The sequence below is a fragment of the Musa acuminata genome, chromosome BXJ2-9 (genome assembly GCF_036884655.1).
Source record: "Musa acuminata AAA Group cultivar baxijiao chromosome BXJ2-9, Cavendish_Baxijiao_AAA, whole genome shotgun sequence".
Lineage (NCBI taxonomy): Eukaryota > Viridiplantae > Streptophyta > Magnoliopsida > Zingiberales > Musaceae > Musa > Musa acuminata.
The window spans coordinates 41948573-42090185 of NC_088346.1; the positions used below are offsets into that span (position 1 = coordinate 41948573).

The window sequence follows — 141613 nt, forward strand, 5'->3', positions numbered from 1 at the left end:
GCTCCAGTAGCCCTTCTATCTCTCCCAGCGCAGGTTCTTTCTTCCTTAAATTGGACTTCTTTTAACTTCCCTTCGGTCGTATGTTAATTTTGTCCATCTTCCTTCTGAGCTGGTATTCCTACATCCTTTCGAATGCTTCTTTTCTGGCTGGTTCTATACAAGACAATACAACTGGTTCTATATATATATATATATATATATATATATATATATATATATATATATATATATATATATATAGCAGAGATATATATATATATACACATACATATATACATACATATATATATATATATGTATATACATAAATGTATATATAGAACTTTAAGAACTTGACAAATTGTTAAAACCAAACGAAAAAAAAATCACACACTGAACTTAAAAGGCAAAATTAAAATAAAATAATAAGACAATCATGAATAAACATGAAAAAAAAATCATAGAATATGAGCTCTTTGATTCGTACAATTAATGAACATTCTTCGGTACAGTCACACCGATAAAGAAAAGGTCAACGGATATAGGAATACACGTACACATCATTTAACGCCATCAGCGATGTAAATATTGAAGGTCAACTAAAAGCTTGCGTCCTCGGTGGTAGGCCGCCTCAAGAAATAAAGCAAGCTATTAGAGAGAACCTACAGAGGACATGCACATCAATGCAACTGGTGGGGATACACTAAAATGACCCAACAACATCAACAACCATGAACAGGAAGCATAAACCGTGATTAGGCAGTCATTTGTCTGCAAGATGTGTCTAGATAAATACATAATCAGAAAAATGCACCTGTTGCAAAGCCTTCATGATTGGTTCATTCCTATAGCTGACGTGGAATTTTGCTTTGGCCAACAGTCCCTGTATGCAGCCAGAGTTCAATTTGAAAGATCCATCACATGTAACGAACATGAACCCCACATGAACAGATTTTTTTACCTCCGTGTCAAACTCTCGAGACTGAACTGTTATATTTATGTCAGTGATGATCTTAACAAGATCGACTAGCAATCCCGGGCGGTCTGCTGTTTCTACCACAAGTAAGCTGGAGAAAAGTTCATGTTGTGTAAGCTGAGAAGCAAGGAGTAGTCATGACTAAGAGGACAGAGTATTCATGGTACCATGGATTCACTGGTCTTTAGTATTCAGAGAACAATTTAGAGTCACGGAAAAGATAATAGTAATAGCATCTACAATAAACATGCTTTCTTTCTCATCCCCGTAACACAAGTCCGCACCTTTATTCTGGTGACGAAAAGTTCAAAATTAATCCTAACATACATACCTTCTGTCAGGTCCATCATCATAAATATTTATATGAGTTGCAATATCAATGTCAACCTGAAACATAGGAATGAGGATGACAATCATTTTCATCAGCTTCAACAACAAATTAAAGAGGTTGAGACAACCAAGAACAAATATCCATCCTCGTTTTATTTGTTTTACAAACATATACTATCCACAACATAGACCAGATAAATCTATCTTAACCTCTCTCTGAATGAATCAGCCACAATTATTGAACAATTGTTCATAGCTGATTGAGTTACACGGAGGGTCCATGTGCCCGTGGGACAAAAGTTTTTTAAGCAATCCTCGAGAAGGGAAGAAGGAAAAGAACTAGAGGCACAATGTGTAATATCAGGAGGCCCAAAACAGGACCAAAGCAGGATGATAAAATAGCAAGTGCAACAACAAGCCATAATGATCAAATAGAAGTCCATGATGAAAACCAAGAATGAGTTGAATGGGGCAAACATTTTTTGAAATGAAGAGGTATAACCCAAGCAAGTATATCATTAGGGTTGCATTTTTTTCACGAAAGCTAGACATTCTCAGTAGGGCATTTCGCAATTTGGTCCTAACTATATTTTCATACAAGTGGTAGACACACCGCAGAATATATTGTCAGGTCATCTTTAAACCACATATGAGGTGCAATCGGGATAGATCTGATGACAGACTGCAGATTATGCATGTGCAGATAAAAGAAAATTTCCTTCAGATTATCTTTATGCAAGAATTAAGGATGGAATGAACCTAATATTGGTTTTAAAAAAATGGTAGAAGGACGAAACTCATATTCCCTGGTTCATGTGAAATTCCATTCTGTTAAAAGCACATAGATATTCTTGATGTTTCATAGGCCCTTCTCAGATGAAAAAATGACAAGACTGAAGTACCTTCTGCTCGGGTGGTTCCACTCCAAAAGTTGCTCCCATAGCCAATTGGCTGCTAGATTCCTGTCAGTGACTCAAAGTATCAACAACAGAATCAAATCAGAAAGTTCTTTTCAGCAAGTTTCACCAAACTTATCCATGGGAGAAAAACACTCCACAAAACTCTAATCAGGATAATTAGAATTACCGGGTGATATTGGAGCATATTATTGATAATTGTCAAACGTATTGTTTCTAGCAACTCTGGGTCCTCAATTTTACGGCCAGTAGACCTACAAATAATTCCCCTAGCTACTGTCAGCATTTATTGTTCTACAAAAGATTCTGTGACAAGCAAATTTATCATTGATATGCAAGGAATAACAGTCAAACTTTATACACAAAGCTGCAGCAGTTTGATAAACTATTCTAATTTAAGCCCGACAGAAAAATCTTATAATACTAACCGTTTGGATAATAAGATAAGAGAGAGTTCACCTGTTAGTTATTGCAAACTTATTGTGCTTCCCAGAAGAATCCATGTACACATTAGCCTTGACAACATGTAGTCCTAGGTTCTTCAGGGAATTCATCTTCCAAATACAAAAATAGAAATTTGTCAGAAAAAAGCAATTATAATCCAGAAGACCAACAGATGTAACCCCCCAGCCCCAATACACACACACACACACACACGAGAGAGAGAGAGAGAGAGAGAGAGAGAGAGAGAGAGTTAACACTAGTCAATACAGTGTCAAGAAGAGCTCCAAGACGATCACCAAAGGTTATCTCAACAATAGTTGCATCTGGACTCGAGTCCTGGTCAATTATGACTTTGGGGGTAGGAATTGCATCAGTCTCATTAGAACTCCCATCCTGTCACAGCAAAGTACAGAAAATAAGGATGCATTTCCAGATAAATGCCCTGAACAGGTGATTCAATACCTCAACAGCAGTTGGGTATGCAGCTCTAGGGGTGCGTACGGCTACATAAGATGGCAGTCTGACAATATTCCACAATAAAAGATCAGAGGAAAACAATCACACGTGCAAGAACAAGTATTCAATTCAGAAGTTTAGCCTTCTTCTCCTTTTATGGCGTTTCTTATATCCTTCATGTGCACATACTCCAAACCGATTATCAAGTATAGAACAACAAATCAACATAACATTTCATTAGCATAAAAGCCCTCGACTGATCCATTCAAATCTCCCAGATCAACCCAAATCTTCCAAATCCACCGGTATTATTATGTGCCTCTTTTGCTGAGCATGTCATGGAGGTTAACTCAAACATCTCACCGGATCATCCAACAAGTTATGACGTAAGAAATATATATGGCACATATAATGAACAATGAATTACACACTAACCGCCCAAAAATACTCATTTTGACATCAAATTAGAAAACGAGGGGGTGAAGACTGCACAAATTGCAGCAAAGATTCAAAACAAAAGCTAAATATCGCATCATATTCCCAGAAATAATCCCCAAATCAAAACAGATACCATATGAAGCAAGAACCACAAGGGAAATAAGAGCAAAACCTGGCCTTTAAAGGTTTGGAAACCCCAGATCCGAGGCGACGAAGCGAGTAGCACCGCAGCGACGGCAAGCCAGACCCTCCCCGCTTCGCACCAGGGCTCGACCAGAGGCTCCCCGAAGCCGCTGCAAGCGCTTCCATGCTTCTTGCTTGGATGGAGAGGAAGAGATGGAGCAGGATGGAAGAAGAACCCTAGTTTTGGTCAAGTGATCGCCTCTTCCGGCCCTTACTAGGGCGGCGGCGGCGGCAGCAGCAGCATTTGTGGGGGGAGAGGAGCCGTGCCTCGACCTGTCATCCAATACAACCTGTCATTGTGTCTAAAATGATGAGTACAAGCGGTAAGCATTGAATTAAGAAAATAATTAAAATGAAAATTGACAAATGACAAATGACAAATGAAATAAAACGGTCTTTACCATAAAACCAAACGAATTTCCCGAAAACCCTTTTTTCAAAAGTATTTTTTTCTATTTCCCAGCGAGGCTCGTATTTGGACATAATTTCTGAAGTGTCCTCTTGACAGGATAGTTAAATGATACTTGGTTACACCCATATAATATTCGATGCATAAGGATTAGGATGAGTTTTCAGAAAAATACTATATTTTTTAGTATTTTCTAATTGATATCTTCTATTTTATTTTTTTAACAGTGTACCACTTAATTTCAAAAAAAATAATCTAAATTATTCAAAAAAATTCGCCTGTAATAATGTTTTGACCATCATAACAAAAAAATTATGAAGCCTATTTGAAAACATCATAAACCATCTAAATATTTTTTTTAACTTTAAACAACTAATTATCAGCCTTAAAATATGATATTATAATGATATGTGTGAACAATGATAACAAAAACAAAAGACATGATATGATAATATCGCTCATAGTATTTTTTTTAATAATGTTTATAATATTTTTAATAATCAATAAAATACTGTAAGCAAATGAAATAAAAATAATATAATAATTGAAAACAAATAAATAAATAAATAAATAATTTTGGAAAAAACTTTTAAGAGACATTTTAGATTTTTAAATTAAAATATTATTTGAAAATAAGAGAAGATTATTTTTTTGAAAAATATTTAAAATACAAATATTTTCTAAGGAAATCGTCCTTAGATTTACACTATTACTTATAGCGCTTTTTATTATACTTATATAGTATTTTTGACGTCTTTAATAAAGTACTATAAGTCGTTGAGATAAATAAATTTATAAAATTCATTTGATATATAAAAATATAATTTTAAATAATTATCTTGTTGGTTTAGGAGTATATAATTTAAAATAAGCATATGGTTGTTTGGGAATATAACGTTGGGCTCACAGCCCAACCGACTTTACCCTTACCCCTTTCTCATTTTAACCTAAAACTCTAACCTTTTTAACTAAGAGTTATGGCAACTAAGGAAGAAAAAAAAAAAAAAAGAAGGCAACGTGGCTGTGATGGTTGTGAAAAAGAGAAAAGTAGTAGTAACAAAGGATAGAAAAACAAAAGAAGGAAAGTGAAAAAAAAGACAATAACAACGTAGAGAGATTATTCCTAATCGTTCATGCAGTGTTTTCATCTGAAGTTAGATCAAATCTACAATAGATCTTATTGTGATTATTTAGGGAGATTTTAGATATTATGCACAGTGATATAATTCTTGTGTCTCAATTATTCTCTTATGATTTTTGCTTAGGTTTTGGGTAAAGAACTATGAGATTTGTATATTTATTATTCGGATTTTCTCTAGTTTGCTGATTTTTACCCTTCACATTGAAGGGGCTTTTCACATTTAGAAAATTTAGGGTTTTTATTTTCTATTCTTCCGTTGTGGATGTGATGTCGCCCTTAGACTTCCCTATAAAATTTAGTTTCAATTGGAGATTAGATGATAAAGACTGTGATAGTATATTTCACAAAGGGTAATAGAATCTCAATAAGGATTCTCTTATTATGACTAGTGAGAAGAAATGCCATACTTTGTATAGGTTGCAGGCTAAAGCTTATGATGAGTAGTTAAATGCTATAAAGAAAGACTTCAACATGAAGTTATAGTATAAGCGATTGGGACACATGAGCGAGGAGTTACAAGCTCTTTTCAAGATAGAAGTATTACCAAACCTCAAAGGTACACGTATAAACTCTTATATTGATTGTTTGGCCGGTAAACAACATAAAGTTTTATTTGTCAATCATGCTTTGTCTAGAAAAATGCATGTCTTAAACCGTGTTTATATAGATATATGTAGTCATTTGAGGACAAAAACTCTTAGTGGATCTATTAATGTTCCTAGTATTAGTGATGCATTTTATTTTATCACTTTTATATATGACTTTTCTATGAAAGTTTGGGCCTATGCTATGAAGACCAAAGATTATGTTATTAATATTTTCAAATAGTTCATGCTAGAGTTGAAAGGGAGACAAAAAGATAATTGAAATGCATAAGATCAGATAATGATGGTGAGTGCATATAATTATTTAATGATTATTATAAGATGGCAGTTCGTGGTACACCTCAGCATAATGCAATTACAGAGAGAATAAATTGCACCATCATGAAAAATATAAGATGTATGTTTTCATAAGCCAAGCTACCCAAAAAGTTTTGGAATGAGGCTTTGAGGACTGCATTTGATGTGATCAACTTATCACCCTATACAACCCTATATGGTGATGTTGCAGAGCATGTATGGTAAACGAAAGATGTTTCCTATAAGCATTTAAAAGTGTTTAGTTGTTGTGCATTTGTACACGTTCCAGATAATGAGAGGTCCAAGCTGGAGGGTAAGACTAAAGAATATATTTTTCTTCGCTACTCACATGATCAGTTTGGTTACAGGCTTTGAGATCTGGAAAAGCATAAGGTGTTTAGAAGTAAAGATGTGGTCTTCGAGGATCAAACCCTTGAGGATTTGAAGGAGACACCAGCCAATACTTCTACAAAAGGATTAATATGTTGTGACCCAATTACTCCTCTAATACATCATGGTGACAAGGGAGATACGTAGGAAGATGGTGTAGAGCCCGATGTTGATCTGCCTATAGAACACATTGAGCACGAAGTTGGGGTGCAACTTCCCGCATAACCTTAGTTGAGAAGATCTTTTAGATAACGTTAACCTTTTAGAAGATACTCTACATATGAGTATGTGATGCTTACTAATACAGGTGAACCAGAGAGTTACTAAAAAATAGTTGAAACTTAGTAGAAAAAAAAATGGTTAGTTGCTATGCAGGAAGAGATAGATGCTCTATAGAAGAATAACACTTATGATTTAGTGCAACTACTAAAGAAAATGAAAGCCTTGAATAACAAGTGAGTTTTCAAGTTGAAGACTCAAGAACATTGTTCTCAACCAAAGTACAAAGCTAGATTGGTTGTGAAAGACTTTGGTCAAAGAAAATGTATTGACTTTGAAGAGATTTTTTCTCCTATTATTAAAATATCTTCTATTCATGTTGCTCTTAGTATTACTGCTAGTCTAGACTTGGAGGTTGACCAATTGGATGTGAAGACAACTTTCCTTCATGGTAATTTAGAGGAGAAAATTTATATGGAGCAGCCAGAAGGTTTCAAAGTCAAAGGTAAAGAAAATTTTATCGGCAAGTTGAGGAAGAGCTTGTATGGGTTAAAGCAAGTTCCAAGACAATGGTATAGAAAGTTTAATTCATTTATGATCAAAAATGAATATAAAAGAATGGCTTCATATCATTATATATACATCAAATGATTTTGTGAGGATTTTATTATTCTCTTATTTTATGTTAATGACATGTTTATCCTTGAGAAAGATATGTCTATAATTGATAGATTGAAGAAAGAACTAAGTAAATCTTTTGCGATGAAGGACATGGGACTAGCAAAGCAAATATTAGGCATGCATATTTCCTATGACAGAAAAAATAAAAAGATTTGATTATCACAAGAGAAATACATCAAGAAGGTATTGGAAAGGTTCAGTATGAGCAATGCAAAGCTAGTTGGTTCTCTTCTTGTAGGTCACTTCAAGTTGAACTCAAAACATAATTCATCAAGTGACGAGGAGAATGAAAAAATGCAAAAGGTTCCTTATACTTTAGTAGTTGGAAGTTTAATATACACAATGATATGTACGAGGTTGGACATCACATATATAATGAGTATTATTAGCAGGTTTCTTATAAATCCAAGTAAATAGCACTAGGTAGCAATGAAGTGGATCCTTAGATATATTAGAACGAGCTCTAAATTTTGTCTAAGTTTTGAAGGTGGACCACCTGTGTTGACAAGTTACACAGATGCAGATATGACAAGAGATATAAATACAAAAAAATCCATATTATGTTTTGTACTTACTTTTATAGGGGGAGCTATGTCATGATAATCCAAATTACAAAGGTGTATTTCTTTCCTCACTATAGAGGCAGAATATATTGTTATTATAGAAGTTTACAAAGAAATATTATGGATGAAAGAATTTTTACAAGAATTGGGACTGAAACAAGAAAACTATGCGATGCATTGTGATAGCTAGAGTGTCATCTATTTATGTAAGAACTCAAATTTTCATTCCAAGTTAAAGCATATAGATGGCAGATACCACTATATTCGAAATGCACTTGAAGAGAAGTAATTGCAACTTTAGAAAATTCACACAGATGATAATAGAGCAGACATGTTGACAAAGATCTTATCGAAAGAAAAACAAGAGATATGCCGACAGTTGATCGACATGACTTTACATTGAGGAGTTATGGGATAATCTCCTTTATTGATTGAAGGAGGAGGTTGTTGGGTTGACAGCCCATGAGTTTAATCCACAATGACTTTAATTACCCATAGCTTACTTTAACCTTAACTATTTCTCATTTAATTTAAAATCCTAACTCTTTTAACTAAAAGTTACGGTGGTTATGGAAGAAAAAAGGAGGCAGTCTTGGTTGTGAAAAAGAAAGAAGTAGTAGTAGTTGGAAAGGGTAAAAAAACAAGAGTAGAAAAGGGAAGAAGCCAAGGACAACATAGAGAGACTATTCTCAATCATTTATATAATGTTCTTGGTTAGATCAAATCTACAATAGATTCTTGCTGTGATTACTTGGGGAGATTTTGGATATTATGCATAGTGATATAATCCTTGTATCCTAATTATCCTTTTGTAGTTATTGCTTGGGTTTTGGGCAAGAGACTCTAAGATTTGTATATTCATTATTCTTATAGTGGATTTTCTCTAGTTTGCCCCGTAATTTTTATCCTTCACGTTAGAGAGGTTTTCCACGTAAATCTTGATATTCTATAGGATTATGATTTCTATTGAATTATGTTTTGTTACAATCTGTTTGAATTTATTCGTGTACGAGGTTCTTCTATTTATTGTATCATCTAAACAACTAAATATATAAACATTGTATAATATTTTATCGATCTAAATATGTGGACTAGTTAAAAATTATGTGTGAGTTATTATGTATTGTTAAGGATATTATAGGAAATATGAAAAAAAAAGGTTTTTCTAAGAAATTCACTATAAAATTTGTATTTTTATGTCAATAGTGATAATAAATTAAAGGAAAATAAGTTTAAATAAAGTTGATGATTAAATTTATAGCTTTTCTAATTTTAGACTTATCGTACTTTTTTTAATATAGTTTTGATAAATCATTCCTTCAAATATTAATATTCATCGCATATATTATATTCATTTATGTCCTACTTATTACCATTTATCCAAGAAAATTATTGGGTTTATATATATATATATATATATATAATGATCATTATAATAGGTTTTAAATGATATTACTATTATTATTTAAAATTAAAATTAATAATTTAATTAACAAAAAATAATTATATATGCTAGATTTAGATTTAGAGAGGTAAGTATGGAAAATTACTTATTTTCGAGGGGTATATGTCTGATTTTGCCTTGAATCTGTTATCGACTAGCATTAAAATTACTACATATGATATATCAACAAAGTCCGAGTTTCAACCTCATGTTGAGCCACACGATGAAATGTTGACATGAGAAGAGTGTGAGCTGTGTTGCGATTAGGTCTGTGAGTACACGCACAAAAAATATGGCATGTCCCAATGACACACGTTAATGCAATAAATATGCCTCATTAGTAAATTTAGTATCGATGATATTTATAAGATTAAATTGCCTAAAACAATAACCTAAATCAAACCCAGGGATGTTAGCTTAATTGATTATATAATATTGGAAAAAGTTAGGAATACAATCAATTCATTAAAGATGACTAATAATATGATGGTTAGCTTAGCTAATAAAATTATTCCAATTTTATTATTTATGTACGAAATAGAAGATGATCGAACTATATATATATAGTTCGATCATCTTCTATTTCGTACAAAAATAATAAAATTATTCTTAGGTTTATCAACTAATAATATATATTCTTGTTGGTGGTTTCAGACCCGTTGATGTGGCTATGAAATGTGGATTCTCGTTCGTCCTTAAACATGGTGTTAGCCGTGATGATCGACGTATGATCGAATGAGCGGTCATGATTGGTTTTCGGAAGAAGCTGAATCGGTCACGTTCATCACGTGAGATGTGAGGCTCACGATCCGCCATCAGCGTTCGTTTATTGGACAGTCCAGATTGATCCCATGAATATGAATGATCGAGATCGACTTAAAAGATCATCGTTACCATCCCCGAGCCTGATAGGCGACGAAGACTGCATCAAAATTAGTGTTGATGGTCATGATCATGTCACACTTAGGAGCAGCGTACACATTCTCGGGCGTTTTTGATGGTCTTGTGTTCTCTGCCTAGGCGACCACCGACGTCGAGAGCTTAGGGCTTGAATTGGATCCCGTCATGGACGCAACCCAAGCGAAGCAGGTGAGGGATACAACTCAAATGCCAGATCTCTCTTCGCTCGCTCTATGTTCATTTTGTTAGTATGTTTCGTTCTTTTGGGGAGGAATCGTGATCGTTTTCTGGGGTTCTTCCAGATCATCGAGCAGCAAGTGTTGACGGTGGCGAAGGCCGTCGAGGACAAGCTCGATGAGGAGATCGCGGCGATCGATCGACTCGACCTCGACGACCTCGAGGCCCTGCGAGAGGGCAGGTTGCAGCAGCTGAAGAAGATGGCCGAGAAGCGGAGCCGCTGGATCTCACTCGGCCACAGCGAATACTCTGAGATCCCCGAGAAGGAATTCTTCGCGGCCGTCAAAGCCAGCGATCGCGTCGTCTGCCATTTCTACCGCGAGAATTGGCCTTGCAAGGTATTTTGCTAGATCCCCACGATAATAGTTCATCAAAGTAGCCATTTTGTTCATCATGGTTGTGATTCAGTGATTTTGCAATGTGGGGAGCCGCTGGAAGAAAAGGTTGTGATTCAGTGAGGAAGGCTGCCTGCGATGTTCATCATGGTTGTTAGTAGAACATTGCATTTGAAGAAATTAAATACTTTAGATCTGCTGCATTAATAGTTGCAAAAAAATCGGATCTATAATTAAATGTTATTTGGCTCGGCTGCGTGGATCTTTTCCTTCCCTTAATCTCTGTGTAGAGGAACATTCAGATCTACTTTTCTTAATGCTAGTAAGCATTTCTAAGGCCTCTCTCTACCTCTCTTTGTGCCATTATTCCTAATCGTCTCACCTGACTTTTATAGGTTCCCTTTGAACATATCCATACCATGTTAATTGATTAACACTCATTTAGTTGCCTATCTTGGCACGCCTAATTGCTCACAAATTAAACATTTCTGTATAATTTTGTTGTTAATTTGGGTAATTAGTAGATCAATGAAACCATTTGTGCTTTATAAGCTTGAGTGAGATGCCACGGACAATATATTTCTTCAATACTACAACAAATGTTTGATAGGGCATTGATTTTTCTTAAATGAACCAATGTCAAATGTGAGAAAAACATGTCTAATATCAACTGTGATACTTGAACTCTGTAGAATTTGCTCATGTTTTCTACAGGTATGGTCGTGGTAGTAGACTAGAAAATACATGCTATTTTCTTTTATGCATTGCTTACCACATAAGACTGTTAATGAGCAATTAAACTAGCGATGCCAAAAGTTTCTGGTTTATTGCTTAGTCCTTTCGGGTTTTCTCACTAAATGAGAAGGCAGACAACATGAGTTCATGCCCTTGTGGCTGAACAACTGACCTGTATGACTATGTTGCTTTTCATCCTATAATCCTGGTTGTTATTAGAATCTTGCATTTTGTTTTTGCCTTTGATCTTTGAAATTTTCAAAACATGATCTCTACTCTTTGGTTCCTCTGTGGAAGTATCATATGCAGCATAATTCCACTGCTCAAAATCAGTACTCGTCAATCAATTTTATAACCATTCGTGAAAATATAGCATCTTCTCTGTTATCGTTTCGAACCTAGCATCTTTGAATTCCTAGCATAAAGTTGTTTTCCTAGCATCTTTCTTCTATCCTTGGTGTTTCGACTTGATCAGCTGTCTTTCTAATAGATTTTTTTAGTATCATGCACCGGTTGACTTCTAGGACTGTAGTCCTCTATCCCCATGATCTTCCTATGCCGAGTCTAGTGATTTAAAAAGCGCTAGGCGCCAAGGTCCACAAACGCCCGAGGCGCTAGGCGCTCGCCTGAGCGAAACGAGACGCATAATTATAAAAATATATAATATAATTATAAAAATATATAATATAATTATTTAAAATTATCTAAATTATAAAAATATATAATATAATTATAACAATAATTTTAAATAAATAAAAATTAACAACATTAAAATCAAAATAATATATTATTAATCTATTAACAGAAAATTAATCATTTCAAAATTCAAATAAACTTAATATTAAGAGTATACTGAGCCTGATGGAGAAACGAGGAAGCAGCGGCGAGCGACGGCGGCAGCAGCGAGCGGCGGCAACGGCAGCAGCAGCAGCAGCGACGAGCGGCGGCAGCGGCAGCAGGAAAGGGAAAGGGAGCGGAAGGCACGAGCAGCGGGAGGCCTCGAGGGAGGCGCGAGCAGCGGGAAGGCTCGCGGGAGGCGCGAGCAGCGGGAGGCGTGAGCAGCGGGAGGGCTCGAGGGAGGCGCGAGCAGCGGGAAGGCTCGCGGGAGGGCTCACAGGAGACGCGAGCAGCGAGAGGGCTCGCGGGAGGCGCGAGCAGCGAGAGGGCTCGCGGGAGGCGCGAGCAGCAGGAAGGCTCGCGGGAGGCGCGAGCAGCGACAGCGGCGAGCAGCGGCAGCGAGCGACGAGATCGCGATCGGGATCGGGATCGAGAGCGGCAGCGGCAGCAGGTTAGTGTTGGGTTAGGGTTGGGGTTATATCGGTTTAGTTGGTTCGATTGAACCAACTAACAACTGAACCAGGACCGAACCAGACCTAAAATTCTGGTTCGGTCGCCTTGGTTTACCCAGGCTGTCACGAACGGTCGTCGCGCACCCGCAACAACTCCGTTCAACGAACCGTTCGTTGCTCACACCCGCATGTACAGCTGCTTGACAGCATGTTTTCTCATGGTTTTGGGTCATTTTGCTGTAAATATGTAAGTTCGAACAAGCTGCAGCGTTGCAAAGCGATCGCTCACCGAACCGAGCAAAACAGCCCCAAAACAGCCCAAAACGGCTCCGTTTTCGCGTGCCACGGGAGGTGAGCGGAGTGCTGCCTCCGCTCACCAAAATGTCAGCCATCTCAGCACCCAGGAACCCCCCGGGTGGCACATGGCTGGATGGGGCTTCGGTTATATACCGGGCGTTGAACACTCTTTCGCAAGTTCGCACGTGACCTTTACGGGAACTTGGTTTTGCGCTCGGGACCAGGTGAGCGGCTGTTTGTGGGCTTGCAGCTGTTCGTTCATCCTTGAAAGCCTTGTTTTTCTCCCTCTCCCTCTTTTCTCTTGTGCACACAAGGTGTTCGACGATTTGCTTGTAAAGCTTCCCTTTTCGCGAGACTTCGGGACTTGTCCGTTGCTCGTTCTTTCGATCTAACTTTCTTTCTCTTTTACAGGTCCTTCGGGACCTGCGAGAGGTTACAAAGTGGTTGATCCTTGCGGAGCAAGATCGCAAGGGCGAAGCGCGACTTAGGCAACGCAAGCTAAGTTCGCGTCTTTGCCGCACGGGTGACTCGCGTCTTAGGCGACGCACGCTAGCTTCGAGTCTTTGGCCGCAAGGGTGCCTCACGCCTTAGGCAATTCCAGCTAAGGTCGTGACATTGTGGTATCAGAGCGGGCAAGCTCTTCGATCGAACAGCGAACGAACTTCGCAACTTCGCCATGGCAAAGCATCGTGGCGAATCAAGCAAGACGGGGCAAGCCGGAACCTTGCCCCAAGCAGCCGCAGGTGGGCTGCATGTGCACACTCGCTCTCATGCTGTTGGAGCCTCTCACGAGGATCGCGGCAGCGAACAGGATGAGCGAGAAGTTGGCAACTCTCCGCGAGCGGAGGAAGCGCAATCTGGTGCGCTAACTGGGAAAAAGAGTCATAAGGAGAGACTCACGACGGCGGAAACCCGCCTGGATGTTCTGGAAGCGAGCATGGAGGAACTCTACCGTGGCCAACAAAGGCTTGTTGGGGTAGAGAGCTCGCAAGAGGAAGCGGAGTCCAGGATCGACAAGGTCGAGGCCCTAGTCGACCGACTGTCTGATGACACCAAGGACTCCGTGCTGCACTTACAGGATGTTGTGGCGGAACTCACGGCAAAGGTGGCTATGCTCACAAGAACGCTAAATGCGGGAGGAGGCAACACCCGCGTTGCACCGCCACAAAACTTGAGGGCACCTGAGCCCCATGGATACGGAGGGGCTAGAGATGCCAAGGAGCTCGAGAACTTTCTGTTCGACATGGAGCAATACTTCCGAGCTACGAGGCCCGATTCTGAAGATACCAAAGTCTCTATAGCAACAATGTATCTGAACGGAGATGCGAAACTTTGGTGGCGAACTCGTTGGGAGGAGATCCAACAAGGTCGGTGTCGAGTCGACACATGGGAAGACTTGAAGCGGGAGTTGAGAACTCAGTTCCTACCGGAGAACACAGAGTTCGTCGCAAGAAGGAAGTTGAGACAACTCCGCCAAAGTACCACCATCCGAGACTACGTGAAGCAATTTTCTGCACTAATGCTGGACATACAGGACATGTCCGAGAAGGACAAGTTGTTCAGCTTCCTTGATGGTTTGAAACCATGGGCTCAACAAGAGCTGAATCGAAGGAATGTTACCGATGTGGTCGGGGCAATTGCAGCTGCAGAAAGGCTCACCGACTTTGTTTCCTCTGAAGACCCGGCGAGAAGGAAACAATCCTCAAGCAATCGCCCTCCAAAACATTCTCGAGGGAAGGAGCTCGGGGGCGAACAAAAGAAGAAGAGCTCCCACAAAGGGCCGAACCCTAAAGGCAAGGCCTCAAAACCTGGAGGATGCTTCTTGTGCGGAGGACCGCACATGGTAAGGGAGTGCCCACAGAAACAGGCACTCAATGCTTTGACGGCTTCCATCCACCCTCCCCGATCGGACAAGGGCAAAGTTGTTGCTCTTAGTTCGAGCAGTTCAGAATCCAGCAGCGATGACGAAGAGTCGCAAGGACCCCGAATGGGAGCAATGCGTTTGTTGAACGCTATGCGGGGTCAAGTGGGGGAGAACAACAAGACAAAGCAACAGAAAGCAGGAAGTGGTGAGTTGATGTACGTAGACATCGAGCTGAATGGCCAAATGACCCGTGCAATGGTGGACACGGGCGCTACCCACAACTTCATAGCCGATCGTGAAGCACAGCGACTTGGGTTGATCTTGGAGAAGAGCCCAAGCCGAATGAAAGCGGTGAACTCGGAGGCCAGGCGAATCTCCGGGTTGGCGAAGGGTGTTCCTATCAAAATCGGGACTTGGAGCGGAAACACCAACATGATGGCCATGCCACTGGACGACTTCCAAGTGATTCTTGGAATGGAGTTTATGCACGCGGCGAAGTTGGTGCCGATGCCGTTCTTGAACTCCCTATGTATGATGGGAGGCGATGACCCCTGCGTGGTTCCCGTCTCTCGGAGAGGAACCAAGGAGCCCCAACATATTTCGGCGTTACAATTGAAGAAAGGGGTGCGAAAGGGCGATCTGACATTCGTGGCTGCTATGAAGCTAGAGCCACTCTTCCACCACGCAGAGGCGTGGATCACAGTATCGAGCTGGAGCCAGGAGTGAAGCCTCCAGCTAGACCACCCTACCGCATGCCCCCGCCAGAGTTGGCAGAACTCAGAAAGCAGTTAGGTGAACTGCTAAGCGGTGGTCTCATCCGCAGCTCAAAAGCACCTTTCGGAGCTCCAGTTCTCTTCCAGAAGAAACAAGATGGGAGCCTCCGATTATGCGTCGACTACCGAGCCCTCAACAAAGTAACAGTGAAGAACAAGTATCCCATCCCGCTCATTGCGGACTTGTTCGATCAATTGGGCAAGGCGAAGTTTTTCTCAAAACTCGACCTTCGGTCGGGATATTGGCAGGTGCGCATTGCTGAAGGCGACGAAGCAAAGACTACTTGTGTGACCAGATATGGAGCGTTTGAGTTCTTGGTGATGCCTTTTGGCTTAACCAACGCTCCGGCCACATTCTGTACTCTCATGAACCAGCTATTCAAGGAGTATTTGGATAAGTTCGTGGTCGTCTACTTGGACGATATCGTCGTCTACAGCCAAACGCTCGAGGAGCATGTCAAGCACCTTCGGACGATTTTCAAGGTTCTCAGGGAGAACACGTTATTCGTAAAAAGGGAGAAATGCTACTTTGCTCAAACTGAGATCCTATTCTTGGGGCATCGAATCGGTGATGGCTCCATTCGGATGGACAAGTCGAAGGTGCAAGCAGTTGCGGAATGGCGAACTCCAAAGAAGGTGCCAGAGTTGAGATCCTTCCTTGGTTTCGTCAACTACTATCGACGCTTCATTGCCGGGTATTCGAAGCGGGCAACCCCACTGACGGAGTTGCTGAAGAAGGAGCAGCCTTGGAAGTGGTCGGACAAATGTGAGATAGCATTCCAAGACCTAAAAGCTGCTGTCCTAGAAGAACCAGTGCTCAAATTGCCAAACTATGGAGAGCCCTTTGAAGTCCACACAGATGCTTCGGACTTCGCTATTGGAGGAGTACTCATGCAGGAAGGTCATCCGGTGGCCTACGAGAGCCGCAAACTCAACGAGACCGAGAGGCGGTATCCAGTGCATGAGAAGGAGATGACAGCAGTGATTCACTGTCTACGAGTTTGGCGACACTACCTTCTCGGGTCGCGATTTGTGCTGAGGACAGACAACATCGCCCTGAGTTATTTCCAAACTCAGAAGAAGCTCTCCCCAAAGCAAGCACGGTGGCAGGACTTCCTGGCTGAATTTGATATGGCAATGGAATACAAGCCCGGGAAGGCGAATGTCGTGGCCGATGCGCTGAGTCGGAAAGTGGAATGCGTGAATGCTGCACAACTGGAGGGCAGAGGCCAAGCAAGTCAGTTACACTCCAACTTCCTTTCCCGGATCAGAGATGGACTGTATAGTGATCCCCAGGCAGTTATCCTGATGCAGCTCATCAAAGAAGGCAAGGCACGACGATTTTGGGTCCAGGAGGGACTTGTTTACACAAAAGGGAATAGGGTTTATGTTCCTCGAGTGGACAATTTAAGGCGTGAACTCTTAAAAGAGTGTCACGATTCCCTTTGGGCTGGACACCCCGGCATTCACAGAACATTGGCTCTCGTGGAGAGGGCCTTCTACTGGCCAAAGATGGGGATTGATGTGGAGGAGTATGTTCGAACATGCCTTACTTGCCAACAAGACAAGGCGGAGCAGCGGAAGCCGGTGGGACTTTTGGAGCCGTTGCCCGTACCAGAAAGGCCATGGGAGAGCATTTCCTTAGACTTCATATCAAGTTTGCCACCTGTAGGGGGACTTGGATCGATACTCGTGGTGGTCGATCGGTTTTCAAAGTATGCAACTTTCATTGCTGCCCCCCTACATTGTTCAGCTGAAGAGGCGGCCAGACTGATGATGAAGGGTGTAGTGAAGTATTGGGGAGTCCCACACAATATCATTAGTGATCGGGATGCTCGGTTCCTGGGACGATTCTGGACCGAGCTATTCAAATTGTTGGGGTCAAAGTTATACTTCTCTACAAGCCTCCACCCCCAGACGAATGGCCAGACTGAAAGAATAAATTCGCTCTTGGAGCAGTATCTCCGACACTACGTGAGTGCCAACCAACGAGATTGGGTGAAGCTGTTGGACATCGCCCAATTCTCCTACAACTTGCAGCGGAGCTCTGCATCCAACAAGAGCCCCTTCGAAATTATCACAGGACAACAACCGTCGACTCCGCACACTATGGCAATTGGGTATACGGGGAGTAGTCCATCAGCCTATCATTTCGCAAAGGAGTGGCATCGAAATGCCGATATTGCGCGAGCTTACTTGGAGAAGGCGGCAAAACGGATGAAGAAGTGGGCAGACTTGGGAAGGCGACCACAAGAGTTCAAAGTTGGCGATTTGGTGTTGGTAAAGCTCCAACCAGCATCACTCCAATTCTTCAGGAACAGAGTTCACAAAGGATTGGTGCGTAAGTATGAAGGGCCCTTCCCAATTATCAGCAGAGTAGGCAATGTTTCTTACAAGTTGCAGCTGCCGGCGTGGTTCAAAATTCACAACGTTCTTCACGCCAGCAACCTGAAGGCCTACCATTCGGATCCGCAAGATGCTTCTCGAAGTGTTCCAACTCGGCTTCCTCCCATCACAGCCTCCTACGAGAAGCGAGTGGAAACCATTCTAGCGGATCGTAAGATAAAGCTACCCAGCGGAGCGGAACAGACAGAGTACTTGGTGAAGTGGCGAAAGCTTCCCCGAACTGAAGCCAGTTGGGAGCCTGAAGACGCCCTGCGACATGAAGAAGAAGTCATCAACAACTACCAACAAGCGTCGACGAGGGCGTCGACAGTTTAAGTGGGGGAGAATGTCACGAACGGTCGTCGCGCACCCGCAACAACTCCGTTCAACGAACCGTTCGTCGCTCACACCCGCATGTACAGCTGCTTGACAGCATGTTTTCTCATGGTTTTGGGTCATTTTGCTGTAAATATGTAAGTTCGAACAAGCTGTAGCGTTGCAAAGCGATCGCTCACCGAACCGAGCAAAACAGCCCCAAAACAGCCCAAAACGGCTCCGTTTTCGCGTGCCGCGGGAGGTGAGCGGAGTGCTGCCTCCGCTCACCAAAATGTCAGCCATCTCAGCACCCAGGAACCCCCCGGGTGGCACATGGCTGGATGGGGCTTCGGTTATATACCGGGTGTTGAACACTCTTTCGCAAGTTCGCACGTGACCTTTACGGGAACTTGGTTTTGCGCCCGGGACCAGGTGAGCGGCTGTTTGTGGGCTTGCAGCTGTTCGTTCATCCTTGAAAGCCTTGTTTTTCTCCCTCTCCCTCTTTTCTCTTGTGCACACAAGGTGTTCGACGATTTGCTTGTAAAGCTTCCCTTTTCGCGAGACTTCGGGACTTGTCCGTTGCTCGTTCTTTCGATCTAACTTTCTTTCTCTTTTACAGGTCCTTCGGGACCTGCGAGAGGTTACAAAGTGGCTGATCCTTGCGGAGCAAGATCGCAAGGGCGAAGCGCGACTTAGGCAACGCAAGCTAAGTTCGCGTCTTTGCCGCACGGGTGACTCGCGTCTTAGGCGACGCACGCTAGCTTCGAGTCTTTGGCCGCAAGGGTGCCTCACGCCTTAGGCAATTCCAGCTAAGGTCGTGACAAGGCGCTCGCCCGAAGCGCCCAGCGCCTAGGCTCGGGCGAGCGCCCAGGCGGCGCCTATTTGAAACGCGCCGCCTGGGACATTAGCGAGGCGCTCGGGCCTCGCCTCGCCTCGCCCGAGCGCCTAGGCGAGCGCCTTTTGCAATTACTGGCCCAGTCGCCTCGTTAACCATGGTTCTATACTTTTACAGCTTTGTATTGCCTTTTTGTGGGATTTTTTTAGATGATATGATTCCCCACGATTTTGCTGATTATTTCATTGAAGAGTGTACTTAAGAAAAAAAATTGTGGTTTGAAATGGATGGATCTGAATTTTGAGGTTTTAGATAGAGATGAACTGGAGTATTGGGAAAAATTAGGCAGAATTCCTCTGGGGAGTGTATTTGTTTGTTGTTTTTAATTGATCATACGCATTACAGTATGGCTTCCACTAGTATCAGTCATTTATCACAGATATAATTTGAACATCAGATAGTGGTAATTTAATAGGAGACATTGTTTTTCAAGATTGCCCAATTCATATCAATATCCTGACTCTGATCTAGAGTGGGTTTAGATTTGCTTTTGCTTATGTAGAATTAATCAGACTAGTCTTTTATTCCTTGGCCACTGAGTATGTTGTACAATGATTTTGATGATCAACTACCTAAATTTTGTATTTTACGAAAATTTGCTACCAGTTTTGAAGACTGAAATAGATGGATCTTGGATTACATGGATAGAACTAAGGTTTAAGCTTGAAACATAGGGATAATTTAAGTGGCTTCTTTTGGAGTGTGTATATTGTTTTGGTTTTCCATTAATGGATGAGATGGGAAGCAAGAAGTAAAGAGAATATGGAAGGGTGAGAGGGAGAGGTCTTGAGGTAAAAAGCAAATGAATGGCAAACAAACATATGCAATAAGAGATGGGGGAAAAAGATGAAATGAGTGAATTTTTGTTTTTTGTTTTATTTTTTAGAAAAGGAAAGAAGAAAAGAGAATTCTCAAACACCAGGGGAAGAAGGATACCTATGAGAAGAAAGGGGCTTTATTTGAGTTAAAACTTATTACATATTTATCACATTCAACTGGTTTTTTGTCTGACAAAACAAATATGATCTCAAGGCTTAAATACATCACATAATCAGAGTAGGCATTCTGGAATAGGCATGATAAAAAAAAAGTTTTTTTTGCTTGTTAAGGAACAAACAGAATTTGAAACGATCATTCTATAATGCAACTAATATTTGGAAATTAGGAGAAGATATGGCAGGGCTTGATGCAACTTTTTTTTTTTGTTGTTGCATGAATGTTCCCCAAGCTTAAAATTGATAATTGTCTTTTTCTTTGGTGCCATAAGTTGCTATATGAGTTTTATTGTTCTCATGATATGACATAGTATTAATTAGATTAGAATCTTTAAGTCCTACTTCTGCTTGGTTCACCTGGTGTGTTTGGTCACATGGAAGATGGACTTTGGGGGTGATAAGGGTGATAATTTATATATTTATAGAGTTCGGACATGAGATTTCCATCTAGTTTGTTGTCACTTCAAACTAGTGATACTCTTCTCTCTATGGAAATTATCTTCTTGAGTATAAAAAGAAGTTGGTCATTGTGTATGCTTGCAGGTGATGGACAAGCATCTGAGTGTTCTAGCAAAGCAACATATAGAGACACGTTTTCTGAAAATTCATGCAGAGAAAAGTCCCTTCTTGACCGAGAAGCTCAGGATTGCCGTACTACCGACTCTCGCTCTTGTAAAGAATGCCAAAGTCGAGGATTATGTGGTAAGCAGTGCTAAGTTTCATGATTTGATGAGTGAATATCAGCGAATGCGTGCACGTTTGACATGTAATCTTTCAAAATACACACTAGGTGGGTTTTGATGAGCTCGGAGGCACCGATGACTTCAGTACAGAAGAGCTGGAGGAGAGATTAGCCAGGTCACAAGTTATCCTCTTCGACGGTGAAGCATCATCCAATCCAGTAAAGTCCAGCAGAACTAAGAGAAGCGTCCGCCAATCTGAAACAGCTGACTCATCTGACTCAGAATAGTCGGATGCTTACCTCGGTGTGGATTGGGCTGAGAGGATCAGAAGGCTGTTGAGATTTGCATACCACTCCTACCGGAATAGCTAAATTCTCCTCCAGATTCCTCTGATATGTGCATCTGCATTCATGACTTCTTGTTTGGCAATCTGAATGTATCTTAGTCCAAATCTGGAATTGGTTTTGGTGATGATTTATATTGTTTTCATGAATTTGAGAGATGGCTTTAGAGTTGAAACGAGCAATCCCAGTTGACAGAGTCACCCAGAAAATGTTTCTGAGATGGTGTTATGCCCAGTTGAGCCATGAGGACGGTAAATTCTTAGGTTTTGCTTGCCTCAAGATTTACTTGTGTTGATGTGATGTATAAAATTCAGGTATTGTGATCTCAATATTATTGAGAAGAATTTGTTCAGAGAGCCAAACATTTATTGGAAAAGCTTAATATAGGAGGAAGTGCTGCATATGGCAGATGGAAAATGGCAAGTGTCTGAAGAAAAAGATATTAACATGATTAATATCGAGTAAGATTATGAAACCTCAAAGATGTGTTATGCTTCCCAATGTTATGCTTCCTACGCACATATTAAGAGAAACCATTACCTACCTCAAAGGTGTGTGTGTGACAAAAGCCCGTTTAATTATATATATTTGTCATAAACTTTTCCTCTGTCGCCTTTGCATATTTCTCCATGATGCTTGCATAAAAGAATTAAGAACATAGTTTCATGAGGTGGGAGTAAGATGGAGATGACTTCTACTGATGTGTTTAATCGATGCACGTCAAAGAATTAACATGCAGCTCGTATTCTATTGCTCATGATGACTTCACGCACGTATATGTAGTCCCAAAGATGTGATACTCTTGTTGATACCGGGAACTATGATATATAGATGGCTGTCGACAGGTCGATACCTCATCTTTTATCCCACCAACACATCACCAGTGGTTAGCTGAAGTCTTTTCAAGAAGCTAAACATGAAACATGCTTGGACGTAAACGTTCATCACAAGGTGAGTAGTGTTCTGCATGTATTACTATTTCACACCTGTGAGAGAGAGAGAGAGAGAGAGAGAGAGTGCGTGTGTGTGTGTACGGTTCTATCTATTGTTTGTCCGTGTATCAAAGCAGGAGAGAGAGAGAGAGAGAGAGAGAGAGAGAGAGAGAGTCTACGTATGTCGTTGGCCATATCACCATCGAGTCTCTAATAATCAATCTTCATTCTGTTTCAAAATAAATTTAATTCGAATAATGCTTCCCTTTTGTCATAAATAGAGAGAGACATCGAGATAGACTTGTTTCTAATTTGAACTAATCGTCTCACTTGCGAATTGGAACCACGATATACCGTCGTCAACACTAGTTTTGTAGATCACATCCGAATTAAATTTTCGTCACCCAACTAATTTGGACACGATAGCCATCTATTTCAGTCTCAAATAAAAAAAATTATAGATTCAAGCTTAATCGCATCGACTTCGGCCGACAGACCAGAGACAACCACAATGTAAGCCAATGCATCGCTGTTCTACTCGTCGACTCCTATTTATATAGGAGGGAGTATTTCCCTCAATAGAATAGAGGATTTTTCTCAATAGTGTAAAGAGATTTCTTCATATAGTTGGAAAAATCTTATCTGACCCCGCAAGATGGTACTCCTGTCAAAGATACCAATCTTGGATCGATGCAAAGCAAATAGTTTATGAGAAAGAGGCTTCGTGAGTAGGGCAAGAGCCATCACAGTTGCGATTTACGGCGATAGTTGCGAGGCGACGACTACAGTAAAGGAGAAAGCTGCAGGATTGGAGAAAGCTATAGCAATGCTGTAGCAAAGGAAGAAGCCGTAGCAAAAGAGGAAGCTACAGCGATGCTATAGTAGAGGAGAAAGCTGTAATAGATGTGCAGTAGAAGAGAAAGCTACAGTAGAAGAGGAACCCTCAACAGAGTAGATACAGTAGAGGAGAAAGCTGCAGTAGAAGAGGAACTCTCAACATAGTAAAAAGGTTTCCTCATATAGTTAGAGAAACTTTATCTGCTATCAGATCTCCCTCTTATTCTTTTGATGAGAGAATGGGATATTTATTTGGAATTTATCTGTTCTTTGCATGCCAAAAATGTTATTCATAAAGCAATGAAATTGAGCAGCAAATGTTCTGTATTTATGTCTAGAATTCCTATCATATTTTTAAATATTTTGTGAAATTATTAATGGAGACGAGATAATGTATATAATCTTTAGAAAAATTCTTTTTATACGTACGTACACAATGCTGCATAATATTCAGTTTGAAAATTATAGAATTTAACTTCAATTACAAGATGCATAAAATTTCATATTTGCTAATGTCAAATAAAAAAAATTTATTTGTCTTCGTGATCAAGAGAATTTCGACTCAAATTATTTATCTGAGTGTTTCCAACATGAATTGTGTAATCCATAAAAATCCTACGATGTATATTTATATAATATATCAATTCTAATTGAATTTGGTCAAAAAATAATATTCTTTATGTAATATATATGGTTCTGACCCTCAAAATACTTCAATCTCTTCTCTCCTCCTCGCTGCTTTCACATGACCTCCTTCCCTCCTCCCTCCTCCCTCATGGGGAGGTGGATGTGTGCCAAGCAGTTCAATGCCATCCACCCCGAAAGCTCAGACTGTGCTTAATGTGCCAAAAGGCAAAAAGGTCGCCAAAGTGTTCGACTCTTGTCCCCCTGCCATTTCCTTGCTTTGACTTCATCTCCTCACACAATTCCCTCCCGTCACTGCCTGCATCGCTTCGTCCAGGCAATTCCTCGTGCAGTTAGATCCAGGTCATGTGTTATTTCTTAGTTACGAGCACAAGAGCACCTGATTCACGGTTTAGAGTGCTGTGTTCATGCTCAGATGATGACCCAAACACAAGCAGAAGAACCAACACAAGTGTGTTCTTGATGAATGGACGCAAAAGTATACAGTCTTAACATATATATGCAGTAAGGAGAGAACAAAAAGGAACTACAGTCTTTGATCATGTCCATGGCGTCTTCTGCAGCTCATCGACGGCGATCGTCACCGTCGCCGGTAGCCAATCCTGGTCGCCGTTCGTCGCCGCTCCACCCCCTTTCACCACAGATAGCCGGACGACCGCCACAACGTCATCTGCCCTCAATCTGCACTTCAACTGCCGCAAGCAAGGCGTCAGTACTCCCTCAGCCCACTCATCGAATGCTGCTCTTCCTACCCATATACCACCGACAACCCGGTCGATGACGTCGTCGTCGATCTTTAGTGAGCTTCCATAGCCCATTATGGCCGATACGGTTCTCCTCAGCGGCGCGAAGTCGACTAGCCTGAAAACTATGGCTTTGTCCACCAATTCATCAACCCCGAGGCAGAGGGCGACATCGAACACCTGGCGGCAAGCGTTCCCTTGTGCTTGTGCTCCATGGTGAAGTCGCTCAAGCTCCTCGACCCCTCCCCGGCCTCGTCCTCCCTGCTCACTGCCAAGTTTAGGTCCAGCGACAAGCCTCCGCCGGATGATGACTGCCGTCTCAGCTTCACTGATCGATCACTGTCGCGAAGCCAATCGAAGCAGCGCGTTCCGGGGGTTCTCTGAGCTGACAGCTGCAGTCGCCACCCATGGCCGGCCGACTGCAGAATCTTCTCCTCTCATTGGATGAGGGAGTCGTGGGTTCTCTTGAACTCTTTCGGTAGCCAGCTTGAGGTGAGGATGAAAAATACGCTTCCCAAGCTGACTTCCCGGCCGTAGGAGTCGACGAGCCGGCCCTGCTCCATCGCGCGCTTGATTCTTCCTCTCACGAGCCCATCTGCTTGATCTACATCCTCGAGCACTATCACGGAGAACGGATTCCGGGGTACGGCCTCCACCACGCGGTCCTTCGAAGTCCTACCACGCGACTTGGCGTTTTGCCCTCCATCGTCTCCGCCAGTACGTGAGGCGGCGCCACCGAAACAAACGTTGGTCGGTCCAGTTCCGAACACCAGCTCCGACAGCGCGTTTGCCATCTTCCACTTGCCGACCTTGCCAGGCCCGGTGAACAGGAGCCAGGAATCACCTCTAGCTCCGCCGCCTGCCCGCTTCCTGCTCTCGGACTTCAACTGCATCACAACAACAGCGATGGCAGAGGCTGCTTCCTGTTGCCGGCTGACCTTGTCGACGAGCCCCTTGAACAGCCTCTTCAAGGCGTCGACGTCGGAAATGGCGGCGGTTTTGGCCCTCTGATGGTTGGAGAGCTCATCCTGCGTGCACTCTGTACAGTCCTGGCGCGTCTTCTCTAATGGAGAGTTCGACTCTCGAAACCTGCCGAGGACCAGATCGGTCTTCACCGCGCTCCCGAGAGGGCTGCTTGGCTACTTACTGCTCCTCCTGATAAGTAAACGAACATACTCCATCTAAATAGTTTTGAGTCGAAGTCTTAATACGACATGGTGAACATAGTCCATCTTAATAGGATTCTAGTAAGATCAATATTTTTCAAAACTCATGATGAATCGTGGAATGACAAAAAACTTAATGTTTCATATTTTAAAATTTTCGGTTGTAAATATTTTATCTTGAATGAAAAAGATATTTTAGGAAAGTTTTATGCAAAATCCGATAAATATATTTTTTCTTAGTTATTCTTCTATTTCAAAAGTCTTTTGTGTCTTTAATAAAAGAACCTTGGTCATAGAAGAGTTTATTCATATTGTCTTTAATGAAGTTAATTTAAGAAAAATGAGTTTGAAGATGATATTAATTTTAATACTTTAAATTTAAATGAACCATCTCCTCTAACTAGCAACTTGGATACATCTTCTTCTAAAACATCATTACCCAAGGAATTGAAGTATATAGATGCTCATCCTAAAGAGATAATCATAGGAGACACATCAAAAGGGGTTCAAACTCGTTCTTCTCTTAAAATTTTTTGTGTCAACACCGCCTTTCTTTCTCAAATTGAATCAAAATACATTGACAAAGCATTGAAAGATAATTCATGGGTTATCGCAATGTAGGAAGAGTTGAACCAATTTGAGATAAATAATGTGTAGAAGCTTGTTTCGAGGTAAAACTACAATTTAGTTATTGGTACTAAATGGGTCTTTACAAACAATCAAGATGAATTTGATATCGTGGTTAGAAACAAGATTAGATTAGTGGCCAAGGGTTTCAACAAAGAAAAATGTATCGATTATGAAGAAACCTTCGTTCTTGTGGCACGATTATAAGTTATTAGGATGCTCGTTGTCTATGCTAGTAATAATAATTTTAAGTTATTCTAAATGAATGTTAAAAGTGCTTTCTTAAATGACTTTATTTCCGAAGAAATGTATGTTAAACAACCACCTTGAGAACTTTTTTTTTCTTAATCATATGTTTAAGTTAATTAAATCTCTTTATGGATTAAAACAAGCCCCGAGAGCTTAGTACGAAAGACTTAGCTCCTTTCTTATTCAAAATAATTTCTCTAAATGCAAGGTCGATACTATATTGTTTATTAAAAATTTTGAAAATAACTTTCTTGTTATTCAAATTTATATTGATGACATTATTTTTTATTCTGCAAATAAATCCTTATGTGAATCGTTTGCTAAGAGTATGAGTTAAGAATTTGAGATGAGTTTAATGGGTAAACTAACTTTCTTTTTAGGCTTACAAATCAAACAACTTAGTGATGTTATTTTTCTTAGTCAAACTAAATATGCATTAGAATTGCTAAAATGGTTTAATATGTATGGTTCAAAAGCTATCAATTCTCGTATGAATACCCCCACTAAGTTAGACATGGACAAAAGTGGAGAAAGCTTTGATAAAAAAAATTATAAGGCTATGATAAGTAGTTTACTATACCTCACCGCAATTAAATCGGACATCATGTTTAGCGTAGGACTTTGTGCTAGATTTCAATCAATCCTAAGCTATCTCATCTTAAAGCAGTTAAAAAAAATTTTAGATATATAAAAGGAATCCCCTGATTTAGGATTATAGTATCTAAAATATGAAAACTTTGAATTAATTACTTATGCTGATGTGGATTTTGTTGGATATAGATAAGATAGAAAAAAACACATTCGGAACGTGTCGTCATGCACTTGTTTCTTGGTCTTTCAAGAAACAAAACTCAATTGCATTATCTACAATCGAAACGGAATATATAGCAGTTGGTGCATGTTATGTACAAGTTGTATGGATAAAAAATATATTATAAGATTATAAAATTTACTTTAAGAATATTCCCATAAAATGTGATAACATAAGTACAATATGTTTAACAAAAAATCTTATTCAATACTCTAAAACTAAACATATTAACATTAGGCATCATTTCATAAGAGATCATGTTAATAACCATGATATATCTTTAGAGTTTATTGATACGAAACATCAATTAGTCGATATCTTTACAAAACCTTTAAATGAAGAACAATTTAATTTTATTAGAAGAGAGTTAGGAATATTAAATTGTCCGAATGAATGAGTTTGTTGTATATCTTTTTCGGACTTTCTTGATTTTTTAAAATAAAGCTTTCATGAAATTTTATTTCATTTCGAAAATAAGGCTTTTATGAAATCTGGAATATCAATTTACTTGGTATCAAATTTATTTCATACCCTTGCTTTATCACTTAATGATTTTTGATACACTTAGTCCCTTCACTTATGGAATTCATTGACAAATACATCTCTCACGGATTTCACTCTTGTGAATTTTTAATGAGAAACAGATTTGATTTATGAAGTTTTATTCGTGAATTTTTTTATCCTTCATATGATGCTCCTTACTCTTCTTCTCATGAAAGAAGAATTTTATGAATTTTTAATATGGATGATCACTTGCCAGAATGAAGATTTGATTTTGTATGGATATCTTGATCATTTTCATGAATCCCTTCTCCTTGTTGAACTAGAAGCTTGATTCAATGAAACTCATTTGATTTGGTTCAAATCCTTTCGTGAATTTGATTATTGATGGATTCCTTACTCTTCTTCCTCTTCTTCTTATTTTTTTATGACAAAGGAAGAAAGAAACTTTCACATCTCAAGAAAAACCAAAAGCTTTTGCGCATCTAAAGTAAAAAATGTTAGCTTATCCAAAAGTAGTTATCATGTAAAGTTTTTGCTTATCTTCTCATTTTTGCTAACTTGGATAAACTGGTGTGGAACTTGTTTGAATTTTTTTACCACCACACTTTTATTGTTGAATAGTTCTCTTTTTTGTTGATGACAAATAGGGAGAAATGTGGCAAATTGATGACAAATTGGCATTATGAACGTTTGAGATAAATGTATAAAATGTATCTTGCCGTAAATCTTATCGTAAATGCTTGAATGTTTTGTGAATGCTTGAAATATAATTGGAATCGTCAAATACATCGCAACACATCGCAAATACTTGAAACATATCAAAATGTATTGCATATGCATCATATGTATCGTAGATACTTGAAATGTTTCATGAATGCTTGATAAATGTCTATCATTATTGTTAGTGTAAACAACTTTATGCCATGGCCTCGGGGCCAACACGGCTTGGTTTGGGTCCGAATGGGCGAGGATCTCGTACGACGTTCCTCGAGACTGCTGAGGTGGTCGATTACGGTGGTCTGGTCGGGACATTCCGTCGGGAGGGGAGCTTTTCCGTAGCACCGGGAAGAAGTAACCCCGTCCTTGTACCTGCACACAGGTTGGGTCGGAAGGTCGGCCCGACCCCTCCGACGATCAAGTTAGTGATGGAAAGTGGTATCTTCTTCTTCTCCCCCATCGTTTAGAACTCGGGGGAAGTTTAGTGTTACCTGATGTGCTTGCCCGTAGGAGCAGGATCGTATCTCTAATGGCGTCTAACATTGCTATTGGCGTTGCGTGAAGAACCGAACTACCGCAGGGCATGGGCATGCCTCGATCGTCACTCTCCTCTGCCTCGGCCAAGCGTGTTGGGTCAGACAACGATGAAGTCATTGTCTGAGAGCGGGTGACGTCAGCGCACATCGCGCCAACATTATTGCCCTCTTTGGGCACAGTGTCGTCCAAGCGTGGCTGACGTCGTGGCGCGTCATGCCACCATTATTACCCTCATCAATTATGATAAGGTATCATGAGCTTAACTTGCTATGTACAATTGATATCATGCCTAGAAATGATGAATTGTCATCTTATATCGAGAATTATCATCTTGCTAAATTTCATATTTGAAATTCATATCATACTTAAAAATGATGATTGTCTATCATCTCACTATATTGGACTTGAAAATGGATGTCATGCATTGACATCATTTTTATTGATAAATATGTGGTATCGTATTTTGAATTGGTAAATCATGATAAGTATCATGATGTGCATGTCGATAAGTTTAAATGAATATAACTTATTAATTTGATGCTTGAATTCAAATGCCTTGAATTCAAGAGTGTCTTCTCTCTATAGATAGGGGGAGTTAAGGTTAATTTCGTCATCAATTAATTATCATCATGAAAAAGGGAGAGATTGTTGAATCTAGAATTTTGATTATGAAATCAATTAGTAAATTATTTGATCAAATCTATATATTGAGAAACGTGTGCAGAATTAACTACGATAGTAATCAAGGCATAAAGCAAAACGAAGTGCCAGAGTCAAGATCGAGATTTCGTTGCGAGTTCAAGAGTTCGTCAGAAGTCTGGACGTTTTGTCACGAACGGTCGTCGCGCACTCGCAACAACTTCGTTCAACGAACCGTTCGTCGCTCACACCTACATGTACAGCTGCTTGACAGCATGTTTTCTCTTGGTTTTGGGCCATTTTGCTTGTAAAAATGTAAGTTCGAACAAGCTGCAGCGTTACAAAGCGATCGCTCACCGAACCGAGCAAAACAGGCCCAAAATAGCCCAAAACAGCTCCGTTTTCGCGTGCCGCGGGCTGATTTATGAAATCTGCCTCCGCTCACCAAAACGTCAGCCATCTCAGCCCCTTTGAACCCCCCGGGTGGCACAAGGCTGGATGGGGCTTCGGTTATATACCGGGCGTTGAACTCTCTTTCGCAAGTTCGCACGTGACCTTTACGGGAACTTGTTGTCGCGCCCGGGACCAGGTGAGCGGCTGTTTGTGGGCTTGCAGCTATTCGTTCAACCTTCTAAAGCCCTTGTTTTCCCCCTCTCCCTCTTTTCTCTTGTGCACGCAAGGTGCTCGCTGAATTGCTTGTAAAGCTTCCCCTTTTCGCGAGACTTCGGGACTTGTCCGTTGCTCGTTCTTTCGAACTAATCAACTTTCTCTTTTACAGGTCCTTCGGGACCTGCGAGAGGTTACAAGTGGGCTGATCCTTGCGGAGCAATATCGCAAGGGCGAAGCGCGACTTAGGCAACTCAAGCTAAGTTCGCGTCTTTGCCACAAGGGTGACTCGCGACTTAGGCAACGCAAGCTAAGTTTGTGTCTTTGGCCGCAAGGGTGCCTCACGCCTTAGGCAATTTCAGCTAAGGCGTGACAGTTCGTCGGAAGTTCTGCTGGAATTGACCGAGAAGTCCAGGAGCTTGCCAAAGAAGCTCGTCGAAACTAGCCAAGAAGATCGTCGTAAAGTCTTGGAGCTTGTCGGGAGTCCGTTGAAACATTACCGAGAGATCATCATAAGTTCGCCAAAAGCTCATCGAAAGAAACCTAGACTAACCAGACTTAATTTGCTTAGAGTATGCCTTAAGAATTATAGTTAATACGTAATTAAGGTTAGGTTTGAGAGGTAATCTCACTAACTCAGTTAGGGGCCAATTGGGCCCGTAACTGGACTGGTTTGGGCCAGATTCAAGGCCCAACCAAGTTGTTGGACCTTGTTTGGCGATGGCACCGCCAAACTGGGGCGGTGGAACCGCCTAGGGAATGTTCTCCCAAGTGGCTTGGGCGATGGTACCGCCCAGATTGAGCAGTAGTACCGTCAATAGTTATTACTTGTCAGGCAGTAGTATCGCCAGACTAGGCGGTGGTACCATCGAGTGTCAGAGTGTCAAGCAGTGGTACCGGTAATACCCCAAAAATCTGGGATTGGACACTTTTTGGCTCCAATTTTGAAGTCATTAGGGCCTATAAATACCCCACCCTTTTCTTCATTAAAGGGTAACAAAAGTATAATCAAAGTGTGAAAAAACTCTAAGTGTTGCAAATAGACCTAGGAATAAAATCAAATGGACACTACCCAGGTCGAGAAATTGCAAGACAAATTTAGACAAGATGAAATATTTAGTTCTCAAGCGATCCAAAATAAGTGCGCTCACCACCGTATCACAATCATGAACACTTCTTATAAACTCTAAATCCTGAAAAGCCCTCAAGTTAACAGAAGAAACCCCTTCTGATGAAGAGGACTCAACTGCCTCTACCCTCGGACTACCTGAAGAGGGAGCATGAACCTCGACCAATTGACGACTAGAAGAACGAGAAGAACTTGTATGAGAAAGGAGAAACATCTCAACCTGAAACAGAAATGGACTTGAAGACTTACCCACTTTATCAAGAACTGAAGGGGAGAGGCTCCTAAACCTTGGGGGCGAGGCCGAAAGCTCCCGAGATTCTGAACTCTGAACTTCGAGGGCTCGAATGAAGATATGAGTCCCACCCTATGAGGACAAGATTTATAAGGAAGAGACTAATTTCTCTCCTCCTACAATTAAAACCAATGTCCCTTCAAGAACACATCCCAAGAAAGAAAATTGTGAGATCTGTCACAGTATAGTATAGAGAAGGTATAAAACCCACTATAGCGAGAAGACCCGAAATCTATCACGATGAAAAGGGGTCTTGAAATCCACCACGATGCAAAGGCAAATTCAAAACCCACCATGGCAAGAAAGTCTGAATACCGCTATGGCGAAGAGAGGACTTAGCAATCCATCATAGGCAAAGAGAAGGTGTGAAACCCACCATAATGAAAGGGAGATTTGAAGCCCGCTAAGGCAAGAAGACCTGAAATCTGCCACGGTGGAGAGAATAAATACATTTGCTATAGTAGAGACGCAAGGTCGAATGCGCCCAAGACATGTGAGTCAAAAAAACTCGATCGACATTGAAATAAATTCACTATGGTAGAGGCGTAAGGCCGAATGTGCCCACGATGTGTGAGTCGAGAAAACTCAATCGACACCGAAATAAATTTGCTATGGTAGAGGCATAAGGTCAAATGCGCCTGAGATATGAGTCAGGAAAACTCAATCGACGATGAAATAAATTTGCTATGACAAATGCGCAATGCCAAATGTGCTCGAGACATACGAGTTGAAAAAACCCGATCGGTACCAAAATAAATTCACTATGGTAGAGGCGCAAGATCGAATGTGCTCGAGACATATGCGTTGGGTAAACCCGATTAACATTGAAAAAAATTTGTTACGACAAAGGCGCAAGGCTGAATGTGCCCGAGATGTGTGAGTTCGAAAAAACCAAATGGCACCAAAATTAATTCGCCATAGTAGAGGCGCAAAGCCGAATGTGCTCGAGACGTGTAAGTTAAGAAAACCTCAATCGACATCGAGATAAATCCGCTACATTAGAGACATAAGTCAAATATGCCCGAGATGTATGAATCAAGAAATCCGATCAGCGTCAAAGAAAAACTGCTACGATAGAGGCACGAGCCCAACATATCCAAGACACTTGAATCAAAAAACCTTAACTAGCAAAATAAGGTCTCAAACACTCCCTTGATGGAAAAACCAATGACATGCTTCAAATCCGTCTTGTAAGAACTCTAAATCATGCATTGGGGGCGACGGGAGGATAAATGATATGGAATTTATCAACAGCTGACACGTGATCACCACGCAACACACATGTCATCCGCCTACATGTATAGAATGTTATAATAGAGAAACACAAACTTCCTTATTCATTATGAAGAGGAAGAGAAATGCAAACTCCCTTCTCTCCCTTTATGATAAGAAGGGTAATCCTAGACCCTCTTCTCCGGATAAAGAAGACAATCATAAACTTACTTCCCCTCCTTCAAAGGTATAAAAACGTATTCAAAATAAGAAAAATAGGTAACTCCTTAAGAAGAATTACTGATTTACTAACTTTAGTATTGGAGGAATTGAGTTGAAATCCTCACCGTCTTCGTGCAGGCAACATTTAAAAAACGTAATACTTCCATCTTGGAACCACCTCGGAGCACAATATTTTCACATCAGAAACACCTTAAATATTCCTATACACATGAGTCTGAATCACATCAAGTTGACCAAGATGTCAACGATATTTTCTCTTAACAATTACCAATATTATTATCCACCATAACCAACCTCATTATCTTTACCGTGACCAACATCATTACCAATATAATTATCAACATCATTATAAATAATATTAATATTCTTATTGCTCTTCCCAATATTTTTATCAATATTAATATCATTATCATTGCCAATATCAAGATCATTACTATTATCAATACCATTATCATTACTAAAACAATATCATTACTAGAGCTAATACCATAATCAATATCACTATCATTACAAGTATCATCATCGCCATCTTATAATTATCACTATCATTATCGTTATGAATACCATTATCATGATCATTTCTAATAAAATCACAAATATCATTACCAAAAATATTATACGCAAAAATCAATTATAGATGGCTTTTCTAAACAAATAATCCATAAAAAAAATGCAATATCATAATAAAGAGTTTTATAGAACCATATAACTTCCAACTTTAATTTGTTGCATTGAGGCTTTGTCCCATAGAACAATAAATACTTATGTATGCTGATGGCCTAGCAAATGATGCATGATTAGATAGTTCGCTTTGGTGACTAGCGAGCTAGGGTTACAAAACCTAACAAGAAAAGTGGCTTCATACAACTGCAAAATAAATCATCAGAATGGTTTTCACACTGAAGCTATAAGAAGATCTAAAGATATCAATACGGCAAAAAAGTCAAACTTGAGACGGTCATGAAGAAACACTTTATCCTGTATACTCATAACTTTCATGATTGCCCATTTGTCAAGTTGGGCTCCTGAGGGATACACGTCCTCGGAATCTACTCTGCTCTCGATGCCCTGCCCAATATATGGAAGTGTTTAGGTTGGCAGAACGTTAGGTTCTTCAACTAGAACAATGGCTTCTTTATAGTTACAGCTTTACCTTCCATGCTGATCCAGTCGGGACTAAATCCCATAAGAAAAAAAAAAGAGAAAAAAATGACTGTGTATTAACATTCAAAATGACACAGTGGACAATGAGTTGCCTCAGAAAAAGAAGCAACAGAATGAACAAACGAGATAATAAAAGGCAAGAACATTGTTGAAAGAACTTGAAACAAGGTGAGGAATTATAAATCACTTCTGTAAGGCAGAAACTTGTCTTGCACAATAACTTCAAGTGCATTTCCCACTCAAACTTCAGTGCAACTATTTAATGCATGAGAGCAACGAATATTGCAACAGCCAATAATTTTGAACAAGTTAGATCACAAAAATTGCCCAGAATCAATTAGATGTGTTACCGCATGATATTATAAACTAGAAGTTCGACCTAGACAGAATAACATCAGTGTACTGTCAGATTCTGTCAGGAATGATTAGAAAATGTGAATGGTGCCAATTTATCTTGGTTGTAACTTTCATATCCTGAATGTTGGTCTACACTTAAATGAAATGGAAGCTCGAAGGCTATTAGAAAATGTAGAGTACTGATGTCTAGCAGCCAGTTGTCAATATGTAAATGGTAGGCACACTTTTAGATCAGCATTTAGGCATTCCTTAAAAACTTGCAAGTGAATCATGATGTAAGTAGTCATTTCTCATCGTGTCGGGGTGAAATATATTACAGAACTAATCTATTATTACGGAAGGCATTTTAAAGAAAAAGGCCTCTCCCTCGCGATCAAACTATGTTGTTCCTTTAACAACATTGGATGATGATGAAGAAGAGAGACAAAAGGAGAGTGGCACTAGGGTGGATCAAATTAAGCATAGGGAAAAAAATCACTAAGATGTTAGATCAAATTAAGCATCTTTTAGATAAGTACAACAAATGAGAAAAAATTGCTGGAAGAGAGAATCAGTAATAAAAAACAGGACTAAAATATCATGGCATGACTATTTGAGTTATACTCAGATTTCACTTGGATATTTGTTACTTTGTATGTGCTCAGTGTTATGGGCATGGGTTATGTTTATCTATTTTGTTACTCAACTATATGTATGCTCTGATTGTTACTCAACAATCAGAGCAAAATATTCTATGATCTAAGTTTAACAATTCTAGTAAAAAAAACTTGGTATTACACACTAAACTCATGATGCTTTACCTTGTTATATTCTACCTTTCAAATATCAAACACAAAACTTTACAAGACTAAACCAGCACAAACTACTTTCATGTAAAACCAACCAAAATATGCAGAGTATCAATATTCCACTGTATAAAATATTCATGTCCACTTATTAGAAAGGATCCAACCAGGTGTATGTCTAACTTGCCATAACAAAAATGACTACAAAATAGTAGCAAGATTTTAATGGAAACTAAGAAGAAATAGTGCTTCTATTGTCAACTAGTTTCCATCAAATATCAGCAAATCACCAAGTGAGATTGCAGAATATGTCATGTCCCTTACCTTGATGAGGTTGCTGACCTAAAAACATATATAGTTGTTGTGTCAAGGGGTAAAAGAAACTCCGGTTGATTGTAAACAAAATTTCAGCCATTGTCTGATCCATCTTCATCATCTGAATCATCCAACTCATAGCATTCGTCATCATCATTGTCAGTGGCATCAACATCTTCATCATCAAAACCAACATCGTCACTGTAAACACCATCCTGCTCCTCATTGTCAATGGCAATCTGTTCCTTTTGTTCCTCCCTGCAATTGCCTTCGCCGAATAAGTCATCCTCCTCAAGAACTAGCTTTGTCATGCCCTTGCCCCGATACAGCAACCCTGTTCTCATGACGTAAAAGAACTTGTCTCGAACAAGTGAGAGGGGGTGCGGATCCACCAGCTTACCGCTCTGGTAGCCCTCCCGAAGGACCACCGTGGTGGTCTTGCACTTTAGGGACAGATAGAAGATCCCCGGGTAGCGGGTGAACACGCGAGTGAACCTGTGGGGGAGGCCGAGCTCCTCTCGGAGGCTGCGAATGTAGTTCCGCTTGGTCTTCTTGTGGATCGTGAGGCTGAGGAGCTCGTGCAGGACCCCAACGACGTGCTTCTCCATGAGATCGCTGTCGGGGTCGATACCGGACGCGTCCTCGTAGGGAGATACGTAGGGGAGGTGGTGGAAGTCTTCCATCCAGGCCTTGACCTTCTTCATGGAGCCGTAGCCTCTGGGGAAGCGCATGGGGAAAGCAAGGGGGGCGGCAGAGGATACGGATGGCTTCTTGAAGTCGCGGTAGGAGGGCTGTGCTAGGGCATCTCTGTGGCGGAGCTGGAGGGCGGAGAAGGCGAGGTGATCGGGCCAGGAGGAGAGGGAAAGGATGAAGGCGCCGTCAGTGGGGCGTCGGGAGAGGCGAAAGAGGTCCGAGCGGGTAGCGGCAAGGGCGGAGGGAAAGTCCGGGGGAAGGCCAAGATCGTAGCGGAGTGGAAAGATGGCGGAGAGGGGGAGAGCGCGGGAGCGAGCCATCATCAGGAGGCGAGCAAGGCGGTGGGCGGCGTCCTCCGGGAGGGCGGCTTGGAAAGTTTCGCTTTCGCGGCGGTGGAGGAGGAGGGCAGCGGGGGCGAGAGAGAAAGCCGGGAGGGAAGGGAAACGGGGGTGAGGGAGCTCGCGGAAGAGGGTGGGGTAGCGGCGGAGGAAGCGGAGGACGGGGACAGTGAGGCCGAGGTTTTTCTGGAACCGGGCGAGAGAGCGGGCGGGGAGGAGGCCGGAAGGGGCGGCGGCGATGGCGTCCTTGAGGAGGCAGGCGGCCTTGATGTCGGTGTCGCGGTCGATGATGTGGTCGAAACCACGGTTCTTGACCCACTTGAGCCGAACCTTCACCAGCCACCGCCGCGACCACCACCCCCATTGTCCGCACTGCAGCTGCAGATGATGACGGTGGAGGGCGACGAGGGTTTTACTGCCCCTGCTCAACATCATCGCGATCATCAGCAAGTTGTCTTCGGTTGAGGCTTAAGCAAGCAAAGGCTTAATACTTGCTACTATCTGGGGACATGCACGAATCTTAAAGAAATGGAAGGATTGCGGCTGTTGAGTTCGAGAGCAACACAGAAAGCCTCACCACACCACAGCAGTTACATCTGCTCTTCGCTGAGGAATTTTCGACAAGGAAATAAAACCAGTGCAATTCTGAAGCAAAACGAATCATACAATTCATGGATATCAAGACAATTTACCTTCGTCGAGTATAACCGTGGAAATATTCAGCCAAAACCAACGAGTACAAGTTTACCCTCATCTTCATCACCATGAAGGATGAGAACTGTCCTGTAGCATGAACTTTGAAGCTTGTCATGTGAAAGGAAAACAAAACAGGAACGGAAGAAGTTTATCTACTACATTGACATGGAGAAACCATATCTCATAATGTCTGGTCTCAAGGCCCGCATGACTACACATATATGTTCCTTTTGCACCGAAATTGAGATCTGCTTCCTTGTTGAATCAAGCTATATAACTGTTAATCCCTGCACGGGCGGGGGTTGCCATGCTTCTTAATCACGAGATGAGCATCTAAGACAGCCGCACTGGAAACCGAATCCTTCAGCAAGAATTTTCTGTCGAGCCTCGAATTCCACGCTGGCATCAATATAGCAAATGCGAAGCTCCTCACCTAGTAACAAAAGAAATCGAATCAACTATCAAGAAATAGCTTCCTATTTTTAGATTCACTGAGTTTCCAAGTAGTGGAGTGTTCAAAAAAATATTTAATCTTTAAGATATGGTAATAAACCTGCTTCGATGTTACAAAGGGCCTTCAACTTTGCATTTGCATTCTCTAACCAGATGATATTTGCATTTGGATCTACGAAAATTAACATGTTCAGGTTAGCTTCTTCTGTCAAACATGAAAATGAGAGGCATGTAGAGAAATACATATTGTATAACATACACCCAATAGACACAGAGCATGGACTGCATCACACCATCAAGAATGACGTTATCATCAACAATGACATAATGGCACAAATTGAATCCGTTATTTGGTTTCATTAATCCTACTGAACGCAGCTAAATGTCAGTTGCAACAGATGTACCTTCCATCAAATGCTAAAGAAAATAACAAATTTGATACCTAAGAATATCAGCAATAACTAGTCATTGTTCTGCAAAAGTGTGTCCACTAACAGCAGATTTTTGAGATCCAAATGAAATCTACACAGAGTTGAACCATAAGGATAGATGATTGTTTGCTCTTAAGTCTAAACAGGATATTATCAAGGACATAAAAGAAGTAGAACGATAATGCTTTTGTACGTAAAGTATGCTCCATGGAACTGACAGTTTCCAGCATCGTGTATTCTGATGAGTGAATCAAACAGCATGACAGTCAGCAGCATAGATCTAAAACATCACAGATGAAAAAGAATAAACCAGGTTTTGCCCTGGACAAAGCCACTAGCACTACACTTTAATTCCTTCATCCATTTCTATCTACAAATTTTTAAAAAATAATCAGGTATATTATATAACTAATTAAATTATATTCCTTCATCCATTTCTACCACTACACTTTCTGTTGTATATATTATATATTATATATATAACTTACAAGGTTTTTCTTGTCACTATATTACTGTATTTACTGTTTTTATTTTTTCCTTTTTTTTAGCCAAACCAGAAGAAAATAGCAATGGAGACAACCTCTTTAACATACATGAACAGCATATCATCCTTGGAGGGAAGTTTAAATCCCGTAGCAGATACGGCAGTCTCTAGGGATGGCATAACATATAGACTTTTAGCCACCAGCTGGTACGCCCCGTGTCAATGGAATGGAATTTTTATCCTTAAGATGAACCATTTAAAAATTCCACAACAGAAAGGTATTCACTTTTTGCTTCAGTAAACATTTCCTAAGGAAATTCAAAAGAGGTCCATGAGATAGATGTAAGAAAATCAATAAAGAAAATGGATAATGAGAGCTTACCACAATCATGATTGTAGAATGATGGAAGCATATAAATAGCATTCCCAACAGCAGCATCAGCTGCAATGAAGGCAGCCGCTGATTTAAGCATTTCTTCATAAGTTTTTGCAACCAACTCAATGCGAAAAGCATTTATACGAATCCTTGCAAGCACATTGATGTACCACTCCTTGGTTAAAACTAGTTTATGAAGGAAAAATGTTTCTACTCAATTATCAGCGCATCTATAGATAATCAAGGTAGGCAATAAAAGCAAGTAAGAAGATCAATATTAAGGATACATGTCATTGAGTCATTTTTAAACTGCCCCTTCGTAAAAGTGTCCTTCAACAATTGAAACTCATCCTCCATCTTTCAATGGATAAAGAGAAAAAGAAAAAAGAAGTGAGGCAATAGCATAAATATCTTGTAAGTTGTAGCTACATAAAATGAAAAAGAAATAAGAATGTTGTTTGTGCCGTAGCTGGATAGTGTGATCCCCACCTCCAGAAGTGTCTCGGGATGTAAACTGGCTGGTTGGAGTATGTCAAGGCAATCTACAGATGCTGCTCCTGATAAAATCATACAAGCCAGCCGCTTCACCATCAAAGGATATTTCAATCTCCTCATACTACAGTAAATATAAAGAGAGACAAATAACTCATTTACATAATTGCACATAATTACATTGCACAATCACAGTCTATAAAATATTCTCGACACCAATCTGATATTTTAAAGTGACTCAAGTCAAGATTAGTTAGAAATATGCCCATAAGACATTTCAATGTTGTTTAGCTACACAATATTATTGCAAATCGTTTCTGCTTATGTTAAACTAGTAGACATGCCTATGGCAAACAATTATTGTAGGATGCATGTCCAAAACTTGGAAGGAACAACAAACAAGTGAGAGATCTATGCTAGCCCATCGGCCCATTATGGAAGTGGTGGATGGAGTCATTTTTAGCAAACATTCACAGCAGTACACTTCCCATGTCACATTCCACAAAGAAGCATTATGGTAAATGCAGTAACAAACAAACCAAATGTACATAATTTGTGGTTTGCCTACTCCAATTGAGATACCTCAAGAGCCTCAGAAAAGTAAAACTTATTAGTATTATATTTAAAATGAAAATGTCGCTCCATATGCAAGATAGATGATGTAAAGTCAAGAACAGATTCAAAGACAACAACAAACAAAATGAATATCATTATCATGGATGATTGTTTGATGACTTTATGCAACTAGTGGAGAAAATTTCCTCAAGAACAAATAAGTTTTAGGAAATAATGACCACAAGAATTAAGTTCTCCTGCAAACCTGCAATGGTCATCAAACAAAGTCCAATCTAGTCCCTTCTCGACCTCATAGAAACCCTGAAAGAAAGCGCAATATTCACAAGAGCATATTAGTAGACATGTCGACACTGGTTCAAAACAAAGAAAGTGTAAGAATAAATGGCCAAATAAAGAACTTATTGCAAAACTAGATATTTCAGAAGACGCTTGACGGTTATGGAGAAACCCCAAGGCATAGGAGTAAATGAGTTTTGCTTCTATCCTTAGAAGTTTTTGTTACAAAAAAGTATGTCAAACGTAGTATCATAACACAATACCATAAGGAAAATATAAAACATTTACAGTGTAGGATATATGCGAACAATGCAGCAAAAGCATAGTAGGAGATGTGTAAACCCAATAGAAGCTAAAACGAAAAGAAGACCAGACCAGACCTTAGATTGTTCTCTGCAACTCTCGCTGCAGAAATAGCAAGCGGTAGTCTTCGAGCTCTCGTTCTCTCCCGGTATAGAGGTACCGATCGGAGATGCCTCCTTTTGCAACCGCCTCAGACAGTAATAGCAGACCTAGGTTTTCATATCCGAAATCACAAATCAGAGAAAGAGGGGGATCGGAGGGATTCGGAAATGAGGAGAAAGAGAGAGCACTTTGTCAAGGAGAGACGGCGAGGGGTGGGCGACGAGAGGCTGGGCGGAGTGGATGAGTTCGCCGGCGGCGATTCCTCGGGTAGCGAACACGCCTCGGCCGGCTGACTCGGTGAGCGAGACGCGAATCGGCGGTGGGCCGATGCCCTCTGCCGCCGCCGCGACGGTGGAGAGGGAGGGAGGCTGTGGTGGGGCGACAGAAGTGGTCCGGCGCAATTGGCGAAGCAGTTCCAACGAGGCCCGGCGTCGAGAGAGGGCAGCGCCGGCTGCAAACATCGGTGCCCCGCCGTCGAGTCGGTGCTGTCAGAAGCTTGTTTCCTTTACAGCGGTTGGCTACTAGTAAAGGCCTTCTGGGCCTAACTGGGCCGACTTGAGTTGTACAGCTGATCCTTCCTCGGATCTGGACCGTCTACCATGTGATTGCACGAATCAAGAATGCGGTTGTGTCTGACGCTCGGAGCTTGTACGTGGCCGTCGTGTCGGACCCAGATTGTTATCGGGTACTTTTTATCTCAAGGGCTATACTGGATTCCGGCTTGACCAGGACAATCCGTTACGAGTTGGAATTGGATCCTACAAATTCTTCGGATGATGCCTTCATTTTTTTTTTCTAATATCCTAATGTCTGTCGCTTCCATTTTCTAAAGAAGACACCAAATCTTTTTCTTTTTTTTGTTGAGAAAAGTGTCTATTTTTTTAATATTTTTGTTTCGTACAGTGGAATAAAAATTATGTAAATATTTTTCGGTTTCAGAAACAATACACAGATGAACGGTGAATTTGATATAGTTTTGTCTTAATTTGTGCTGTCCAACCAAGTAAGATCTTAACGGGTCGTATCCCTCAGCTTATTCATCCATATCACATGTATGTTATGTCCTTTCATGGTTGGTATAGGCATCAATGAACAATGAATCATAAATTTAAGGTTCAAAATAAGTATTTTAATTCCCCACGAAAGTCACTCAGAAAACTTTTCCAGTTGTATAGTTCTAAGCAAATGATAATATATACAAGAAATAGAGAAAAAAAGAGTGTCCTTTGGGTATTTTCCCCAATCTACTACTACTACACAATGGAGTACGCATCTTGACCACAGAACATTAGAGAGCAAGACTGAGATCCAAACCGCACTCTTCTTTCCCCGCCTCCTTCTTCCCCTCCTCGTTCATTCTCTTCTCCTCCTTCGGCGGCTCCACCAATGCCGCCGCCGAGCTCTCGGCTTCGTCGCGATGCCGGAAGTCCTCCAACTTGAACGCGGGCTTCCAAAGCGGCGTCGCTGCGTTGGCCAACCTCGTACCTGCGTTGGACTTGAGCATGTCCCTCATTTCTCTGATCCTTCCCACCAAAGCGTAGAACTCCTCCATCTCTTCTTCCTCCTCGTCTTCTTCACGAGTCGGAGACGGCCCTGCGGGTGCAGTTGACGGCTTTGGACATGGCCTTTTCTTCCCTCGTCGCCCAGAGTCCATGGTCTCACGTAAGAACAGGGTGGAAACCTATCAGAACTGAGGCGGAGATGTAACGTGTCTGACGCCGCATGAGAGCTTAAATAGTCGGCGGAAGGCAGAAGGACGTCCGTGTTGAATCCGAGTTCCTCCCATTTAATGATATTTCCGTGTCTTGTTAAAAAGCAAGTCTTTATGGTTTTGTTTCCCAAAGCTTGACGGATCAAAATACAAATATAAATAGACGAAGAAAGAAGGAGCGCCGAAGGGATTAAATCGGATTAGAATGCCACGATGGCATGCAACTTTACGAAAATACCCCTCGATCGCCGATGGTATCCGATAGGGACAGTTCTTTGATAAGAGAGAATCTGGGTGAGTTGAATGTCTTTTTGGGCGCTTACGTAAGCGAATGCGTAGCGCAGACAAAAAGGTGCGGGTTTACATGTTGCAGGAATACCTCCACGTGTATTATGTTATTCTTCCGACTGGGGAAGGAAGACCAAGGCCGGCGGTGGGTTCTCCCTCGTGATTCATCGGTGACGTGAGGCCGGTGAGGTAAGCGCTGTCGCAGCGGGTCGAAGAAGGCGTGACGTCACACAATGACGGCGTCCGTTGCCCGTGGAATGGGCTCGTGTTGATCGCCGTTGTTCCCGGTTTCGACTGTCGACGTGAGAAACCCAAGCACCGGAGGCTGCTTTACGCTCCCATTCTGTGGCTTCCATTGTATTTGCACACAGAAAAATAATATTTTTTGAAATTATTGGACTCGGATAGAATCTAATTCCAATGGATCAGTGAAGAAGTCAGCAACACGAGAAATTCTAAAACAAGATATCATCATCAATTAGGTTCCACTCTGTTTCCCGTGCTTGTTTTGCTTTAAATGGGCCTATTTAGGCCACTTGATATCGGTCCGGACTTGTCGGACTTGGGCTGGAACTGTGTCTATTTGTCGGTACATTTTCCACCACAAAATCCCGCAGTATTATTCCCTTCCTACTTTTCTTCCTCTGCATCGTTTCACAGATGATATACAAAAAATGATAGAGTTGGGTTTTGATTGCCACAGTGGTTGAATGACTAGATTACCTTTGTGATGTGTTCATAAACAGGGTACTTTGAGATGAGCTCAGTAACCCTTTCACGACAAATAGGCAATTCCTTTTCAGTGATTTGGTGGTCGGGGGGGGGGGGGGATGTGGCTGACGCAGAAGAAGCTGATGGTTCTTCCAAGATGTGCTTTGGTCTTGTACTTGTCACACTGTTGATCAAAAGGAAGTTTCTGCCGGTGGTTGTCTTTTTGATTTGTCGAGAAAACATGGTCGGATACAAAGACACAGATTGCGCGGTGAAGTGAGACAGTGCCAGAAAAAGAATACATATCATACGGAACTACTATTCCGATATAGAGAAATCTACACCTTAAAACATCATTCTTTGCTTCACGATGGTGAATGCCTCTCGCATCAAATCTTGAACGGAAGAAACCAAATGGACCATCTTACCCACACCAAAAGCCGTCAAAGAAATTACCAAGAATGGGTCTGCGGCCGAACTCGTCTTCAGCCACATTGAAGTGAATCGCCATCAATGTCAACACGCTTCTTGAGACGTGTGTCCTCATGAACATACCATCATCGGGGTAGAGTCGTAGGCAGCAGTAGTAATGTGGCAGCCCCCGACGCATTATCCTAATGAATGCAACACCAAGTGAAGTAGTGGCGCTGCGTCGCAGAGATTCCCATCCAAGCGACTACCCGACAACCCCCACCTGCCTCCGTCGCCTCCCCGCCCACCGCACGCGCCATGCTCCGCGGACGAGCCCTCCACCGTCCGATCAGGCGATGCGAGTGATGAACGGACGGATTCTGAGTCCGTACGTCGCGGCGCATGCGGGAATCAGGGTGGGTTCGTCGTTCTTCGGAGCCCTGCATTCGCGTCGGAAGATTTACAATAGAAGGACGAAAATGCTTCTATGGTCTCGAGTATTTTGCTGTAGTTCGATAAGATGAACTTTAGGAGGAAGATGATGATCGCAAACGTTGATGCCGAAGAGAAGACCTGGAGAAGGAACGACGACGCTCTCAAGTTGACTCCGACAGCCTCAACCTCAGCAGCAAGAGAGAGAGAGAGAGAGAGAGAGAGATGGCATCCTCGTGGAGATTCATGTGTTCTTGGACCAACAAATCGGAGAAAAGAAGCCTTTTTTTACACGTTTGTTGTCTTTACTGATCAGTGGAATCTCCCACTGCCTCTGTTTGACCCTCCAATCGTCTGTCTTACCTGTGGGTAAGCAGCGCTACTACAGATTTAGATTTCAGATCTCTGTTTGGCTTGGTCTTAACACCCAGAAGCAATAGACTAAATTACTGCAGGACTCTCTGCTCAAGGTGGGTTCATGTAAGCAGGTTCTCTACTCTTTGATTTCGAGGAAGCTTAATCTGCTGTCATTAAAAATGTCTGATGCCATGACAAGCTCATGCTGTTTACAGGAATTCAAGAGCACCAGCAGAATGATTTGAGTGAGGAGAATTCAAACAAATAGGAAAGATAATGTTTTATTTCTTGCCCTTGCTATTTCTGAACATGGAGCCAAGCTCTGTATGCTAAGAATCTCCCTCAATTTCGTTCCTAATCCCAAAGATTTATCAACATATCATTCAGTGTAGGAGATTCTCCCAATACAAAGCCTTTCTCTTCTTCTCTTCACTCCATTACCTATACACCAAACTGATATATAAAATAAGATGTAAAAAAGACAGCTTCGGAGACACCACCCCTTTGTGTTTCTTCCCACAAACCCATGGTAAGCGCAGGTCATTTAAGCTACCTGTTGTGGAGCGGATCCGGGCAGCTCGGCACCCGCCGCTTACTTTCTTCCATACCACCCCTCTCCGCCGTTGCCGGAAGCGGAGGAGGGCCGATAGGGACGGGTCTCCTCCCTATAACTGGCGTCCTCTCTCTTCGGTAAGCATTGGAGTCGGCCGGGAATGTCCGAATTGCCACCTTCCTACAGTCGAAGCACAGCCAGAAGCTCATCAGAAGAATGAGAGACAGCACCACACCTGATCCCGCCCTCCTCCCGGCCATCGACGTCGCCCGGGCTCTTGGCGTCACCCCGCCGGGGCTCTTCCCATCGCCGCCGCTAAACCCCGTCGGAATCCGAGCTCCACCGGATAGAAGACGAGAGAGGTGGGGCGTTGATGGCCGTCTTGGTTTGAAGGGAGTTCCTGCCTGCGTTGTATAAGAGAGCCAGTGCTGGAACAAATGCCCATGATATAACGCTTAATGCCAGGAATGCCACTGGTACGATAGCGTGGATGGCGGGCGTTGTCTTCTTGGTTTTGCGTTCAAAACATGGCCAATTTAGCTTCACTCTCTGTTCTTGTCAGCTTAAGCTGGCACCACTCGAAGGAAATGCTGGCACAAACAGATGCCTAATAAGACCTTGTTCTCATAAATCAAACAGCTGGAAAGGTGTACAAATAAGCTATTGACAGTACGAGTGGAGTATAAATCATTAAATCTTCACTTCTGCCCACCATCAAGCTATCCGCTGCTACCTTCGTCCACCAGAGTATCCATCAAAAGACTGTTGCAACGGGGTGGGGAGGTTCTGAGGCTTGGTCATTCCAGTTGCACAGCAGCATGGATCTCTGGTGCGACAGTACTGCACATACCATATTCACTTGTCCTGTGAACAGATCAACTTAAATTTGAATGTTCTGTAGCTACTTAAAACCATTTACGGATTCTTCACAGTTAGCTGCGCTAGAGGCTACTTAGCTCCACGAGAGCTGGTCAGATGGTTAACAAGGTCAGCAAAAGAAGGATGAGCAAGTCAACTCTGTGCGAGTCAGGGCGGATATGGCCAACTCTGCCAATTGAACCACGATTTGTCATGGTATATATACACTAATCAGTGTCACGGAACTCTTTGAGCTCCTTTTCATCCGCATTCCCAACGACTGTGATGGGTGAAAAGGCCAAGAGGCCTTGGAGAGGAAAAGCCAGTGTTTTGTGCATAAAAAGCGGGTTTTGTCCTCGCAAACCACCGAGCCCGCTTTCCCAGTTGGGGGAGTCATAAAGGGGCGACCGAGAGCTTCCTCCTTGGCTTTTGTTCTCGCCTTGGCTGCTTGCGTTCGTCCACTTCCTCACTGGTTTTGTCTTCGGCATTAATGCACCCACGCGAAACCCATGGCTTTGACATGCAGCAACCCACCTCTCAATTTCTGTGTCATCATCGTCGTCGTAATTTGGAGTTAAGGAATGGCAATGTCTCTACAATAATAATCCACCCGTTTCCAGCTATGCCGATGAGTGAGTGCCAATGAATGAGCCAACCACCACAGTATCCGCTGCTCGACAGCGCCATCATCTGTGCGTCGATATGGGCAGGAATGATTTTGAATACTGAGATACGGCTTCGAACAATACAATCTAGTGCTTCGCACGTCAAGAACAGCGAGGTGAGAAGTGACTAACAGAGACCGAATCAATCAATGCGGCGTCTGCTCTACATAAAGAGCTTGGCACACGGACGCGCTCCACCGGCGACAGCGGTCGGACCGGGATTGAACGCGACGGGCATGGGCAGAGTCCCTGGGCAGGCACGGCAGGCCCTGCGCAGGCCAGGGGTCGGGTCCGATCCGAGCCTCTTAACTCAGATATTGGAATGTCGGGCTCGATGCATCGGTAAATAGCATCAGATTCTGTCTTGGGCGCAGGTCGAGGAGAGACAGATCCTGGTTGCACCAGATTTATGGGAACGGGCCCCACTGAACTGGTGCTCGCAGCTTTAGCTATACCATGAATGCGTCAACCACCCGTGGAGCGTGGTGGGGGTGGGGTTAGGTGGATAGACCTTAAATGAGCCATGCAGGTTGGTTGCAGCTGGCACTGGAGTCATAAACTTGTGGTTAGCCAGTGGTGCATTATAACACAGGATGAAGGCCTCTATTTGAGGTGTCTCGGGCTGCATTGCCCCTAATTCGTTGCTAAATTGACTTAGCATTTACACACTTCGACTCCGCCTGATCCAATCAATTCACCACTATACATGCCCACGTGAAATTTCAGTTAGATGATCACACGTCTCTTCGTATATATATATATATATTATAATTGATAGTAAAAATAAAAAAATAATTATCTATTATATATTATATAGAAATCGTACGAACCTTCTATCAACGGCACTGCGTTCGTTTGAAAAGGACCGCTTTGACTTGGGAGCTTAGTTTCGAGTTCGAAACTTTGCAGGGATTCAGTTCTCTATTTTATACCCATGCTTGCAATTTTTATATCCAAGTCTACCCAGTCACGTTGCTCCACGCTCGTAGACCAATGATGATTTGCCACATCCTCAAAACTTAGCGTGGAAGAGGCGGTGGGTTTTTATGCCTTTGATTTAAAGGATCTAAAAAATAAAACCAAACTCAGATGATAATTATTAGAACTTTTAAATGAATTAAACCCATTTTACAAAGTGAACCGTAGAAAACCGAACCGAGAATAACCAGACCGAGGGCACGAGATTGATTTGGTTTAGCGAATGGACCGGGTCTGTCTACACCCTGGTCACCTCTCGTTTCATAGAGATCATCATCTTGCCGGTCCTATCCTGCGGATCCACGCTGTTCGACCAATTACCACCTTCCACATCGACAAATGACAGACATTCTTTTACAATAACACCAAACCTCGCAATGGTCATATAAAATAATGTTACGTGTCCCAGTATCTAAAGAACCTATAAAACTGTACATTGCGTCGGCCTCTCAAGTTCCACCAACGTTGACGAACACTAGGAAGACGAACCCAACCCAAGTATTCCCTTCGACGAGCCCAACTGGGGGGGATACGACCGCCCTTGTCGTCTCGTCTCGTCGCCGCCTTTGTTTTCTTTCTCGTCGAGGAGGAGATGTTCCTGGTGGACTGGCTGTATGGGATCCTCTGGATGCTTGGACTGGGGGCCAAGGAGGCCAAGATCCTGTTCTTGGGCCTCGACAACGCCGGGAAGACCACCCTGCTCCACATGCTCAAAGATGAGGTGCCTAACCCAGCTTCTTTGTTGCTTCTCTCTTTATTGTTCATGCTCTGTTCTTATTCTTTTGGGATGGTGGTGGTGGTAACGAGCAGAGGTTGGGGCAGCACCAGCCAACGCAGCACCCTACGTCGGAGGAGCTGATGATTGGGAAGATCAGGTTCACTGCCTTCGACTTAGGTGGTCACCGGATGGCTCGCAGGCTGTGGAAGGACTACTACACAAAGGTACCTCGCATGGTACTTCGGATGTATTGACGTTATGCTCTTCTGTGGCAATATTCATGACGCTTAAGATTGTTGGAATATATACATGAAATCGAGTTGTTCTCATTATTTTCTGCAAGCAACACTTCATCAGATATGCATATGGTAGCCGAGCAATTTCACAAACAGATTCTGTGCTCCAGATTTTGAACCTCTACATTGCTCTCGTCGCTCGATGGTTGTAACGATGGTTGAATCCTGCAGATGGATGCGGTTGTCTACATCGTTGACGCAGCCGACAGGGACCGGTTCTTGGAGTCCAAGAAGGAGCTGGATCCGCTGCTTTCCGACGAGGCTCTCGTTAACGTTCCCTTCCTGGTGCTCGGGAACAAGATCGACATTCCCTTCGCGGCTTCCGAGGACGAGCTCCGTTACCATCTAGGCCTCGCGGGCTGCACCACTGGCAAGGGCAGGGTGAGCTACACCGGCAGCAGCATTCGCCCTGTCGAGCTCTTCATGTGCAGCGTAGTTCGCAAGATGGGGTACGCTGATGGCTTCAGGTGGCTGTCGCAGTACATCAAGTAGTAGAGGTTTCGGCTGTCGCAGTTGTTCGTTACTTGTACAGTGTGTTTCGGTGTGCTCTTCATGCTGCATCTTTTTGTGTCATGTAAAATACTCTGATAAACTTGAAGCTGTTAGGAAAACAATGATGTGTAAGATGAAGTGTGAAAAGAAGATTAAGAACTAAAATAATGGATTATTGAATTTCATTCAAAATTTATCTATTTAAACTTTCGAATGAGTAATTTTAATTAAAACTATGACCCACAACAAATGTCAATTATAATTTAAAATTCTATGAAGGTTAACTACTTGTTCTTAATATCTAAGTAAAGTTGAGTTCACATAATCAAATAGCAGCGACCAACTTGGCTGAGGGTGGTATTACCAATGCACGAAGATGATTAGTTTAATCGATAAAGATTTTGATTATTAATGATAAAATTTTAAAATCGAATATTATTTTATAAAAATAAAAAGAAGAAAAAAATTTAAGTGATATATATGTATATATAGACAATTAATTTAAACATATACAAAATTTTGGCATAAAATCTCTTTCAACTCTTACCACCAAAACAATAAATGAAATCAATATAAAATGAAATTAAAAATATTAATTTTTTTTTAATCGCCAAACGTATTATATTATATGTAGAAGAAGCAAAATTGAACTTTTCCTCTTTCAATTTCTAGCAGTGTAGTATATTCTCATCTACCCCACATTAGTTGTTGAACTTGCTGTGTGCGCCCAGAAATGGATTCGGAACAGGAAAGTCCGTCTCAGAAACTGATGGCCAAACACAAACCTTAAATTCCTCGGTACATACACTCCCCCTGATTTATTCTGTATCATCATCCAGGGCACCAGGAAACAGATCATGATAACACCTCCTGTTATCATCAGCAACATAAAACCTGGACCATGCAATCAACTGCACCAGGAAGCAGTACCGTGAACAATCATCCATCGTGAGTTTTGATTCAGGAAAATCTTTCCTGGGTGAGCACAAACGCACATCAAAGTCAGAGACAGCATTCAATGGGTCCATCTGCCTGTCCCTTATCCTTCACTTGAATCGTCACTCTATCTTATCCTGAAAGATAGCAGGAGATCACTAGAGCCATATTCTCTCTCTTCGTCACCTCGATGTCTGCCACAGGTGGCTTTCTGCAAAGCCGTAACTAGAAAATACGAGAGTCTTCTCAAGACTCCACCTCGTTCGCGATAGCCTCTCTCTCTCTCTCCTCACAGCATGATGCATGCAAAAGGTTCCAAGCGCTTACAAACCACTGGTGACTTGACGTCTCCAGTAACATTAGACGTTCACCGCGCTCTCGCTACTTCGGTCTGGTCCAATTCATCGTCAACCTCTCTCTGGTTGCAAAGAAGAACCTGACTACCTCACAGAAAACTTAAGCAGAGTAAAGGAGGAAACTATGATCTCATCTTCGTAAGTATACATACTACTCATACATGAGAATGGCATCCAACGTGGACCTCACACATTAAACTATTCTGACCTAACGCCGAATGTACTACCCAAAGAGATAAGGAGAATGAATTGTAGAACGAAAGGGAGACTGTTATTGCGAAACAAAATTCCTCAAGCATACTGAAAAGAACTTATATGCACTTCATTTATGTCCAACGCTGATTTGATTTGGTTAATGATGTTGCTGAGGGCGGCGCGAGATTGAGGTCGGTTGTACACGCTTTGGTATCCCGGTCACTGAGAACGAGCCGAGACCACCAGGAGACCGGTTTGAACCCGAGCGTGAGCTCGAGGCCGAGCTCGTCCTCCTCGGTCTCGTCCGGCTCTCCCTGGCTTACGTGCGACGCCTCCTCCGCGGTGTCCGCCAAGGACATGCACTCGTTCTCCCGGCACTCACCGCCTTTTCTGTTTTGCTCGACCACTGCAGCGGCGGGCTCGGTCAGGTGGCTGGCCTCCGACTCGTGACTCCGGGCGCGAGGGAACTCGGGCCGGGTGGTCGCCGTCCTGGCAGCCTTGGAGCCGGAGCGCTTGAACAGGGACCGCGGCTTGTTGACGTTGTGGAGCTCTGCGGCGGCTCTGGGTTTCTTGAAGACGTGGCGGATGTCACAGGCCTGGAGCGGTGGGGCCGGGATGGAGACTGCCGTCTCGGAGGGGATCTGGACGATGGGGGCGCCCTTGAGCACCGCCTCCACTGCTGCCTGGCACAGCTGCCAGCTGCCGGACCACAGAAGCCCGACGGATCCGTAGATTGGGCTGACGATCCGGCCGCAAGCCTCGTACAGCAGGGATCGAAATATGGCTGCAAGAAAGAATTCAAGGATCGTTAGCACGCAAATGAATTCATGAGCAGTGGAAGCGGTAGCACGTACTTAGTAGGAGGAAACACTGACCAGGTTGGAGGTGGTCGGGGACCGCGTTGATGAGGTTCATAAGGCCTGCGCGGCCATAGAACTTGGCGAGGAAGACGGTGGCATTGGCCTGCGACTCGGGGCTCTTGATCCACTGCAGACAGGGGCGGATGCTGCAGTTCTCGCCGCACCCCTTGCGCAGCACGCGGCATCCATTGCAACTCATCCTCATGGCGCTAATCCTACTCGATTCTAAACCTCCTACTACTGTGAGCAAGAGACAGGAGACAGCATGACTCGGGAGGAAGGACCAAGAGAGAGGGGCGTATATGAGCGTGTTTACCGTGGATTTCCAATCTTGGCCTCTGGTTTCCAAGGAGCAGGAAAGCGGGTTTCGCACGTTTCTGACGCCAAGATTACCACCAACCCTAAAATAAAAGCAGAGGCAAGTGAGGTGAACCAACGAGGCGAATGCTCTAATTTACCTCCGCGTCCATTGGAAATGGCCCCACTCGCCATTTCCATCTTTGTAGACCACTCAATAGATTACATGAATCTCGCAGAGGGAGACAAGACGAGAAACGAGCCAAGAGAGAGAGAGAGAGAGAGAGAGAGACAGGTGGATGACTCGAAGCGCAGCACCTGGCAGATCTGCTTCTCGCCATCAAGTAACGTAAAGAAACACAGGTATCACTGACACTTCGTCGGAGGAGGAGGATGAAGGCGGACGTGGAGGCAAGTCGTCGTGGTCACAGCATTCTCTCGGGGAATTTATTCGGAGTCTTCAACTTACCAGCTGGCCAACCTGCCTTACGATTGGACGCAGTAGGTGAACTACATTCCGGTACCCCGTGAGTCCCATTTGACCCATTCCCATATTCTTGTGGTTCGGGTTCATCAAATTAGAGCTAAAGTAATCCCAAGTTCTTTAATTCTTTAATTTACATTAATAATCTTTAAAAAATTACTCACATAGGATGAGGATAATATTGATATCAGACATGGTATTACTTATTGATTAATTTCGATCAAGAACTGTGCAAAACCTTTCATCGACGGATTTGGGATGGAGGGTGGAATTTTAGTCCATTAATTTTATTGCATGATGCGTTTGCGTGCTTCAACTTGTCCGAGGCATGTTCTCACCCACAATGGCGACATCTCCTCCTTCACGGTGTCGTGCCCCCACTCACCGTGAGTCCACCGCTGCCTCACTCCCCGTAAAAGATGGATGAAAGCTCAAGAACACAACCCCACCAAAAGAGACATGACGGTTCCTCCCATCTTCCCCTCTACCAATAATGAAACCTGCTTTTTATTCTTCTCTCAGTAAGAAGAACCCATCACCACTTGCCCACTCGGTTGTGATTGATTCCGTACAACCTGGAGAAGAAGAGCGACCCTCACTGAAGAACAATCTATCTTGCAGTAGTCCGTCCCCCTGTTCTACTCTGCTTCTTGCTTGTTCTGCAATCCAATGGGCAGTAGGAGAAGGGAAGTTAAACCAGCATAAATCTGAAAACAGAGGGCTGGCAGATTGTGGGTGGGCACTACCTGCAACTGCAAGCTTTGTGCTGCAGCTGCTGCCAATTTAGTGGATGCATTTAGGGGACCGAGGGGGGATGTCGCAGTTTGGAGACCTCACCTTAAGTGATGATTGGTAATCTTATTTAATATATTTTATTAAGCGAATTCTGGAAAAAGATATTATTTTTTCTATTTTCGGATTTTTTTAATTATATATAAATATATATATATGGAATATCCTTTTTCTTTCTTTTCTTTCCTTTTTTTTCTATGGACCTGTTCTGGGTGAGTCAATTCAATCACAATATTTTTAAACTGTATTATTATATTTTTTAATAATATTAAAAAACCATAATATAATATAATATAATAGTTTTGTATAAATTTTGTAAATACTGTAATACAATATTGATAATGTATTTATATTATGTTACATTAATTTCAACAATACCAGAAATACAAAAACATTATGACACTCTAGTATTTTCTTAAAAATTATTGAAAATACTGTAGTATAATATAAAAATATTATAATTACACCAATTCTCTATATGAATCGGTTCATAGAAAAAAACAGTAAAAAAAATACAAATCACTATGGTTTTTAGATCAAATTGTTCTTCACTATTTATCCTTTGAAATAAGAAAAAAAAATACAAGTGTACAAGTTGACCTGAATAAAATTGATCCATATATTTATTGATGATTTGGACCGGTTTGGGCCGTTGGGTTGAGGTGGTAATGAACCACGAGCTTTGTTCTAATATGCACCTGGATCAACAACTCCTAGCCCGACCCATTCAATCGGGTTCGACTCATCGCCTACATAAAACCGAGTCCGAGATCTTTGTCCATTACTCGTAGCACGAATCTTAAGGAAACCAATTAATTAGAATTGCCTCCGAACCCCGGTAACTCCGTTAACGCAGGCAGACACCGGTACTAATCGAATTGATGACATCTGTTCGGAGCGGAAAGGGCCATTGATGCTTTCCTGTGTGCTGCTGATCTGGTTGATTTCTAGGGTTTGAAGATCTGGATGGGTTGGTCTTTCTCGTGCGGTGATGTCCACCTTGAATTCCATCTTCAATCGAGCCTCCTTCGGGACGAGATGGTTCGTTTTCCTATATTCATATTCCTGTATTCCCTTCTCTCGTCTTTTTCTTTCTTGGTTTTGTTGGTAGCCTCTCCCTTATGACCAGGGAAAGATGGCTGTTCTGGATCTGGTTGCATTATTGATCGTGGCAAATTAGATTGGAATTTTCTGTTTTAATCAATTTGTTTACGACAATTTATTAGGAAAATTTGGCACCTAATTTGTGGTTCTTGGAACTCCCATGACTGATACTTTGAACTAGTTTGAAGAACTTGCAATTCATTTGCGGGTCATTCTTATCTCATGTTAAATTAGGAATTTTTTGCAGAAAAACATGTTGATGTTTGTGAGGCTTCACTTATTGCCTTAATGTGATTAGAATTATAAGAAAGAATTGCAACGTTGGTGCTAAAAGACTACGTAGGGAACAAAATTACTTCCACCTCACAGACTTAGTACTGACTCCTAATAGCCGCGCCAAAAAGCGTTAAGGTCCAAAAACGCTCTAGGCGCTCGCGAGCGAAACGAGACGCTAAAATATAAAAATATATAATATAATTAATAAATATAATTATTTAAAATTTTAAATAAAAATATGTTATTAAATTAAGAAAATATAATATACAAAATTACAATGTCATGTTAACAAAAAGTTTCAAAATTCAAAACAATAAAATTTTACATCAAAGTCATTCATCATAATCAATATTATCGTCATTTTCACACAAATCATCTTCATTGAATTCGTCTTCTTCCTCTTGTCCTTCGATTCCTTCCTCTTCATCAAGATATGTTTCATTTTCTATATCTTCAACAATAGCAGGAGCCAAGCTTGATGCTTTTGCACTCATTTTTCTTTTTAACATCTGTCTTGTATATGTTTGTAATTCTCCAGCACCTGAAGCTCTTGTCCTATCATCTTCAAATACAAGTTCGTCTTCAGCATCTTGCAAGTTAGCACCCATTTCTCCTACTAACCACTCATTTGAATCATCAATATCTTGCAATGAGATTGAATCAAATCTATTTTTTAAATCATGACGAGTCTTCAAAGCTTGATTATACTTTATGTAAACAAGATCGTGCAATCATTGATGTTCTAACCGATTTCTTCTCTTCGAGTGAATCTGTCATGTCATATAATTTAAAAATATATTAATACATATATCTAAATAAATAAATAAATTAAAATAAAAATATTTAGTAATACTTACATGCTCAAAGACACTCCAGTTTCGCTCACAACCCGAAGCACTACATGTCAAATTAAGTACTTTGATAGCAAATTTCTGTAAGTTCGGGGTGGAATTTCTAAATAGACTCCACCATTCAGCTGTAAAATTTATGTTATTATTAGCAATAATATAGTAACATAATATATATGAAATTAATTATATCAAATTATTAATACTTGGAGACGTAGTTGTCCTGAATCGAACGACAATTGAAATTCCAAAAAGACCTTAAACATTTTTATATAAAGATAATTCATGAATAATCTTATCTTGAACCTCAAGGCTGGGAACTAATCTTGCAACACACTGATATAACCCACCCAAAACTTCTGCATCAAATCCAACATATTTAATCTTATAAAAGAATTCAGGGTTCAAATAATATTCTGCTGCATGTAAGGGACGATGAAGTTGACAATTCCATCTTTCATCAATGAATGTAAAAAATTTCTCATATTTTTATTCATTTTTATTAAAAGATCTTTTAATCGTCTCCTTTGCTCTATCCATAGCCTCATAAATATATCCCATTATAGACTTGTTTTCATTATCCACTAACCGAAGGACTCGAACAAGAGGGCCCATTACATTTAATATATAAACTACATGATTCCAAAAGGATGACATTAAGATGATATCAGCAGCTCTCTTGCCTTTTGCTTCTTTTGCCCATTTGCTTGTCACCCATTTCTCAGAGGTAAACATATTTCTCAGAGTATGTTTTTGACGATGCACGCTGTATAATGTCAAGAATGAAGTAGCAAATCGGGTGACACCATGTCTCACTAATTCTTTATTCCATATAAATTCTCTCATCATATTCAAAGCCCTAATGTGATTATAAAGAAATCCAACAACAAAAATTGCCCTTTCTAAGGTTTTCTTGATTTCTAAGATCTTTCTAATGTTCTCCAACATTAAATCAATATAATGTGCTGCACATGGAGTCCAATACAAGTGTTGTCTTTTTGATTCAAGCAATTTACCTGAGACAAAGGATAACAAAAATGATAAGAATTAAGAGTTTAACACACTTAATTAAAGATAAAATAATTAACAAAATCAAAAGATGAATATTACCAGCTAAAACATAGTTGCTTCCATTGTCGGTTATGATTTGATTGATATTTTGTTCTCCAATTTCTTCCACGAAGTTGTCAAGTAAATCATATATTTTGTCTCTAGATTTTACAAAAGATGAAGCATCTATTGACTTCACAAACATAATCCTTAAAGAACAATTAATCATAAAATTAATTATACTATTGCGCCTCTTGTCAATCCAAACATATGACATAATAGAGCAACTATGTGTTGCCCATGATTCTTTATGACCCTTTAGTAAGTCATTTGTATAATTCAACTCTTTTTGCAGTAATGAAACTCGCATCTCATAATAACTTGGAGGTTTTAATCCTACACTATATCTTCCAATAGCTTTAATCATATCCTTAAAACTGTCTAAACGAGTTGTACTAAGGGGAAGACCAGCCTGATAGAAGAAGCGAGCAATGTGTTGAATTGTTCTTCCTCTTATTTCTTTATCACAAGCATCACTTATATTTGTTTGTCTAAATTTTGAGCCTCCTGCTTGCCCTTGTTGTTTCTGGGATCCTTGAAGCATATATAGATCCATCGGTCCTTTTTTACCTTTCTTAGTACTCATAACTTCTTTTCTCTTTTTGTTGTATACTTTTTTTTCACTTGGGTTAATACTCATAGAATAATCTTCTTCTTCTTCCCTGAGATGTTCAACATTGTCTTCTGGTAAATTCCCGTAAAATTCATTCTTTTGTGTTTTCTTTTCATTCATATAACTAAACAACTCTTCTTTTACCTAAGGTGGACATTTTTTGCAAGCTGCTGCATTCTTGAAATTTCCTACTAGATATTGTTTTGTACGAAAAATACCATCTCTAGTAGTCTTATCGTAGAATATGCAAGTCATTGCATTATGATCTTTCGGATCCTTCAAATAATTATACTTCCATGCAGGATCTTTTTTTGATACTATTGGAGACTCTATTGAGTTGCTCTCTACACTTGCCATTTATGTTGAAACCTAGCAATAATTTCAAATAAATAAAAATTAACAACATTAAAATCAAAATAATATATTATTAATCTATTAACAATATTAAAAATTAATCATTTCAAAATTTAAATAAACTTAATATTAAGAGTATACTGTGACGAAGAAACGAGGAAGCAACGGCGAGTGGCGGCAACGGCAGCGGGAAAGGGAAAGGGAGCGGGAGGCGCGAGTAGCGGGAAGGCTCGCGGGAGGCGCGAGCAGCGACAACAGCGAGCAGCGGCAGCGGGAGCAGGAGCGACGAGCAGTGAGATCGGGATCGGGATCGGGAGCGGCAGCGGCAGTGGGTTAGGGTTGGGTAAGGGTTAGAGTTGGGTAAGGGTTATATCGGTTTAGTTGGTTCGATTGAACCAACTAACAATCGAACCAGGATCGAACCAGACCTAAAATCCTGGTTCGATCTTGGTTTACCCAGGAGCTCGCCCGAAGCGCCCAGCGCCTGGGCTCGGGCGAGCGCCCAGCGCCTGGGCTCGGGCGAGCGCCCAGGCAGCGCCTGTTTGAAGCGCACCGCCTGGGACATTAGCAAGGCGCTCGGGCCTCGCCTCGCCTCGCCCGAGCACCTAGGGCTCTCCGAGCGACTTAGTACTGACTCCTAATATCAATGAAACCTTCTCTCTTTTTTTGCAAAACATATTAAACTAAGGCTGTGCCACCAGGAATTATATTATACATTACATCTACCAATATAGTGTATAGACTTGGACTAGAACTAGGCCTAAACTAATTCTAACAATATGGACCCTGATCATATCACATGAACAGTTCAGAAATTGAAAATATTGAGAATTAAGTCAATCTCAAATGCCATAAGTTGAAGATGAGCCTTCTATTAAACAATGTAGGGCGTAGAGTACTTTGATTCTGCATACTCAGGTTGCCTTCATAGAGTCAAATCAAATCTTAACCCTGAACCATCACTAAATTTGTTTCGTGACTAATAAATTTGTCCAATCTAGAAATGTGATCTGACTTGCGGTGTTTGAGATTGGTCAGCACCCCATACATAATCATTTGTCTCCTAGATCTATAGGTGTGTAGCAAAATTATTTGGTTCACTTGTGATGACACTTGCTCTGTTCGTCGGCAGCTTTTGTTGGTTGCATAATTATTTGGTTCACTTATAATTAAACTTTCTATCTTCTTTGGGTGCTTTTTGTTGGCTATGTTTGTAAATGGATATTGTGTGTTCTATAGGAGGAACATTTACTGAACTTGTTGTCATGGCTATGTCTGACTATGTGCAGCAAGACCTGTTTGAATCTGGCTATATCATTCCTATTTTCATATTGTTGGCTGTGTACTTTTAAAAAAAATTCTTTTTAGATTTTTTTAGAAAGTACTCCTATTTTCATAATTCCCTAACAACATTGATTTTTTTTTTGCCTGATATCTGGAATACCATAGACATCTACCCCTTTTTCTTTTTCTATGAACTGATTCATATGGTGAATTGGTCTAATTATAATATTTTTACATCATGCTACAGTATTTTCAATAATAGTAAGAAAACACTATAGTGTCATAATGTTTTTGTACTTCTGGTATTGTTGAAAATTGGAATTACTATAACATAATATAAATACATTATAAACATTGAATCACAGTATTTATAAAATTTATTCACAAGTATTATATTATATTACATTATAGTGTTTTCTTAATATTATTGAAAATACTATAATACAGTCTGAACAGGTCCATAGAATAAGGAAAGAAAAAAGAGGAAAAAGGATATTTTAAGCATTAGGAAATTTTTTTTAGAAAATTCTAAACATAAAAAACACTTCCCAAGCAAAAAGAATACCTTTTTCCAGAATTCGTCTAATAAAATATATTAAATAAGATTACCAATCATCATTTAAGATGAGGTATCCAGTATCCACACTGCGACATCTCCTCTCTGTCCCCTAAATGCATCCACTAAGTTGGCAGCAGCTTCAGCACAAAGCTTGCAGTTGCAGATAGTTCCCACCCACAATCTGCCAGCCCTCTGTTTTCAGAGTTATGCTGGTTTTTCTTCCCTTCTCCTACTGCCCATTGGATTGCAGAACAACCAAGAACAGAGTAGAACAGGGGGGCCGGACTACTGCAAGATAGATAGTTTCTTCAGCTAGGGTCTCTGTTCTTCTCCGGGTTGTAGAGAATCAATCACAACCAAGTGGGCATGTGGTGATGGTTTCTTCTTACTGAGATAAAAATAAAAAGCAGGTTACATCATTGGTAGAGAGGAAGATGGAGGAACCCTCATCTTTTGGTGGGGTTGTGATCTTGAGCTTTCAGCCATCTTTTACACGGAGTGAGGCAGCAGTGGACTCATGATGATTGGGGGCACGACACTGTGAAGGAGGAGATGTTGCCATAGTGGCTGAGAACATGCCTTAGACAAGTTGAAGCAAGCAATTACATCATGCAATAAAATTAATCGACTCAATTCCACCATCCCCAATTACGTCGATGAAAGGTTTTGCACAGTCCTTGATCAAAATTAATCAATAAGTAAATACAATGTCTGAAGTCAATATTCTCCTTATCCTATGTGAGTAATTTATGAAGATTATTAATGTAAATTTCTGTTACATGTTTTGCGGATATTCCTAATAAAAATTTTGATTTGCGATGAAGAAAGGATTCAAGCACAAATAGATTTATAATAATCTGTCAAAGTCTTTTTCAATTAAGCTATCCAATGCCTTCAATCAAATCTTATAATTGAGGATGAAAAAGGGTACAATGTATTTAAATTCCAATTTTGAAAATAGAGATGCATCTAATTAATCCTTTTGCTTAGTGGGATAAAAAGAAAATAATTAAACAACTTGGGATTACTTTAGCTCTAACTTGATGAATCTGAACCACAAGAATATGGGAATGGCAGGGATGGGTCCATCCTGGTGGGTCAAATGGGACCCATGCGGTAATGGCTTGTAGTTCACTTACTGCGTCCAATTGTAAGGCAGGTTGGCCAGTGGGGAACATGAATACTCCTCAGAATAAATTCCCCAATGTTTGTGAGGCTTCACTTATTGCCTTATTGTGAATAGAATTAGAAGAAAGAATTCAGCATTGGTGCTAAAAGACTATGTAGGGAACATGACTAAGCAGAATAAAGTTACTTCCACCTCACAGACTTAGTACTGACTCCTAATAGCCATAGAAACCTTTTCTCCATTTTTGCAAAACATATTAAACTAAGAATGTACCACCAGGAATTATACTGTACATCTACCAATATAGCATATAGACTTGGACTAGAACTAGGCCTAAACTAATTCTAACAATATGGACCCTAATCATATCACAAAAACAGTTCAGAAATTGAAAAAAACTTGAGAAGTCAATCTCGAATGCCATAAGTTGAAGATATGCCTTCTATTAAACAATGTAGAATGTAGAGTTCTTTGATTCTGCATACTCAGGTTGCCTTCATAGAGTCAAGTTAATATTAACCCTGAACCATCACTAAATCGTTTCGTGACTAATAAATCTGTCACAATCTAGAAATGTGATCTGACATACAGTTTTTGGGATCGGTCAGCACCCCATATGTAATCATTTGTCTCCTAGATCTATAGGTTTGTAGCAAAATTGTTTGGTTCACTTGTAATGATACTGGCTCTGTTCATTGGGAGCTTTTGTTGGTTGCAGAATTATTTGGTTCACTTGTAATTAAACTTTCTTCTTTTGGTGCTTTTTGTTGGTTATGTTTGCAAATGGATATGATGTGTTCTAAAGGAGGGACATTTACTGAACTTGTTGTCATGGCTATGTCCGAATATCTGCAGCAAGACCTGCTTGAATCTGGCTATATCACGAATTAAATTACTTCGAAATAAGAGAGAGTTGCAGCTCAAACATATGCGCAAGGAAATATCTCAGTATATTCAGACTGGTCAGGAAGCCATTGCTCGAATTAGAGTAAGTGTATAATTGACATTAACTAAACTACATTGTTAACTCTCTACTTAATTAGCTATCTTTGTTCTGTCAGTTATGGTTAGTTATGGTTAATCCTTAGGTGGAGAATATCATCCGTGAACAAAATATCCTGGCTGCCTATGAGATTATAGAACTATTCTGTGAATTTGTTCTTGCACGTGTTCTGATTCTCGAAACCCAGAGGTTTGTTATTTTATGTTATTTCATTTATACCTTTCTATTATTTTCTTACTTTTTTGGACAAACTATTCTTATAACCTTGCTTGCTTTTATGGTTTCATGATTATTTATTGAACTAGGGATACATAGAGAAGAAGAAAAAGGCTTAGTGTCATAATCTTTCTTCTCTTAGCAGAAAGTTCATTTATCACTGTTGCTGAATGTTGCATTATGCTTGTTTTGAAGTAGTATTGTTCATCCCCAAGTAGGATGCCAAATAATGAAGGGGGATATAGGATAAATTAAACTGGCAGTCACCTCGTTTCTAATCAATAATCCATCTACAGACACCTTGGGTTGGTTGATTTTGCTCATATGATGGTTTTTAAATATAATACAGCTGAACATGAAGCTGAAAATGTTATTTACATTGGTTGATGTCCGTTACCTTATTGTCCGGTGAAACACAACCATATAGAACATCTCCTTTATGTATGATCTCTCTTCCACATCCACCACATATAGGGAGTCTCCACAGCCTTGGAGTACCAGAATGGAATTTTGAATATAACAGTATATTTTACAAAAGAAACATCCACTGATAGGTTAAGTGAATCCAGTGTGTTTATAATTTGATTCTAATGGTTTGATATGGTGCGCACTCCATGCTGTTATGGAATGTTAGGAAAATGGGTTGCTGTCTGCACCAGGAAAACCTTCTCACAATATATCTGTTGTGGCTGGCACAGTAGGTGCCATTCACCGATTAGGCAATGACACTTTTGATGCAGTTGTGCCAATGAACAAAAAATATAAAATGAAGGAACAGAACAGAAAGGAAGAAAGAGCAAAGAACTCAAGTTTCTTTGATTAATAAAGCTGGTGAACACATGATTGGTCCTCCTTTCCTTGTTGAGGCATGTAAATGTTTGATGATGTTGTATGCTAGAGAAATGGAATTGCAAAATCAGAAATTCATTACAGTATATTAAGAGATGAAGCAAGAGGAATGACTTTTTTTTTCTTTTTTCAGACAGCAGCTGACGACACTGTATTCCCAATGAACAATGACAAACAAAATTTAACTCCCTAAGTAGAAATCAGAAAAAGAGAAATAGAAACTAGAAATTAAACATCTCACTTTCTCTCTTTTTCTTTTTATCTTCTGACTATCATCACTGTCCTTACATTCGAACTGCTTCAGTTCAGTCCAAGACTTCAATGATTGAAATTAAACATATTGAAGGTTTATAGCCTAAGACTACTGATTTTTAGCTGATGTTATGTGCTTGTATAGCATCAGATTGAAATAATATAAAACAATTCTATCTGCTATAGTATTTACTTACTAAATCTTCTGACTTCAAGATTAGATAACAAACATAATAAAAAAAGAATTTGATAACAAACATAAGGTTTAAGTGAGTCTTTTCTACACATCCAGTGAAATATTAAAATTGTTCATGATTTAGCATCAGTTGAGGGCTTAAGTAGCAATAGAGTTAGGTAAATGGAAGCAGCTGCTTGAATTTAGAAGCACATAAGCTTGGATGGCAATAAAGGAACAATTTGTGAAAACAATATGTTTTATTACTCAGTTCTTATTTAGAGAGATCAGTCTTTCTTTGACTTTATACACAAATCATTCTTGCTGTCATTCTTTTACTGCAAATTTTCAGTGTGATCTATCATGGTCCTAGGATGAGTTCATTCAATTTCGTAGAAGAGATTGCAGAGAAGTTATTGTGTTTTCAAAATCTAAGCTACATATATATAGAAATTAATTGTAAGGTACATAAGTTTAACGAAAGATAGAAGGGTTCACTTTTAGGGTAGCTTGGCAAGGAACAAAAAGACAAAGTCCTGGTTGGACCCTCCTAGCAGCAGTCATGGCATGACATGTCAGAAATTGCCTTGCCACTGCCAGCTGTTGCCTCAATTGTGAGCCATTGAACGAACTGATGAGATCTGCTAAGTGTTCAAATGATGAATACCTGACATTAGATGTCGCTGGCCCCTGGTACAACCACCTTAATGGTGAAAGACACAGACTAACTCTTTCAAGGTATAAAGGATCATGACTTTTGCATAGCCATGTGTTGGATATCTATTTGTTGGATTACTAGCCTCAGCAAAATGGAGTCATACTATCTGAAACCTCTAATCCGTACTGTTACAGTTGGTAGTACAAATAATAACACCTCCATGGAACATAGGCTATAGAAGAGGATACAAGGATCTGTATTCTCTTTATTCATTCAATTTCACCTTGAAGTTTATCTTCAACAATAAGTTATGCTTGCAATCTAAATTTATACTTATCCAAAGTCCTTTACTAAGTTGAAAATTCCTGTACTTGTAATATCAGGGTCAGAATTGTTTGGCATTTAATGAATAGTTGTTATATCCATTTAATAGGGCTTGCCCAGTAGAATTGCAGGAGGCTGTTGCCAGTATCATCTTTGCTTCTCCAAGATGTTCTGATTTGCCAGAGTTGCTCCATATCCGAAACTTATTTTCTACAAAATATGGTAAGGAGTTTGCTGCAGCAGCATCTGAGTTGCGACCAGAAAGCAATGTCAATCGCATGATAAGAAACACATTTTATCTGATGCTTGTTGCTGACATAATAATTGACCTTCTGCAGTAACTTCGACAGATTATTGAGAAGCTTACAGTGACAGCTCCTTTGAACCTGCAGAGTTAAAGGTAAAGGTTTTAAAAGCAATTGCACAAGAGCACAATCTAGAGTGGGACTCATCAGACACTGAATCAGAATTAAATAAAAAACATGAAGACTTGCTGGTAAAAGCCTTTACACTAGTTGTTTTTGATGTTTTATTTATTATCTGCATAAATCATCTATGTATTGTGGATCAAGGTGCTTTTTGAAGTTGTGATTGCTGCTTCTAAAACTTGGAACTCTGCCAACCCTGACTAGGCTGCCAAACAGTTTTTTATTTGGAAATTACCATATCCTGGTTCACATCAGCCCTTGTTTTGGTCTGTTGTACCAAAACATCAGTATATGTAGAGGACATGTTTGCTAGTGAAGGTGAAACGATCTCTCATCTTTTCTAGTAATCAAACACAACAACAGCAGTGATGGTGATGGTGGCAGTGAGGGTGACATTAAAGCTCTGAATCCAAGCTCCTGTGAGCTGTGGCTAAGAAGAATGGAGGACACAGGCTCAAATTAGGGAAAAAACTGTTGGACAACTTGCACAACTAGAAAAGAAAAGAAAAAGATTTTACTTTATTAATAAGTGGTATGTTTTGAATCCATTCTCTTGCAAAATCTTTGAAAATGGAGAGTTTCTATAGATTTATACACCACATTATAACTGTCTATTTTATTTATTCGTCAATTCACAATTTTGTACTCTTTTGGACAGTGCATATCAAAGATGTACTGCTTAAGATAGTCAAGCTATTAGTTAAGGTCACTTGATAATAATTTGTCAATTTCACGGACTTAGCTAGAATTGCCTAAGTCGTGAGGCACCCTTGCGATCAAGACGCGAACTTAGCTTGAGTTGCCTAAGTCGCTTCGCACCGTTGTGCCAACTTCTCGGACTTAGCTGGGATTGCCTAAGTCTTGAGGCATCCTTGCAACATATGCATCCGCAAAGGTTCAGCCTAGTTGCAACCTCATATAGGTCCTGGAGGACCTGTAAAACAGAAAGTTGATTAGATTGAAAACTAGCGATGGACAAGTCCCGACGTCTCGCAAAGAGGGAAGCTTTACAAGCAATTCAACAAGCACCTTGTGTATACAGGAGAAAAGAGAGGAAGGAGGAAAACAAGGACTTTAAAAGATAGAACGAACAGTTGTAAGTCCACAAACAACTGCTCACCGGGTGCCGGACGCGAAGGCAAGTTCCCGTCAAGTCAACGTATGAACTTGTGAAGATTTTTCAACGCCCGACAATATACCGAAGCCCTATCCAGCCCTGTGCCACCCGGGGGGTTCTAGGGTGCTGAGATGGTTGACATTTTGCGCACTGCAGTGGACTGCAGAAAATAGCCCGCGACACGTGAAAACAGAGCCATTTTGTGGCTTTTTGGCCTGGTGCGGTGAGCGGTCGCACTACAGCGCTGCAACCTGTTCGAACATGTATTTTTACAAGCAAAACACACAAAACCAAGACAAAACAGGCTGTCATGTCTCTGTTCAAGCATGCAAAAGCGACAAACGGTTCATTGAACGAAGTTGTTGCGAGTGTGCGATGACCGTTCGTGACATTCTCCCCCACTTAAACTGTCGACACCCTCGTCAACGCTTGTTGGTAGTTATTGATGATTGCTTCTTCATGTCATAGGGCGTCTTCGAGCTCCCAACTGGCTTCAGTTTGGGGAAGCTTTCGTCACTTCACCAAGTACTCGGTCTGCTAAGCTCTATTCGGTAGCTTTATCTTGCGATCCGCTAGAATGGTTTCAACTCGCTTTTCGTAGGAGGCTCTGGTGGGGGGTCGCCGAGTTGGAATACTTCGAGAAGCATCTTGCGGATCTGAGTGATAGGCTTTCAAGTTGCTGGCGTGAAAAACATTGTGAATTTTGAGCCACGCCAGCAACTGTAACCTGTAGGAAACGTTGCTCACCCTACTGATAATTGGGAAAGATCTTTCATACTTGTGCACCAATCCTTTGTGTACTTTGTTCCTAAAGAATTGGAGTGATGTTGGTTGGAGTTTCACCAAACACCAAATCGCCGACTTTGAACTCCTGCGGTCGCCTTCCTAAGTCGGCCCACTTCTTCATCATTTTGGCCGCCTTCTCCGAATAAGCCAATGCAATATCTGCATTTCAGTGCCATTCTTTTGCAAAGTGATATGCTGACGGACTACTCTCAGTATATCTGATAGCTAAGGTATGAGGAGTCGACGGTTGTTGTCCTGTAATGATCTCGAAGGGGCTCTTGTTGGATGCAGAGCTCCGCTGCAAATTGTAGGAGAATTGGGCTACTTCTAATAGCTTCACCTAATCTCGTTAGTTGGCACTCACGTAGTGTCGAAGATATTGCTCCAGGAGCGAGTTTATCCTTTCGGTTTGGCCATCCGCTTGGGGTGGAGGCTTATGGAGAAGTATAGCTTAGACTCCAACAATTTGAATAGCTCGGTCCAGAATCGTCCCAAGAACTGAGCGTCTCGATCACTGATAATATTGTGCGGGACTCGCCAATACTTCACCACATTCTTCATCATCAACTTGGCCGCCTCTTCTGCTGAACAGTGTAGGGGTGCAGCAATGAAAGTTGCATACTTTGAAAATCGATTGACCACCACGAGTATCGATCCGAGTCCCTCTACCATCAGTAAGCTTGATATGAAATCCAAGGAAATGCTCTCCCACGACCTTTCTGGTACGGGCAACGACTCCAAAAGTCCCATCGGCTTCCGTTGCTCCACCTTATCTTGTTGGCAAGTGAGACACGTTCGAACATGTTCCTCCACATCAGTACACCCATCTTTGGCCAGTAGAATGCCCTCTTCACGAGAGCCAAGGTTTTGTGAATGCTTGGATGTCTAGCCCAAAGGGAATCGTGATACTCTTTTAAGAGCTCACGCCTCAATTTGTCCATTCGAGGGATATAAACCCTATTCCCTTTTCTGTAAACGAGTCTCTCCTGGATCCAAAATTGTCGTACCTTGCTTTCTTTGATGAGCTGCATCAAGATTATTGCCTGGGGATCATTGTATAGTCCATCCCTGATCTTGGAAAGGAAGTTGGAGTACAACTGACTTGCTTGGCCTTTGCCCTCCAATTGTACGGCATTCACACGCTCTACTTTTCGACTTAATGCATCGGTCATGACATTTGCCTTTCCGGGCTTGTACTCCATTGCCATATCAAACTCAGCCAGGAAGTCCTATCATCATGCTTGTTTTGGGGAGAGTTTCTTCTGAGTTTGGAAATAGCTCAAAGCAATGTTGTCTGTCCTCAGCACAAATCGTGATCCAAGAAGGTAGTGTCACCAAACTCATAGACAGTTGACCACCGCTGTAACATCCCATTAGTCCCACATCGGAAGTGGGCAATGCGTATGATTAGCTTATAAGGGCCTGATGAGTGTACTACGTTAACTCCCGCTTAAGCATTTTGGTCCGTGGTTGAAGGACCAAAATGGAGTTATTGGCCAGTTGGCTCATCAGACTCGGGTCGTGACATTTGGTATCAGAGTCGACCTAGCATTTGGGCAGGCTGAGAGGGCTCGAGTAGGAAAGGGCTACCCGTGGATGGAGTCAGAGAACTCATCACAGCGTAGAGCCACCACTGAGTTAATCCTCACATGCACTATGCTAGGGTTCGATATGAGATATGTTGGACCTTGACGAGGACGTCAAGCTAATTGAGTTGGGGATAGTGTAACATCCCATTAGTCCCACATCGGAAGTGGGCAATGTGTATGATTAGCTTATAAGGGCCTGATGAGTGTACTACGTTAACTCCTGCTTAAGCATTTTGGTCCGTGGTTGAAGGACCAAAATGGAGTTATTGGCCAGTTGGCTCATCAGACTCGGGTCGTGACAACCGCTGTCATCTCTTTCTTGTGCACTGGATACCGTCGCTCGGTCTCGCTGAGCTTGCGGCTCTCGTAAGCCACCGGATGGCCCTCCTGCATGAGTACTCCCCCAATAGCGAAGTCTGAAGCATTTGTATGGACTTCGAAGGGCTCCCCATAGTCCGGCAATTTCAGCACCGGTTCTTTCAACACAGCAGCCTTCAGATCTTGGAACGCAGCTTCACATTTATCAAGCCACCTCCAAGGCTGTTCCTTAAACAACTTCGTCAGTGGAGTTGCACGCTTCGAGTACCCTACTATGAAGCGTCGATAGTAGTTGACGAAACCAAGGAAGGATCCTAACTCCGGTACCTTCTTTGGAGTTCGTCATTTTGTAACAGCTTGCACCTTTGATTTGTCCGTCTGAATGGAGCCATCACCGATTCGATGCCCCAAGAATAAGATCTCTGTTTGAGCAAAGCAGCACTTCTCCCTTTTCATGAACAAAGTGTTCTCCCTGAGAACCTTGAAAATCGTTCGAAGGTGCTCGACATGCTCCTCGAGCGGTTGGCTGTAGACAACGATATTGTCCAAGTAGACGACCACAAACTTATCCAAATACTCTTTGAATAGTTGATTCATAAGAGTGCAGAACGTGGCTAAAGCGTTGGTTAAGCCGAAAGGCATCACCAAGAACTCAAACACTCTATACCTGGTCACGCAGTAGTCTTCGCTTCGTCACCTTCAACAATGTGCACCTGTCAGTACCCCGACTGGAGGTCAAGTTTAGAGAGATACTTAGCTTTGCCCAATTGGTCGAACAAGTCCACGATGAGCGGGATGGGATACTTATTCTTCACCATCACTTTGTTGAGGGCTCAATAATTGACGCATAGTCGGAGGCTCCCATCTTGTTTCTTTTGGAAGAGAACTGAAGCTCCGAAGGGTGCCTTAGAACTACGGATGAAACCACTGCTTAACAGTTCACCTAACTGCTTTCTGAGCTCTGCCAACTCTGGAGGCTTCACTCTTGGCTCCAGCTCGATGTGATGATCCACGCCTTTGCGTGGCTGCAAAGTCTTCAGCAACTTGGGTGACATAACATCTACGAACTCCTTCAGGACGTTCGCCATCACAACAGGTTCATGAATGGCCTTCTTTTCGAGTGGCTCTAGCTTCATAACATCCACGAATGTTAATTCACTTTTTCGTATCCCTTTCTTCAGTTGTAATGCCGATATCTGTTGGGGTTCCCTGGTTCCTCTTTGAGAGATGGGAACGACACAGGGATTGTCACTTCCCATCATACATAGGGAGTTTAGGAACAACATTGGCACCAACTTCGTCATGTATATGAATTTCATTCCAAGAATCACTTGGAAGTCGTCCAGTGGCACCGCCATCATGTTTGTGCTCCCGCTCCATGTTCCGATCTTGACGGGAACTCCCTTTGCCAACCCGGAGATTTTCTTGGCCTCCAAGTTCACCGCCTTCATTCGACTTGGTTCTTCTCCAAGATCAACCCAAGTCGTTTTGCTTCTCGATTGGCAATAAAGTTATGGGTAGACACGAGGGTAGCACTCGTGTCCACCATTACACGGGTCGTTTGGCCATTGAGCTTAATGTCTACGTACATCAACTCGTTACTTCATGTTTTTTATGGCATTGTCTTCATGTTCTCCCCTACTTGACCCCGCATAGTGTTCAACAAATGCATTGCTCCCATCCGGGGTCCTTGTGACTCCTCATCATCGCTGCTGGATTCTGAACTACTTGAACTAAGAGCGATAGCCTTGCTCTTGTCTGATTTGGGGGGGGATGAATGGAAGCTATTAAAGCATTGAGCGTATGTTTCTATGGGCACTCTCTCACCATGTGCGGCCCTCCGCACAAGAAGCATCTGCTAAGTTTCGGGGCCTTGTCTTTTGAGCTTAGCCCTTTGTGGGAACTCTTCTTCCTTTGTTCGCCTCCGGGCTCCTTCCCTCGAGAATATTTTGGAGGGCGATTTCCTAAAGATGGTTTCCTTTTTCCTGGGTCCTCAAAGGAAACAAAGTCGGTGAGCCTTTCTACGACAACAATTGTCCCGATCACATCAGTGACATTCCTTCGATGCAGTTCTTATTGAGCCCGTGGCTTCAAACCATCGAGAAAGCCGAATAGCTTATCCTTCTTGGACATGTCCTGTATGTCTAGTATTAGCGCAGAAAATTGCTTCACGTAGTCTTAGATGAAAGTACTTTGGCGGAGTTGTCTTAACTTCCTCCTTGCGACAAACTATATGTTCTCGGGTAGAAATTAAGTTCTCAACTCTCGTTTTAAGTCCTCCCATGTGTCCACCGGGCATCGACCTTGTTGGATCTCCTTCCAATGGGTTCGCCACTAAAGTTTTGCATCCCTATTCAAATATATGGTTACTATCGAAACTTTGGTTTCTTCAGAATCAGGCCTCGTAGCTCGAAAGTATTGTTCCATGTCGAACAAGAAATTCTCGAGCTCTTTAGCATCTCGGGCACCTCCATAACAATGCGGCTCGGGTGCCGTCAAGTTTTGTGGTGGCGCAACGCGGGTGTTGCTTCCTCCCGCATTCAGTGCTCTTGTGAGCATGGTCACCCTGGAAGTGAGTTTTGCCACGACTTCCTGCAGATGTTGCACGAAGTCTTTAGTGTCGTCCGATAGTCGATCGACTAGGGCCTCGACCTTGTCGATTTGGGATTCAACTTCTTGCGAGCTCTCTACCCCAAGAAACCTTTGCTGACCTTGGTAGAGTTCCTCCAAGCTCGCTTCAAGAACATCCAAGCAGGTTTTCGCCACTATGAGTCTCTCCTTATGGCTCTTCTTCCCGGTTGACGCTCCAAATTGCGCCTCCTTCGCTCGCGGAGAATAGCCAATTTCTCGCTCATCATGTTCACTGCCACGATCCTCCAAAGCGGCTCCGACGACATGAGAGCGAGTTTGCACTTGCAACCCACCTATGGTTGCTTGGGGCAAAGGTCCGGCTTGCCTTGCCTTGCTTGATTCGTCACGATGCTTTGCCATGGCGAAATTGTGAATTTCCTTCGCTGCTTGCTCGAATTGCTTGCCCGCTCTGATATCACAATGTCACGGACTTAGTTGGAATTGCCTCAGTCGTGAGGCACCCTTGCGGCCAAGACTCGAACGTATCTTGAGTTGCCTAAGTCGTGACGCACCCTTGCACCAACTTCTCGGACTTAGCTGGGAAAGTCTTGAGGCGTCCTTGCGACATATGCGTCCGCAAAGGTTCAGCCTAGTTGCAATCTCGTACAGGTCTCGAAGGACCTGTAAAACAGAAAGTTGATTAGATTGAAAATGAGCACTGGACAAGTCCCAATGTCTCGCAAAGAGGAAAGCTTTACAAGCAATTCAGCAAGCACCTTGAATGCATGGGAGAAAAGAGAGGAAAGAGGAAAATAAAGACTTTAGAAGGTAGAACGAACAGTTGCAAGTCCACAAACAATTGCTTATTGGGTGTCGAGCGCGAAGGTAAGTTCCCGTCAAGTCAACGTGCGAACTTGTGAAGATTTTTCAATGCCCAATAATATATCGAAGCCCCATCCAGCCCTGTGCCACCCGGGGGTTCCAGGGTGCTGAGATGGCTGACGTTTTGGGCACTGCAGCGGGCTGCAGAAAATAGCCCATGGCACACGAAAATGGAGCCATTTTGGGGCTTTTTGGCCCGGCGCGATGAGCGATCGCACTACAACACTGCAACCTGTTCGAACATATATTTTTATAAGCAAAACATACAAAACTAAGACAAAACAGGTTGTCATGTCTCTGTTCAAGCATGCAAAAGCGATGAACGGTTCGTTGAACGAAGTTGTTGCGAGTACGCGACGATCGTTCGTGACAATGAGGACCTCATTTAAATCTTTCATACCATAAGCTAGCAGCCCTTTTTTTTCCTTTCGAACTATTTTCTTAATGTTATTACAACAGCATTCAATTTCAGTTTGCAGTGTAATGTATACTAATTTCAATTAGTAATATGTTTGTCAAAGCACTTAAATTGTAGCATAAAACAGGCCATATACTGCAGTGTCTCATTTATACGTGACTATCAATGTTATGCTTTTATCCTATTTTACTCTCTTCTTGTAACCATCTCCTCTGGTTATTAACATATCATCTGCAAATGTAGGATGGGTTGAATCATATGGAGTTGCAGGCACCTGTAATTGAGAGCTCCACTAATCCTTCACCCAGGGATGTGGAGTATTTGTTTCATCTGATAAAAGAGAAGCCAGATCAACTGTCACAATCTCCTGCCCCTTCGATTAATAGCCCTTCCTTGCTCACGAACAAAACTTCTTCAACTGTTGCTGACAAACAAGATGCAGCAACTAGTGAAACCGAAGCACCATCTGTTATCCACAGATCATGTTCAAGTCGAAGTTCATCTGATGTCTTGGAGAAAGCACGAGCTGCTATTGCTTCGGCCGATCGTGCATCTGCTGTTGCACGCACTGCTGCTGAGCTTGTGAAGGTCAAACTGCCTCACCAATCTGGCAATTTCAGCCAGTGCAATTAGGCAGACTGTTATTTGCTGGTTGAACTTTAGCAAGCAAGATAAAGCTTAAAAGGATCAAGAGAAGTCTATTCTCTGATTACTTTATCAATGTAATGTGTATCTACGACTGTATGTACAATAAATGTTATCATCCGATAAATCTTCAGAGAAGACCCTGTCAGTATTGGAAGTTAATATTGTCATTGTAAGGTATGTTAATGTTAGACGAGCTTTTTTGAGGTTACTACTTTGCCTCACAGCAAAAAAAAAAAAAAAAAAAAGGTTTCATGTGTGGCACCAACGTACCATCCGAAAATAGTACGAAATGGTTGGTTTGATGTACCATATGTATCGATTAATACATATGATATACTGTACCCTATAAAATGGATGATACATAATGGTCCCAGCAATCGGTATGAAGATTAATCTGTTTCAAGCAGTACGGTGAAATATGACTTGGTGGGTATCGATCGGTACAATATACGTACGATCGTGGGTCGGTTTACAGTTAAAATTTGATTGTATTGAAAATATAAATTCAAATTTTCCTTCAAATAAGTTAGAATTTTTATTCATTTATGGTTAGATGTATTTATTTTTATTTAGAAATAATTTATACACTGATAAATTAGGATACAAGATTCTAAAAATGATTTTTTATTTTTCGATCATTTGTCGACTTTTTTTTCTATCAAAATCAATGTGTATCGCCCTATCAACCAATAGCTCCCCCCAGCGACCGTTACCGTGAACGGACAGGTCCGTAGGTGGCAGAACATCTGTTTCGGCCAAGGAAGGAAACACGCGTCCCGTTTCAGAAGACAGGTGGGGCCTCACACTGTTTAACATCGCCACGTGGCATCACATGTCGTGTGTGCATCACCTCCTCTGCCTGCTTCCTGTTCGTGTTGGTGCATAAACTTAGCGCACCGACCAAACCAATCGTCACCCTCCACATCTCCTGTACGTCGTATGAAACCGAAAAAGCATGAGACCTTTCCTTATCCCATCATCTAGTCACGTCAAGCGACTCATACAACGTCGACTCCTCGTTGTGCTGCTGAAGACCACTTGACGACAGAGAGCGCTTACTCCATCGTTGCTGGTCCTCATCTTGGACTTGAGAGGATGGCATCTGAGGTCTGACGTACGTTTTATAGGTTTTAAGACCAAAAGGACAAAACGCTCTTTGGGTTGGTTTAATAAGGTGACATGATCTCTCATGGTGTGGTACATGAACCCACACGTTAGGCGTGTGAAAGACGAGATCGTACCTGACATGTTGGTATGATGGGAAAAAATATGGTCGTATATCAACAACTATATGACCAACCGATACTCTACTTTAGAAGATTAAGATAAGATTAAGATTAAATCATAATATGTTTAAATAATGCTATTATAGATTAAAGGTGCCATCTAATATAACTTTAGAGTAGTGATGTGAGGATCACACCACATATTTACTTGTGTGCGGTGGGCCCCCGTCTGCCTCTGTCACGTAAGGGTAACTTTGGTGGGATCATTTTGGGGGCACGAAATCGGGAATTCCAGTTTCCTTTCCTCGAATTCGTTATGGGGGGGCAGCGATTGCTCACCACATTTTCCTCCACTCACGCAGGGAATCCGGAGACCCTCGGTGGGCTCCAGTCTAACTCTGTCACATAAGGTTAAAGTTGTTGGGGGTCGTTTTGGGGGCACGAATCAGGACTCCAGTTTCCTTTCTCGAATTCGTTACGAGGGGTAACTGATTCCTCCTCTCGTCATCAATTTGGTCTCTCTCCTTAACTTTTCGTCTTGGTTGCATCTGTCCATTGTATTGCATTACCGTTGGCCTCTTCGATTCATTTGTCTCCGCCATCGACCGAGGTTGAGGAGGAGGAAGAGGAACGATGAGGTGGGAGGGAGTGGATGAGGATCTCGCGAGGATGGTGTCGGAGACGAAGCTGGACCAGGCGCGCGAGCGTAGGAAGGTCCGCGAGGCCTTCAAGGACGTGCAACTTAGCATCGATCATTACCTCTTCAAGGTATGATTGGCCGGACGATGATGATGATGATGATGATGTTGTTGTTGTTGTTCTTTGCCCTCCCCTGTTAAGAAAAGTACCACAAGATTCCCGTAACTAGTCATTGATATCGAGATCTGATGCGTTTCATTGAATATGGTTATTAGTTGATAATTTCTTGAGGTTCAGTGCATTAGAAAATTACTGCATCAATCGTCAGGTTGTTTGATTGTGAAGGGTACGACGACATGGATTGATTTTTAAGCATAAGATTGTGGAAATTGTGTAAGAAAGGACAAGGAAACCTTATGGACCTAAAGAAAAGGGAGAAAAAAAGTTAATTTTGGATTAACATGCCCCCTTTCTAATTTGGCTTCTTGGTGTGAAATTTTTTATTAACATGCCCCCTCTACCTGGGGAATGATATTCTTTCTCGTCTTCCTTTCTAATAAATGGAACGATCGTTCTTTTACTTCTTTCCTTTTCTGATCTGAATCTTCCACAATCTCTGCTTCCTTGTTATATTAGCTCAAACTCGAATCGTTGATGTAAGATTCTGAAATGTGTTTTCAGATTCTGATCGTATAGAACATGGTCTGTGATGAGGAGCCTTTGATATAATTGACGAGGTTATTGCTTTGTAATATTTGGACTCTTTATTGAATTCTCTTAGGACAATTTGGAAATGCTTTTCTTCTTCTGAAATCTTCAATATTTTATCAATTTCTTCATCAATGACAATTAACTGTAATTTCTTCCTATCGTTACCTGCAGGCAAATCATACTGGACTGAGGACAAAAGAGGTGAAACATTTGATCTTATTACCGTGTATTTAGTACTGTTAAAAATGGAGTCTGGATGGTTATTGCAAATTTGCTATTCTTATGACAGCCTGTTATGGATATTCTTCTTGGAGAAAAAGAAAATGCTTCTATGCAATTCCAATGTTCTCCTTCTATGTTTCCTTTTTTTTTCTTTTTATCTGACCCACACTTATTAAGCAGAAATCCTTATTGGATGACTGCCTCCAAAATATTTATAAGAAACTGCCAATGCAATTCAAACCAAACTAGATCATAATGCCTACTTGCTGATGGTTACTATCCTCAATTTAGTCATTTTTTTTCTATGATTCATTCAGCTTATTTTAGAAACCTGCAATGTTGGTAGGCCCACAAAACTGTGTGTAGAAATTAGAAGTCCTTCTATTTAAGATTCTTGCTTGAAATGGATACCAATGTAGTATCTTACATACAGTCATATGAGGTGAATGCCAGAGGTATAGAAATTTTCTCCAAAAGCTGGCTTCCGGAGAACTCCTCTATTAAGGCTCTTGTTTGTTTCTGTCACAAATATGGAGACACCTGCACTTTTTTCTTTGAAGGTATGCAGAAATTCGTAGTTTTCTCATATACCCTGTTTCTGATGAAGATCTACATGTCTCTTAATTGGTACACATGCATGCCTTAGGTGTTGCTACGAAGCTAGCGTCATGTGGATATGGAGTTTTTGCTATGGATTATCCTGGATTCGGTCTCTCAGAAGGTCTTCATGGTTATATACCAAACTTTGATTGCCTTGTAGATGATGTCGTCGAACATTTCTCCAAAATCAAAGGTAGAACGCTTTCACCAGTAATATGCACTGATTTGCAATTTTTTAGAGCTTCTTTTTTTGTAAAATCAATTGAAATATCTCGATCAAAGGTAAATTTACTGCAACACCTTCTAGAAACATGAGTTTATGCAATATCACATTGTTGGTATCGTGTTTTTTCTAACTACTGAATGAATTCCATATCGACTTAGACCCAAGTGAAAAAAAGGAAAAGAACAATGCCATATATGGAACATGAGAGCAATATATCTATCTAATTAATTTTTAAGTTTTTTAATTGGAATATTACAAGACACATTTTGGAAACTGCTGGAGCTCTATTCAAAAGGTTATATGAGCTGTAACCATGCTTTAGTTTTGCCCGCAAACGGTTCAAAATAAAGTTATCCATGTGTTTGTTGCCTTTGCTTAAGACAACAACCAAATGCTGCTAGTTATCTGGATTATGAATTCCGGAATTCTGTGTGATGAGATGGAGCCTCGGTCTCTGGAACCAGCCTCTTCAAGTGCATCAAAGACCAGTGGCAGAGCCATATGTACTATTGAGTTCAGTTCTTGTATCTTAATCTTTTACCTTCCGTCTTATGTCTTCTTTCTTGCGCCTCATAAGATTACTTGCTTCTGCATCACAGTGCACGCTTGAATTATGTTAGACAAGTTAGTTTTAGTTCTTGTGCTGCTAATTCATTTGGCTTGGTCTTTGATCGTCCACAAGGCTCGAGCCATTTTAAGAATTTCTTAGAATGTTGAACCTTCAGGTATGCAATCATCAGAATACTATTGCTAGGCTTCACTTGTGCGGACATGTAGGAATTGGTTGTCTTTGTTTATCTTTATCAATAAAAATGGCAATCCAATCTCTACTGGTGCCTTTGTGCCACATAATCCTGATTGTAATTAACTTTTGGTTCTACTCTACACTGTTCAATTGCACTGCTGTGCTAATTCCAGGACACTGGTGCCTTTGTGCCACGTACTCCACACTGTTCATGGCACTGCTGTGTGAAAAGCAGGATACAGGAGTGCTCTAAGTTTTTAGAAATATTTCTCGAGTGTTTTTGTCAAGAGTTTTCCTTAGAAAATAAGCATTGTACTGGAGAAAATCAATGCATTCCTAGGAGTTAGAGTGCAATGATAGGTGCTATAAAATAAAATCTTAAGGCTTACTGATATAGAATCATTTTTAATTTATTTTTTGTTTGAATAATTTTGATTGTGATTAATTTAGGGGTATTTTTGCCAATGCATTATGTTGCCATGTGACAACATTTCTAATATTTCTACCTTAGTTTTTTATATTACTACAGGGCAAGGAGAAAAATAAAAAATCAAAGTTTGATTTTAGTTGAAGATTACAAATCTTGATTGAAGATTTCATTTCATTAAGATTTAACATATTCTAAAAAGATGAACATCTATCAATTAGAAATTCAAATATGGGAAATATCTTTTCGAGAAAGAGTATAGTGTTTATAACAGTCTGAGTTGTAGTTCTAATTTTGAATAGTCTTGCCAGCTTTTTTAATCACGACGTAATACAAAAGAGATATTGTTTCATAATTAGATTTTTGTGCTTTCAGAAATACTCATACCACAAGAAATCTCCAGATTTTATCAGTGTTTGTAGAGAGAGAAATCTCCAAAGATGTAGTATTGATACTGTCATATGAAATAGGAGATTCATGGTATCGTATTTGGAAACTTAACTAGTAAAATTGAGTTACTTTGCAACTTATCTTCTGTGCTTGGTTTGAAATGCAGAAAATCCAGAGTACGATGGACTACCAAGCTTTGTGTTTGGAGAATCAATGGGTGGAGCAGTTGCTTTGAAGGTGCATTTCAAACAGCCAGATTCATGGGATGGTGCAATTTTAGTAGCACCAATGTGCAAGGCAAGTCATTTGGCATGGACATCTAATTTCCTTCAATGTAATATTTTTTTATTCTCTAAATTGAAGCCATTTTCAGTAGATTTCAGAAAATCTTATTCCACCATGGCCTGTGAAGCAATTTCTGATTGGCATGGCTAAACTTCTTCCAGAAAAGAAAATAGTTCCTATAAAGGATTTAGGAGAACTGGCATATAGAGATCGGAAGAAACTAGAGCAGGTCTGTCTGCAACTCTGAGAAGAATATTCAGAAATTACTGCCCGAACCCCGTGGATTTCTCTTGATTGATATAAAGTAGAAAAGCATTTGGACATCAAGTGAAATACACTTCCTGGTTCTTGAACTGCAACTCTCTTGATTCTTATATGCAAGCTGGCTGTCTTTTTCTGAGTTTGTCAGTTGAATCAATATATACATATATCTTCTTTTGGGTGCAGATTTCATATAATGTGCTTAGATACAAGGGCAAAACACGCCTGAGGACAGGACTGGAGCTGGTGAAAGCTACTCGGGAGATTGAGCAACGACTAGAAGAAGTATGAACATGATTGAACATTTCTTTTTTAGGTTTTGCAATCTATTTGGAACCTGATGTAGAAGTCATACAATATCAGCTCTTTGTTCGTCTAATTCTCTTTTGTTAATTACTTTGGTTTTGAATAATGAGTATTACAAACAGACTTTCATATGCATGCTTAAACCTGTAGATGAGGATAGCATGTTTTGATAATATTTTGCAAAAAATTAGGTTCAACAGTGCCTTTCTGATCTTAATTAATTACCCACAAAATTTGAGTTAGACACAATTACTATGCATGTTGTTGCTTTGTAGAGTCACAAAATAAATATGAAAATTAGGTTAGATTTTGCCTGGCTATAGTGTTGCAGTTTAAGTGATCCAAGAACTTGTCTTAGTAATCAAATGCTGATGTTAACTTGAAGCTGGTTAGTTATCACCAAACAAACAAGAAAAAGGGAATTTTTTGTTTACATTTGGTGGGAAGATTAGATAACGAGTATGGCATATGAACCTCTTGATCTGTGGTCAAGAAGTGGCCTAGGTTGAAGTTGTACCATTGGTTATAAATTGTAAAACTTGCTTCCCTAAATGACTAATTAGGGAATCACACTTGTAGCCACATGCAATACAAGGAAAATGGTAGCGTGATAAAACTTGATCTAGGAATTTTTCAAACCTTAGTTACATGCGACTTTAAGCACAGAGAGATGCATTAATTAGCATCGCCATCATACTCTTATTTCCTGGTCGAAGCTAGGAGTTCCGTTTTGATGATTATAATATCATTTGCATTACCTGAACTTGATACTGTGCGTGTTAATTTTATTGAAATATCTGGCAAACTCTTGGATTTCTTATTTCAGGTGTGTCTGCCGTTGCTAATACTCCATGGTGAGTTTGACAGTATAACTGATCCTTCAGGAAGCAAGGGTTTGTATGAGAAAGCTAGTTGCACTGACAAGAAGCTGTGCCTTTACGAGGATTCATATCATGCTCTGATGGAGGGTGAGCCTGATGAGATAATATCACAAGTTCTTGATGACATCTACTCTTGGCTGGACAATCATGTTAATAGAGTTAGGCGGTAACTTGTCATTTTGTTTCGCTTCATGCATAAGCTTAATCCATTCATGAAAAGGGCATTCTGGTCTGCAGAGAAAACTCTTATGGTAAAGTTGCCGTGACATTCTTAAAGAAAAGATCTATGCTACATGTAATACAGCAGCTCTATTCATAAGCTTCCGCTGTTCAATTATTTATCGCTGTGAATTCATCTGAAAACACAATCCATTGATAGAACATTTGATTTTCTATTTTTCGATGAAGCCTTCAAATATGTTACATTTGAATTTTTACTGATAATTCATTAGTTAGCATTCTAATGAAAGAATCAATTGAAATTTTATTATAGAGAAATTCAAGTTTATATTCTTATCATGTTTGTTAAAGTTATAAACTCAAAAATATTAGGCATGAATATAGTTAAATCTTTTCTCGTTTAATTTATTCTTAATTTTATTTATTTAAAATTTACTATAATAAAATTAATGATAAGTATAACTTAAATGAGTTAACTAGTATATAGTTTTAGAAAAAAAATAAGATTAGAATAAAAAATATTCATAATATTTGGCATACTACTTAAGAAGTGAATAATAATAAAAAAAGTTGAAAAGTGAATAATAATAAAAAAAGTTGAAAAGCAAATCACCTGAGTTTATATATTATATAAATTTATAAAAAAAATATTCATAGTAAAGTGTTTTTCCAATGACAAGAAAGGTCATGGGAAAAAAATTATAACGAAAAATATATAAATCTAACATTTATATGTTTTGAATCAATCATTACAAAAGTCCTTTAAAGTCCTCTTATAAATTACTTGGTAGATTGATACTAACACTTCAACTTATTTATTAATAATAGATATTTATTTTAATATAAAAACTAAAAGAGGATGAATTATTTATCATTACAGGAAATCATTTTAAAACGAAAGCGAAAACCATTGATACTTACTATCTATATCCAGAGATGATTCATTTGATATTATATTTTTATATTTTTAAAAATTTAGTTTCTTCATCTAAAATTGTCAAGATATTGTTTCTTTTTAGGGCTGAAATCTCGTCATGATTTAATAGAAAAAACTTTTAAATTCTATATGATTATTTATAGTGATTCTATAATCAAATATTAGAATGACGCATAGTTTCATAAACTCCTTAAGATTACGTATGCTTACATGAGTTATTTCATATTCCTTATTTTAGTAGAGATATATATTTTATCATCTTTATAAATTTCTTATTGAGATATGTCTATATATACCTAATTTATGTAAGGTCTTAAGTTGTTGATATTATTAGATATCCATAAATAAAATAAAAAAATAATTAGATAAAAATCAAAATTATTAGATCTAATAAGGGTGATAAATTTTATAGTCCTTACTATAAATCCGATCATAATTCTAGTGTTTTTTTGCTAGATTCCAAATAAAACGAGGAATTTATAGTTAATATGTTTTACTAGATGTGTCACAACATAGCGGGATTACTAAAAGAAAAAATTATAATATAGTTAGGAGTATGATGGGTTATTTTTCTATACTTGAATTAATATGAGTAGAAACTCTAAGGATATATATTGAATAAGGTTCTATTAAGTCAATTTCATCAACTTCTTTTATATTATGGATTGATAGGAAACTCAATTAGAGATATTTATATATTTAGGATAGTCCTGCAAAGATAAAAGTCTTCAATTCATATAAAAATAAATTAGATTTAAAATATTTTTTTGGATATTTTATTATTTATCCAAATCATAATACGAGGATAGTTGAATCTAACAATGTAGGATTCTTACAAAAAGCAAATAAGTATAAGTGAAAATCTTAAAATTTAATCTTGATATTTAGGAGATATAAGCTGATATTTATTTATCATTTTATATTAAAAAATATTATTCCTTAAATTAGTAAACAAACTGATGAAGGTGAATAACAAAATAATATTAATGAACTCTAATATGAGATTGATGTTGTCTCTAATGATCTTATAAAATAACTATAACTAGTCGTCTTGAGATCTGAAACATATTATGTGTTATATATATAAAAATCATATTATGATATAGGAATCAAAAGGATCTTTTGTTGTTTTCACACGTTATAAAAAATAATGATTATGAAAAGTAATATATTATAATAAAAGAAGAGTTAAAATTAATAACTAGAATAGTATTTAAGAACTCATCAAATTAACCAATAATTAAAAAAGTTTGTTATATAAACATGACTAAAAGGGTAATATTGAATAATATAAAAATCAAACTTGTGATTAAAGGTTTTACTTATAAAGAATACATTGATCACAACAATATATTTTTTTTAATTTTTAAGTGAACTTAGTAAGAATCATTGTGAAATTAGTAGCTAATTATAATTTTGAGTTACATCATATAAGTATAAAAATTAATTTTTCGAATATGGATATAGATTTATATGAATTAACTTAAACGATTCACAAGAAAAATGAAATAAATATAACATCTAATATGTAAATTTAGGATATCTATTTATAACCTTAAACAAGTCTCAAGATAATAGTATATAAAATTTTATGATGCTATTACTTTCTTCATATTTAAGAAAAATACTATTAATCAGTATTAATATCTAAAGGTAAGTAAGAGTTAGTTTATTATATTGATTTATATGTGGATATTATTTTAATTTCTAGTTAGTGATCATGATTTATTATACTAAAGTAAAAAAAATATCATGAATTTTAAGATGATTGATATGAATAAACATCTTATGTTATTAACATTAGGATATTTAAAAATAGATCCTAAGAATTATTAATATTATCTTAATAATAATATATTAATTAAGTTTCAGAGAGATTTAGTGTACAATGTTATTCAGCATATAACATAAGTAGAAATTTTAATTAAAAAATATTTTTAAAATTATTTAAAAGAGAATCAGATAAAGAAAAATATTCATGTGTACGTATACCAATATGTAGTTGGAAGTCTATAAAAAAAAAGCAATAAGATATTTAGGAGAGATAAAAAATTATCTCATATATATATAATTAGATTACTTTAAAATGATGAATTTTTATATATTGATTCTGTCAATTGTGTCCACTTTATGTTTTATATTTATTAGTTAAAAGGATAATTTATAAAAAAAATATTAATCAATATATTATTATATTATCAACTATAGAAGCTGATTTTGTGATATGCTTTGAGGCCACTAATCAAGCTTTATAATTATAAAATTTTATATCAGGGTTTAGTACAATTACTCAATTGTTAAGTCGCCAAAGATACTTTATGACATATCATAGGAGTTTTCTTCTCTAGAATAACAAATACCTTTATGGTAATATGCATTATAGTATAAAGTACCTTATAGTTTGAAAAAAAGAGTTAAGAAATAATTAATGTTAATTAAGACCTTGAGTTTTACTATATTGATTACTGATTAATTCACTTAGGACTTATAGCTTTGAAAGAACATTTTCTTATGATTGAGTTTATAAACAATCTATAAAAGATATAGTGATACATGTTTGAGTAGACATTATAATTAATGTTCTTATTAAAATTATTTATTTCTATTATCTTATTCAGATTTATGTATATTCATATTATTATTAAATGTGTAAAATAGAACTATCTTGATAAAACAAATTATAGGAGTTATTTTAGACTGTATTAGTAAGGACTAATAATGTTATGATATATAGAAGGAAATTTAATATTGATGACATACAACCGCTATAAATCGCATCAGATCTAATATGATATTATTATTATTGACTTATTGGCTTATTTTATAAAATTTATGTGCATGTGTAAATCTGGTTAAGTAAAATTATTTTTAAATAAATTTTATTTTATTTTATTTTATATTTTATCAATTAATGGCCAAGTGGTAGAATATTAGAATATGTGACCCTATTTAATTTAATAAGATATATTATAGATATGATTATGACTGATTACGGTTATCGATCAATAAAAAGAAAATCTAATTATGATAAAATTTCTTAGGAGATGACCTTAATGAGACATGGGATAGTCTCTCATAATTATTTATTTTGGACCATCTTCTCTTGCATGTAAATAGATAATATATCTTAAGGACTCAACATAGATATGTGATGCAATGTTATTGAAAAATTATATATCTTCTCTCGTCTTTCCTTAGTCACGTGAAGTTACCGATAGATTATAGATCTTCTTATAGATTAGCATCGATATAGTATTTGAATTTGACAATAATACACTTGTAGATCAGATAAAGGCTTTCTGAGTAATATCGAAAGGAACGTATTGTAAATCTAATAAATCATTATTTGATTTCAATTTTTAAAATTAAAGTTTTTTTTATAATAATAATATAATCAAAATTTTTATGCTTATAAAGGTATCTCCATTATGCATGATGCATCTATCACCTAAGACATGAAAAATATATGAGATAATCAACGTACCCTAAAGCGTTTGATTTATGCACAATGTATCCACCTAAGCATTCTCTTGCGTGTGATGCGTCTGTTTAAAATCACAAAGCATCTAAAAGATATGATACACCTTAAGATATCATAGTCTATCTATGAAAACACGAGAATACATAATTAAGTATTTTTATCTTAAAAAATATTATCTCTTCTCCAGGTTCTTAATATTTAATGATTTATCTATGTTGAATCTCGGATTTTGATAACGAAATTAGTTGATGAGTTTACGATCTAATCTGCATTTTGAGTCGCACAGGACTAACTTTGATCAAAAAAGACAAATCGATTAAAGCAAGAGGAATTAGACGTTGGGCCGGAGTGAAACATGTTAGAAGATTGGATATCGAGTTGGAGAATCGGTTGATGTACCAATAGAAAGTCTTTGTGTCATGAGTTCGGGCATCGAGCCAAAGAATTGACATTGGGCCAAGGAGATCGTAAGTTGTAGGACTCAACATGTCCGATTGGATAATATGCCGAAGGAGAGGACGATATGCCAAAGGATCAAACGAAACACCGGATGAACCAATGACAACATAAGATTCATGCTTGTAATATATTATGTCTAGATTAAGTTAGTTTAGGTCTAATTGAGTCGGTATTGGGGTGAAACAATGTCAACTCAATTAGGGGTCAATTAGGCCTGAATTGAGACTGTTTTGGGCCAAGTGGAAGGCCCATTAGCTAGCTCAAGTAGTGGCACTATCAGATTGGGTGATGGTACCGCCCAGATAGTCTCTCAAACCGTGTCAGGTGATGGTATACTAGTCTGGGCGGTGGTATTGTCTAAACACAATCTTCCAGATTATGTCAAATGGTGGTATCTCCAATTTGGGTGGTGGTATCACCCAATGTTAGTACTGCATGCGGTGGTATCGCCCAACACAGGTGGTGGTACCGTTAGGACCTGAGAAACCCGGGGTGTGACCATTTTTAGCTTTATTTTTGAAGCCATTTGAGGTTTATAAATATCCCACACTTTCCTACTTAGAAAAGCACAAAAGTATGTAGAAAAGGAGGAAAAAATACTTGAGAAAAAAGTATTGTAATCTCTCTAAAGTTAGTGAGTCTCTTCATTTTAGAGTTAGAAAGTTTCTAAGGGAGAAATGAGGTCTAAAAGAGAGAGGTGTAAAAGTTCTTTCTTGAGTCTATAAAAAGGAGAAAGAGTTGTAAGGGTAATGATCTTTGCCCATTAGAAAAAAGATCGATAGTGGAAGTCAGTGGCCTCGAGTGAAAAGGAATCGAGAATTGATGTAGGTCACGATGATCGAACCACTATAAATCCAGTGTGCTTTTATCCTTTGCTGCTTACTTTTATTGCTTACTTAGTTGCTCACTTCACTTTACATTTACTCTAAGTCAAGCTTAAACACTTTTCGATACGGGCTTTATCGAAATGATTTTTCTATATTGAACGAGTTTTCAAATCAACGTAATTTTTACAAAAGTACTAATTCACCTCCCCCTCCCCCCTCATTTGGTCCTAACAGTTGGTATTAGAGTTATGTTTCTCTCTATTTGGTTGAACACCTAAGAGAGAGAGAGAGAGATTTTTTTTGACTTTCAAGAGGGTCACTCTATCATTCGTCCTCTTATATTTAATGGGACGGATTACACATATTGGAAAACACATATGTGAGTTTTTTTAATTTCTATGGATTTAAATTTATGGAATATTATTAAAAATGACTTTCGAAAATCCTCTAGACCAATGAACGAATAGATTGATCTAGAGAAGAAAATGTTTTCTTTAAATACTAGTGCTATGAACGCTCTATTTTTTACCTTAGACAAAAATGAGTTTAATTATATTTCTTTATGTGAAATTACATATAAGATTTAACATACACTAAAAGTAACTCATGAAAACACGAATAGAGTAAAAGAATCCAAGATAAATCTTTTGATGCAAGATTTTAAATTATTTCAAATAAAGTTAAGCGAAACCATTATTGACATATACACTCGTTTTACGGATATCATCAATGGCTTGAAAAATTTTGACAAATATTTTTCTAATTTTGAACTTGTAAATAAGATTCTAAGATCCATTTCAAAAAATTAGGATCCAAAAGTAAAGACAATACTAGAAGCAAATGACTTAATTAATTTTTCACTTCAAGAACTTATCGAGTCTTTGATGACCTATGAAATGACATGTATTGCATATGACAAATATGAGAACAACCTTTTAAAGAACATGAAAAATTTGACACTTAGAACAAAAGAAGACCACCCAAGCAAAAGCTCAAGTGATGATGGCATTGAACTCCTCACAATAAAATTAAAGAAGCTCATAAAACAAAAATCTAAGAATACAAATAAATTTAAAAAGGACAAAACAACTTGCTATGAATATATTCAGTTAGGACACATCAAAAGCGAATGTCTGCAAGTGAAGAAGAAGTTATAAAAGAAGAAGAAAGCACTCAAAGCGACTTGAGACGATTCGAGTGCTTTCGAAGACGAGGAGCAAATTGACAAAGAAGAGGTGGTGAACTACGGTTTGGTGGCTTTCAACAATAAGGTAAGATATTTTACTATGAAATTACTATTTTATGAGTCATTTTTAAATTAGTATATAAAATATAAAAATAGGGGATCATGCTTCTCTATCTAGTGATTTTAAAAAATTAAAAAAAATATTGTGCATGAAAATTGCATGTTAACTTCTTGCACTAAGTATGAAGAGTTAGATTCACTTAAAGAAGAAAAATGTATTATTACAACAAATAATAATAAAGGAAAGGTCATAATTGAAACTTGATGATTTTTGTTATAATAAATCTTTTGATTGAAGATGGTTTATGGTCACACAAACAATAATCTATTGATCTCGATGATTTCTATATTGTTTTTTGGTTTTAAATGATAATGCAATGCTTTTATATGAAAGACTACGACATGACAGTATAAAATCAATCATACAAATTAAAACTAAATAATTTTAGCTATTTTTAATCTAATACGAATCAATGTACATTATTTTCAATGAATTTTTTGAATGTAAGAAAAGTGATTTTGATGATGAGTTTAGAGTTGACAAATTGAATTTGAATGAGATTTTTTTAACCGAATCATGAACTTTTTTTTTGATATTTTTACTTGAGGTATCTATTATGAGAATCAAAATCTTTTCTATCTTTGATGATTTCTTCTTACTTACTAAAGAAGAGACTTATGCAAACAAATTATGACCTTAATAATGGTTTGTAATGGTTAGAAATTGTGCATGTTATACCTTGATGTCTTGAAACTATATTTTAGTATCATGCATACCCCAGTAATATGATTTGAAAATTTATTGTTTTGGTATCATGCCCAAAGTGAGGTGATGATTTATCCAAATGAATTATGATTTTTTTTCTTGATTTCTCGAAATTCATGACTTCAAATTTCCTTTGAAGATCTTTTACTATTTGATCACCTAAGATTTTTTTTATTATTTAAGAGGAGATTTATCAAAATGAATTATGCCTTTCGGTATTCACATGATCTTTGATATTATGTTCCATGACATGATTTTTATTCTATATAATTCTAATGTATTCATGAATTGTATACCTCATCACTAAATTAATTTTTTTTATATTTTTCATGTGATGACTTGAACATTTATATCATTATATTCTTCCCTTCTTTTTGACAATGACAAAGGGGGAGAAAGATTTGCTAGCTTGTACAATTCAAGAAGAAACAAAAACTTGTAAAAATTCCTAGCTTGCATAGAAAGAAAAATCTTGCTCACTTGCTCATCTTAAAAGAGAAGCAAGAACTGCTAGCTTGTAATCTCAAGAGAACCTATCTCAAGAAGCAAAGAATTGCTAAACTTGCACATCTCTAAAACTTACTAGCTTACATGTTTTAAAATGATATAAAACTTGTTATTTACTATCTTGCATTCTTTTTCAAAAACTTGATAGCTTGAACATCGCAAAGAAAAGAAAATATGATATCTTGCACATCTCAAGAGAAGCAAAAATTTTACTAATTTTTATATATAAAAAACTTACTAGCTTGCATATTCAAAACTTGATATCTTACTAGCTTGCATGTTTCAAAAATTTGCTAGTTGCTCCTTTCTCATTTTTGTTGATGTTAAAGGGGGAGAAGTTATGATGATGATATGAAATTATGCATGAAATACTCATGATATTATAATGATGCATACAATAAAAAGTTATGATGATCATACATGGTAGGATATAATGTACTTTGATATTTTGATACCATGATTATTTGAAATATTTATGATTTGGAATGATGCATGTAATGATGTGATTACTTGATTCCTTCAACTTATGATTATGATGCATGCAATGATAAAATATTCATGATTAAAATTGCTTTGACTTGAATTCATTTTGAATTCAATGTTCATCTCAATTATGACATATTGATAGGGAAAGTTTAGTTTAAACTCTGTTATCAATTGGTTGTCATCATACAAAAGGGAGAGATTGTTGAATCTCATATTTCAACGATGAAATAAATTGATGAGTTTACGATCTAATCTGCGTTTTGAGTGACGTAGGACTAACTTCAATCAGAAAAGACAAATTGATTAAAGTAGGAGGAATTGGACATTGGGTCAGAGTGAAACATGTCAGGATATTAGATATTAATATTGGCGGGGGGGGGGGGGGGAGGGGAATTAATGCTTTTGTAAAAGTTACATTGATTCAAAAATCTCGATCAATAAAACTATATTAGAAAGATGAGTTTAACTTGAAAGCGCATTCGTAAAGTAGTAAGCAAGTAAATTAGTTTATAATACAATATGAGAATAAAAAGTAGAACATAAATATAAACTGAGTATACTAGATTTATAGTGGTTCGATCGTTGTGACCTATATCCACTCCCAATTCCTCTTTACTCAAGGCCACCGGCTTCCACTATCGATCTTTTTTCTAATGGGTGAAGATCAACTACCCTTATACTCTTTTTCCTTTTCATAAGTTTAGGAGAGAATCTTTATACCCCTCTTTTATAAGTGTTCTCTTGCACACCTCCCTTAAGACTATCACTAAACTGTTAGAGGAGAGACTTTATACTTAAAAGAGTTTACAACCTTGGAATTATAGAGTTTTTGCTCTATTTTTGTGTATATTCTAAGCAAGAACTTGTGGTGTATTTATAGACCCCTAATGACTTCAAAACTTGGAGCCAAAATTCAAATCCCCGGGTTTTCGGGGTACTGGTGGTACCACCGCTTGTCAGTCTAACATTAGGCGATACCATTACCAGTCTAATGGTACAATCGCTTGACATACTGGTACTAGGAGGTACCACTGCCCAGTCTAGTGGTACCACCACCTAACACAATCTTGAAGACTATATTTGGGCGATACCATTACCTAGTCTAGGCGGTACCACTACCATACTCTACTATAGGACACTAAATGGACCAAATAACAGACCCAATTCAGCCCTGATTCAGGCCCAATTGGCCCCTAATTGAGTTGACATTGTTTCACCCTAATATCGACTCAATTAGACTGAAATTATCTTGATCTAGACAAATTATTACAAAGCATGAATCATATATCGTTTGACATGTCATTGGTTTTTCCGATGCTTCATTCGATCCTCCGACGCATCGTCCTTTCCTTCGATGTATTGCCCAATCGGCATGTTGACTCCTACAACTTCCAATCTCTTTAGCACAATGTTTGATCTTTCAACTCGATGCTCGAACTCATGACACGAAGTCCTTTTACCAACACGTCGATCGATCCTCCAACCCAACATTTAATCTCCTAACATGTTCAACTTTGGCCCAATGTCTGATTCTTCCTACTTCAATCAATTTGCCTCTCCTTGATCAAAGCTAGTCTTACGTCACTCAAAATATAGATTAGATCACAAACTCATCAATTGATTTCATCATCAAAATCTGAGATTCAATAATCATTCCCTTTTTGATGATGATAATCAATTAATGATGGAGTTTAAACTAAACTCCCCCCTTCAATAAGCCATATTGATAGATACTTTGAATTTAGAAAATCATGACTATTTCATCATTACATGCATCATGAATATTGAAAGAACGAATTAATTATATCATTGCATACATCTTAAAATCATGAGTATATCATACATAATCAAAGTACACCATGCATGATCATCATCATAACTTCTCTCTTTTTGTCATCAGTAAAAAGAAGAAGTGCAGCCAGTAAATTTTCAAGCTAGCAATTTAGCAAGATTTATATCACTTTAGAATATACAAGCCAATAAGTTTTCTTCTCATTGAAATGTGCAATCTAGTAAGTTTTCTCCTTGAAATGTGTAAGCTAGCAATACTTTCTCCTTGAAATGAATAAACTCTCTCCCCCTTTGTTATTGTAAAAAAGAAGAGAAAAATATAATATTGCAAAACTTGTCCCTTTATATCATTTTTCAAATTATCATATCTCATCACAATTCATGAATATAAAGGAATTATATATAATAAAAATCATGTATGAAAGATAATATCAAAGATCATGTGAACACTAAAAGACATGATTCATTTTGATAAATCTCCTCTTAAATAATTTAAAAATTTCTTAGGAGATCAAATAGTAAAAGATCTTCAAAAGAAATTTTAAGTTATGAATATCGAGAGAAAAATATAATTCTTTTGGATAAATCAAATAGCGAAAAGATGAATCATAGTAAATGATATTGATTAAAAAAAAATCTCAAGTTAAAATTTCAAGGAATCATGATTCATAAAAAAAATCTCCTCTTAAATAATTATAAGGAATGATATGAGAACACAAAATAAGAGATCTTGATTCAAAAATGATTTCAAGTTATAATTTTGAGGAATCTAGAGAAAAATCATCATTTATTTAGATAATACTCATCTTTAGTAAATAGCAAAAAGGAAACATAGGAGATTAAAAAATCTTGATTCATATATAAGAAATTTCAAGTTGTCAAGTTTATAATTCGAATAAAACTTATTCAATTCTAAGTCATCAAAACTCGATAAGATAGAGATTGAAAAATTTTCAAGAAAAATACTTTCATATTTTTAGTTGTTTCAATTTATGTGATTTATTTCATATAAACATGCCTTTGCCTTTTATATCCAATTAAAACATGCATCATTGTTTAAAACTGAAAGAGAAAGATTTATCATAAAAAACATTAAGATCAAAAGTATAACACATAATTCCAAAATATATGATTTCAAATCATCATTACTTCAAATCCTCATGCATAATATAAAATCATCAAGCATGATACCAAACTTTTTAATATTTTCATTACATCATTAAAACATATTTTATTGATCATAAGGTATTTTCAATCAAAATCATTTTGTTTGTTGTAGTAATATATTTTTCTTTTTAAGTGAATTTAACTCTTCATGCATAGTGTTAGGAGTTAACATACAATTTTTATACTCAAATTTTAATTATTATTATTTTTTAAATTACTAGAAAGAGAAGCATGATTTCTTTTTTTTATTTTATATAATAATTTAAAAATAACTTATAAATTGTATCAAGTGATTTCATAGTAAAGTAAGGGGGTTTTGGTTGAATCACTTACCTTATTGTCGAAAGCCACCAAGCATAGTTCGTCACCAAGGAGGGGAATTAGTGCTTTCGTAAAAGTTACATCGATTAAAAAATCTCGTTTGATAAAATCGTATCAGAAAGATAGTTTAACTTAAAAGCGCATTTGTAAGCGTAGTAAAAATAGTAAGCAAGTAAATCAGTTTGCAATATGGGAATAAAAAGCAGAACATAAATGCAAATCGAGTACACCAGATTTATAGTAGTTCAGTTGTCGTGACCTATGTCCACTCTTGATTCCTCTTCACTCAAGGCTATTAGCTTTTACTATTGATCTTCTTTCCAATGGGCGAAGATCAACTACCCTTACACTCTTTCTCCTTTTCACATATTCAGGAGAAAACATTTACACCCATATTTTATAGGTGTTCCCTCACACACATCCCTTAGGACTATCACTAAACTCTTGGAAGGACTATATACTTAAAAGAGTTTACAACCTTGGAATCGTAGAGTTTTTGCTCTATTTTTGTGTGTATTCCAAGCAAGAACTTGTGGGATATTTATAGATCTCAAATGACTTCAAAACTTGAAGCCAAAATTCAAATCCCCGTGTTTTTTGGGTACTGGCGGTACCACCGTTAGTACTAGGCGATACCACCTCATGTCAGTCTGAAACTGGGTAGTACCACCACCTAGTCTAGCATTACCACCACTTGACATACTGACACTGGGCGATACCACCGCTTGACACAGTCTTGAAGACTATGTTTGGGCAATACCACCACGTAGTCTAGTGGTACCATCGCCTAACACAATCTTGAATATTGTGTCTGGGCGGTATCACCGTCTAGTTTGCTCGGAGGCTGCGAAGTAGTGGCGCTTGACTTTGAAATTTGTATGTTAATCTTTGATGCCCGGAGGACGCCGCCCACCGCCTTGCTCGCCTCCTGATGATGGCTCGCTCCCGCGCTCTCCCCCTCTCCGCCATCTTTCCACTCTGCTACGACCTTGGCCTTCCCCCGGACTTTCCCTCCACCCTTGCCGCTACCCGCTCGGACCTCTTCCGCCTCTCCCGACGCCCCATTGACGGTGCCTTCATCCTTTCCCTCTCCTCCTGGCCCGATCACCTCGCCTTCTCCGCCCTCCAGCTCCGCCAGGGATCTCCAAAATAATTAGCCCAATTCAGTCTTGATTCAGGACCAATTGGCCCCTAATTGAGTTGGTATTATTTCACCCTAATATCAACTCAATTAGACCTAAACTAACTTGATTTAGATAAATTATTAAAAAGCATGAATCATATGTTGTTCGACATGTCATTAGTTCTTTTGATGCTTCGTTTGATCCTTCAGTGCATCGTTCTCTCCTTCAGTGTATTACCCAATTGGCATGTTGACTTTTGTAACTTTTGATCTCTTTGATGCAATGTTCGATCCTTTGGTCTGATGCTTGAACTCATGGCATAAAGTCTTTCTATCGGCATGTTGATCGACCTTCTAGCTCAACATCCAATCTCCTAACATGTTCAACTCCGACCCAACGTCTGATTCCTCCTACTTTAATTAATTTGCATCTCCTTGATCGAAGCTAATCATACATCACTCAAAACATAAATTAGATCACAAACTCATTAATTGATTTCATCATCAAAATTTGAGATTCAATAGTCGAGCCGGAGGATCAGTCAATATACCAGTAGAAGGTCTTCGTGCCATAAGTTCGGGCATTGAGCCGAAGGATCGGATATTGCACCAAGAAGATCGAAAATTATGAGAGTCAATTTGTGGATTGGGCAATATGCCAAAGGAGAGGACGATGCACTGAAGGATCGGACAAAGCGTCAGATGAACCAATGACATGTTGGACAACACATGATTCATGCTTGTAATCAATTATGTCTAAATCAAGTTATTTTAGGTCTAATTAAGTCAATATTTGAGTGAAACAATGCCAACTCAATTAGGGATCAATTATGCCCAAATTGGGATGGTTTTGGGCCAAGTAGAAGGCCCATTCAATAACCCATAGTTGGCCCAAGAGGTGGCACCGCTAGATTAGGCGGTGATACCGCCCAAACATAGTTTTATAAACTATGTCAGACGATGGTACCACTAGTCTAGGCTATGGTACTACCCAGACACAATCTTCTAATCAGGTGGCGGTATCATTAGTCTAGGTAGTCGCACCACTTAGTGTTAATGTTGCAGGCGGTGATACCGTTAGGACCCGAAAAATCCAGGATGAGACCTTTTTTTGCTCTATTTTTAAAGTCATTTGGGGTCTATAAATACCCCACCATTTCCTGCTTAGAAAAGTATGAAATTAAATAGAAAAGGAGGAAAATATATTAAGAAAAAAGTATTGTAATTTCTGTTAGTGAGTCTTTCTTCCTAGAATTAGAAGGTTTCTAAGGGATGAGTGAGTTCTAAAAGAGAGAGGTGTAAAGGTTCTCTCTTGAGTTTGTGAAAGGGAGAAAGGGTTGTAAGGGTAGTTGATCTTTGCCCATTGGAAAAAGAATTGGTAGTGAAAGCCAGTGGCCTTGAGTGAAGGGGAATCAAGAGTCGAAGTAGGTCACGATAACCGAACCACTATAAATCTAACATGCTCTTTTCCTTTGCTGTTTACTTTTATTGCTTACTTAGCTGCTCACTTTACTTTACATTTACTCTAAGTCAAGCTTAAACACTTTCCATTATGAGCTTTATCGAAATATTTTTTTACATTGAATAAGTTTTCAAATCGATGTAATTTTTATGAAAGCACTAATTCACGACTCCCCTCTTAGTGTCGATTTTGGTCATAACAATCTCTTCTGAATGTGACAATACTAAAAAAAAATGCTAATAATGTTGGATTGATGATCTAATTTGATAATATTAATAGTTATACATACAAACACGTTGAAATTTGTATGTTAATCTTTTAAGTGTAATGGTAACCAATAAGAATACTGATGAATTTTGGATAATCTTTATAATGCATAGCATGCACGTTGCACTAATACATGATGACAATATGAATCAGTCAAACTACCTCTTGTGGTAAGATATGCTTTCACTATGATGGGATAAAAAAAGAATTTTGTATATAAATAAATACTAGTAGGCTATAATATATAGTGGAATTAAATAGAAATCATAATCAAATAGGACACAAGATTTACGTACAAAATCCCTCCAATGCAAAGGGTAAAAACCACAAGGCAAGCTAGAGAACATTGCTTGGATGATTGAGAACAACCTCTACATTATCCTCATCTTATTTCCTTTCCTTCTCTTATTCTTCTGCTCTCAACTATCACTATTGCTTCTTTTTTCTACCCTAGCTACCACACCTCTAGGTTAAAAGAAAAAAGAGTTTAGGATAAAAGTGAAGAGGGTTAAAGCTAAAGTGGGCTGTGGGTTATTAAAGCCCACTATGGACTAAATAATGGGCTATTTGCTTAACAATCTCCCCCTTCAGCCCATAAAGGAGGTTGTCACATAACTCAATGTGAATCCATGCTGACCAACTATCGGTACATTTTCAGTCTTGATTCAGGTAAGGTCTTTGTCAACATGTCTGCTCCATTATCATCTATGTAAATTTTTTAAACTTGCAACTGCTTCTCTTCAAGAACATTTTAAATCTAGTGGTATCTGATATCTATATGTTTTAACTTAGAATGAAAAGTTGGGTTCTTACACAAATGGATGATGCTTTGGTTGTCACAATGCACTACATAGTTTTCTATTTTAGCCCTAATTCTTATAAGAATTTTTTTATCCGTAACATTTCTTTACAAATCTTCTATAGTAACAATATATTATGCCTCTATGGTAGAGAGTAATACACCTTTAAAATATGGATTATCATGACATAACTCCCATTGTAAAAATGAGTACAAAACTTGATGTCGACTTTCTCGTATCAATATCTCTTGTCATATTTGCATCTATATAACCTGTCAACACAAGTGATCTATCTCCAAAGCTTAAGTAAATCTTAGAGTTTCTTCTAAGATATCTAAAGATCTACTTCACTATTGCCTAGTGTTATTTGCTTGGATTTGTAAGAAATCTACTAACAACACCCATTTGATATGCGATGCCCGGCTTCGTATATACCATCACGTACATTAAACTTTTAATTACTGAAGCATAAGTAACATTTTATATTTTTTTCTTCTCCTCATCACTTGATAAACTCTACTCTAAGTACAACTTGAAGTGACCAAAAAGAGGAGAATCAATTGGCTTTGCATTACTCATATTGAACCTTTCTAATACATTCTCGATGAATTTCTTTTATGACAACCAAATCTTCTTGCTTTTTCTATCATATGAAATCTGCATACCTAGTATTTGCTTTGCTGATCCCATATCCTTTATTGCAACGGACTCACTCAGTTCCTTCTTCACCCTGTTAATTGTAGACATATCTTTCCCAAGGATAAGCATGTCATTAACATAAAGTAAGAGAATGATAAAATCTTCACTAAATTGTTTAATATACACACAATGATCTGAAGTCATCTTTTTATATCCATTTTCAATCATAAATGAATCAAACTTTATGTACCACTATCTTGGAGCTTGCTTCAGTCCATATAAGGTCTTCCTTAACTAACTAACAAAATTTTCTTTAAAGCCTTCTAGTTGTTTTGTATAAATTTTCTCTCCAAATCATCGTGAGGGAAGGCTATCTTCACATCCAATTGCTCAACCTCAAGTTTAGGCTAACAGCAATACCAAAAGCAACACAAATAAAAGATATTTTAACAACATAAGAAAAAAATCTCTTCAAAGTCAATACATTTATTTTGACTAAAGCCTTTCACAACCAATCTAGCTTTGTACTTTGGTTGAGAATAATGTTTTTAAGTCTTTAACCTGAAAACACACTTGTTTTTCAAGGCCTTCCTTTCCTTTGGTAGTTGCACTAAATCATATATGTGGTTTTTCTATAGGGCATCCATCTCTTCCTTCATAGCGATTAATCACTTCTTTGTCTGCTCACTTTTAACTATTTCATGATAACTCTCTGATTCACCTGCATTAGTAAGCAATATATACTCACATGTAGAGTATCTTCTACAAGGTTGATATTATCTAGAAGATCTTCTTAACTGAGGTTTTACAGGAAGTTGCTCTCTATCTTCTTCCTACTCAACATGTCTTGCAAATAGAACAATATCAGGCTCTACATCATTTTCCTGCATATCTCTCCTATCATCTTGATGTATTGGAAGAGTAACTAGGTTATAGTTTGCTAATCCTTCTACAGAAGTCTTGGCTGGTGCCTCCTTATTCAAATCCACAAGGGTTTGATCATTAAAGAAGACCACATATCTATTTCTAAATACCTTGTGATTTGCTCAATCCTAAAACCTATAACCAAACTGATCATATGAGTAGTAAAAAAAAAATATTCTTTTATCTTACCATCCAGCTTAGATCTCTCAATGTTTGAAACATGTGCAAATATATGACAATCAAATAGTCTTAAATGTTTGTAGGAAACATCTTTTCTTGACTATATATGCTCAGCAACATCACATCTAGAGTTGTATAGGGTGACACATTTTTGAAAAATTTGGGGTTTTCATTTTCTGTTCTTCCGCTGAATGTCGCCCCTAGATTTCTCTATATTTATAGCATAGACCCAAACCTTTTTGGAAAAGTCATCTATAAAAATGACTAAATAAGTATATCATTGATACTAGGAATATTAATAGATCCACTAGGAGTTTTTATCCTCAAAGGATCATATACAATTATATAAATAAGGTCCAAAGCATATATTTTTCTAGATAAAGCTATAGGGAAATCTAAGAGTGACATCACATGTGTAATAGAAGAACAAAAAAAAAATTTAGATTTTCATAAAAAGGTTTTATCGTTGTGCGAAGATTGGTGCGCAAAACTTGTGAAACTAAAAACCACGTGTAAGACAGTTATGTTACTTAAGAAGATTGTATATCCCTGAATTCCTACAGATTTGTGGGAAAGGATGAAGGAGGTCAACTTATCTCCTCTCTAGCGGTGATCCACATGACAAAGGCTGCGAAGACGTTACTTGAATCGGTGCCCAAATCTTCACACACCCCAAATATAGGCTATTGGCTTATGAGAAGGAGAGAGGAGAATAGGAGGTGACAGCCAAAAAGGTATAGCTTATGGCCTTTTGGTTCCCTCCTATTTATAGAGACTCGCAATCAATTTAACCCTAATGGATCCTACCCTATTGGGTATTGAATCTCCATCCAACAACTGAAGTCTCTTAAATTAGTAAATCTCTATCTAATAATCTCTCATTGGCTCTTATTAGATCTCATATATAAGATCCAATAATTTATGGGCTTATTAAATATCTAATAAGATAGAGGCTCCAACGAATATCTTATCTCTAAACCTCTACTCGTCGCAACTCCTACCATATATGTATGACCCTCTAGGCTTATTATCGAGCTGGCCATAACTCATATCTATCATAACACTTTCTGACTTAGTGAATTATTATCTTCATAATAATTCATAATAATTCACTTGACTCATCGACTATAAACATATTATGCCTCTGCGCCACATTCCCAACCTTTGGACTTATATATATTCAGTTACTATATATCTATAGTCCATCATCCATGTAATACCCCAAAGATCATATACCGGGCATTGTGCTATTAGGTTTATACGATTTTTACTCGAATCTCGCTCTAATCGGATTCTCTTAAAGAATTCTTTTTCTCTCAATCCAAATGACCCTAGTCATGGATTTGCTTAAGTAAAAACACATGAGATATTCCTCTCATGACATCGAGAGAGAATGATCCTCTATCGATACTTAATAGCCCTTGTAAGGTTGGCTTTCACTCCTGATAACCGGTTGTACTAGAATTTCCTCCTTCTCAAAGAACATTGCTTTCCTAGCTATAAAGACATTTTGGTCCTCATGATGATAGAAATAATACCCACAAGTTTCCTTTGGGTATCTCATGAATTTGCACCACTCCATCTTATATTCTAACTTATCGGGATTATGTCTTTTAACGTGGGCATGACAGCCCCAAATCTTAACAACCTTAAGATCGGGCTTTTTCCCTTTCTAAATCTCATATGGTGTAGATACTACCGACTTAGTTGAAATTCTGTTCGGAAGGTAAACTACGGTCTCTAAGGCATATCCCCAGAATGAGATGGGTAGGTTGGCAAAACTCATTATGGACTGCACCATGTCTAATAGTGTGCAATTCCTCATCTCGGATACACCATTAAGCTAAGGTATATAAGGAGGTATCTATTGAGACAAAATCTCATAGTCCTTGAGGAATTGGGTGAACTTTGTACTTAAATACTCACCTCCTCGATCTGATCGAAGAGTCTTTGTACTCTTTCCAATCTGGTTCTCCAATTCATTCTTATACTCCCTGGATTTCTCAAAGGTCTCGGACTTATACTTCATTAAGTACACATGTCCATACCTTGAGAAATCGTTAGTGAAAATAATGAAATTGGAGTAACCACCTATGTCATGAGTTGGCATGGGACCACATATATCACTATATATGAGTTTCAACAACTTAGTGACTCTCTCTCTCGAGTTCCACTAAATGGAGAGGTGATCAATTTTTCGCGAAGGCAAGGCTCACAAGTTGCATATGACTAATAGTCAAATGAATCTATATATCCATCCTTTAGCAACTTTTGAATCCTTCCCTCATGATTTTGACTTAGCCTAAAATGTCATAGGTATGCATTGTTTACCTTATCTCGTTTCCTTTTAGACTCGCATTCATGATATGTGGAGCAATGTCTAGCATAAACAAACCATTATGCAATATTCCTTTTGTAATGTTCTTATCATCTAATAATAATGAACAACTATTATTCTAAAAAATTAATTTATATCCACTAATTGTTAAACATGAAATGAAAATAATATTTTGATAATATAAGAAATAAAATAATATGCATCTATGTAATAATAGCTCCACCAAGCAGATGTAGGGTAACCTCGCTAATAGCTACTACAACAACTTTTGTTTCATTACCCATCTTGAGGTCCATCTTGCTACTTACCAATTTCCTAGGTCTTGCTAGAACCTACAACAAATTACAGATATGATAAGTACTATTGATATCCAATACCCATGTGTTATTATAAGATTCTGACAAATGGAGACTAATCATAAATGTACCTGAAGGTTATGTTTTGCCCTCTCTATAAGGTACTCATTGCAGTTCCTCTTTTAGTGTCCATCTTTGCTGTAGTGGAAGTATTGGCCTTTGTCCTTTGTCGAGTCTTTCTTAGCAATTTTTGCTTTACCTAGTCTCCTCTTGCCCTTGCCCTTCTTAAGGGATTTTTCTATCTTTCTTTTTGTCTTACTAGCATAAAGAATTGACTTCTCCTTCTTGATAATGCTCTTTACCTCCCTCAACAAATTGAGGAGCTTAGGGAGAGTCACATCAAATTTGTTCATATTAATATTCATTATTAATTTAGAAAAAAGAATCTGATAAGGACTGAAGCACAAGGTCAACACACAGGTCAACATCGAGGACCATTCCTAGACTTGTGAGTTTCTCTATCCACTCAATCATCTTTAGGACATGGTTTTGAACCAGTGTCCCCTCAGACATCTTGACACGGAAGAAGCTCTTGTATAACTCGTATCGTTGAGTTATTCTATATTCCTCAAATAATTTGTGGAGATATAGGAGAATGGATCCGACATCCCTCTTTTCATGTTGTCTCTGTAACTTAAAAGTCATGGAGCCTAACATGTAACACTGAGCAAGAGTAGAATCATCTATGTACTTCATGTAGTGAGTGATCTTATCTTCGCTTGTCATTTCCTTTGGCGTAAGTATCACTGTATCAAGGATGTACACGATTTTCTCCATTGTGAGAATAATTCTTAGGTTGCAGAGCCAATCCATATAATTTAGACTAATGAGGCGGTTAACATCAAGTATATCACGTAAGGGATTTAAAAGCAATATATTTTTTAAAAAATAAAGATATAACATAAATAAATAGCATGTAGATTTTATAAAAATAAATAATTAAGATAAGGACTTCTATTTTAATATACTCCCATTATTTTCTCACAAAACACATAAATCACTCTAGAATGTGAATCAGAGGCCCCCAATAAATTTCTAGTGGGGATTGAGATCCAATCGACGTCTTAACATAACCTCGAGGGACTCGATCATTCACGCAAAGCCCGTAAAGGTAGGCAACTCTTGCCAATCACAACTCTTTGTGATTCTCGTCCTATTCGACCTCTAAACCACTATGGCCTCAAGGGACTCAACCAACCATAATGTTCGGTTAAGTCATCACCATCATTACAAAACGAGTCTGATTCGATGATATATCCTCGAAGAACTCGACCAAGTATACCATATCCTTATGTCACTGATGATATCTCTATGTCATAGGTAAGATATCTAATCATGATATAGGTGAGCCTCGAGGGACTCGACCAACTCAACCTACGTTGGGAATTGGTGCCTACCTATAATGATGGAAGGCCACATGGGTCAATCTAATTGCCTTACATTTACTAACTTCATATTATTTAGAGAGGGGATTTTGATTTGGTCTCCGTGTCATACATATATATATATATTTAATATATATCTAAATCATATATAAGTATATAAACATATCTAATAGGTGTATAAGCAATCACACATCACATGAGCAATCACACAAGACGATCATGAACCACATTCTAATATGATCAGGCCCGAACCAATGGGCTCAATCACTCAAATCAATATCTATGTATGTAGCGGCGTATCTCCATGTCCTATGATCATCCATCTCATCCTTGTTGTTTCTATCGACATCTCGGTGTTTCTCCATATATCGCAATCATCTGTCTTGGTCTCGTGGGTCCCACTACTGCCTCCATGCTCCTACTACGCCTACTCGTATAATTACAACTTAATCACAAGCACACAAGCTCGACAATAAACGAGAGAAAAAATTGGAAGCACATAAGCCCTAATAATAATAATAATCACATCATAAGTACACACATCACATGGTCTATGATCATCTGTCTACATCATATATCACATATATATTATTATATAGGACTACTAGATAAATAATAATAGTTGATTAAAATTTTAATTAACTAATATTTTTTGAAATTCGAGACATGTAAGAATTTTTCTGAATTATAAAGGATATGTTGGTAATTTGGATAGAAAGGATATATTATAAAATTTTTAAAATTTATAAGGGTAAAATAGTCCTTTTCAAAAAAACCCTCCTTGCTTTTGCTCTACCTCGCAGCCATTGCCACCCTATTGGCGACGATCACTATGTCGGGTGGCGCCACTGTAGGTGTTGTGCCTGTAGGCGTTGCCCATGCGGGTGTTGATGTGGGTGCTTCTCGTAGGCAACCGGTTACAGACCATTAGTGCGGATGACCTACCTACGGGCACTTAGCTTGTACGACCTGCTTGCTACAAGTAGGCCGCCAGCCATCGGCCACCTACATGCAGGTGGCCAAGGCTTCAAGCAGCCTTTGGCCACTTCTAATAGGGCAATAAGGGCAACAATAGTTGTTGTCCTTTTATGCCTTTGCATTAATGATTTTAACGTCAAAAGCTTTTCCAAAATATAACACACATAGTTCAACGTGTGAGATAGTTATGTTACCTAGGGAGATCATATATTCTTAAATTCCTATAGATATGTGGGAGAGGATGAAGGAGGTTAAGTGTCCTCTTCTCTAGCGGTGATCCACACGGTAGGGGCTGCGAAGATGCTTCTAAAATCACCGCCCAAATCTCCACACTTACTATTTGAGGAGAAGAATGGGAGAGGATAATAGGAGCCTAGCCTATGACCATTTAGTTCTCTCATATTTATATAGGTCCCTTGTTAACTTAGCCTTACTGGATCTTTCCCTATTGGGTACTAGATCTCCATCCAATTACCCAAGCCTCTTAGATTAGTGGATCTCTATTCAATAATCTCGTATTAACTCTTATTGGATCTCATCTATAGGATCCATTAATTCAGGGGCTTAATAGATATCCAATAAGATAGGGGCTCCGGCGGATATCTCATATCCGAACCTCTACTCGTCGCAACACCTACCATATTTGTGTGACCCTCTAGGCCCATAATCAAGCTAGCCATGAGTCATACCTGTCAGAACTCCTTTTGACTCAGTGAATTATTATCTCCATAATAATTCACTCGACTCATCGATTGTAGATGTTCTAAGCCACTATGTCATAATCTCCAAACGATATTGGGGAATCCAATCATTTGGATATATGTATCCTCAATTACTGTGTACCTATAGTCCCTCATCTATCTAATATCCTAGAGATCGTATACCGGGTATGGTGCTATCAGGCCCATACGATTTCTCCTCGTATCTCGCTTTAATTAGATTCTCTTGAAAAACTCTTTCTCTCTCAATCCGAATGACCTTGGCCAAGGATTTATTTGAGAAAGAATACATGAGATATTCCTCTCATGATACTGAGAGCGGATGATCCTATATCGATACTTAATAACCCTCGTAAGGTTGGTTGTTACTCTAAATGACCGATTGTACTAGATTTGGTATTTCTAAACCTATAAGTTTGGTATTAAAAATTAAAGTACTCATACAGGACATCCTTAGTGTCTCAAGTCAAAGGATAAGGTACATCACTAAGACCACTAAGACGATGAAATTATTGTCTGATAATAAGGTATTATCAACCATCCAACATTCCATGAGTAGATTAATCAATGAACTCATTATCTAATGAGCACCTGCACTATAACCCTAGTGTCCCCACATGAGCAGTTATGAGACCAACCACCTCTATCATATAGACAAGTATACAGCACACTAGCCTATCTGGTTATTTCGATGACCATCTCGAGTAACCTATGACTAGGATTATTTAGGGTTTATGTTTAAAGGTAAATCGATCTCATTATCATGATCTCATCACAATCTGATTCTCATTGCACAAATCCATGAATATTACATTATGTATATGCAACAAGCAATATAAAGTAAAAAAATACTATAATAATAATAAGCAAAAACATGTATACAGTATACAAATCTATCCGATTATCTAAATATCCCTCTCGAATAACCTATAACCGTAATTCTATTGGGTTTATATTTAAAGGCGAATCGATTTCATTATCATGATCTTACCATTTTCATTGTACAAATCTATGGATATCATAATATATATACGTAATATAAAGTGAGAAAATAACATAATAATAGTAAAAAGAGTACATACTATGTCATACATATCATCACTCATGTGATTGACTTATAGGGCACCTATGATTAGCAAAAATAAGACTAGCAAAGGAAACTATATATTGTTTACCAACCAAACAATCAATATAATCGTTCATATATATACCTTTGAGATTTGGGTAATACCTTTCTCTTTGAAAGAACATACAACCCCTTTTTGCTCATGTGTCTCTATCGCCTATGTCACAACTCCGTACTGAAATCTTTTTCTATAGCATTCAATTGCTTACCATAAGCTTTAATTTGCAATCTATATAAAGTGTGACATTTCTTCCCACTAACTACCACAAGAGAACTCTTTTTGAATTTTCATTACCTTATGTGAAATATGCTATTAAAGTCTTTATCATCTAGCCTTCCAACTAAAATTAAATTTAATCTTAAGTCAATCATATGTCTCACATCCGTAAGTACCAACCTATAGTCAAGGTTAGTCTTTATGTAGATATCACTCATGCTGATGATGTTTGTCATGTCATAGTTGTCCATCTTTATAACACCAAAATTTATAGACCTACAGGTAGTAAAGAACTCCCTTCATGATATAGCATGATAAGAAACACCTATGTCAATCACCTACTCGAGATCCAGACACATACAAGAAAAAATATCATTAGAAGTAGACAAAATCAAATAGTCACCATCTTATACTGTAGTTGTGGTATTCTTTTTTAATTTTATAGACTCTACTTCTTTTCTCTTTTTCTTGCTCTTCTTAGGTTGCTTGTTTTGATTCTTATAATATCCTTTCTAACCACAATTGTAGCAAACAATATCTTTTCTTGATCTTGACTTGCTTTTACCTATGCATAAACTACTTCTATCCTTGGACTTTGACCTTCCTTTGTTCTATCAGATAAGTACATATGAATCAATATAAGATATTACTAAATTCCTTCTTCTCAACTCCTTATTCAACAAATTGTTTGTTACTTGACTCATAGTGACAACATCATCTAGTGTAGAATTACTAAGGAAAACTCCCAACTTTTTAACAATGAACTGAGAAGTAACAACGCTTGCAACTCATTATCAAGAGATATTTTTATAGAGAATAACTAGTTAGTGATACTTTGCATTTCATTGAAATGTTCAACAATAGAAGCATTCTCTTTATATTTCAGGTTCATAATTTTTTTAATAAAAAAAAACTTTGTTATCAATTGTTTTTTTTATAGAGACCTTCCAACTTTTTTCAAAGATAGTACATAGAACTTTCAATAGAAGCATGGTGAAAGACACTATCATCAAGCCACTATCGAATAAACCCGATTATTTTTTAATCTAATCTCTTTCACTTATCATCTATCATAGTTACGGGCTTTGCATTATCTCCTTGCAAAGGTCTATATAAATCATTACAACACAAGAGATTTTTCATTCTTAGTTTCCATTTAAGTTAATCATGTGAGAAACACTACTAGCCTCCTTGTTTGAACATAAAAATTAAATTATCAAAACCTTACTCTAAAACCAATTACTAAGTTAAAAAAAGAACTTAGTATATGAACAAATACTAGCAGGTCGTAACACATAATGGAATTAAACGAAAATCACAATAAAATAGGACACCAAGATTTACATAAAAACCCCTCCAATACAAAGGGTAAAAATCATAGGGTAAGCTAAAGAAAATATATTATAAAAATAATAAACGTATAATGAAAGTCTCTTGCCCAAAACCCAAGCAACAATCATAAAAGAATAATATAGATACAAGGATTACGTCACTGTGCATAATATCCAAAATATCCCCAAGTGGTCATAATAATAATCCATTACAAATTTGATCTAGCATGATATGAGAATACTATCTAGATGATTAAGAATAATCTTTGTATTATCCTCATCATTTTTTCTTATTTTCTTATTCTTATGTCCTCAACTGTTATTCTTTTTTTCTGCCTTAATCGTAAGAGGTTAAAAGAAAAAAATTAAATTAAAAATAAAGAAGATTAAGACTAAAGTGGGCTGAATAATGGGCTATCTACCTAGCACACTAATCTTTCAATCCATGAGTATTATCTTTCTTGCCTATAATTCCTAATCTTCTGTGGGATTAGATCAATAGTTTTCTACTTGGAACTTGACCATGCAAAACTAAGAATTGCACTTATAATTTACACCCAAGAAACATGCTACAGAACCCATTGTGGACTCACTTCACTCGAGAATAGACTCTCCCTCGGTACAAACTCGTCAAATAAACAAGTGAAGCGAGTCGCCAACGAGTTAATGAGTACATGTAAAGCACGTGAGTCAGTAAATAATAACACACGGTGCTCAATGTACACTCCGTTCTCAATGTTGCGTGGTTTTAGGCTCACGCAATCAGTTTCAATTGGTGCTCTTATTCTCTCTCTCTCTCTCTCTGTCTCTTCTCTTCTCTTCTCTTCTCTTCCTTCGCCCTTACTCCATGGACAAGCATTCCAAACTTTGGAATCATAAGAGCCGCAGCTTCTCGGAAGCAAAAGCTTAGCTTCACTATGAACAATGATTTGGGCACATCTCCTCCTCCTCGGCATCTGGACTTCGCAGAGCACGCAATGAATACGTACAAAGTACGTGACTAATATTGCAGGACACATGCAGCCATGTTAAAAAGACAAATGCAATGCATCAGCCCACTGTGTACAATGTGACGTTTTTATTTCCTCCGTACTTCCCAAGAAAACTACAATAGATCGGCTATTACATGTCTAATGATCTATGATTAATTATAGATTATTTGTTATAATTAATCATCATATTTTAATCTTTATATTTTAAAAAATATATTAAAATATTTATATTTATATTTATATTTATAAAAATAAAATATTTAATCTCGTTTTCTTCTTATATCATGGTTTTACTGACAGAAATATCATACGTGCTCAATGATAAATCAAAATGAGATAAAGTTGGTATATTAAAAATAAATTTTACAATATTTTTATTAATAAAATCGACGATGTAAGGAGAAACAGAGTTAAATGTTTCACTTTTATAAGTATAAAGATTATAATATAATTTTTAAAAATATAAAGATCATTATACTAAAAATAACTAATTATAAAATATAATATATAATTAATCTTGTATCTGATGGCATATGCTTTTGTTTACTATGCACTTATTAACATCGCCCTCTTATAAAAAGACGAGCATAAGATGAGCATTGGTACCATGATTGTTCGCATAAAAGATAATATTTAGAGTTAAAAAATCTATATACATGATTGTTCGCGTAAAAGATAAGATTTTGAGTTAAAAAATCTATATACATGTTTTAGTTCAACATGATAAGTGAAGGACTCGCCAATATGATCTTATTGAGAATTAGGTGCGTGCCTTTCTCTAAACTAATGCAAAACCTTTTAGTCGTTTAGAGTTGGTTATCATGTGAGAGAGGAGATAAGTAAAAGTGAGGAGAGAGGGCTGTCATGTGAAACAATGGATTATTTCATTAGACAACCATTGTGCTAATATTTAGATGAGCAAGTTGCAAGTGTTATGTGGAGTTGCAGAACTGTTCTCCTTTCTGCGTAGATATGAAATATAATAAAGACTTAAGGTTCATTTTATTCTTCATGATTTTGATCATGGATCAATTTAATCTTTATTATTTATTTGTGTCTAAAATAATCTTTATATTTTTAAAAAATATATTATATAAGCTTATCCCATCAAATTTAAGTTAATAAATGTTAAAATCATTATATGTTAACTCACAATAAATCATTAATATAATGACAAGTATAATTTAAATTTTTAAAAAAATTAAAATATATTTTAACCCCTTTGATTTTGGTCATAGACCACTTAAGCTCTTATGATTTACTCGTGTATAAAATAACATCTATATTTTAGAAAACGTGACATATAAACCCTTCCAATCAAGTCTGAGTTAACAAACATTAAAGTATACTTACGTTATATGTTAGCTCATAATAAATCATTAATATAATAATACATATAATTTAAGTTTAAAAAAAGAGTTAAAGTTTAAGACGAAGAGACAAAGGAAAGAGAGGTTAGAGGTAGAGGTGAGAGAGAGAGTTGCACCATCATATCGTAGGCATGACTAGTGTGAGCATAAGAGAGGATGGAGTGGCAGGCGATGGAGATAAAGACACCTAGGAGGAGAAAGAGGGATTAGGAGACCATTGCATACCTAACGTTATACTAGTCAATACACATCCACCTGAGGTAGGATTGGAAACTCGTCATTAGCATGAGAGAGACTACATGTGTACAATGCCTTACTAGACAACAGTGGCTCGGTGCTATTATTGATGATCATTTTCATAATGACGTCTCCTCTCGTCATTGATAGTGGTCTCAATTTTTTTTAAACTTAAATTACACGTATCATTATATTAATTATTTATTATGAGTTAGCATGTCACATAAACAAACTCTAACATCTATTAACTCAAACTTGGTAAAAAAGATTTATATGCTATATTTTTTAAAATATATAAATTATTTTAAATACGAATAAATCATAAGGACTTACGTGATTCAAGGCTAAAATCAAATGGGCTAAAATGGATCTTATTTTTTTTAAACTTAAATTATATATATCATTATATTAATAATTTATTATGAGTTAACATAACATGTAAGCAAACTCTAACATATGTTAACTCAAACTTAACAAAATTGAGCTTATATATTAAGTTTTTTAAAATGTAAATGTTAGATATGAGTAAACTATAGCATATGATCATTCATTAATCATCAAATGTAAAATATCTACTTATCATAATGATACACTCATCTGCCATCCTTTTCAGTAACACAATATAGAAACCGGTTCTAATCGACGAAACACATCAGAAGTTTTGGTTGCACAAAAGCCATTAGAATCTAAGCCATGACTTCTAACGCAGAGATGCTTCTTGTCTGCAGCAATTTCGGTAGCTGTCAAGCCATTTCTTTAACCCTCTTCTGTCCATCTGCAATGGAATTGTTTCAGCATAATGTGGAGATGTAGTCACGTACATGAGACTTAGGTCAGAGTGTAAGATTAAACAAAGCTAATGATAGTTAGTGCAATAAGACCATTGGACAACAGCTAAACCTCTGGATTCTTCGCTACACACATTCTTATTATAAGGTACAAAGCTTCTGCAACAACTGCTTCAAGTTGGAGTTCTTCTGACCTCTCTCTTGAATTGTTTCTGTTCAGTTGTTGATGCTTTTAGAAACAAAAACAGAGATCACTTCTGACCTGTCTCTTATATATATATAACCCACTGTTTAGCTATTTCTAAATGTTTGAGAAGCACAATAGTGAAGACCTCCACAGCTCATAAAACACAAGCATGCATGGTTAGTCTCATGGTGGTGGTCCAAGCTTTAGTTAAAGAAGAGCTACTTTCTCATCAAGTGAAGTAGAATAATATGAATGTCTTGAAGAAGGTACAAGTTTATGTTACCTTATGCAAGTCTGACTTCTCTTCCTTCTTTGAACCGCTTCATTCTTCATTGGCTCTTCTCTTGGTGAGCTAAAACTACAGTAATTATGATCTATACTCATGCCCTTATGCCTGTTAGACTAGCTTTATCTCACTCTTTCTTTTGTCTCTCACGGTAACTACATGCAACAAGATGAGTTCTGAAGCAGGAGAAGTAAGCTATGTCGCTATATATCAATGTCATACTTTAGCATATTCCAACTAACATAAACACAAAGAAAGAAAGAAACGTCACATAATAGCAACAGAGATGTAACCCTACTTGAAACCCTAGCAATAACAAGCCTTTCTCTGACCTCTGTTCTCCGAACATACCATGTTTTCTTTAAGAAAATTGCATGTACATGCAATTGACTGCTTGCCAACCTAACACTAAGAAATAAGTACTCGTAGTAGGGTGAAGAACGCTGGTACTATATAATGCATCTCTTTCAAATTTGTGATCAAGGAAGAAAACTCTGTTGACATTGTTAATACAGAAAGGTAATGCTTTTCTAAGTTTACGTGCATGCATCACAAAGCTGCGGGCTAATATAGCTTTCTCTAAGACCACATTGACTTCATGTTGAAGTCTGAACCTATGATCCAATGGAGTAGGTTATCACATCCTTGGAACAACAGAGATGGTTCACTGATCTTTCTCTTTATGCCTAATGTTTGTTTCCTTTGGTAGAATATGTTGTTTGTTAATTTCATCCATATCATTTCCGTATATTTTATTTGTTGGCTTGGGAAAATGTAGAAGCTCATTGCCTTTACATCTCAGTATAGTTCACTATAACAGCTGTGTTGTGATATGCCTAACATGATTTCTAGTGGAGTGATTTCATTGAAATCAATATGCAGAGAACTTAAGCATTTAACTAAGCCAATCTTTTAGAAGTTGATCACCATCAAACATGCACACTATGCACATTTAACTTAAGCATGTACATTGATATTAAATTATTAAGAGATTTTAAGCATTTAACTTAAGCTAATATTGTAGAAGTCACCATCAAACATGTACATTGGCGTGACATGCCATACAACAACTGATGCAATCAAACAAAAATGAGGTTGTTTGGCACATAGAATTGAGTCTTACACTTATGTGGTGTGTCCTACTACATAAAGCTTGAACTTAGCCATGGATCATGAAGAAACAAACTAAGACTTCTCATCTCCTACCAAAAATATAAGATCCATCTTATGTCACCCAAAAATAGTTTGAAGTGACAATATAAAGTGCCAATATTTATTTTATTCTAAATAAAAATTATGACTGTTTATTTTATTCTAACTTTTTGTCACTAAAAGAAGCTTGCACTTGTTATGAGAAGATCAGTAATGAAAATAGAAGTGTCGAGTTCATAGAGATCGTGAAATTGTAAAATTTAATTCACACTAGACATTCCAATAATAAATCCATGGATTCAATGAATTTTATTGATACATCAGAAGTGTCTCATCACACATGTTCCTGCATCTGTTTTGTTTACTAACATCTTACTGTTCTACTGTTCTATTGAAAAATAAAAATGATTATTAATCTTTTTTTAAGATAAGTGGATGGTTAGCATTGTATAATATCATTAAGCAACAAAAGAACAAATACATCTAGAAAGATCTAAAGGAAAAAAGATGAGGAGAAGAAAACTAACACTTTGTGGCAAACTAGCATCCATTACTGGCAGGATTAGCATCTTTGTTAGAAGAGACAATTGGCTTCATCCACCTAATCCATTTCAAATCATGTCTTCCACATAATTCCCCTACAGTTGATGACACCAAAATGTTCATTTCAGACTTCAATAGACAAAAACATGCTCGTGGATGTAGTGGGTGCTTTTCATGTACCTGAGAGGCAGCACCATGGAGAGACAACCGGCCGGGATTGGCACCATCTCAAAAGAATCAAACACCTTTGAGGCTTGCCATATGCACCAATTTGATTCAAGGTCGGTGACAGAGAGGGGCCACTTTGTTGAGGTCTCCACTGCATTTCTTTCATCCTGCTCAAAGAGGAAGCTGAAACCAATGCCGATGACGTCTCTAAGCCCCTCGTCTCCATCACCTTCTTTATCAGATCCTGAAAAGGAACGAGAATGGGACAATGCAGTGCTGTAATGTCCTCAAAGCCAGTCCATTATCAAACTCGCCATGGGTGCATGGAACCATCTTCATCTCAGGAGATGAAGTTTGTAAGGAGTTGTTGTTGAGGTTATAATTCGGTTCTTTAGAATCTGGTTCAAACTAGACAGCCACATCCATGTTCCTGAGCATGCTTGTTCAACACAATAATGGGAAGTGTAGTTTAGGTCACCCCACACCCCCCATGTGTACCCCAACCGAGGCACGGAGATGGCTTCTTCCCCTCCCAAGAGCACACCATGAGTGCTCTCCCGCTGCAAATCATTAAACAACTATTACTATGTGGCACAAGCAGAAGGCTTCCCTATGACCAAATGGGGCTCAAGTGGCCAGCATCAGTGCCTTGCTCTGGTCTGGTTCAACCCAAGCAGGCCATTGGTTGCCCCCACCACCCTTCCCCCAACAGGGACAGACAGCCTCTTATGCAGTGTCTGATCCCAATGCAATTGGCATGGTCCCTCACTCTTCCCCATTCGATCCCCACCCAGTGACTTACATAGGGTAATAATATGAAGTACTACAAGGAACTGCCCAGGTAGCAAGCAGCGTACCACACTCTGCTCGCCTCTTCTCATTCCCTCTCCATTCCCAGTCGTGAACATTATTTTACTGCAATGCATTGGGAACTGACCTGTAGGAGGGAGAGAACGCGAAGCGAATGGAAGTGCAAGAGGGCAGAACACAGGCACTGACACTTGTCCGGCATGGCAATCGAAATGATGAAGCTAATTAAAATAAGCATGGTGGTTACTGGTTTTCGCAAGGAGGCTCCATCAACCTCTCATATATAGGGAGAGGGAGAGACAGCACAGGGTCAAGCCAACAACAAAGAACAGCTTGAGTTGAGAGAAGGCTCGGCCACCTAATTAATGTCATTGCCATCCCCCGACCTTTCTTTTCCTCTCCTTTTGTGTGTCAACTCTGAAGGATAACACTGAACACCGTCACCTGAGACTCGTGTTATGCCACTGCTCTCGCCCGCCTTCCATTTGTTGAATCTCTTTGCGACACAGATTGGTGGGTTTGGCCAAGTGCTTATTTGTTGGGCTATATGAGAGTTCTACTCACCAGAGGGGGCAACGCAGCTCTACTCCAACACCTCCATCGCCCGGCTTCGGTGCGCCTCGGACCCGCGACGGTCGCAACGGTGCCGAAACGAAGCTGCCATTGGCAGCGGGACATGTGCCGGAGGTGTTACTCTTCCGAAGATTATTGTGTTGAGGACAATGATGACGGAAGGAAGGAGAGCGTGGTGGTGGTCATGGGCGCCACGGGGACGGGGAAGTCGAAGCTGTCGATCGACCTGGCAACCGAGTTCTCCGGGGAGGTGGTAAACTCGGATAAGATTCAGGTGTACCGGGGACTCGACATCACCACCAACAAGATGCCGGTCGCGGATCGCTGCGGCGTGCCGCACCATTTGCTGGGGAATCTCGACCCAGCCGCGGGAGAGCTCCCGCCGGCGGCGTTCCGGGAAATGGTGGCCCGCGCAATCTCCGGGATAACCGGCCGAGGCCGATTGCCGGTGGTGGCCGGTGGGTCCAACTCCTTCATATACGCCGCCATGGCCGGTAGCTACGACCCCGGGCGGAGCCCATTCGCCGGTGGCTGGAAGGCGGGGAGGAGGAGGGAAGGGAGGCTGCGGTATCGGTGCTGCTTCCTTTGGGTCGACGTGGAGGCTGCGACGCTAGCGGAGCAACTCGATCGGCGGGTGGAGGAGATGGTGGCGGCGGGGATGGTGGAGGAGTTGGGCCGGTATTTCGAGGCGGATGAGGAAGCGGGGAAGTTGAGGCACCCGGGGCTGGCAAAGGCGATCGGGTTGGCGGAGTTCCAGGAGTACTTCCTGGGAGAGCGGCGGGGGACGGCGCCAGCGTATGAGGCTGCAGTGGTGGCCATCAAGGCGAACACGCGGCGGCTGGCGGAGGAGCAGGTGTGGAAGATCGAGCGGCTGAAGCAGATGGGATGGCCGCTGCGGAGGCTGGACGCCACCGCGGTGGTGGCTGCGCGACTGGCCAGGGAGGCAGCGGAGGCTGAGGCGGCGTGGGAGAGGGACGTGGCGGGGCCCGGCGCCGCGGCGGTGGAGCAGTTCCTAAAGGAAAAGTCGGAGGGGCACCTGCATCACCACATCGTCCCTTCTCCTCTAATTTATGCTTAGCTTTTGTTCATAATAAGAGCGGAAGAAAAAATTGGTAAAGAAGGAACAGTAAAAGCAAAGTGTCCGAAACTCTTTTCTTTCTTTTTCTTGATATGTTTAATATGTCCAAAATCTAAAATTGATGCATAAATTTCAAAACATACGAATCAGTCTTTTAAACAAACATGACTCTCCTAAAACCTCCTTTTAGGTCTCATCTTGAAAGTATAAAACCGCTTTTGTTTTAATTAACTGTCCCACAGATAATAAATTCAATCAGATCAACCTAATCAAGATGATTAGAACGGGTCTCTTACAAATGTTCGCAAGATTAATTAAATGAGTACAAATGTGGAACCAGCAGGTAAACCTTAGTCCATTTTTCACTCTAAATGTGTCAAGCGTCGGGCACAGATTACAATGAAAAATCACCTACTCCATAAAATACCCATTTAGAGGAAAAAAAAGAGAACATATCCACCGGGTCGAGGGCATTATTATAAGATACAAAAGCTTTCTTTTTATTAATCGAATTAATTATATATCATCGTGTAATTAGGTATTATTTCGATCTTTATATTTTTAAAAATTATATTAAAAATCTTTATATATATATATATATATAAGTAAAATATTTAAATCCCTATAACTTTTGAAACGTAGGGATCGATATTAAAGATAACTAACTATATAAAATAATATATAATTAACCTTTATTAACCAAAGAACAATTTGTTCCCATTAAAACTGCATCATAATTCTCCATAAATTAAGAGCTACACAGTCGAGAAAGCGATCCGTCGGCGATTAGACCTGATCGTTAATTGAGCTCAATAATTAGGCCCATTGCATACGAATTCGGAACAACGCAACCGACGAATGGACACGGGTTTTGGTCTTCCGGAAGACGGCTGGTAGGGGCTCGTCCATCATTTGCTCATTTGCGTGAGCGCAAAAGCGGCAACGAACTCTCACGCCACGTCTGCACCACCGATGGCGAGCGGCCCCTTCTTAAGTCTGCTGCCGTTATCACTCCGTCGTCGCCGCCCACAAACACCCTCTCGTCCCGGCCGGCGACTTTCATGACTCTCCGACGCAGGATGGGTCGCCACTCGGCTGCGGCGGCCGGGGTCCGCTCCCCCGCCACCCTGGGGTCCCACACCCTCACCGCTGCCGCGGCCCTTGCGCCATCCGCGGCCGATACAACCACCGCGGGCGAAGCCAGGCTCTCCGCCGCAACCGGGGCCTGGGCGAGGAACGACCTCAGCTCCTCGCCGCGGTCCAGGTCCATGAGCGAGATACGGCCGTCGGAGCGATCGAACCCCAGGCCGAGCCCCTCCCACGTCCTGACGACCACGCCACCTAACGCCAGATCCAAACCACCATCCCGTCCATGGTCGTCCCAATAACCGCCGGATGCGGAGTCGTACTCATCGGGTGATGACGACGGGGCCTCATCTTCGTCGTCATCATCGTCGGACGGCGATTCAGATTCGACGACGTCGTCGTCATCGTCTTCGCTAGAGGAGCAGTAGCAGACGGGTTGAGAGATGGCCGATCTGGCTCTTCTGTACCTGAGGAAGGCGAGCTTGGCCGGGCCGAGGAAGCGGAGGAAGGCGGCGAATCCGGCGACGAGGAGGGCGACAGAGGCCCAAGCGCCGGCGAGGTCGGACAGGATGCGGGCGATGAGGCCGGGGATCGGCAACGCCTCTGCCATCAGAGGGATCTCCATCAAAGCCCAAACCGTTACAACCTCTCTTCGAAACGGAGGTCGGGAGACGAGGGAGGCAGGCGGCGCCGTGGGCGAGGCAGAGGCGGTTAAATAGACGGCGGAGCAGTTTAGGGGCGGAGGCGGTGTGTGAGGTGGCGAAACGGAATTGGGTTGCTGAGTCAGCACGTGATCGGCGTGGGCTCGGTGGGGGTTGAGGCTCCTAAAGTCTACGAAGTCAGCAAACAGCCCTTTCTAGCCACTTGGGACACTGGGAACCGCCGGAGCAGTGGGGCCAACAGTGGTTTCTTGTGAGGGAAAAGGGTTGGCTCCTGCTCCCTGCTCCTGCTCGTACTATGTCAGGGGATCCTCATCCGGGTCACACTGATGACTGGCCGAAGGGAACGTGTGGACCGTCGCGTGATACGTGCCCGTGGCGAGTTGGGTTGGTGGTACGAGAGGAGAAGGCGCCGTAAGAGACTAAGAGATATGAAGGGACCCACGACCTTCTGGTTCTTTGTCCTTTTTGCGTGCGCTTTTTCTTGTACAAGATAAAAGCGTGGTCAAACCGCCATCGGGTGAGGAAGTTGGATGAAGTGGCGGGTGCTGATTGGTGGTTCTCGGGTGTGTGTGTGTTGACGTGAGGCACGAGAGCACGTTGGTATGATGGTATGATGGGTGAGCTAAGTGAAGGAGAAGCGTGGTGTGCGCATAGAACGTCCCTAGTTGAGCTTTGACGTTGAGTTGGGGACATGGCGTGGGAGGGAAGTCGGGAAGCTTCCCGTCTGGGAAATAGGGAAGGAGATGGGAACAAAAGGAAACCTTGTGGACGCCAACGCTAGATTATGCTTGAATTCTATCTTGATATCATTTACGTAGGATGTCGCGTGACGGCGTTGCTTTGTGGCTACCATCAATTGTTTTTAGGCGATAGAGTAGTATGATCGATTGCTCAACTAAATACAGTTTTATGGTTCAGGTGATGCATTTTAGGTGGTTTACAATCTCTATGCACAATATCCTATAAAGGTACCATGGCATTCTAGATAAGTACACTGTATGAAGCATGAGCAATATTCACTGTGTCTGAAACATGTATTTACATCAGCAAGAACATTCGCATTTCTATGCTCTAAAAATAATTTGTTTCATTATGAATGTCAAATGCTACCACAGTTAAGATGGAACTGAACATTTGAAAACAAAAGCTTATTCACCGTTTCCTTAATGCGATATATAGTGATACTAGAAGTAAACAGACCATATTTTCATAAAGTTCCCAATAACATGTATTTATCTGCAAGGAAGCATGTCCGAAAATGTGGCGAAGGTCCACCGTATGAGCAATACGCCTTTAGTCTAACCTTATTTCTTTTAACCAATATAACCCTTAGTCATTCAAGAAACTTATAGTCGTCCAGGTAGAAACTTGTATTTATTTTACTTAGTCTTATCATACATTATAAAGTATAACCGAAATAATAACAATGGAAGATACTATATCATATTTGATAAATCACAAATATCATTTGTGTTTGGTGTGAGAAAACAAGCTTGTATTGTTTGGTATGGGTGGCCCCATACCATTTTTTCCACATCTAAGTGTGGATGAGACTTTGATATTATAAATATTTGATTTCTCTATTATTTGTAGCACAAGCATTCTTATCAGTCCCTCTAATAGTGAAGTTGAGGTCTTTTGGATTGACTGTCATATGATAAATCATCATTTATCTTCATTAGTATTCGTACGTGAGCATACGAGGAATTATCTACTTTAAGTGAGTCTCGTATAGTTTTATCCTATCAAGATAGGCATCCTAAAAAATACCTCTAATGATAAAGGTGACAATCTAATAAGATCAAATTTGATCATCAATTTTACTCGGTGAAAATGATTTTATCTAACCTACTTGAGTACTATCGCATTTGAAAAATAGGAGTCATTAAGTATTTAGAACAAACAAGGAAATTTTTTTTCGAATGTAAAAAATATTTATATCCCACATCTTGCTTAGACTATGCTAGAGCATTGTTTAGCAAAACTCCTCGGACAATTAAGTTAGTATACATTTGTAAATATATGTTTGGCCAGTTTTAAATTAAAAAAATCTAAAAAAAGTATTATTATAACTCTCAAAGAATATATCCTTTTAGATGCTCTACTTATATAGCATGTACAATAAATTCTTCATCATCTTTATAGATAATATATTGTATCCAATAGATTATTAGATTCATGTGATGACTTTCCAATTGGTTAAAAATAATAACCATTTCATTTGCTTTAAGGTAAGAGTCTCAGAAAATAATGTTTCTTCAAGATCTTAATCACTACCACCTGCATTCATAAATAGCTAAATTATGCTTTAGTTTTTTTTTTAATCCAAAGTGGATATATTATGCATAAAGAGTTTGCCCTATGATGTATTAGGTGCTTCATAAGCGTCTTTGTCTTATTTTCTTGTCATAAGTGAATACATTGTGTGCAAATAAGATATTTTCAAATATTTTTTGACTCTTCGGATATATTTTTACCTTGGATAAACGAACCACACACAAATAAAATATCTTGGGTAATATCAAACACTTTGAATATTTTTCTATCATAAGAAAATGCATTACACATAAAGAGGATATCCTAGATTGTGTTTAGTGCTTTCAATATTTGTCTCCATAAGCTAATGCATCGAGTGCTATAAGCATAATAAACTCTTATACATAGTTATATTGTGCTTTGTAAGTGTAAAAGTTTTTTATCTTTTATTTGAAAAAATAATATATGAATTTAGGTTTGGCCTAACTTGGTCAAGTAAATTGATTTAAATTGAGTTTGGTAATATGAAATTGACTCAACCTAGGTTGTTGATCAAAATTGTCCAACCTAGACGTAAGGAAACCCTTTTTGTATTAATATTATACACATGAAGTTAATTAGTACAATATTAAATAAGTCTTTTTTTTTTGTGAACGATGGAAGGGTGCTCGTCCTATTAAGGTCAATCAATTGAGAATGTTGAGGAATGCTTAATTAAGGAGAAAAGTCATTTATATACATGTGTCAATAATGTTAATATAAATGGTATTAAGATATAGTGATAAGGAGGCTTTAGACATGATAAATATATCAAGAGTTAAAAGTCTTAACAATTGGAAGACCATTTTTTTGTTTAAACAAATGAAAGGGATGCCAAGATTGAGTAGGTTAATAAGATTGAGAGAGTAAAATCAACCTTATCATGTCAAGAGAAAGACCTACGTTGAAAGCTCAACGTTGCATCCTATGCCCTCATTGATTGGTATTGCCAGTATGACTAAATTCACTCGTGGTTTGGTGGTTGAGGCTTTTTTGTGTTTTGGGAGTTAAACAAGCCTTGAAGATAAGGTGTAACTGATAAACTGTTAGTTGTCATCTTAAGGATGATTGAAATATGATATCGTATTGAAGTAGCTTGAAGATCCAACCAAAGTTGAAATAGTCATCTTGAAGAAGAGGTCATATTGATGATGTGATCTACCTAAGGAGTGATTGTCTTGAAGGACATGATCGACTTCTAAGAACAGTCATCTTAATACTGTGATCAACTTGAAGAGCAATCGTTTTAAACATGTAGTTGACTTAAGACTTTGCTATATGTGGATTTGACTTTTAGAGTATTTGGAGAAACATCAGTAAAGGCCTTTTGGTTATTGATAAAAAAATTATAATGTTCTTAAATTATCGATGAATGCATAGATTATCCCATACAAATGCAAATTGATTACTTGTTTAGTCTCATTATTAAATCTCATAATTTAGTTACTTAGGGATTTGTCCTCGTCTTATCGAGTAGTTAACGATCGATAACATGAAGAATGAAATCTTTTGTCATATGTCCAATGGATAGAGAATTAGAATATGAGTGGCTTATGACATGATTAGCCTTAGAGTTCTTTACCATAGTTAGAATTATTGGTCTCCTTTACTTTTTTATTTATTTATAATAAACTAGATAATGTGTTATTACCAACTGTATGAAATATGAGAAAAGAGAGATGATGGTCTGTATCATTATAGTCAAATTTTTTATTGAAAAAAAAAAAGTAGGATTATGTATGACTCATTGTTGATATTAAGGATCTAAGATTAATTTAGATATTCTTATGAAGGGAAACGTAAAGGCCCTTAGTTGATTGTTGCAAAGAATTTTGGAGATATAGTTTCATTTTAAATTTGATTATTAATTTAACTTAATAAAATTGATTCCACTTGATTCATTTTTTTGAGTAGAACTTTTAACGAAGATAGAAAATTCTCGTATCCTATATTTTACTTTTGGTTTGTATAAAAGATTATATCGATAATTTATTAATCAAATAGTATGCATTTAAAGCTTATAAATATTTATTTGATTAATTTAAAATAAAAATATACACGAGAAAGTTATTTTATAATATTATTCTTGTGTGTCATTTTACTAAGAGAAATATTATTACTATGACGTGCCCGATAGATGTGACATGACATATTCATTGGGTCCTTATGAGATTCTTTATGAGTCCTGAAGTAATCGAAAATAATAATCACATCAATAATCATATATAAAACATCATATTTAAAAAATTAAACAAGTGCATAAGTGAATAAAAGATCACATCATGTTTCTATAGAGTCATATGTTTTTTATTTTTTTATTTTTTTCCATTGGGGGATTAAATAAGAATTTAAATATATTGAGAGAAATAAGTCATATTTTAATGTATCTTCTCTTCTTTTTTTTCTTTTTCTTTTCATAATGTATCATTCATATATGATATACTCCTCCTCTTAATTCCTTTCATAAAATAATATAACTACATAGTAAAGTCCAAGTGGATTAACTTCAGCATGTGAATAACATCTTTGATGGTCTTAAACATTATCCGAATGTCAGATCATGAGTTTATCAGTAAGAGTATATATAATTTTTTTTATAGAATGATAACACGTCACCTTTTGCTTATGAAAAATTTCTAATTAAATATTCTCTTTTTAATTCCTTTACAAAAACTACTATGGAGTATTTAGACATTATATATATATGCATATATATAAGTAAGAATTTAATATTTCTTACATGGCATATACCCAATAAATACAGGTAGTCACAACAAACCATAATTAACAATAAATTTAAAAGTATTAAAAGAATGAAAAATATAAGATATATTTTATCATGATTATTTAAATATTTATTTATTAAACTTAGAAGGATAGATATATATACGGACGTTACCAATTTAGAGATTATATAAAAAAAATATATTTAAGGATATTTATATGTTAATGGCTAATTGATATATGGGTAGGGTTTTACAGACACATACATAAATGCTAATTTGGAGCGATATACAAGTTTTTGGTTAAAAAAGAAAGGAATCAAAGTCGGTTAAATTGGTAACAACACACACGTACAGCGCTAATTTATCGTCCACTTTCTTCAACGGCATAACGGGACGGTGTTCCGTCGTCGCAGCTCCAAATTATATACGATAACCCCTTTCGTCCGATCCCCACTCGTACGATTCCGTCGTCGTCGTCGGAGCCAAAGGTTTAGAGGGGGAATCGATTCCTTCCACCGAGGACTGCTCCTCCTTCCTTGGCCTCATAGGTTGTCCAAGTCGAACAAGGAGATCTCCATTTCCGGTTCGATTAGCTGCCGCCTCGGGTTCGGCGCTCCTCCCCGATCTTGTTGGGTTTGCGGAGAGAGGGGGAGGATGGCGGAGAGAAATATGGGAGGTTCTTCGGCGCGGCCCGCACGTCGGGATCCCTACGAGGTTCTCTGCGTGTCGAGAGATTCGCCCGATCAGGAGATCAAAGTCGCGTACCGGAAGCTCGCTCTCAAGTGCGTTGCTTCTCTCTTCCATTCAGTTTGTATCATTTGTCTTTCTATCTATATTCGGTATGCTTGAGAGGTATGTCTTTTGAAGTAAAAAACAGAGCATTTTGTAGCTCTTCGTTGATGGACACAGTTTGAAGCGTGTGGCCTTATCCACTTTATATGTTTGCGCCTTTTTTATGAACCTTCGTCAGCGATAGAAGATCATGAAACTTTTTAGTTTTTTTAGTCTTTTTTCTATTGTATAAAATTGTTGCAAAAGAGATGGACCTCTTTTACCTGCACAATTTGAAGCATGTATTGACACACAACGCGCCACTATGCTCATGAAAACGAAAAAAATTATCAAAACTATTTATGCCTATGATTGCAGCCCTTGCATAGATAAAAGAAAATAGAATTAATTTGAATCTACCTGCCACATGGCCTCTTTTCTGTGAAGTCATATAAAGAATAGTTTAGTGATTCTTCGGTAGTAGGATTTCTACAAGTAGAAACAAAATTCTACTAGTTGAGTTGAGATGCTTTCAAATCATTTATGTAGCAGATTTTTGGCATAATGTTTGCCTTGGTACTTTCAAGCTAGTATTGATTCTTATCGCTAAAATATAACTGAGCGAAAGGGCAGGGAGGGGTTTTATGTAACTCACATCTGATATTTGTGAGAATGTTGCATATCTTAATTAAGAGAAATTTTTAGGAGGGTGATCCCATGGTTTGATAATTTGAATATCTTGTGCATCGTTCAAAATTTTCAGCTGCTGTAGTCATATGCAGCATGAACTAGATCATTGTCAACAAAATGACTTTAGTCAGTTGAGTGTTCATAAGAGAGAAATATAACCTTGATAGGTTGCCGGATGAACTTAATGGATTGTTACCTTCGAACAAAATGTGTTTCTTTAGAAATAACAAATTGCTATGAAGAATATCTAGTGAAGACCCAAAGTTTTGAGGCTTGTTGGTTTTGGTTCATTTTTCTCTTGAGATCATTATCAAACAATTTGTTCTCTTTCATTTTTGTCGTAACAGGCTTGTTGTTTCTTCAGCATTAAACTTTAATTTATTTATCTTTGTATACATCGTGTTATGATACCGATTATTCTCTGCTTAAAACTATTATCTTTCTTTTCTTTTTCTCCTTTAAAAATTTTCTTGCACATGTTATGTGATCAGTGAATAACAGCTGCTTTATTTATTAATAGTCAGATAGTTCCCTTCCTCTTTCTTGCATTCACATGGGAAATTGATTTTTAATTTTGACACGAATAGGTATCACCCTGATAAGAATGCTAACAACCCGGAAGCTTCTGAACTTTTCCAAGAAGTTGCCTATGCCTATAGCATCTTGTCAGATCCTGAGAAAAGAAGGCAATATGATGCTGCTGGTTTTGAGGTGGGTGCTTCTCAACAGTTAAATTCAATACAATAAAAAAGAATGATGTTTTGTTATGGTGCTTTGATAAAATTAAGGAAAGAAAATATTAGAATGTTATGCTATCTTTTCGTTGAAAGCAAATGGTGCAATAAAATTTATCTGTAGGCCCATCTGGTATCAGTTCGTTAGCTAGGTCAAGATGAATCGCCATCTGGTGATCACTATTCATCATTGATTTATAATCTTTGAATTAGATGACAGTATTGTGAAAGTAGATTTGGAATGCATGGGTCCTCCATCACCTTGCAGGATAGCAGGCCCGTGTTGGGAATGGATTATGGGTTAAGCATTATAACCATAATCATTGTGCTAGTCCAAATTAGTCTCTGTAATGCTTTTTCGACATGCTGTACTCTCTCACCTTTTTTATACATTTTCCTGATTGGTTATCCCTTTGACATATAATGTTGTCGATTCTTGATGTTAAGACTATTGGAATGGTCAGTCTAGCCTGACTATATTTTGGCTTAACCTGACTTTTCAGGACTAGTTGTGTGATTTGGACAAAAGTCAAGAAGATAACAAACAAAATGATGACTTGACCTTATGATGAAGATATGGAAACTCACAAAATGGATTTGGAAGATCTATGAAACAAGAAACTACTCTGGGTACAATAGTATCAGTTTGGTTTAATATCAAGAGACTTGACAATTGAGAAGAATAAATGTGGAAATGATAATTTCACAATCACCAAATCTTGACATCTGCTAGATATGCTAGGTTTTGGTATCTGCAATTAGCTTTAGATGGTTTGGTGTTTCTTTTTATCTTTCCATAATGACTTCTATAAATTTCTGTACCTCTACCAAAGCTATAACTTTTAGTGTTTCTTTTGCCATGAAACCTTTTATAAGAATACACATGTTTTTCACTCTCATAAAATCCAATTACTGTCTTGTTGATTTGTTTTCATAAGGGCAATTTGTTGTAATGTGTCTGTTGTTTCTTCTGGCTTGGCTTTAAAGGCTTTAGAAAGTCAGGGCATGGATATGGAGATCGACTTGTCTAGCCTTGGAACTTTCAATACAATGTTTGCAGCTCTTTTCAGGTGACAGTAGAGCAAAGTTATATGACTTGGTTTCTGTGCTATTTTTTCTTCTGAGCCTGTAATAATTCTTTTGCCTATAGCAAGCTGGGAGTTCCTATCAAGACTATGGTTTCTGCTATTGTTCTTGAAGAAGCTCTTTATGGAAATGTTACAGTAGAACCACTTCCTCTTGGAACCTCATTCAGTGGCAAAGTATTTATTTACTGACCTTTCTATCGTCAGGAAGTTATGTTAACATATATATTTTTCTTATCCTTTTCCACATCGATGCAGGTCGATAAGCATTGTGCTCATTTTTTTGGTGTAACGATTAGTGATCAACAAGCTCAAGCAGGGATTGTCATTAGAGTGACCTCTGCTGTGCGAAGCAAATTTAAGGTGTATAAAATAGAGAAACTTTTCCAAACAACTTGAGGTTTCAGTTTGTTATCCAAAGATATCTAAATATTCTATTGTTTATCTTCAGTTATGATATAATATTCTCTTTCCATTATCAATCTGTTCACTGAGCCAACATCATCTGACACTGAGTCCTTGTCACAGCTACTTTACTTTGAAAAGGAAGCACATGGTGGCTATGGGTTAACTTTACAGGTAATAGTAGTTTTTTTTTTTTTGCTTTTAAACTCTTCTGACTGTTAATTATGATGGAAGCACCAAATGTTGATGCTTTTTTATGCTATATAAATTGGATTTCTTGCTTCATGATGTTCTTTCGACTAACACAAAGGTGAGCTTAGAACTGATCAGTTATACTCCATCTAGTAGGCATGTCTATAGAGTATTCAAGTGGGTGTTCTGTTAGTTGAATGGTTTTAGAACTGATCTTTCGGTTAACACAAAAGTGAGCTTAGAACTGATCAGTTATACTCCATCAAGTAGACATGTCTATAGAGTATTCAAATGGGTGTTCTGTTAGTTGAATGGTTTTAGTTTTTTGCATTCAATTTTTTTGAAAACATTCAAATTCACTACTTCTTGAAGTTTGATTCAGATGATTATTGAATAATTAGTAATTCTTGACACTAGCAAATTGTGCACTGAAATCATGTCCCTATCTGAGTTAAGTTTCAAATCCATTGGATTACCTAATAGAGACTAGTTAACAATTCAAATTGTAAGCGTGAAGACAAAGTTGATAATGATACAAAGCCATTGCATACCAAGTTGTAAATCTTAATGTGGACAATACCAATAGTAAGTGTAAATATTGAAATATTCATATGCTATATGCATTAACACAGAACATATAAGTACTAGCTTCATGTGGGGGTGATGCAGGAGCAATTTAACTTATCTTTTATTTAAATAAATTTGATTAATTTAGGGATCTTTTGCATATGTAATAAGTTGTCATATGTTAACATTTACTCAACAAAGAGAAAAAGAAAGCAAATGTAGAAAAATGAACCAAATCATATTTTTTTATATTGGAGATTACAAATCTTGCTTGAAGATTCATCTCTACAAAGATGAATCAAGAACGGAAGATTATTTTTCAAATCAAGTCAAGGTTATTATCTTCTTCAAATGGAACACATCATATATTTGATTTGATAGGATTGTAATTTTTCTTGTTTCTGTACTTATCTTTCTTTCGTATTTATACCTATAAAAAGGGGCCAAAACATTATTATAGATCGATCATAAATGGATTAGTAAATTGAGTTCTTCCCACTTTATGTGTGAGTGGTATAATGTTACATTTATTTTTCCAATGGAATGATTCGATCATCCACGTACGAGATATGTAGAGGTGCGATGCCTTTATCCTAAGAGTTCGCTCCTTGAGCCAGAGCGAATCTAGTAATTATCCTTTATTTTTTTTATTATCATTCGATTATTATTTTTCTTTCTCTTTCTATTCCTCTATTATCAAGAAAAAAAATTCACTGCTACCCGTTGTATATCAGGGGGTAAGAAATGTGTATGCTCTATTTTGATGAAAATATTTTTACAAGTCTATTTACTATATTGAACTTGCTCCTCAGATTGTGAAAGTCCCTTTAAAACTTACATTCCTGCATCACCCTTATTTTAGATATTGCTAAGTCTTCTTTCTTAATATATTTTAAATCTACATAATTAATAATCAGTGATTTAAAAAGCGTTAGGTGTCAAAAGGCGCCAAAGTCCAAAAACGCCCGAGGCGCGAGGCGCTAGGCGCTCGCCCAAGTGAAGCGAGATGCTAAAATATAAAAATATATAATATAATTATTTAAAATTTTAAATAAAAATATGCTATTAAATTAAGAAAATCTAAGATACAAAATCACAATGTCACATTAACAAAAAGTTTCAAAATTCAAAACAATAAAATTTTACATCAAAGTCATTTATCATAATCAATATTATTATCATTTTCATACAAATCATTTTCAAAATATCACCTCTAGTAGTCTTATCGCAGAATATGTAAGTCACTGCATTAGGATCTTTCGGATCCTTCAAATAATTATACTTCCATGCAGGATCTTTTTTTGATGTCATTGGAGACTCTATTGAGTTGCTCTGTACACTTTCATTTATCTTGAAACCCAACAATAATTTCAAATAAATAAAAATTAACAGTATTAAAATCAAAATAATATATTATTAATCTATTAACAGTATTGAAAATTAATAATTTCAAATAAACCTAACAATATTAACAATATACAGTATACTGTATACTGTTAACAAAAGGAGAAGAAGGAAGTGTAAGAGGGTGCTGACTGAGAAAAGAGGAAGCGGCAGTAGGAGTGGAGTGTAAGGAGGCAGCGGTAGCGGGAGTGTAAGGAGGCAGCAGCAGCGGGAGTGGGAGTGTAAGGAGACAGTGGGAGCGGGAGCGGGAGCGGGACCGGGAATGTAAGGGGGCAGTGGCAATGGGAGAGAGAATGTAAGGAGGCAGCGGCAACGGGAGCCGTGAGCGGCGAGCAGCGACAGTGGTAGCGGCAACAGTGAGCAGCGGGAGGCGCGAGCGGCGACAACAGCAGCGTTTGCGAGCAGCGACAATGGCGAGCAGTGGGATCGGGATCGGGAGCGGCAGCGGCAACGAGGGTTAGGGTTGGGTTTTCGCTGATATCAGTTTTAGTTGGTTCGATTGAACCAACTAACCACCGGAGACCGAACCAGACCTAAAATCCTGGTTCGGTCGCCTGGTTTAACCCAGGCGCTCACTCGAAGCGCCCAGCGCCTGGGCTCGGGCGAGCACCCAAGCGACGCCTCTTTGAAGCGTGCCGCCTGGAAGTTTAGCGAGGTGCTCGGGCCTCGCCTCGCCTCGCCCGAGCGCCTAGGCGAGCGCCCGAGTGCCTTTTTAAATCGATGTTAATAACATATCAACTTTAAGAATTATATTGTCATAGTTGTTGTAATATAGTGTCATTTTGTGAGTGTAAAAATTCTTGGTTCTGTCATTTTATATTTTAAGCATACAAGATCATCTTCCAACTTTCAGTATTTCACAGTAATGTTCAGTTTTTGGTATCACCTTCAGGAAGAAAGTGAAAAGACTGGCAAAGTAACATCTGCAGGAATGTACTTTTTACATTTTCAAGTGTACCGAATGAACTTGGCAGTTAACGTGGTATGTTGATCGTGCCATCTCTGAATTGTTATTTGGAAAATATGGATGCCACAAAGGCAGGTAAAAGAGCTTGATGCTTTAATCTTGGTTTGTGTAGTTAGAAATGGCCAAAGATCCTGAGGCTGCATTTTTCAAAAGTTTGGAGGGTCTCCAACCTTGTGAAGTCTCTGAACTAGAGGCTGGCACCCACACATTTGCTGTTTATGGTCTGTAATCTTTACTAGTTCTTTTCCTGCAATATAATGTCTTGGGATCATTTTACAAATTCCTTTGTATATATTTAACCAACTGTGTTTTTCCAGGTGATAATTTTTTCAAACCTGCTACCTATACCATCGAGGCGCTGTGTGCAAATTCATACGAGGATACCAAGGGGAAGCTAAAGGAGATTGAGTCTAAAATTTTAGCAAAGAGAAATGACTTGAGGCAGTTTGAAGTAGAGTACAAAAAAGTATGGATATTTGTTTTTTTTATTTGCAGTAAACAGTGGAATGTCAATAACTTGCCTAACTTTAATCTGGTATGGTTTCTAGGCACTTGCACATTTCCAGGAGGTTACAAACAGATATAGCCACGAAAAGCAATCTGTAAGTATTTTCCTTGATAACAGAACTTAGGAGTGGCATGTAAAATGGTTTTATTTGAATGGTATCTCAACTTAAAGGTATCACAATTGATTTACAAAACCTTGGTCCTTGCATGGTGGATTTTCATTTTTCTTTGTTTCCACCATAAATATTATTTCGCTTGGTGAATTTTTAGTTGCTGAATTGTCAGATCTGCAAGATTTTGATTGTGCAGATTCTCCAGCTTCTTGTTTTTGTAGTACTGTCTCCCAAACTAATGGATCTTTCCAGATCTGACTGATAGTTCCATTTGCAGCTTCCCTCATCCTATATACTAATCAATGAGTCACTCTTTATATTGATTTCTCATTGATTTTACTGAAGTTATATTAGTATATTTAGTTGTTGCTTGACACATGCTCAAGATGGTTTTAACTTGAGAATTTGATTAGTTTTTGTCAGATTTCCAATCGTTTTTCTGTTTCTATGCACTGTTTGTCTGATGCTCTTTATGGACTATCCACCGCAGGTTGCCGAGCTGTTGAAACAAAGAAATCATATACAGTCCTCATTTACGATAAATAGTAATGTGATAAATTGTAAGGAGGATGCTAGTAGTAGCAGCAGTGCTCCTACCGCAAATGGAAGCCCCAGCATGAAAGATAAATCAACCAAAAGGAAATGGTTTAATCTCAATCGTCGTGACAAGTAGAACTGATCACTTCTACTCCGGAATGATGTTTTATAGATTCAACAGTCATTACTAGGAGAAAGGTGCCACTTTTTCATTATTTGTCCATACATGTAAGATCACAGTGTCAAACTCTCGAAGATTTATGGTCATTAGCCCACATTATTTTCGAGCTCCAAAAGTCTTGCGAGTTCTGCTGTCATATGTTGATTCTTTTGGTGTTGTATGTGTTTGTAAAGTCACAACAACTTAAGATTTCATTCATTTTTTTATGTTGTACGTGTGTTGTTGATGAGTTCGATTCATTGGATGTTTTGAACAATGCTAACCATTGTGTCGAAGATTTTTGTTCTCGAGTGTTCAACGGGGACTATCAACCGCCATGCTGATCATTCCTGACAGTCATGATTACCCAAGATTATTCGTCATATTATATTCTTGGTTGCTGCTTTGCTTCATGTTCCATTATTTGGGCCTTTCTCGAAGAAACATATGTCGGGATTTTGTGGCTTATTTTTGTTTGGTTCTTATAGACATGCCTTTATAGACCAATTGGTAGACTCTTATTGAAGTCGGGAGAGATCAATAATGCTAATGATGAAAACGTCAATTGCTTTCTGCCACTATCACCAGTGGTTTTATTATGTGCACACTAATACTTTGAAATAGTTGTGCACGCTAGTCAACAATCTAAACATCTGATGTGTCAGCTTGTGGAAATTTGTCCAACTCTTCATTCCTGAGAATTCAGTTCAACCGTGTATTTTTGTGGATCAAAAAGCTGCCATGCACATCCGAGAATTGCCGGTCATTCGCATTGCTTTCATGCAAAATAAGACCGTGTCATGAAAAATATCTATCAATGATCATTAGATCAGTTCGACTATGTTCGAACCCACACGCGATCTTCTTCGAGCGTGACGGAGGGATCATATTGTACCAAGATCGGGATCAGATTCATTTCTCGACATGATCCCTCAGAAACAGAAAATAATGATTTTTAATAAAATAATAACTAATCTCGATTACTATAATATGATAGATATTTTATAATAGACTTAATGAAAATATATATATTTTATGATACAAAATAAAATATTTTATATATATATTTTTTTTTATATTAAGATGATGCCCATGTGACTCGATCAATGATCTGAGATTAGGATGGCACGTATTGATTAAGAGGAATATTTCACGTCATAGGCGGCATACAGTGTTAGGCATCAAAATCTATATATTTGAAGGGTTTTTCTTTTAATCAAAAGAGGAGAGATTGCCTCTTATCATCAACGAGGAATTTGCTCGGAGCATTAGGTGAACGTTTCCATCATCATGCAAAGCCGAGATGTGAGAGGCCCACCCACCCTCTTCTCTTCTTGGTGTCTTCCCACACTTGTCTCCTCCGATGCCTGTCAAAGAACTGACCGCTCTGCCTCCCTCTTTCCAATTAGTTCTCGAAATGCGAGATGCATGATTGATTGTGCATGTCGACACCACACAAGCAAGAAGCTTCTTTCTTCCCATCGTGGGATCCTCAACGTCCCCCCTAATCTTCCTGCCTCGATTCAAACCCTACGTTGACGCTCCGACACGTCCTTTGCAAAACCTTCTTCGACTCCTCATCCACTTCCAGTACTTCACCGAGACTTTCGGTGCCAGGTGACGACAAGAGCTTGGGCCCAGTGTTTTCCTCCGGGTTGGGTGCATCTGTGACCACCAGTTGGAGTTGGGGGACAGAAGGTTAGAGAGTGGCAACACCCGACTATTATTAGCGCCCGCTTTGCGTATCTTGTGTTTGTGGATATGTCTCTTTGGTGGCCATATTAGAAAAAGCGACCCAGTTGAACCTTTGTGCAAGTTACTTATTTGACAAGAGAAAGGAGGGCCATGCCGTGTTTTTCCCTTATTAGGCACGGAATTATGGAGGGCAGGCGTTGGTTGTGGACTTGGGATACGCTTCACCTAGAAAAGACCAGCACCAGAATGATGCCCGCCACCATCTCCTTGCATACGCTTCTTGCGTCTGAAAGGCTTGAAACTTCGCTTGATGATGATGCAATGCCGTGGAGATAGGTTGGAACACAGTGTTTAGCTCAAAGAATTCTGCAAGTTTGGTTGGTGGGAGGATCGATAGGTGCAGTGTCTGGTACTCTGTCCAGGTGTCTAGTATGTCGAAGGCTTGAGCCAAGGATCAAACACACATCTCTTGGGAGTTCAGAGAAAAGAAGAGGCTTTCTTAGCATTGGACTTTCTTGGTATAGTGGGTTTAGGCAAGTCTTTGGAAGTTGTTTCCTTATTGATTCTTAGAGAAGAAGAAAACAACAAGGAACCACAGCAGGATTTAGAATTTTTCCTTGTTCTGCAGAGTGCAGTTGTTATAAAGCGGCTGCATTGGGAGTTTGTGGCAAACATGAATGATTGGTGCTATAAATATAAATATATATATATAGGGACTGATGGATGACTCTTGAAGTTGCAAGATAGCTAAAGATGACCATTTCAGCACATTGGGGTGCTCACCATCCAAGTGTTTGCAATTTATATCTGATGTCAGACTCTGCTGGAAGAAACCAATCAGTCTGTTGCTGGTGAAAGAACAATGTCTAGATACACTTTCAAAACTCCATGCAGCGTGGTCTAGTGGGCTTTGATTGAGGAAACACACTGTAGAGAACACTGACTTTGTTTCAAAATCAATTGGAGGCAGTACTTTGATCTTGTCAGCAAATTTTGTACATGAAACTTGGAGATCTGGTAGGTTGAAGGGTCCTTATCAAGCGGAGGTGATGGGGGCATGCAACTCTACTGGATCGGTTCATCAAGAATTCTTTTAGGCTGCTCAGTTGTAGGAGATATAAGAGACTATACTCCAAAAACAACAACATTGGAATGATATCTGCAATCAATCTTACTTGGTATAGGCTACTGTTGTCAAATAGTGTTCTGTATCTGTCAACTTGTTTTGTTTAGTGAACTCACCTGACACAGCTTTAGGTTTTTATGCTTTGTTTATAGAATGAAAGTGACACCTTGCGATGTATGTATCATATAAAGTAAAGCCTTAATAGGAACAATTCAAACCTGTCTTTTCTTCGACTGCTTTGAGCTGAATTGTGGCTGTGATAGAGGTGCATATCAGACAAATGTGTATCGAGTCATATTTCTTGGATGCCATGGTGGTGTAAGAGAGAGGAGATAGAAAATTAAGCTACAAAAGCAGCACCCCACCAGATGAAAAAAAGGTCAGAAACCAATAAACTAAGTGATACGAATCTTAAGATGATCTAATCCAGGGGCTTTTCTCTTGGACATGTTTTGACCAACAGATCAATAACACTGTTTGGGCAACCACATCTTGTGAACTCCATGACAAAGATAGGTAGATGGGGAGATCCAAAGAAACAGCTTCCTTTTCTTTCGTGATGCACACACGTACTTGCTCTCTTCACACTGCATAGGATTCCATGGAGGGCATCGGGATCCGATCCAAAGGTGGGAACGTCCAACCCGTTTGTACTTCCTGCCGTCCTCCGACGCGTGTCCTTCTCCACCATTCGTCGTACGTTCTCGAGGTGGTGGTGCATCTGAAACCACCCGCGCGCTGGTTCCGGGGCGACGAGCCGACTCACTCGACTCGTCTTCGACTCGTTCGTTGTTACATTACGTTTTCCAGTAATTTTTTTTTTTTGCGACGCTCATGCTTAAAGGGACTATGTACGAAACAAATGGGAATGGCTTACTCTGATTGATTTCGATTTATTGTTTGATCATATAAAATTGAAAATATATGGTTTGAGATTGGTAAGAATTCATCCGGTGGAGCAAAAATCAATTGAAAAATTCGAACACCAGCAATTTACAGAAATAAAATTCATCATATATAACATTTGCTGAACTCGGTCATACGATATAACGGGATACGAGCGCAGTGCCGAGTCGGGACCGAGTCATGAACCAGCGGGGGCCAGGCTAAGGTGAAGGTCCAACCCGTACGCGTCCTCCGCCGCTTCCTCCGCCGGTGCCACTCCGGAGAACCCGGGTCCACCGATCAGCCGGCCGTCGTCGTAGAACCGGGTTCCTTCGCTACCGTCTCCACCGTAAGAGTAACAGGTCGGTAGAGACCGGGGAACGATGCATCCGCGCGGCAGGTGAAGGGGCGGCGCCGGGCGGGGGTAGTAGGCCCAGCTGGCGGCGGCGTTCCCCGGGAGGCCCACAGCCTGCGGCCCCGGCGTCGTGGGGGGAGGCGAACGGGGAGGGGAAAAGAGGTGCGGCGACGGGGCGAAGGCGGAGGCGATGGGCTGGTGGTAGAAGGTACCATGGGGCGAACGGTGGCCGGAGGTGGCATGGTGGTGGTGGTGCAACTGGGCGCGCTTCATCTGCTGCCGCTCCTTCTTGTGGGCGTTCTGGTGGCCGCCCAACGCCTGGGAGTTAGCGAACTCTCGGCAGCAGTACTGGCACTCGTACTTCCTCCCATCTCCGCCGCCGGCGCCGCTGGAGGCAGAAGCAGCAGACGTAGGGCTGCCCACCACTGCCCTCCCATCGCCGGGGTTGTCGTTGTCGGACACGTGGAAGCCGAAGAGCTTAAGCCGTGGGCTGGTGGTTCCCTTGGCCTGACACTGCATCCCCTCCATCTCCTTATCCTATCCTTAACTATGTGTCTCACGACTCTGCTAGTGTCTCATCTCCGCAACACATAGAGAGAGAGAGAGAGAGCGACGGAGTTCATTCGGAGCGCATGTGTCTTTATTTATATGCGAGGACGTGAGGGGGGTTTACGTAAAGATAAGTTCATGAGAAAGAGTGGGAAAAGGAAGTGGGAGTCATCACGGCTATTATCTACCCTGCGCACAGAGCGGAAGACAGGGATGGGATGAGATGAGATGGTTATATAAACACCTCGGTACTCCTTTCCACAGTAGTATGATTGGTTGCGGACATCCCAAGAAAAGGGGGTGGAGGAGGACGACTCCTCCAACTATAGACGGAGTGCTCTCGGGAACACAACCCAAATAAAATATAGGTTGAGGTCGCTTAGCTCGCGCTTGTCTTCTCGTCTTTCATTAATCCTCATCGTCTTCACACTGACCATTAGATCGTCCTGCACCAGTCGGGCCACTGTGACGAGGATGGTGACACGGACATGTGCTGCCTTCAGATTTCCTGGGATACAGTAAGGCTGATACTTTCGCTGTAGTAATAGCTTCTTAGAATGGTCCATTTCGTCTAGTGTCTCTGCTACAAACCCTAGCAGTCTACCACCACTGTTACTGTGGAGCTGGAAAGCGTTCCTCTCTTGGCTGAACTCCACAAGTTGTGTGGCTGTCCAGTGCTGAACTAAACACATCTTCTAACAAGGTTGGGAAAGGTTAGGGGTGTAGGAAGAATCAAGAATAGAAGCAACAGTGGACTGGTACTCACCTGACCCACTCTCACGGACCCTCTTGCACTAGATTCTAGTACACTGATGGAGTGCCTCATTTTCCAGTACTTGTCCTTGTCGCATGCTGATGTTGGAGACGGACAATAGTTGGATTAGCTTGATGATCTCTCTCTGTCTCTCTGTCTTTTTCTTGTTGGCGATGATCTCTTTCTTTTGCTTGTTCGTATCTTGTTCAATGTTCAAATCCATACCCAAAACTCTCCATGTAGAGGTCCCAAAATAATATTTGTAATCAAAATATGTAGTGTATTAGTTTAGCTTAATTTTCTTTTCTCAAAAGCTACTATTTAATGTTGACCCATTTTCTTTAATGTTTCACTCAACACTAATTTATAGATAGGTAAGTTATATTCACCCAACTATTTCAATTCTCAACAATGTCGAACTATTCCTAGTCAAACTTCAATTTGACCTTAGCTCACTTGATCGTAGGCAATTTGAGCGGTCAATTTATTTTATTGACTTAATTATTCACTTAATTCAATCTCATTCTTTTTGATAATTCAGCTCAAACATCATTACAACTCAAAAGCTTAAACTATTAAATAATGGATCAAATTTAATATATGATATACTACTCATTTAGTAATATGAGAATATTTCTTGATTCTCTTTCTATTTTCACTTAGCATCACAAGTGTCATAGAGAGCACTCAATAAAGCCTTCTTGGTTACAGATGCACTGAAGAACACAAACCTTTGCTTCCTTGCCTGAGATAAAAGTGACTTAATGGAACATCATCACACTGTTGTCAGCATCATTTCTATCCAAAACAAACAAGCAAAAAAGATTAAACTGTCAAGATCGCAGCGATATCGATCGATGGATCAACAATGTGGCCCTCGCAAGTTGAGAGCCAACGGAGAAGATGAGGTGAATGGCCACCCGTATGTTGGGACAGTGATATGTGTTATGGCAACGCTGAGTTCACGGGCTCAACACCTCCCCCTACCCCAAAGAGGACGGACACACACAGTGTGCAGAGTGAGACGGCTCAGTATGGCGTTGCATGTCCGACGTCGAGCTCATCGAGTTGGCCACTGACCATCTCACCACCCTCCTCTCTTGTCTCCGACCTCCTCACATGCACACAAACCCCTCTGCTGCACCCATATAAGCTGAAGACTTGACCTGACACAGCATATGGCCAAGACATGTCCATTCCTTTCCTTTGTAAAGATCAAAGCTGATGGTCTCATTTGGAATGCCATGATGATGATGATGATGATGATGATGATGGAGAGAGAGAAACCGTTTCTCCATCCAGATCTAATACGACATTCTCATTTGGAAATCCTTCACGATGGTGGTGATGATGATGATAATTTAGCCTGTTTGGCTCTGTAATAAACAACTATTGTAGTAAGTTCACCAACATTATACTTTAGGAACACAATCCTATTCTCTCAATTAGTCTCTGACATCATATTTCATGCAAGAAAATTTTAGTTGATTTATATATAAATACAAATACGAAACTTATTTGATATCATATATTCGATTTGATGGGATTGTAAAATTTTATTTTTATAATTTTTGTACTTAGCCTTTAAATCAAGAAAAAAATATTATATTTCATCTCATCTAACGTTATTTGAATTAACTAAACTCTATATGGCCAACCTATCTAAAACTCTTATCTATATTATTCTCAACAAGATAAAATCTCTAAAAAAAAATTATCCAATAGATAACTTTTAACTTCTGCAGCTGTTTTAGTGTTCAAATAAAGAGCAAATCTTAGAGCTTAAACAAAGATCTTTGTTTTTACATTTCTCTGGCTAAAAACTCTTCTCTCTCTCTCTCTCTCCCCCTCTTCTCGTTCTGACAGCAGTCATTACAAGCATTTGTTTTGCTTCCTCGTTCATCACTTTTTCTTTCCCAAGTCGTAAGGTGAAGGAATGAGAGCTTATTGGGGTTTTGTACAGTAAAACATACAAAGCAGTACATGCGTTTGCGTTCGTGACTCACAAGTTTTGTCCACCAGAGGGAGAAAGTGGGAGAAGATATGGAGCTTTTCCGGGCCACCACCTTCACACACTGTTAATGCAGCTAAAGATGGATGTGTTGGCGTGATTGACGTTAAACTTTAGGGTTGTATGTGCGCCTTATTTTATTCTTGTTTTAGACGTAAACAATGTTTTCCATTAGATGCAGATCTCTTCGAATCGTACTAACTACGAGAAAAAAAAGAGATCTCCCATCAGAACTGGGGCTCACGTCCACTTCATGATAACAGCTCTCTAAATATGTTGCACATACAAAGGCCAGTCAAGGCTTCGCAATACCATTGTGCGGAAATCTTAATGGAAAGCTAACATCTTGAGGTCTCTTTCACTGGACATACATCTATTTTAATTATTTATATTAGCTTACATTTAGTTAGAGATATCATCCGTCACGGACCTAATTGATTTTTCATTCGTAAGGGATTAGTCTCTCTGAAATATCTTATAGTTCCTTAAAGACCTACAAAAGAGAAAATAGATTAAAAAAATTTTAATTCAAAATTTATAAATAGATATTTCAACAAGCGTTTGATAGATAATATAAACTACAAATTGCATGATCATACAACAAATGATAAAGAAAAAGAACTAAGATAAAGACCATCTTAGATCGATAAGAATTTAAAGAGTCGAGTAATATATATTGGATTAAGCTCATAATTAAAATTTTCAGATGGAATCGATATCAGTGTATATATTAATTATGATGAATTTGACTCATTCATCATTAATTTCAACAAAAGTAATATATCAAATGAAAGAAAAAGTAGATTGAAAGAATTGGATGACATGTATTATATTTGACCCATAACATAATCATCCTAAACTTTTTGATTGAATTAATGACTTAGGCTCATCATTCATTTCAACGAACAAAGGTTTATTTGCGTTTAGGGCAAGCATTTACAACCCCAACATGTTCTTGTCATTACTGGCAGTCACCATTGTACCCCTGCATTTCTTTTCACCAAAAGAAATAAGTGGTAGGCTTCCACAAAGCCTAATTTAACTCATTTGACAATGGAAGATTGTGCAAACATACTGATTGAAACTGAAGTTGGCAAGAAAAAATCCTGTTTTTTTTAGGTAGCATCGAAGAAGTAGTGGTTCTTTGATGAATGAAATGATAGAAGCAACAGTTCAGTGGAGGGAGACAATGGGTCAGTTAACACAAAAATTTATTGTACTGCAGTGGTCCTCTCATTCTGTATCCAATTCCAAGTTACAGACTTTCAATATGTCTCACACTTGCGATGGCCACAAATGTCCAAAATGCATCTGTTTGTCTTGAGACCATCAGATCCAGGATGTCTTCCATGTCTCTGAACAACCTCATTATGACATCAAATGAATCAACTATTTGGTGGCTCCTACTCTCATTAAGTTTGGAGACAGGTGAAGGTACTATGGATGGTCACTGCACTGCATAGTTTGGTGCTGCTGTGGACTTGCCAAAACCACTTTATGTCTATCTTGATCCACAACACTACTTGATTTAGAGCCAAGGGTACTCCTTCATCCCTTTAAGTCTGAGTTGGTCCCCTTGAGAGAAGGAAGTTGGAGTGACCATTTGTGATAGCAGTCAAGCTGCTGATCCACCAACCCTCCCATCCCTGAGATGCTCTAATGGTAGGCACAATCAACCTACTCCAATTCTCTATGTCGCAAGATATGGCCTCTTGGCTTTCCCATCTCTATCTCATTATTGTCCTAGCAAACATTAATATGATAATGGGAGATGCATGGAAGAGCTATTGGAAGGTATACTTGCATGAAACTGGAGGAACAACAGCACATGGCTCTTTCCCCTCAATACATGGAGCCAACTAGAATCCACTGTGGTGAGTGTGGGGTCTTGTTCAAATTATTCTAACATAAACCAACAATTCTAGCTCCAAAAATTGGCTTGCAATCATCTATTACTCTCTTTGAAAAGAAGTTCCTTCATGAGTGTGCTATGTGGTCAAATGGCTTTTCTTGTTGAAGTGGCTTCCACCAACCAGTGTGAGATGGTGCACCAAGTCCTTCATCATATTCTTTGTTATCTTGTAGGCTAAAAGGATGTGAGATGGGAACATCCAAGATTGCCAGAATCAAGAGACAGGTCCACCAAGTTGTGCTGCCAAAGGAAAACATTTTGCCGGATCAGATGTTAATCAGATTAAAAGGAAGAAGTGATATCATCCATAAGCTCCCCACACACCACCAATTCCATAGAGTCGGCAATCATTTCCATGTACACTGCAGCCACTTGCTTTTGAGTTAATAATTGAGCTAATATCTTCTTTTGGGGATACGTTCAAAGCATGTTCTAACAATCCAACCAATGCTGGTGGGACTTCTAATAATGGCCATGCCTTTTACTTGACAAGGGATGGATAATGTAGGGTGGGTTTCTCTTAAATGTCATGTGAAGTGATTCCATGGGATGATCTGTTGGGTAAGGAGAGAAAAACTCGAAATAATAATAATAATAATAAATTCTAGAGATAAATGAATAAATAATATATTAGAAAGTCTTACATGATTTTGATAACTCTCATTTGTATCGATAGAGAAAACTAAATTTTTTTTATGTAAATTAAATTATAAGATCCTTATGTTATCGTTATCCTTACTCAAGTATAATCTTTTTATGCGCTTTATCACATAAATCTCAAAAAAAAAATTCTCTTTATCTCTCTATAAATTTTAGAGAACATTCTCTCTAAACATCTAAGAGAGAAACCCAATAACCCTCAAATTATTCCTCATATCGTGCTCTCCCTCATCAAAACTTAAAAATACATAGAGAATTTATAGAGGAACCAAGCCCTTGGTGTTCGTCCTTCACAATAACTTCTCGTATTGAGATTCATTATCTTCCTACGTTGTTGAATCCTAAAATACTTATCAATCCCAATATGATGATTAAATAATTAATTGAAGACATGACATACATATATAATATTCAATCAAAATTTTTTTTTTTTGCTTTGGCTTTGGCTTTGTTTTGACCAAATCAAAAGATTGGTGACGGTTAAAATATAAAAGAAGAATCGGACGAGTGAATACATTAGAGAACTTTAAAAGCCATTCTACCATCCTTAATCTGAAGTGCTAACTCAGGAGAGAGGGGAATATGGGGCTGGCTAAATTTATGGGTGTTTGTGGAGGACATGGACATGGACATGGACATGGGCTGGCTTGGCACAACAATGTCTGTTTCGTACTTACTATCCACAATGCTATGCTGCAATAGAAATCAAATGATATATTTAATCCAAAAGTTTAGATCTTTTATAACGTTAGGCCAAATTCAGAACATACAAATCGACTTTTTCAAATCTGTTTTATTTTTCTTTCTATCTTTTTTTCTATTTTGTACACATAAATATTTTTAATATCTTCTTCCTCTTATTCTCTAAAGAAGTCATCGTTGACTCATCAAGATTAATCCACATGACTAGTTATCTAATCATCGTGGTGAGACTCATCTTCAGGTTGTAACCCAATCGATATAGGATGAATAATAGAGAGATTTTTTTTTTTTTTTAATAGGGAATTAGAGAGAGAGAGAGAGAGAGAGAGAGAGAGAGAGAGAGAGAGAGAGAGAGAGATAATAACTTAAAAGATAATATTAAAAAATAGATAACTAATCATTCTTGTTCAAGGAGAATACTATCATGATAAAGGTCTTGCACCTCCACATGCCTTGCATATTGACGATGGAATATTATTCTATAAAAAAAAACTCAATTCATTGATCTTCTCATTCATATATTATAATGTCTGAGATAGGCCCAAATGAAAGAATATATAATTATAATTATAATTATAATTATAATTATATCAAATCAAATATATGATTTGATCATCTCTTTGGAAAAGATAATACTCATAATTGATAATCTTTCATTAGATCAATCTTTAGGAATTCTTCAATCATAATGTGTAATTTTCAATCAGAATCATTATTTAATTTTTTCATATTTTATTCCCTTTAACAGATCTCAAAGAAACTAAATTAGAATTATTCTAGATGTCATTATGTGGTAACTTATATATGTAAAATAACCCACAAAAATAAACAAAATTATTTAAGTGATAGACTAGATTAGTCCTGCATCGTATGTATGTGCTAGCTAGTAAGTTACCTCAAGTTCATGAAATATAAAATATTGGTCAACTTTAATGATGGAATATCTTAATTAAACCAAAAGGTACAATAACAAATTTGATGTCAAATGAGTCACCGAAAATAGATAATAGAAAGGCTTGTAAAATAGAAAATAAAAAAAAAATGGATAGGAAAATAGAAAAAGATAAAAGATGGATTCTCCTTTTTAGGTCTAGAAAAATATTCTTAGGATGAAAGGCTTGTAACTTTATATGTTTTACACGTGCATAATAGAATTATTTCATTGAAAAAAGTAATTTATGGCTTCGCATCACTCACACAAAAGTTCAAAAAAAAAAAAAAAAAACCCAATTTGTCGATCTTCTCATTCATGCTTTACAATGTTTATTAAACCCTTTTTATAAAACAAGTACAAGAAGGAAAAAAAAAGAAATATAAAAATAAAATTTTATAATTAATATCAAATCAAATATATGATTTGATCTTTCCTTTGAAAAATATATTATTCTCGATTGTAAAGCTTACTAGAGATTAATCTTTACAAAATCTTCAATCAAAATTATAATTTAAATTTTTCACCCTTGTTTTCCTTCTTTTTTTTTTTTTTCCTTTTTTAAACGTTATAATGTGACAACTTATAACGTATATAAAAAAAAACCTCTAAATTAATTTAAATAAGTGATAGACTAAATTGGTCTCACATCATAAGGTGAAAAAACAACTCAATTCATTGATCTTCTCATTCTTGTATTATAATGTTTTCGCTTTTTTTCTTAGGCCCAAGTATAAGAAAGAAAGTAAAAATATAAAAATAAAACCTTATAAGAAAGAAAGTAAATAAAAATATATGATTGGTTCTTAAAGCTTCCATCCTCGTAGATATCAATATTCATCGAGTAAACTAAGAAATTAGATTAC

General features: G+C 38.7%; 13 protein-coding genes and 1 long non-coding RNA gene across 21 annotated transcripts; 6 read left to right on the forward strand and 8 right to left on the reverse strand.

The window, feature by feature from the left end:
• Positions 1–420: 420 nt before the first annotated feature.
• Positions 421–4023, reverse strand: LOC135623446 (ACT domain-containing protein DS12, chloroplastic-like). The gene is made up of 10 exons (XM_065126423.1): positions 3713–4023; positions 3109–3166; positions 2914–3039; positions 2662–2756; positions 2372–2456; positions 2188–2247; positions 1287–1342; positions 941–1046; positions 794–862; positions 421–641 (listed from the first exon to the last, which is right to left on the reverse strand). The coding sequence occupies exons 1-10, from the start codon at positions 3847–3849 to the stop codon at positions 579–581; spliced, it is 855 nt and encodes a 284-aa protein (XP_064982495.1). The 5' UTR covers positions 3850–4023; the 3' UTR covers positions 421–578.
• A 6379-nt stretch (positions 4024–10402) lies between these two features.
• On the forward strand, positions 10403–21871 carry LOC135621863 (thioredoxin domain-containing protein 9 homolog). The gene is made up of 4 exons (XM_065123468.1): positions 10403–10561; positions 10675–10947; positions 21036–21194; positions 21283–21871. The coding sequence occupies exons 1-4, from the start codon at positions 10538–10540 to the stop codon at positions 21460–21462; spliced, it is 636 nt and encodes a 211-aa protein (XP_064979540.1). The 5' UTR covers positions 10403–10537; the 3' UTR covers positions 21463–21871.
• Positions 21872–24472: 2601 nt separating this feature from the next.
• LOC135622042 (protein SMAX1-like) lies at positions 24473–29434 on the reverse strand. Its single transcript, XM_065123673.1, has 3 exons — positions 29242–29434; positions 25148–25739; positions 24473–25004 (listed from the first exon to the last, which is right to left on the reverse strand). Exons 1-3 carry the CDS (start codon positions 29432–29434, stop codon positions 24473–24475), a joined length of 1317 nt encoding a protein of 438 aa, XP_064979745.1.
• Positions 29435–34084: 4650 nt separating this feature from the next.
• Positions 34085–37885, reverse strand: LOC103998592 (protein WHAT'S THIS FACTOR 9, mitochondrial). Of its 4 annotated transcripts, XR_010491389.1 has the most exons (4): positions 37753–37885; positions 36039–37481; positions 34562–34584; positions 34085–34476 (listed from the first exon to the last, which is right to left on the reverse strand). XR_010491389.1 is itself a non-coding variant. In XM_065126424.1 (2 exons), exons 1-2 carry the CDS (start codon positions 37869–37871, stop codon positions 36122–36124), a joined length of 1479 nt encoding a protein of 492 aa, XP_064982496.1. In that variant the 5' UTR covers positions 37872–37885; the 3' UTR covers positions 35820–36121. The 4 variants fall into 4 exon arrangements, 1 of the variants encoding a protein (XP_064982496.1); XR_010491390.1 differs by lacking the exon at positions 34562–34584 and having other exon boundaries at positions 36057–37481; XR_010491388.1 differs by lacking the exon at positions 34562–34584.
• Positions 37758–41772, reverse strand: LOC103998591 (histone-lysine N-methyltransferase ATXR4). 3 transcript variants are annotated; one of them, XR_010491391.1, is made up of 9 exons: positions 41438–41772; positions 41225–41356; positions 40813–40868; positions 39990–40116; positions 39788–39857; positions 39507–39686; positions 39221–39432; positions 38310–38381; positions 37758–38189 (listed from the first exon to the last, which is right to left on the reverse strand). XR_010491391.1 is itself a non-coding variant. In XM_065126425.1 (8 exons), the coding sequence occupies exons 1-8, from the start codon at positions 41708–41710 to the stop codon at positions 38071–38073; spliced, it is 1029 nt and encodes a 342-aa protein (XP_064982497.1). In that variant the 5' UTR covers positions 41711–41772; the 3' UTR covers positions 37758–38070. The 3 variants fall into 3 exon arrangements, 1 of the variants encoding a protein (XP_064982497.1); XR_010491392.1 differs by having other exon boundaries at positions 38139–38189; positions 39234–39432; XM_065126425.1 differs by lacking the exon at positions 39221–39432.
• Positions 41773–42537: 765 nt separating this feature from the next.
• On the reverse strand, positions 42538–42903 carry LOC135622043 (NRR repressor homolog 3-like). Its single transcript, XM_065123674.1, has one exon. It carries the CDS (start codon positions 42901–42903, stop codon positions 42538–42540), a length of 366 nt encoding a protein of 121 aa, XP_064979746.1.
• Positions 42904–45424: 2521 nt separating this feature from the next.
• On the reverse strand, positions 45425–46225 carry LOC135621906 (uncharacterized). Of its 2 annotated transcripts, none has more exons than XR_010490955.1 (2): positions 45713–46225; positions 45425–45600 (listed from the first exon to the last, which is right to left on the reverse strand). It is a non-coding gene; the product is annotated as an uncharacterized LOC135621906 (long non-coding RNA). The 2 variants fall into 2 exon arrangements; XR_010490954.1 differs by having other exon boundaries at positions 45425–45612.
• Positions 46226–48659: 2434 nt separating this feature from the next.
• Positions 48660–49851, forward strand: LOC103998593 (GTP-binding protein SAR1A). Its single transcript, XM_009420096.3, has 3 exons — positions 48660–48934; positions 49024–49155; positions 49399–49851. The coding sequence occupies exons 1-3, from the start codon at positions 48806–48808 to the stop codon at positions 49717–49719; spliced, it is 582 nt and encodes a 193-aa protein (XP_009418371.2). The 5' UTR covers positions 48660–48805; the 3' UTR covers positions 49720–49851.
• Positions 49852–51111: 1260 nt separating this feature from the next.
• Positions 51112–52431, reverse strand: LOC103998594 (LOB domain-containing protein 40). Its single transcript, XM_009420097.3, has 2 exons — positions 52082–52431; positions 51112–51990 (listed from the first exon to the last, which is right to left on the reverse strand). Exons 1-2 carry the CDS (start codon positions 52269–52271, stop codon positions 51338–51340), a joined length of 843 nt encoding a protein of 280 aa, XP_009418372.2. The 5' UTR covers positions 52272–52431; the 3' UTR covers positions 51112–51337.
• A 2045-nt stretch (positions 52432–54476) lies between these two features.
• On the forward strand, positions 54477–73358 carry LOC135623448 (uncharacterized). Of its 2 annotated transcripts, none has more exons than XM_065126427.1 (6): positions 54477–54680; positions 61722–61904; positions 62005–62108; positions 64503–64615; positions 64786–64889; positions 72746–73358. In XM_065126427.1, the coding sequence occupies exons 1-6, from the start codon at positions 54606–54608 to the stop codon at positions 73133–73135; spliced, it is 969 nt and encodes a 322-aa protein (XP_064982499.1). In that variant the 5' UTR covers positions 54477–54605; the 3' UTR covers positions 73136–73358. The 2 variants fall into 2 exon arrangements, with proteins under 2 accessions (XP_064982499.1, XP_064982501.1); XM_065126429.1 differs by having other exon boundaries at positions 54498–54680; positions 61772–61904.
• A 1454-nt stretch (positions 73359–74812) lies between these two features.
• Positions 74813–80469, forward strand: LOC135623447 (caffeoylshikimate esterase-like). The gene is made up of 8 exons (XM_065126426.1): positions 74813–75144; positions 75898–75927; positions 76382–76508; positions 76595–76741; positions 78503–78633; positions 78713–78850; positions 79069–79167; positions 80015–80469. The coding sequence occupies exons 1-8, from the start codon at positions 75010–75012 to the stop codon at positions 80237–80239; spliced, it is 1032 nt and encodes a 343-aa protein (XP_064982498.1). The 5' UTR covers positions 74813–75009; the 3' UTR covers positions 80240–80469.
• Positions 80470–112861: 32392 nt separating this feature from the next.
• Positions 112862–114266, forward strand: LOC135622044 (adenylate isopentenyltransferase-like). The gene has a single exon (XM_065123675.1). It carries the CDS (start codon positions 113163–113165, stop codon positions 114264–114266), a length of 1104 nt encoding a protein of 367 aa, XP_064979747.1. The 5' UTR covers positions 112862–113162.
• A 7141-nt stretch (positions 114267–121407) lies between these two features.
• LOC135623910 (chaperone protein dnaJ 15-like) lies at positions 121408–129394 on the forward strand. Its single transcript, XM_065127374.1, has 11 exons — positions 121408–121817; positions 123084–123207; positions 124218–124300; positions 124381–124492; positions 124574–124678; positions 124844–124894; positions 127776–127865; positions 127963–128071; positions 128168–128316; positions 128399–128452; positions 128961–129394. Exons 1-11 carry the CDS (start codon positions 121690–121692, stop codon positions 129141–129143), a joined length of 1188 nt encoding a protein of 395 aa, XP_064983446.1. The 5' UTR covers positions 121408–121689; the 3' UTR covers positions 129144–129394.
• A 3678-nt stretch (positions 129395–133072) lies between these two features.
• On the reverse strand, positions 133073–133756 carry LOC103998600 (zinc finger protein GIS3). Its single transcript, XM_009420101.3, has one exon. The coding sequence runs from the start codon at positions 133754–133756 to the stop codon at positions 133073–133075; it is 684 nt and encodes a 227-aa protein (XP_009418376.2).
• Between the last annotated feature and the right edge of the window lie 7857 nt (positions 133757–141613).

Excerpts from the sequence above, each read along its gene's own strand:
- LOC135621863 (XM_065123468.1), top strand. The coding sequence starts at position 10,538 with ATGGACGCAACCCAAGCGAAGCAG. Across the intron at positions 10,948-21,035 it reads GCGAGAATTGGCCTTGCAAG|GTGATGGACAAGCATCTGAG; the intron begins GTATTTTGCTAG and ends GTATGCTTGCAG. Across the intron at positions 21,195-21,282 it reads CCAAAGTCGAGGATTATGTG|GTGGGTTTTGATGAGCTCGG; the intron begins GTAAGCAGTGCT and ends AATACACACTAG.
- LOC135622044 (XM_065123675.1), top strand. The coding sequence starts at position 113,163 with ATGAGAGTTCTACTCACCAGAGGGGGCAACGCAGCTCTACTCCAACAC.
- LOC103998594 (XM_009420097.3), bottom strand. The coding sequence starts at position 52,271 with ATGAGGATGAGTTGCAATGGATGCCGCGTGCTGCGCAAGGGGTGCGGC. Across the intron at positions 51,991-52,081 it reads CCCCGACCACCTCCAACCTG|CCATATTTCGATCCCTGCTG; the intron begins GTCAGTGTTTCC and ends TCTTTCTTGCAG.
- LOC103998593 (XM_009420096.3), top strand. The coding sequence starts at position 48,806 with ATGTTCCTGGTGGACTGGCTGTATGGGATCCTCTGGATGCTTGGACTG. Across the intron at positions 48,935-49,023 it reads TCCACATGCTCAAAGATGAG|AGGTTGGGGCAGCACCAGCC; the intron begins GTGCCTAACCCA and ends GGTAACGAGCAG. Across the intron at positions 49,156-49,398 it reads GGAAGGACTACTACACAAAG|ATGGATGCGGTTGTCTACAT; the intron begins GTACCTCGCATG and ends TGAATCCTGCAG.
- LOC103998592 (XM_065126424.1), bottom strand. The coding sequence starts at position 37,871 with ATGACAAGCTTCAAAGTTCATGCTACAGGACAGTTCTCATCCTTCATG. Across the intron at positions 37,482-37,752 it reads CACGGTTATACTCGACGAAG|GGGCAGTAAAACCCTCGTCG; the intron begins GTAAATTGTCTT and ends GATGTTGAGCAG.
- LOC103998591 (XM_065126425.1), bottom strand. The coding sequence starts at position 41,710 with ATGTTTGCAGCCGGCGCTGCCCTCTCTCGACGCCGGGCCTCGTTGGAA. Across the intron at positions 40,869-41,224 it reads GTTGCAGAGAACAATCTAAG|GGTTTCTATGAGGTCGAGAA; the intron begins GTCTGGTCTGGT and ends GCTTTCTTTCAG. Across the intron at positions 38,190-38,309 it reads CCTTTGTAACATCGAAGCAG|GTGAGGAGCTTCGCATTTGC; the intron begins GTTTATTACCAT and ends TTTTGTTACTAG.
- LOC135623448 (XM_065126427.1), top strand. The coding sequence starts at position 54,606 with ATGGGTTGGTCTTTCTCGTGCGGTGATGTCCACCTTGAATTCCATCTT. Across the intron at positions 61,905-62,004 it reads AAGCCATTGCTCGAATTAGA|GTGGAGAATATCATCCGTGA; the intron begins GTAAGTGTATAA and ends GTTAATCCTTAG. Across the intron at positions 62,109-64,502 it reads CTGATTCTCGAAACCCAGAG|GGCTTGCCCAGTAGAATTGC; the intron begins GTTTGTTATTTT and ends TCCATTTAATAG.
- LOC135622043 (XM_065123674.1), bottom strand. The coding sequence starts at position 42,903 with ATGGACTCTGGGCGACGAGGGAAGAAAAGGCCATGTCCAAAGCCGTCA.
- LOC135623447 (XM_065126426.1), top strand. The coding sequence starts at position 75,010 with ATGAGGTGGGAGGGAGTGGATGAGGATCTCGCGAGGATGGTGTCGGAG. Across the intron at positions 75,928-76,381 it reads CTGGACTGAGGACAAAAGAG|TCATATGAGGTGAATGCCAG; the intron begins GTGAAACATTTG and ends TCTTACATACAG. Across the intron at positions 78,851-79,068 it reads ATCGGAAGAAACTAGAGCAG|ATTTCATATAATGTGCTTAG; the intron begins GTCTGTCTGCAA and ends TTTTGGGTGCAG.
- LOC135623446 (XM_065126423.1), bottom strand. The coding sequence starts at position 3,849 with ATGGAAGCGCTTGCAGCGGCTTCGGGGAGCCTCTGGTCGAGCCCTGGT. Across the intron at positions 2,457-2,661 it reads AAGTTTGCAATAACTAACAG|GTCTACTGGCCGTAAAATTG; the intron begins GTGAACTCTCTC and ends AATTATTTGTAG. Across the intron at positions 1,343-2,187 it reads TGGAACCACCCGAGCAGAAG|GTTGACATTGATATTGCAAC; the intron begins GTACTTCAGTCT and ends CCTATGTTTCAG.
- LOC103998600 (XM_009420101.3), bottom strand. The coding sequence starts at position 133,756 with ATGGAGGGGATGCAGTGTCAGGCCAAGGGAACCACCAGCCCACGGCTT.
- LOC135622042 (XM_065123673.1), bottom strand. The coding sequence starts at position 29,434 with ATGTGCGCTGACGTCACCCGCTCTCAGACAATGACTTCATCGTTGTCT. Across the intron at positions 25,740-29,241 it reads CCTACGGGCAAGCACATCAG|AGAAGACGCGCCAGGACTGT; the intron begins GTAACACTAAAC and ends ACTCTCCATTAG. Across the intron at positions 25,005-25,147 it reads TCAAGCTGGCTACCGAAAGA|TGAAGCTGAGACGGCAGTCA; the intron begins GTTCAAGAGAAC and ends GTGATCGATCAG.
- LOC135623910 (XM_065127374.1), top strand. The coding sequence starts at position 121,690 with ATGGCGGAGAGAAATATGGGAGGTTCTTCGGCGCGGCCCGCACGTCGG. Across the intron at positions 124,895-127,775 it reads GCTATGGGTTAACTTTACAG|GAAGAAAGTGAAAAGACTGG; the intron begins GTAATAGTAGTT and ends TATCACCTTCAG. Across the intron at positions 128,072-128,167 it reads CCACACATTTGCTGTTTATG|GTGATAATTTTTTCAAACCT; the intron begins GTCTGTAATCTT and ends GTGTTTTTCCAG.